The sequence below is a fragment of the Diospyros lotus genome, chromosome 4 (assembly GCF_014633365.1).
Source record: "Diospyros lotus cultivar Yz01 chromosome 4, ASM1463336v1, whole genome shotgun sequence".
NCBI lineage: Eukaryota > Viridiplantae > Streptophyta > Magnoliopsida > Ericales > Ebenaceae > Diospyros > Diospyros lotus.
Genome location: NC_068341.1, coordinates 14,319,105 through 14,463,283, shown reverse-complemented (window position 1 = coordinate 14,463,283; position 144,179 = coordinate 14,319,105). Strand labels below are relative to the sequence as shown.

Below are 144,179 nucleotides of genomic sequence, written 5' to 3'. Positions count from 1 at the left end.
AAGCTCAAGGATACAAAAATACTCTCCTTTACTTTGTAAATTTATGAAATAGGCTGTCTTGCTCTCTCCTCTTTCTTTTCATGGCCACCGTCTTGTCGCGGCCTTGGCCTCGTTGCCTCGTCATTGTCGTCTCGTTGCTATCGCCATTTCGTCTTCCCTTGCCTTGTCGACTGTGGTTGTAGGCGGTGAGACGAAAGCAATGGTAAGACGACGACATGCAATAACAGTCGGCAAGGTGAGGTGGTGATGACAGCGAGGCGATGACTATGAGAAGGGAGAGAAGAAAATAGGGTAGCGGCCTCTTTGTAAATTTACAAAGTGAACTAGAATAATTTTGTATTTTTACTCCAATGCAGTGAACTTTTTTGGCTCTCAATATTTTTTTTCTTTAAATTTCTATCTTTTTTTTTTTTTTTTGATAATTATCATTACATCACTTTAATATCTATAGTCAAAAAATAATTACAACTCATTCCCGATATGATTTAAATTGGGGTATGACCTGTCATTTTTATGGATGGAAAAGAAAAAAAAAAAAAATCGTCAACTACAATGACGATGTGACAGACAGACGGCCAGAGGTTTGCAAAATAATGCCAAAAAAAAGAAAAAAAAAAGAAAAACCACAAAGGCATTAGGCAAACGCCAGACGGGGTCTTTAAAAGCCGTCGGCAATCACCAGCGCACACAGAGAAATGTGAGACAGCGATCTGCAATGGCGTCAATATCTGGTCTCTGCTCTTCTTCTTCGTCCACGTTCAAATCACAAACCAAATTCGCTCCGAGAGCGCCCCCGATTTGGAGAGAATCGATCGCATTCGCCGAACGATCGAAGATCATCGATCGATGCTGCGAGCGCGTTTCGAGCGTGGCGGCTCGGGCCGTGGCTCGGGTCGAGCCGGCGAGCCTGTCGCCCGCCGGCCGCGGATTGGAGAAGGATCCGGAAGAGCTCTGGCGGAAATACGTGGATTGGCTGTACCAACACAAGGAGCTGGGGCTGTACTTGGACGTGAGCCGGATCGGGTTCACGAACGCCTTCGTGCAGGAGATGGAGCCCAAGTTTCAGGCTGCATTCCGCGCCATGGAGGAGCTGGAGAAGGGCGCGATTGCGAACCCTGACGAAGGCCGAATGGTCGGCCATTACTGGCTCAGGAACCCTCAGCTCGCGCCCAAGTCGTTCCTGAGGTCGAAGATCGAGATCGCGCTTGAAGCTGTGTCCAACTTCGCGAACGACGTTGTCAGTGGCAAGGTCAGTTTGTACTCGAGTCTCTGATTTGTTTTCTATCGAGCTTTGACTTTTCTGTTTACTGACTTAGTAATTATATCGGGTTCAAAATTTTGGGAAACAAATTTTTTATTTGATGGAAATGTTTAGGCAACAACAAAATTAACTTCGATTGCAGCAACAGAAAATATAAACCAACTAATTCGAATCTTGACCCTTTATATAGATGGGAAAGAGCAATTTAGATGTTTACCGGTCTCATATTAGGATTTACTGGATAGGCTGTCAAAATGATTTGGCATGGTAGTTCTGTAAGTAAGAGTAATTTCTGCAGGTGGGTTGTCTTAAATTGAAACGGGTCATTTTTTTCCCTCTACATAGCAATGATAGAATTGTTTCAATTTCATATATAGGATAAAAATGTTCAGTGGACAGCCACTGTTGGAGCACAGTTGTTCTATTGCATGGTATTACTATAGCAGCTCACCAGAATAGAAGGGGCAAGCAAATGAGGCTGTGTGTCATTAGGATGACGATGCAAGTGCATTTTGTCTCTTAGTTTTTTTTTTTTTCAAATGACTTTCTTTTGCCTTGAAATTAGATTCCTCTCAAGTGTGATGAAGACATAAATCTCTTCTTCAAGCTGATTATATGTATTTGGTAAACTGTAGGACACTTCTAGAGTCTAGACATTTAAGAACGCGCTCAATTGTCATTATTGAACACACAACATTGCTTCAGTTACAAATGTATGAGCTTCAATAATATATTTGAATGAAAGAGGTCAGGGAGAAATGCCAACAAGATGATGTGGTGATGGTGCACACAAGATATTCTTGAGGCTGGAGGGGTACAGGAAGGGAGATGGTCTAAGAAAACAGGGGACAGATAGCTAGTCGTAGGGGAGGGCCAGCAGGAATATTCTTTGGGGGTGTGCTCCAATGGGTTCCAGAAGTCTAATCTTGTAATTTTTATATTGGATAGGGATCCTTAATCACCATGGGGTCTAGGAAGTGCCACTTGTTGAAAAGATAGATGGTGCCCTATCTATGTGGCCTGACAAAGGGGACAATTAACTTGATAATCTTAGGAGTGGAGCTGTCACCAACTGATGTTCTCATAGCAGTCAAGGGTTATGCTACTGGAAGAAGTGATGATGGTATGTGTGCACCCTGTCAAAGGGTATATTCTTGTAGCGTAAGGGACATAATATCTGTTTGAGTCATAGGTCTCTCCCTTTCTTTCTTGATTTCTTTTCTCTTCGTTGACCAAGGTTGAGGGTTCCATTCGGAGGGGGTAAGCACCTTGTAGAAGCCTTAAGCTCTAGCCTTCAATTCACAAGTCTCTCAAGTCTTGCAATGGGAGTCCCTTGGGATCTGCCATACCCTAAATTTATGGTAAAATCACTTGGAGTCGCATCTGGAGAAATGTCAAGCTCAGGATATGAGTCTTTGGTCAGACCAAGTGTGCTTAAGCAGTTTGGAGGTCTCAAGTGGAGGACATTAAACATGTCAATGTGAAATATGGCAATCCATGAGTCTCCTTCACGAGGCTAAGGTGTGGTTCTTTATGAATGATGTGGCATATTGGAGATTGTCATGTGGTGAGCTTGTGGCCGAGTATTCGCAATATAAAATTCCTCAGAAAGTTGTTGGAAGTTTCTTGGATGAGAACATCGTGCATAAGAACTTAGTATATTACATTTGAATTTGATTGATTCTCAAGACTTGGAGTAGGAGTTGTTTAGTTAAATTATTCTTTTAAAAGATCATGCTTATTATTTTTGTGCCTAGAGAATGTTGCAGTACTTTCTGGGTTTCCATGACATCTCTCATGGATGGAAGTAGGGATTTGCACAAATATTTGTCACCCTGACCAATTTATGACTTATTATTTTGTTATGAAAACTCAAACTTGCACTACTTAGTATGCCATTATCCATACAAGGACTTCCATCAAGAACCAGCAACCTATGATCAATTTCCATTTTTGCAGGTTGCTACATCTTCTTTAGAGTCATTCATTCAGGCATAGTAAACTTAAACTTTCAGGATGCACTTGTTACTTTCTAGTCCTTGACCCTTCTGCTATTTATATGTAATTTGTAGCATGGTGCATCTTAATTTGTAAATATTTTTTAGTATTTTACTATGCTTTCTGCTCACACATTGTTGGTGGAGCTTTCTTGATATACCCTGCATTGTATATCTAAAATTTGATGTTAAAAGCACAGATTAAGCCCCCATCATCTCCTGAGGGCCGATTTAAGCATGTGCTTTCTGTTGGAATTGGTGGTTCTGCCCTTGGGCCAGAGTTTGTCGCAGAGGCATTGGCTCCTGATAATCCTCCCTTAAAGGTATGTAACAGCCTCTGAATTACATGAAAAGGTTTTTAGGCATCTACCATTCATACATCTTTTCTCACTTTTTTTCCCTCCCGTTGCCAGATAAGGTTCATTGACAATACAGATCCAGCTGGTATTGATCACCAGATTGCACAGCTTGGCCCTGAGTTGGCTTCTACACTTGTAATAGTTATATCAAAGGTCTGCATGGAATTAACTGTTCTTCCTTTTTGAAAATGCATGTGTATGTTGTGATTGTTGCAAGTTGTATCCAAAATAGTTGTTAACAATTTGTTGGTTCTGATTCTTCTTAGAGTGGAGGCACTCCAGAAACTAGAAATGGTTTGTTGGAAGTACAGAAGGCTTTCCGTGAAGCTGGCCTGGATTTTGCAAAGCAGGTTTTGATTCCCAGGTTCTTATTTCTGCTTTTATTTGGTATTCCTTGCTCTTTAGGATATTAATGTGACATGCGCTTTTATTTCTAGATTGCAATAATTGATACTGAAACTTGAGTAACATGCCTGGGGGGTTTTCACTTCAATGCTGTCTTTTCGTCACTATTCATGAACCTCATGACAATCTGCTTTTAGCTGTTCTAATTTGAGGTTCAGGCTGTCCACCTGTTACTTGAGCCTCTTAAACTCCCATGCCCAACAAACACTTTTCCTTGTAACTCTTTTACTTGTAATTCTACTTGGTCTTCCTTGCTTTGATTTTATATGGCTCGAGTTGTTTCATTGGACTGCAGGTCATAATATTGCCTGATTTCTTTGAATTTATTTTAGATAATAGGAAATATCTCCAGATTTTGGTAGTTACAGTGTTATAAGGTTACAAATATCTATTTATTTAAATCACAGGCATAATTTTCCTTTAATGTTCATGTACCCTTGGTGCATGTTTGATTTATAGGATGGGATAAGACCGCATACAATTTCCAGGAGATGATGAGATCATATCTACTGGGATAACGTATGTCATATTGATGTCTTTCCTATGTTTATTAAGCATGGGATACCTTGGTAAGCTACTTTTAAATTTTCTTTATGTGCATGCATTTGAGGTAAGAATAAAACTAAATTACAATTTGTTGGGGTAAATGTCTATGTTGTGTACCTAAGGGTATAACTGTAATAAAAGGGAAAGTAGAACTATAAGGGTTGTAACAATGGTAAGGCAGTTACACATTTTATTTTGAATTCGGGAGTGGCAACCGTTTTTGGTGCCAGCTTCCCATGAGGGTGGACGAGTATAAAACTCGGTCCCAGCCCATTTGAGAGGCATGAAAATACAATTGAATTGCCTTTTCCAAATTTCCCTCTAAATCTCTCTCTCTCTCCTTCCCCAATTTCTCTGAATTTCCCTTCCCTCTTCTATTTTCCCGCCAAGTTCTCCTCTAAATATAAGAGAATTCTCCTTGTCGGATCAGGGATTCGACAGTCTATTTTTGCATTAAGCAATTCTATTTTGTTGGGGGGTTTCACGACATGTGGATTGGTGTAGGATTCTTTTTTCTTTCAAAAATGCCCCCAAACATTCATTAAAATACTTGGTTCCATTATCAGATCAAAGAATACAAATTTTTGTGTTAAATTAGGCTTCAATCATGGAAAAGAATTCTTTGAAAATTCTAGCCATGTCAGATTTCTTGGCAAGTAAGTAGATCCAACATAATCTAGTATGATCATCAATAAATGTTACAAACTATATTTTTCTAGATAAAGTGGTAACCTTTGAGGGTTCCCAAACATCACTATGAATAAAATAAAACGGTTTTGAAGGGCAGTAGGGTTTTGAAATAAATGTAACACGATGATCTTTAGACAAATGACAATTTTCACATTGAAACATAGAAGGATCCACTCCTTTAAACAATTCAGGAAACAAATGTCTCAAATAAGGAAATCTAGGTTAGTCTAGCCTAAGATGCCATTGCATGATTTGATCAGAAATAGAAATCAAACGTGTACCACTTAATCCGTGAGTTTTTTCATGATTGAAGACATCCTCATTGAAATAATAGAGTCCACTTATCTCTTTAGCACTTCCAATTGTCTTCCTCGAGTTTTGATCCTGAAATGTACAGTACGAATCAAAGAAGGTAACACGACAGTTGGAAGATTGCAGGCAAGCTTAGGGACATAAAGTATTGATTTAAGACCAATACTATCAGAGAGTTTAATGAGACCTTTACTTGCAATATGTGAAAGACTACCATCAGTTGTCCTTATTTTTTCACTACCAGAACAAGGAATGTACGAAGCAGGCAGATGTGATAATCATTCATATGATCTGATGCTCCAACATCAATGATCCAAGGAGTAGATTTAAAAAAACTAGACAAGTCTAACGAATTTCTACCTGATTGAGCTAATGAACAATTAGATGTACTAGGTAACGGATTAGATTGTAGCAGTTTCAAGATTTGATCAAGTTGCTCTTTGCTGAAGGGTCCTGCTTGTGGCTAATTGACCGGAGTGGTTGTAGAAGAGGCGTCATTGGAATGAATACTGAGAGCAGTATCTTGAACCTGACTTGGCAATCCATAGTTGAGATCCAAAAGGCAGACTTGGCAAACATTTTTCAACTTATTGCAAGTCGGGCAAGTCTTAGTTTTTTTATACCTTGCTTCACGACCAGGCCTCCTAAAGATTGTAAAGGGCCTATTGTAATTTGTAAATTTTGCACTTCTTGTTATAATTTGCTTTATCATTTGAACGTACAAATCATCTTCGAGGCTCGACCCGCATATGGTGGGGAAGTCAGAATGTTCCCAGCCGTCGGCTTTGACGTCTCCCGTGTACCATAGTTTGGCTTGTACAGAATGTAGCAACAAAGGTGCTGAAAGATGCTTCAGGCTGGTACCAAAGGTAATGATGGAAAGGGCGTAGAGGGCGTTTGATGACGTGTCGGTGGCCGACGGAAGGTCGCAGAGGCTGTCCGATAACTCAATCTGCATGGCTAGGGTTTCGGTGGTTGCAAGGGCTGCCTAAGGCTGAAACGGTGGCGGGGAGAAACTCAATCTGTTGCAGCTAGGGTTTTAGCGGTCTCACAAGGGCTGCCTGGGGCTGAAACGACGGCGATCTAGGGCGCCGACTAGGGTTGGATAGTAGCGGCCGGAGTTGGATGGCAGCTAGGGCTAGGCGGTGGTCGATGTTGGATGGTGGCGGCGACGACCTAGGATTGGACGACTGCTGGATTTGGATGGTGACGGTAGTCGAAGGTTAGGTGGCGGCCGGTGTTGGGTGGCAACGGCCTAGGAGTGAATGATTGGTTGCCTAGGGTTTCACAGTGAACGACTGTGATTAAATGATTGGTCGCCTAGTGTTCACAATGAACGACTGTGATTTCTTCCCTGCTCTAATACAATATAAGCTAAAATGGATATGGAGAAAAATTTCTCTAATTCACTGTGAATATTTGATACAATGATTCCTTTCTTTTTTTATGGAGGAAGAGTACAACACAATAGGAAAGAATGAATTAGGAAAGAAGAATATACATAATATTCCTACAATATACTCTATCAATCAAGGAAGTGATTTGGGGAATCAATCAAAAGATTGGAGATAATTTCCACTAATCAAGGGGAAATTAGCTCCTTTCCGTTACTACAAAAATGCTATCATAATTATACTTTACAGTAAATTATAAAGCAACATTACCATGTTGCTATAGGTTTTAAATAAAATTATAATAATCTCATAATTATATTTAGTGACAGTTATATATTCATAAAATAGTTACAACAAAATCTATCATAATTTTGAAGTCATTTTGTTCTTTTATAATATTTATCAGTGTAATAGAAACAAATGTGATATATACATGCTAGTATCTTTGGATATAAGTGCTTAAAATTATGTCACAATTATATGTAATACTAATATGTTGTACTATTACACATTGTTTTATATCATTGTCATCACAAACCTTAATCCCAAGGGCAGAAGGTGACATTTATTGTTGGGTGGCCAAATAATTAATGTAAAAGTAAAACTACATGCATTCATGTACATATTAGCACAGGCTTAACCAAAACACTCACCGGCTCTCCAAAATTTCAGCTAATACAATTATTTAAGGGTAGATACTTTAAAACTTTAATGTTATGTATGTTTATATTTCAAATCACAAATTATAAGTGTATGTGTCATTTGCATATGAAAAATAGTTGGCACGTGTTAGTGTATAATCATTGTTGGGAAATTGGTAGAATCACAATGTCATTTTAGAATAAAAGCATATACATTGCCTTAGATATTGGGGGCTATAAATAAATTCTAAATGCCATGTAAAAATCCGTAAGGTACATAGAAACATTTTGAAATATAAGGGGGGCATGGCCCCTCCCTGCTCCTATTACCGTCCACTACTGCTTAATCCCATACATGAATGCTAACTCTTCAATCGTCTCTAATCATGGCTATGTCTTTTGCAAGGCCATTATCTTCTATATCATGCTTAAGACCATCATATTTCATGTCAGGGCTAAGAGTTCTCTATCAAGTCTTTTTGGTCTTCCTCTCCCTTTTCTCTTATTCCATTCCATCCACTCTCATTATAGTTGGGTCTATTAGACTATGTTATGTTATATGTTATCAAAATATAATTATAATACTGTTCTTAGTTATACTTTATTATAAATTGCAAAGTAACTTTATTGTAATGCTATAGTTTTTTTTCTCTTAAATATACTTATACTTAAACATCATAATTGCATTTAGTAATAATTTTGGAACATATATTCATGATAATATTTATAGCATATCATCATATTACTGTATGATTGAATTATGGAATAAAATACCGTCTTATAAATAATAGTGCCATTAATTACAAATTCTAAAATATATTATTATAATATTATAATTTATGATTTGAAATAAAAATATTATGTTAAAATTAGATGGTGATTGTATACATGTTATTGTATTCTATGTTTTATATCATATTGCCATAATAATATTCTGAAATCATGGTAAATATAATATAACAACGCATTTGACATAATCATAATAAATATACACACATATACATATACCCAAGGCTTTTGGGCCATCAAAGGGTGCAATTACGAGAAGAATATGGCAAGTTTACCCCTCCTAGTCCCATGCATGCTTGATATGACATTTATCTTAGGGGATTCTATCTTATCTCTTAAACTCATACTAAACATGGAATAACTTATCCCGTTCCTCCTTTTCTTATGACAGGCAAAATACATGGTCTTAGGATCTGTTTAGTATGTGTAACTGCAGTTTAGTTGATCCCTTTCATTACTGTTCTACTTTCCAATAATAATTAATCTAGTAGTAGAGAAGGTACTTGCTTAGTCCACACACTGACATGTATCACATTCTTAACATTATTTTAGCATATGTCCTTGAGTACTGCTTGTATATGCAGATCTTTAGTATTTCTTCTTTTGGTTTTCTAGTTGCAGAATTGTGACCTGTGTTCATGTCTTACCATGCAGGGTGTTGCTATTACACAAGAGAATTCACTATTAGATAACACTGCTAGAATTGAGGGGTGGTTGGCTAGATTTCCAATGTTTGACTGGGTAGGTGGTAGAACATCTGAAATGTCTGCAGTTGGTCTACTTCCGGCAGCCCTTCAGGTTTGTTACCTTTATGTTCAGTAGTTAGTTTGTAATTATTTTCATTCTATGCTGTGCATCTGTTAATAAAAATTTGTCATTTCAGGGAATTAACATTAAAGAAATGCTTGCTGGTGCATCTTTGATGGATGAGGCAACTAGGACCACTGTGGTAAAGATTTGTTATTCATGTTCTTTTATCATTGTTTTGTTGTGTTATTATCATTGTGATTCACAAAATATTGTCACCATTCAGAACTATTCAGTTAGTTGTGGGATTGTATAGGATTTCCTGCAGCTATGAGAAATGTATTTGTATCTTCCTCATTTTCTTTATCTTCTCATTCTTCCACTCTCTCTATCACTTGTCTTGACATTGCAAAGGATCATTTACAGCCTTCTCTCTTAGTTGTCCAACACTTTGTACAATAAAGTACTGTTGGTCTTACATTTGTTCTCTAAACTTTTTCTTTCACATGATATATTCAATCATGCAAAAAATTCAAATATTTCCATTAATCTGTCAGTTGTATGACTGCTAAACATAATGCCCCTCAGTTACTGCAATTTTGAACATCTTTCTCAATTCTCCTGTATATGTATTAGAACAGTTTTCCTTCACTCAATCACTACATTCTTAGTTATTACAATTTATTAACCATGTAATACATACATCGGGCTCTAGCTAGTTTATGTTATTTTTTTTCTTCTAATACAACTCCAGAATCTATGTTTTTAGGAAAGACTGCTCTCTCTCCCTCTCTATCCTCAGTCAGTCCTCAGTCACCATCTTCTCCTAAAAACCAAGTTTTCTGAATGACTTTCGTACAATAATTTCTCTAAATAACTTCTCCCCCTGGTTTTGGTTTGCTCAACTTGCACTGATAGTGGTGATTAAATTTGGTAATTTTGCCCTTTCTCAACTTTGCAAGTTGGCATATATTATTTTCTCCATCTTCATTTAAGGTAGTCTGAATTATTCCTAATATGTCCTCCAGGATAGTATAAATAGGCTAGTGGAATACCTCTGAATTCCTATTTATTATTGTCTTTGAAAATTAGTTACAAGAGAAAAATGTCAAAATCTCTGCTATAATTAATGCTTTCTTCAGGTGAGGAATAACCCTGCAGCATTGCTAGCTTTGTGTTGGTATTGGGCTTCTGATGGAGTAGGATCCAAGGTGGTTGCCTCAGTCTCTCTTTATCAGCCTTCTGCCTAACTATGTTATGCCTCAGTTTCTCTCCTTAATAGCTGGCTTTGGCTTGTTTGGCATTCCACAGGATATGGTTGTTCTTCCTTACAAGGACAGCCTACTATTATTTAGTAGGTACTTACAACAGCTAGTCATGGAATCACTTGGGAAGGAGTTTGACCTAGAAGGTAACCGAGTAAGTATTAACCACCTTGTGTCTTTTTTCTTGTTTCTATGGCATGCCTGAATGAAGATCAAAGATTTGATGGCCAAACATATAACTACTTTTTAATTGGCAGTGGAGATTCAATATTAAAATGCATTGCAAACTGTCTGGCAAGAACTAGCATTGAAGATTGCCATTTTTTCACCTAGCGTCAGCTGGAGCAGGAACTTTTTTTCCAGAAATACTCCTGACTCCTTGGTTTTCCTCTAAAATGCTCTTACTATATTTGGTTTTCAGGAAGGCCTTTTATAAATTATAACATATTACTATCTTCAGATGTGGTTGGGTAGCTCTCACTTACAACTACAATAAACAATTCTTCTTTCCTCCATTTATAAAAATGAGGATGAGATCAAGGCCCTGAACCTACTTCATGCCCATTTCCTCTCTGATATATACTGATATCCCTTAGTAGACCATTTTTGTCCTTTATTTGCTACTTTCTTCTTCATCAGAAACAAGAAGCTATAATCTAGTAACTAATGGGAATCTGGTTTCTTACTCTTTCGTCCTTGTTCATGGTCAATTCATGTAGAAATTGGAATCTAACATGGGTAACAGCAGTGGTGAAAATGACATTTATCTTGCATTTCAAATGACCAAATATCTTGATGCAAATGAGGGGTGGACCTTATCTATTAACCAGTTCATCTCCTGGATATACTGTCAGGACATTATTATCCTTATCCACCATAGGCAGGCTATATCTTATATTAAATGTGATGGAATATATTAGTTTAATATTATAGTCGTTTAGTAATCTTGCCTGGTATGTTATTGTCCTTAGTATAAACATGCTTCAATAAGGTGTCTTCAGACCTCTTGGTACTCTTTATGTTGAGTTGTTGATCATTTATGCCAGTCCTTTTTTCCCTCTCTTTTACCTCACAGGTGAATCAGGGGCTTACTGTCTATGGAAATAAAGGGAGCACCGATCAGCATGCGTGAGTATTTGTTTTGATGTGATAACTTAGCATATATCAGTAAATATAAACCAAGATGGCAAAGTTTTCTGTTTCTATTTATACAGCTACATCCAACAATTGAGGGAGGGCGTGCACAACTTTTTTGTGACATTCATTGAAGTCTTACGCGATAGGCCCCCTGGCCATGATTGGGAGCTTGAACCAGGGGTCACATGTGGTGATTACCTGTTTGGAATGTTACAGGTTAGCTTTCTAATCAACCATGATGCGTCATGAACAGAGAGATGTGCTACAGATACATGGAATCTTTAATGGACAGCTGGCATGAGTAATGGGTAACTAAACCACATTTATAATCATCAGTACACTATTTGGGAAGGGGAGAGACAAAACTTGATGGCTTCCTTTCTTTTTGTCACTGCTTTTGAGAGTGAACTGAGATACCTTTCTTCAGGCCCTTTACATATAACCTCCAATTTGTGTCTAGATTCTGACAGAAGGCTTAACTCCCTATAGGTTTCACATTGAGTAACATTAATTTCCCCTGTACTTCGGCATTATCAACTGGTTGTTTGCCTTTGGTTAGTACCCATGGTCCGTAGAGCAAAAGCTAGAGTTGTTATTTTCTTTTAGAATTAGTCCTTTCACCTGCTATAGTGAACTTTTCTTTTTGAGATCTATTTTTTTTTTTTTCCTGAAGACACATCATACGAAACTACCACAGTCCCAGACCATAGATTAATTTTCAATTTTACCTTTCAAACATTACTGAAGTATTAGCTGACTTTTGTTGGAACTCTTCTACCAAACTGATTGTCACTTTTTTACAGGGAACTAGGTCAGCCTTGTATGCCAACGACAGGGAGTCCATCACAGTCACTGTGCAAGAAGTGACACCTAGATCAGTGGGGGCTCTAATTGCGTTGTATGAGCGAGCAGTTGGGATTTATGCCTCACTGGTCAATATTAATGCTTACCACCAACCAGGTAGACTTACTTTCTTGTGTGTTCCCCAGAAGATTGGGATTGGTACTGCATGAAATATTTTTCTAGCTTCCATGTTGCACCTTCGGCACCAAGCTATTTGGACGGAAAGATACTTTGTGCTGATGGGGAAAATACTATGTAGTGATATTGCTTTCATGCATATTAACCTTCCAATTTTTATCTCAGGTGTGGAAGCTGGGAAAAAAGCAGCAGGAGAAGTATTAGCTCTCCAGAAGCGGGTTCTTGCAGTACTCAATGAGGCCAGGTATGCTGCCTACATTTTATTGATTCATTTCAAAACAAGAGGGCCTTTATAGACATCATATATCTATCATCTCTAAAAGTTCTTGAACCAACTCGTGCTGCATGGGGGGTGGCGGTTTTGTGGATGTGGTGGCTGACTTTGCTAGTGCATTGAACTGATAATAAAGTTGCTACATTCTTTTTCCTATAGATGATAATTCATTGGGCGACAGCTATTGAATCATGTGAAATCTCTTTGTGTTCTAATTCCCTCTTAAGGATAATTTCTGCTATACCACTAAATATTTGTCATTTCAGATGTCCGTTTCATTGTTTTTTTTTTTGTTTTTTTTTTTTATTTCTTGCAACTAACTGCAATGTCCTCTCCTTTTTGCGTCTCAAACTTAAAATCTTGAACAAAAATTGGAAAAGAGGGCTTGCCTCCCTGCACGGTTTTCTATCTGACCACTTGTGTCATGAATATGGCGCCTTGACAGACACTGATGATACTTATGTGCCTTCATGTTTCTTTCCCAGCTGTAAGGAGCCTGTCGAACCACTGACCATTGATGAAGTAGCTGAACGCTGCCATGCCTCTGAAGATGTATAAAGCCATCTTCCCTAAGATCCGTGCATCCAAGTTCATTTATCTTCTTGTATAATTAATGCCTTGCTAACCGGCCTCTTTATCACATTATTTGGCAGGTAGAGATGATTTACAAGATCATAGCTCACATGGCTGCCAATGACCGAGCAATTATCGCCGAAGGCAACTGTGGTTCGCCTCGCAGCCTCAAAGTGTACCTCGGGGAGTGCAGAGTGGATCAAACATTCGAATAAGTGGCTTCCAGTCTACGGTTTTTGACAGTCTGCTTGAGTGAGAGAATAAATGGTTGAATTGTTTCAAAATAATAAAAAAAAAAACCTTGGTTTTGAGTGTATCACTGTCTGCTGCTCAATAATTTACAGGTTCTTGTTGGAGAGCTCTACCTTGTGTTGCATTTTGAAGAAACAGGGGTACGGATGTTTTGGTTCTATTCATTTTAACTAATGATTATGTCAAAGCATTGTCCTCAATAAGCCTGAAATGAAACTTGGTCTGGTTTGGTTTGGTTTCAGTAATGTATTGAACTTTCGCCTTTTTATCTTTTTTAAGATAAATTGCCGAACGCAAAAGATATCATCAAAAGTGTAAATTGGCACACGCTACGATCGTGGTCCCCCCCCCCCCCCCCCCCCCCACCGTTTGGCCTGTAGTTGCCATTGTCCTCCAGGTCATTTTGGCCTCAACAAGACAACTCCAAATAACTAATCTTCCTCTTGCTACCAATTGAAAAATAGATTTGAAGGCTGGAGAAATCTAAAACTCTGATACAAAAGGTGGAAAATATTGCATTGATTTGTGCATCTGAAAAAGCATGCCACTAAGACTTTCTGAGTTTGCTGCGACTCCAAGAAAGCCTTAGTAGGCTCATCTTCTAACCGCAAAGTCTCAGATAATTCCCAGCCATGCGTGCCAAAACCTCCCTTGGAAGAGAATATAGTCGTGGCGTTGCTTAGAGGCTGCTTGGCTTACCCTTTTTTTATTGGCCTTATAAGTTTTTCTACTTATAAGTTGTGTAAAATTTAAAAGTTAATTAGCATTTAAATTGATAATATATTTGGATAAATGTGTTTTAAACTATTATTTATATAATTATATATTTAGTTTGAAAAGTTTGATAGAACTTAACAAAAATATTAAAATGAACATGTTACTAAATAATATAAATAAAATTTATAAAAATATTAATTTTTAATAAAAATAAATTATAAATTAATATCTAATTGATAAAATTTTTATCATTACATGTTGATAAATTATATACAATTATTTAAAAATATATTAATATAATATTTTAGTTTAATTAATAAAAATATTAAATATATATGTTGAGACATTAAAATATATAAATATATATGTTAAATATATAAACCTATTGTTAAATATATATATATAGTTATATATATTGAAGGAATACATGTATGGTGGTGCAGGTAAAATAAATTTTTTTATGTATATCAGACATACACTGCGGAAGCAATAAATACATACACCATACACAACTTGGGCATTTAAGCAAATCTACCTCAAGTTGTGGTGGTTCTAGTCCGTTTACACCTAGTGTTCTATTCGGTATCATTTTGTGCACCTCTTCCTTTGCTAGCTTGAGGATTCCATGCCATCAGCATCCGTGTGTCAATGCTACACGTGATAATCACACACTTGTAATTTTTTAAAATAAAAGCAGAAAAAGACAAAAGAAGTAGAGGAAGCACAGAAAATGCCAAGCAATTTATGTCTCTTCAAATTGCCTCTTACACATCCCAATTGAAGCTGCCCCGATCACCTACCCCACCTCCTCAATTTGTTGCCACATGGACTGCACCAAGAGAGGTCGAGGCAACATCGAGAGTCGACTCCAGTCCACTAGTCAGTCGGTCGACTCCTAGACATGAGGTTGTCGACTCTCAGTGCTCTAGCATTCTAATAATTAATGCACTGTTGTCATTAACACTTAATGACATATCTAAGACACAATTGATGCATAATGCCGATATCAAATACAACACTATATGGTGTATGATTTTCTAGGTTCATTGTTTGTTAGCAAACAGATAACATCAAAACTCATTTGGCACCGGTTAACACCTTGACTTATCACAAGAATCTCTCCATATCTTGGTGATAATTAAAGAATTCCTAAGAAGTGCCTAGTAACGGTTCGGGACAATATAGAAGACAGTGGAGTCTCACTTCAAGTGAACCTATTATAGTTGACGATTATCATGCAATATAATACTTTTGTCACCTAACGTCCTGATTGAGCAAAAGTCATGAAATGATAAACTCACAAACTCATTAACTATGTGTCGAATCTTATCAATATAACTAGATTACACATTAGAAAACACATTTCCTAATAATCAATCTACACTAACTAGGAATTGTTTTGTCACACCAATAGTAGACCACATAGAACGTTCACCTCATCTTAATAACAAGGGTGATAGATCTTATCCTTGAACACCTGCCTGCATATATAGTAACAACACGAAACTACATTGATGAACATTTTCACCTTGCAATTGGATGGTTCGACCCATTAGCAAATCCCACATACCAATACACAAGACAACCGCATCAGTTCAACTCTAAGGATCAGCTATGCTATCGCAATTGGACGACATGACCATTATCCATAATGCCATGTGGTTAGTCATCTACATCATATTCAGTGTATTGTTCTCCAACAACCACCCATAAGTTTACTAGAGACATCCCTATGTTATATGGCATATGATTCACCACCCTTACCATCAGTAACTCATATTGATCAAGGTAGTAAACTCTGTGCTAGTCCATACTTGACTAATTAGAGTCCCCATCTGATTAATCTAAGGACCAATAATTATTTAAGAAATCCTATCACCAGATAATCTTGTTACACATTCTTAACAGTTAAGAATATGACTCTTAAACAAGAGATCGAGTGACTCATTCATATAGCAAGCTGGAGAGTTTATAAATGAAAATAAACTTGTCTTTTATTAATATATACAAATATAAAACAAATGTATTTATTATAAACCCACTAGATATCATTTAAATCTAGCATTAGGTCATACTACACTAACATATATATATATATATACACAGAGAGAAGGAAGGGCAGGGGATGGAGTGACAGCAACAGCGACAAAAGAGGAAATCGAGGTGACAACAATAGCGATGGTGTTGGGCTGGAGAAGGAGGCGGTTGATCTGGAAGCAGGAGATGGTAGAGAAGGAGATTAAGGCGACGACTGATCTGGAAGCTACAATGGGAAATGGATGAGAGAATGTAATGCTTTAAGGATAGAGAGTTGGAAATATTTGAGTTTTTTTAGGGCAAAATGTTTAACTTAGTGAACAAAATAAGCTGGTAATAGCATTTTTGAAAATTTTAAGAGTTTTTGTAAAATGTTGTTGAAACAATATTTAAGATTGACATTATTTAAACTCTTTAATTTTTAACAAACATATAACTAAATAGGCTTGATCACCTGCCCGCGTTGAGCATTTCTTATCTTGTCTGACGTGGACGTGGCATTGCCACATCAGGCAACAACCACCATTTCACCCACCCCCAGTATATGCCCCCCTAGTAAATCATGTTACCCCTTCCCCCCAAATTAAACAATGTTAGGTGCGCCCCTCCTCACCCAAACCCCCCTAACCCCCCAATTACCCCCACATACATACATAGATAGTTTTATAATTTTTTTAAATATTACTACAATATCTTTTAATGTTATACATTTATTTATTGAGCAATGTTGTAAATAAATTACAACTTAAGAATATTTTATAAAGGATGAGCTTGATTTGTTGCCCGGTGTAGACATGAACATCGACTTAAAACAAACGAACCATCATGGAAAGTAATTGTTGAAATTCACATGAGAAATATCATAGTTGTTATCAGCAATACTCGTGAACCTATCATTTTGCGATCCACCAAAAGAATGCTGGAGGTGATGTGAGTCATTCAACCCATCCAACCTGAAAAGATTGGAAGAAATAGTAATATGAGACGAGCAATACAACTTGTAAATTGAGTTAAATCAATTCAGAGAAATAATCTGAAAAATACATTACCTATTACGCAACGTTGGGAAAGTCCTCTTATCGTGGCCACTAATGTTACAATTGCGGCATGTTCTAATAGATTGGGACGACATTACCTTTTCTTTTGATAACTTTAATTGCTTCCCACACCCTTTCGTTCTAATGACATTCAGATCACATACTACTTGGGTTTCCTCGCAACTTTTGCTCTTATTCATGTTCATCCCAATATTTTCTCCTTTGTCAATATCTTTAAATTTAATATGTAAACGTTTGAATCCATCCAATAGAAAAGTGTTGTGAGCATTTGTTAAATATGCATCATCGACTAACAACAAAGTCTTGTGTGATAATAACCCATGCCCAATCAAATGTTTGTGTACGAGCCCAACCTTTGCATTCTTTGTCCACATCCTTAAAATATATTTCTTTGGTAACACCAACATTTATTTTTTCTTTAAATAGCATAGCATGTGTAGGCATGGATAACCATTGAATTGAAACATTTGACAACTACATGATATAGAATCATACTTTGGGTAATAAGTTAACTCTTGATGCCTATCAAAATTCTTCCCTTGCTCAAAACGTTCCACGCTGTACACTAGCATTTACGAAGCTCGATCTCTTTAAACAAATGTAGAAGTTGTTTTGCTCAACTTCCTTTTGGAACAACACAAATATATGCTTTGTGTATATCTGTACCATTTGTTGCTCTTGATAGAGTTATAACCTGGGAGCCAACCATAAGAGTTGTGAGTTGGCTACATCTGATATTAATCTCGAACATATTTTGATTAATAACTGTATTTTTCTTTTAATACTTGACAATAAATTCATCTTTATATTTTCTTATTTAGATGAATCCCAAAGAGTGTAGCAATGTAAATCGGGTTATGAAGAGATCATAGTAATGAGATTGAATGATTGATATTTCATTCTTAAACTATTCATGATCATAAGATTATAGAGTGTGGCCTCTATAGTACCGTCAAGATCGGTATACACTATGCATGCTCATAAGAAGTGTGGTTGATTTCATTGACTACTTGTGTGCCGACTCTAATGCAAGTGTGTAAGTGCTCATTGGCAAATGAGTTTACTAAATGAATTAATTGTTAGTTCTAAATGATGACAAATATATCCCAAAAGGGGGTGAATTGGGATTAGGGTAAATTTTTCGATAGATTAAAGACCTATTAATGACAGAACACAATATTTTGAAATATCAAGGAATATATTTCGAAATCAACCTTTCTGTTAAGTATGTTTCGAAATCTAAGAGAATATGTTTCAAAACTAACATTTCTGTTAAGTATGTTTCGAAACCTAAGAGAGTATATTTTGAAACTTTCCTCTTTGTTTTACCTATTTTGAAACTTTTAGCTTTTGAAAATGTTTCTTGTGAAACCATGAACAATGAGAATAAGCAAGTAAAATAGTAAAGCAATTTGCACACGAGATTTATGGTGGTTCGGCACCCGCCTACTCCACTACCTTCAAGCTTACTCACTTGAAGGATTTTCAAACACAATCACTTTCACTAGTGATCAACCACACCAAGAGTTTTATCACAGTTCACCCTAAAACCTTACATAATGAGTTTTTACGGGCTCAACTAAAACCTTACAACAAGATAAATAAAACTTATCTTTTACAACCCAACAGTTTGAATGTAATAAAGTACCTTACCAAATAGTTGTTACAAACCTATTGGTATGAAGTGAGGAGAACTTGAAAGGATGAGAGCGTCGGTTTTAGTTTGCTTCTCATTTTCACACCACAATGCACACAAAGGATTAATTGAGAGGATCTTCTTTGAGAGCTTGTTGAAATAGTTTCATTCACTTGTGCTTGTGTATGTACCAATATCTCTTGTAGATGTGTATACTTGTGTATGTTTGTAAGAGGTACTTCTTGTTTTCAAAGACCTGATATATATATCAACAAATGGAATTTTGGCTAATTATAACCATTAGATACAAGATGTTAAAGTAGGTTTCGAAACACACTTTTTAGGTTTCGAAACAACACACTTTTACATAGAGGTTTCGAAACATCCAGCTTTTACTGCTGGTTATACACTTAGAGACAGAATAAGTAAGAGATAATTGCTTTTAAAATAAAATGATTTTGTTTTATTCTCCACTTACAAAGTATTTGAAATTAAAACATCAGGGTATGGAGATTAATTGTAAATGTAACTTTTAAAATAGCTTTTGAAATAAAATGCAAAAGCATGTCAGTTTTTCAAATATTTTGCTGACAGAGTCAAATGTTTCGAAACATAATATGAAGGTTTCGAAACATACTTCAAAAACATATTTCAAAATATGTTAAACATAGTTTTTAAATGCTCTACTGACATAAATGACAGAGGTTTCGAAACATACTATATAGGTTTCAAAACATATGCTTAGATTTCAAACAAGTTTTGAAATATAGCATATAAACTTAGCAAATATTGAAACCTTATTAAAATAAATTTCAAAACATGTATAAAAACATGACAGAATGATGTTTCGAAATATGAAAAGTTAGTTTCGAAACATGATGCATGAATTTTGGATTTTTCAAATATTTGAACATTCGCACCAAAACACTAATCATACTTGTTTCGAAATATGAGATTCTCATAAAGATTTTTCATTCTAAGATTAGTTTTTCATCAAACACATTTTTTCATAAATCAAAAAATATGATACAACATTAATTTGAGAACATCCTTATGGTAATTCTTATTATTGGTCCCTTAGGGTATGGTCACTCAAGAGGATGGTGAATTGAGTGATTAAATTTTTTCTCAATTTTAATAAATATTCTTGATTAATGATTTTATTGAAAATATATATTTGATAAATATAATAAATTATATTTGAGATTAATAATAAATATAAGCCACAAAATATAACAAAAATAAATACAATGAGGCACAACACAATTTATAGTGGTTCGGTGTCTTCACACACATCTAGTCCACTCTCCCAAGGTCTAACCACCCTTGGGGTTCTACTAAAATAATTTACTAAGGTTTCTACACTAACTTACCTTAAAAACTAGATACACACTTAAATTACAACGGAGTCTAGGCAACCACTACACCAACGTTTCCTTCCTAACTTACCTTGAAAACTAGATTTACCTATATTTTAATGGTTCTAGGAAACCTATACAATCCACAATAGTAATTTAAATGTTACAAATAATTTGTCAACACTTGGACACAAATAAACAATTAAGAAAAAAATTATACAAGACAATAATATTTAAATAAATAAATAAATTTGTAACTTCAAATGGAGAAGTTCAGATTTATCGTAGAAGACTTGAAGAACTTTTCTCCTCTTACCTTGTGACTCTTCGGTGGATGTACAATAATATTTCGAGAGTCTCATATTGCTTGAGAGCTTTCGGGTGCTTTGGATATGCAATGAAAGCAGTTGGATACTCAAAAAATGAGTTTAGGGGGTATTTATAGCCATTTTGTGCACTTTCCAATAATCAAACATCTTACCATTATAGTAGAAAAACTTAGTATAATTTAAAATTAATATATGCACTCAAATACTCAAGAAGGCTTGTAAATCAGCTGGCAAGGGAAAATTTTGGCTAGCTTGAGGTTGTGGGATCAAATCATGGGAGATGCACCTAGATGTTAAAATCCTTTTTGAATTAAATATGTTATAAAAATATTATATAAATTAATCTAAAATATACTTAAAAAATATTTTTAAAAGAAAAAAATATTTTTGATAATACATATGATAAAAAAAATATTTAATAAATTAATCTTAAAAATAGTTTTAAAAAATAGTTTTAATTGAAAATAATATTTTTAATAATGCATATGCTATGAAAATATTTTATAAATTAATTTAAAACATATTTTAAAATATTTTTAATAGAAAATAATATCTTTGGTAATACATATGTTATGAAAAAATATTTTTTAAATTAATAAAAAATAATTTGGTACTATAATTAATATATTTAAGAAAAATACTCTTTTGTTAATAACCAAAAATACTATAATTTGTATATTAAAAATTCTCTTTTTTTTAATCATCAAAACTTAATTAATATGAGCAAGTTGACTCAACATTTTTCCCTTTTGATGATGACAAAAATATGATTTATGAGATGATTAATTTGATAAAATATTTTTGAACTTCCCCTTAATTTTATACCATAAAATCCCCATTTCAAAAATACTAATAGCATGAAAGTGTTTTGGATATAGCTTAGTAGATAAAAAAAAAAAAAAATTTAAAAGTTTCAAGGAGCAAACCTGATTATCAAATAGGATTGTCTTGATTGCACCTACTTGTCTTGAATGCTCAGACTGATTTCATATATCTCAGATATACAATTTTCTCACATATAAAATCTTTCAATCATAAAAATTTATCATACATTTTTCTCCCCCATGCAAAAATATTACATCTTAAAATTACAACTTACACTCATACATAAAATCTCATTCTTATAACATCTCATTTTTCTCCCCCTTTTTGTCATAATAAAAAAGACATTGTTAGTGAAGAGAATACATATTTAAACAATATAGTGCATGAGAGACATTTACCAAGCATAATCCATATAAACAATATGATGAAAATATGAAAGATCATTTTAACTAAAATGACAAATAAACAATGATTATAGCTCACCTGTCAGAGAATTACGTGTTAACCATTCCAACCAAAGATCCAAAGTTACACGACATCTAAGAAAGTAATTATAGAATATTCAAGTGGTACAACTTCATTACTGAATCTACGAAGCAATAATCTAATTCACCCACGTTGATAGCTTTGAATTTTACCGATGATCAGTGCTGATGATGGTTACTGAACATAACAAATCCAAGTTCATCGATATCATCTGTGAATGACCACTAGTTGCTGCTAGTTTTGACTGGGTAAAGAAACGACACATTTTCTTCTTGGATGACTGGGTTTTCAAAATTTCAAATAGGGTTTGGATCATCCCCGAGAAAAGATCCATTGTCATAATATGGGTTTAAATTGATTTCTGGGTGAAACCAATTTTAAACATTGAGACGGTTTGCATAAGAGTTTGCAAATAGTAGTTCCTCAAATGAAGCTAGATGAAATTAAAGATCGATGACCTATTGTTGGAGGGCAAAAATGTAGGAGACAGCCATAAATAGAATCTTGAAGCCTAACTTGAGTTTCATACAAGAGTGTAGCGACAGCCCCATAACGATCACTTACCGGAAGCTAGACCAAGAGCTTTGAGGTATTACTGACATAAAAAACCATGTGGATAGTTGCAAAATCAGTAGGTCATTCTTCATGGCAGAAGTAAGGGGGCAAAGACGCACAATTGAGTACATTTTCTTCTCAAGACTTTGTAGACACCACACGGAGAATCGGGTCCTGACATGATCTTTTAGTTTTTATATTTTTATTATATTTTATTTATTTTTTTTTTTTTATTTTTTTTTTGCTGGTGAGCAGGCTGTAGACGAATGGCTATGGGCAACGAACAATTGTGGGCGACTGGGTAGATTTGGTCGGATCTGAGTAGATCTGACTAGATGAACAGACGAGCAGATGGACGAAAGGCTGGAGGTGATGAAAGGCTAAAACGGCGGATGAAATACTGAAGCAACGGGTTGAAGACGAGACGGACGGCTATGGGCAACAAATTTGAAGGGCGAATTTGGGTAGATCTGCCCACAATAGGAAGGAATGTGGGAAGCTCATAGGGAAAATCAAATAGACGAACAGACGGATAACTTTGAATAAGGTCGAATTTCAAAACAAATAGATGTCTGATCGACAGAGGATTAGATATAAGATAAAGCAAACAGACGTCCGATCGGGACACTAACAAAGCAAACAGACAAAGGAACAACGAATAACTAGAAAAAAAAATAGAAACTCACCATAGATTCGATCGGCGAGATGACAGAGAGGCGTTGAAAATATTTGTTATGGTAAGAAAATGAAGACACGATAACACACACCGAAATGGAAAGAAAAAAATATTTACCTAAGCCCGAAGAAGGAGATTGAAGATGGAACGGCGCGAGAAGAATAAAGGTGATGACGGCGGCGGCAATCAGTGAAGACAACGCCGGCAATGAGAGAGGGAACGGAATAGTGAGAGAGAAAAAGGGTGTTCGGGTGAAAGTAAAGTGAGAGAATGGCAGCGACAACCGGCGAGCTGATACCAAAGAAAACAAAGAGAGTTTTGAAGGAGGGATGCAGACAGTAAGCGAAGAAAGGTCGACCTTACCTAAGTCAGCCTTTTTATTTTTTATTTTTAATTTTTTATTATATTATTATTATTATTATTATTATTATTATTATTATTTAAGAATAGAAACGAAATTTGCTAAAGAGATTTTCCCATGTGAATGATGAAGTCACAACTGGGGAAGTCGTTAGTCAACTATAGGAGTTGTGGACTTAGCATTTGTACACATAGTGTTAGTTATTAGAGGTTTGACATTTTACCATACTTCTAGACCATAACAGGGAATTATGATAGAGGGACTGAATAACACTGAAACTCATCGCGAAAAGGTTCATCTGAAGTGCCGTTTGCATTTCATTATGATATGGGGGCCATGATACGATACTAGACATCAATCTTGGTCTAAGGGCAAGAGAATTTTTTTTGTCATGAGATGACATAAATTATGGATCAAAATCAAAGAGTTTGATTATGAGAAGGATTCTATAAATTGTCCTTTACTATTTTCATAGTGAACATATAAGGTTACACACAAACAAAGAGAAGTTTCATAGCAAAATTCAGTAGGATCGAAAAATGGTTTTCGGCCCGAATGAATTCGTGGGTTCTTGGGCCAAGTTAGCACTCATGAAAAAGTCCATAGGATGTCAACAAAATGAGCAAAAAGGAAAATTGTGTGAAAAATAGCAAGCGGTTACGCTAGGCACGACCCAAGGCCCACGTGTGTGCGGCAAGGTGTACACGTGCCAAGCAAGTGCGACCAACCCACCCATGGGTTAGGCCGCGGCCTAGCGCATATAGAATGTGTTGGGGCTTCTTAAATTCCTAGTTTGACTAAGGTTGGAGTTGATACTCCATTTTTTGGCTCATCCCCATTCTTTTCTAGAAAGAGAAAATGGTGTTTTGAGAAAAACCAAGAAAAATTCTAAGAGTTGGATAAGATCTTGCATGGTTGATGCAAGGAGATCGAAGGGGTATGCTTATGAACATTGATTGAAGCTTTTCTTTGGTGTGGATCGCTTATAGAGGGTGTAATACCTCATGGCACAAGGATTCATCTTTTCTTGTGTCAAATAACCAAAAGGTTTGATTTTTCGTTATATGTACTTTCTTCTTGAAGAGATTATATATTTGCAAACTAGATCCGATCTTTTAGGATTTCAAGATTAGCCAAAGAGTGGTTGATCCAAAAAAATTTAAAATTTTTGCTGCATTTGGATCTATGAAATCCAAATGCAGTGATGAGCTAACACCCTATTGAAACGTGTGATAAATTCCATCAATAAGTTATTTCTGTTGACATATCTTTTTTAAAAATAAGTGACTACTCTCAACCTTTTAGTTGCTAGACATTCCTACACTGAATACATGTTTGACATATACTGGTAGCCATCAATTGCGTATTTCATACATGTTGATCAACCATTCATTACTGCCCAAATTGGTGGTCTCCATTATCTCAATCCATCATTGTTCAAACTCCTTAGGAAATTCAGACTGTTTAATGATATTAACCAGCCTGTGATACTACTCCTTATACAACATGGAGTTGATTTTTTCATAAACTTGTTCAAAATATGTCACAGGAAAAATCGATGCAAAGTAAATGGCAACACCATCAATATAACATTTGAAATTGTAGCATCTTGATTAGTGATTATAACAGCATGGGTCTGATATTTTACTCTTAGTAATAAAATGGTTTTGATAATGACTATATGAAAATCAATCTCTACAATATGGATTACATAAATGAGAAAATAACTTTTATAATATGAAGCAAGGCATGGATTATGTAAATGAGAAAATAGCTTTTAATATGTGAATTGTGAAGTAAGGTATGGATTATATGAATGAGAAAACAAATTTGTAATACATGAATTTTGAAGCAAGATATGAAATCCTATAGAAGAAATATTGAGTTTGGTTGAGTGATATTTATTTTAAAAATATACTTTTGATAATCTCAACTTGCCTTCAAAAAAATCAAAATGAGGATTTGTTAAAGTTTTCTATGTTTTCAAAAGGATAGTCGACTATGTGTTTCATTCTGTTGACTATGCCTTAGAATAGTCGATTATGTTGTTAAGGATAGTCGACTATGTATAAGGATAGTTGACTATGCTGGTTTGATCTGTCGACTGTGTGAGGCATCTGCCGACTATCAAGTAAGGATAGTCGACTATGGCTTTTCATCTGTCGACTATTTTTGTTCTGTAAATTCAAAATTTTCTTCACATTTTCACATCTGTCGACTATTCACTTGCATCTGTCGACTATGAGATTTTTGTATTAAAAGATAGTCGACTATCTCTTTCTGTCTGTCGACTATGCTTAGCTTTATTTGATAAAATAGTCGACTAACCCATTTTCTCTGTCGACTATGTGTTTCACAGAAACTTATAACGGCTAGTTTTTGGCGCATTAAATGCTCGCCCAACCACCCACAACGGTCCAAAATTCAAACTTACCCACTATCAACTATATATAGGTGGTTGAAGATGCATTGAAGGCTGCTGAAAACACATTGAATATCTTGAACGATCGTGCCTTCACTGTTACATCGAGCTTTAACTTTTCTCTCTGTATTTTCATTTAAGAGGCTTTGATATTTTACTGTTATATTACTTTTAAGCCTCGATCTTACATTTAAAAGAGAGAGCTTGTAACTAAGAGTTGTACTCTTAGAATCTCCATTTCATTCTCTGTATTTTTCTTAGCGATAGCTAGAGGGCCCACTAAGTTGGGAGGTTGTAAGTTCCCTAGTCAAGGACTAGAGGACCTGCTCGTATTGAGTAGGGGGTTTGAGAGTAAAGATTGGTTTTAAAATCCTTAGTTGATAGCTAAGGTAGTGGACTAAGCTTGGAAAGCTGAACCACTATAAATACGTGTCTTCATTGCTTTCCATATTTTTTCTTGCTTCCTTTGCATTTCTGTTTCTACTGACCTTGAATGTTCATTGATAAAATTCCATATTTACTCTTCACCATTTGAAAGTATCTTTGCTTCTCAAAAGAATTTTTTTTAATTATACCAATTCACCCCCCCTCTTGGTGTGTGTCATATAAGTTCAATTCTATCAGGGTCGCTTAGTTTAGCATGGATTTTAGGAACTTCAAGAACAACCAAACAAATGATTCGGTCGTTTCATCACTCAATAATTCGCAGCTAAAGATAATGGTCTGGCCATAGTGATTTACACCAACAAATAGGGCAAAAATCATCGAGTACTTGTTCGTGTTGTAAGTTGTATCGAACACCATGACATCGCCAAAGAAGGCATGTGATTTTCTTGACTCAGAATCAGCCCAAAAACAACGACGCGTCCTATTGTCCGAGTTTGTATCGTAATTAAAGAAAAAGTTCATATTTTTCTCTTTTTCAAATGTGAAATGCTTGATTAGCGTTTCAACATCATGACCCATTTGTTGTTAACGTAAATCCCTTTCACAGTTCCTAATATCTCTCTCAGTACAACCCATTGATGATGGACCGCTCAACTCTATCTCCATGAGTCACAATTGTTGACATGTTGGTATATTGGCTTTCGAAAATTGTTGTGCAAGTGCCTTCCTTATGATTGAAACATTTCGGTGTGATCTTAACAAATGTACTTTGCTGGAAGTAGTTAGACCATGGTTATGTTCCTTCACAAATTGTCTAACCACCCAACTATTGCCAATCCGTTGCTTCACCACCAACAATCTAGCATTTCACCTAATTCGTGTATGTTCACGGTTTCTTTTGGCAACCCATGGCACAGCATTTTTATGATCCATTTGATAGGTTTCATCTGTTTTTCCCTCCTTGGAGCAAACAAATAACTTTCATATGGTTTCACCTGTTTCCTTATTCTTTTTATTGTTCGTGATTTAAGTGTTAAAACCCACTTCTCGTGCATATACAATGTAAAAAGTGTATGCATTCTCATGTGATTCAAATACCTAACCAAATTTTAGAATTCGACCAATAGAAACTTGAGGAAGATACACATTATCAAAATTTTGCGATTTCATCCCTACAAAAAACAGTTACGCTCTAGTTAAAAATAACACATTAGGGCAACACAAGACATATCAATAAATTAACCACAAAGTAGGGTTTCAGTAAAACTAGTAAATGACAATGCTTATTAGGCAAAATGAGAAAGGTAAAATTTATAAAAACTTTTATTATGTGCTAGTTAATTAATGATTTTTCTAGACTGGTGAAAATTAATACTCCAAAACTAATGAAAATTAAATGTAAACAAGCGTCATTTAAGCAAAAATATGAACGAAAACAAGATAAAAAAATATGAACAATATATTGGAGGTGGTGTTAGAGTGAAATATATTAGGACAAAAAGAGATGAAAAATAAACCAACAAAATCAATAAAAATGGTAAAGTGAGAAATCTTGAAGGGGTGAGATTTAAATAGAGGGAAGTTCTATGATTTAATTGAGAATTAAGAAAGATAGGGTTCAAATGCGAGGGGATCAAGTGGGGGTTTTAATTGGGGCCTCGGATAATGAGATTTAATTGGAAGAGGGTGGTGACTTGATGGGATTTAATTTTTCTTTTTGGGGGGAAGGGGAAGAGGAATGAGGGTTTGTACATGATTTATTGGGGGTTGTACTGGGGTAGGTGAAGTGGCTACTATTACCGTGATAATACCACGTTCATACGGGACAAGATAAAAAATATTTGACACAAATAAAAAATTAAACTTGACACAAGTAAAAAATATCTAACACAATATATAAAATGAATAAATAACTTATAAATGATCGAATCACTAAACAAAACACTCCATTACGGGATCCCATTTAGACGCTAACCACTTTCCCTCAAAATAAACAGGAAGATTAAAGATGCAATCATGCTAAAAGCCGTTAGCATGGGATCGATTTTTGGGGAAACAATTTTTTCTGGAGATGGTTCTTGTTAAGTGTTAGTGAACGCAGCCTCAAACTCTGATTATTTGGGCATATCTCTTGATTTACCTCTCTCATGATAATCTAGGAGTGGGTTCGACGAGGGGCGCGAGTGATGGGGCGTAATAAAAAAAAAAGATTAAAAGAAAAATATTGGTTTGGAATCTACTTGCTTTTATTTAGTGAATTTTTTTTAAATTTTAATATTTAATATTTAAAATTAAGAAATATTAAACTAATTAAAAAAATCAAAAAGTGGAAGTGGCATTGCAAGTGCACGTTTGATTTGACGGATGGCCGGGGCCCACCTTTTCAATTATTCCGGCAGGCAAGCAGGCACCCAAATTCAAATTCTAACACACAGTTAGATAGGCGTGGGGTCACCTCAAAATTCAAACTTAATGCAACAGTCTTCTTACCCTTAAATTCTAGCTAGTTTCTGGTTCTGGACCACCTCACCTCACCTAATCATCCCATCCCTACTTTCTAAGATTAAAAATTATTACCCATAAATCTATCCCTATTATTTAAATAAACCCTTGATTAGTGTTCTAAGTTTCCCCAAATATTCTTAATATATTCATTTAAATAAACATAACATCTCAAAAATTAGAAATATTGTATTGAATCTATAAGTTTAAGATGAGTGTGGTAACAATCTTTAAGTGAGTTTTTTTTTTCCTTTAATTTTACTAAAGTGAAATTAATTAATATTTCGTTTCAAAATATCAAAAATGATAATATCGTGTTCAAATATATTATTTTATAACAAAATTCTTATTGAAAAAAATAAACAATATTTAAACTCATAAAAATTAAAAATTAACAAAAAAACTATATTTTAACTTAAATATTACCTAAAAAACCTAAACTTAAACAATTAAATATATTTATATATTTGTAAATGCATGTAAGATGAAGGTGAGGTGGGGCTATGCTACGACAGAGTTCAGTTCAAATAGAGAACATAGAAGTTTGAAAAAAAGCAAGCGGAGAGAAAAAGTCAAACAGGGCGAGTGGGTTCCGGCTACAACGGTCGATTCTCTCGTCTCGCCCACGTTGTCCCTCCCCCTCCCCCTCACCCTCAACCCACGACGCCGCCGCCGCATTGCTCCAATCTCGGCAACCGCACCGCACCCACTAAACACCCAAACATACATTATGCTCCAATTCTTTCTAAAATTATAATAAATTATCTCCAACCCCACCGGCACCCACCCACAAAAATAGTTATAAAAGTAGGAATAACCAATTTATCGTTTTTGAGAGAGAGAGAGAGAGAGCTTTTGGAGTAAGTGTTTATTTGGCAGCTCAAGCAGAGAGAAAGCGAGTTTCTTCCGGGTACTCACGCAAGCCTTTTCGTCTGTCCCGAAACAGCTCCAATCTGCTCTTCTTTTTACCTCTCTGAAGTGTGATCATCGATCAGTACGCGACCTTTTTCTGCTTCTTGATACAAGAGTTTCATTTTGTGTGTGTGTGTGTGTGTGTGTGTGTTTACTTACTCGATGTTAGTTGATACAGATAACCCTTTGAAAGATGTTAGCCCAAGGACTTGACAGCAACACCCTCCAATGGGTCAAAGAGGTCACTTTCTTTTATGTACTTGGCAACATATGCGTGTCTGTGTGAATTTGTGATATGGGTATTGGTTCATTTGCTTCTTGAAGACTAAACCGTAGAATGAGTGTTTGTTGATGTGTAGCACTTGATTTTAGTAAAAGTTGTCGCCGATCTTTACTGTGAAGATTGTGGTTTATTTTCCTGCATTTTTTAAGGTTCAAATTGTGGCAATTCTAAAAAGTCAATTCTTCAATGTACAGTGGAGTGGGTGTTTCTTGATTTATGGCATTTCATGAACATTATAACTATAATGGAAATTCAGGGTTCTATTGCTCAGAAGAAGGAAATTCATTATTCTGTCCCGAAGCTAGGACCTCAAGTAGATCGTGTTTCTGGTATCCGAAGTGGAAGGGGTCGAGGTGTTGGGCTGCCTCCACCATCAAAATTCCGAAGCGGGCACTTATCTGGTGTTATTCCTATTTCGAGGGCTATAGCTGGAGATATAGATGGTTGCGGGTCTGGTTCTGATGATAGTCTAACAACAGACTCAGAGGAGGAGGTCTACGTGAATAGACACTCACTTGATTCATTACCACAAGATGACGGAGTTTCTAGTAATCTTGCTGCTAAGAGATACTACAATTCTGTGCAAGGGCAACCCCAATATGCCAGTGATTCACTTTACTCGGGTGATGTTAGCTCGTCGAGGGAAACAATAGGCACAGGGCACGGAAATGTGGCAGAGAGATTGATGAGGGGAGCCAATAGATATCCAGTTAGAAGGAATGATTATACTGAGGATGATTCCTCTGGTTCTGGGGAGAGCTCTGAGTTCTCAAGCGAGCAAAATGGAGCAATGACTCGTAGCTCAATGAATGAGTCAGAAGAGTACGCTTCAAATGTTCCTTCTCGAGCTAATGTGGAGAGGGTTCAAGAAAAGGTCTGTTCTACTTAAGTCCTGTTTAATTTGTCTTTATGTTGTAAACTGATCTCTCTCGTGCATGCACTCTAAGTCACAACATCTTGTTATTCAGTTATCAACCAGCACTTGTTTTCTTAGATAATGTGATGACCAAAATAATAATGTTAAATTTTCTTTTATGTTGTTGTTCTGCCAGGGTTGTCAGTTTGTTGTGGTGATTATGGTACTTTAGGCATTGATGTTTATACATTATGGAAATGCTTAAAATTTTCTTTATGCCTGAGCATGTGTGGTACTTTCTAAACTTCCATTCTGATGACCATGTACTGTACAACCCTGTCAGATTTTGGAGATGATATTATCCGATAATTGAAAACATTTGGATGGACAAAATTGTAAACTTCTCCCTCTTCCAGTTTTCTGTCATTTGGCCAAGAGTGGATTCCTAATTTAGATACTTGTTTGCAAAATTTGCAGTAATTTTACATCTGGAAGGTAATTAGTGTCTCAAGAATTGTTTATGAGAAGCATGGTAGAACAATGCATGAGAAATTTAAAGGGCATATTGTATTTTTTAGGTCCTTTTATGGGCCTAGAATTAGAACTTAATAAATTTTAGGTTCATGTTTATGTATAAACCATTCCATTCCTGATGTTCTGGATCTGATTGCACTTGAAAGGATAATCAGTGCTGGAACTTCTACCTGTTTTTTTTGTCCCCTGGATTGTTGCAATTGAGCCAATCAGAAGTTATGAGCACTGGTTTGATAATTTTAAATATTCCAATTTCCAACTTTTGAGTCTTGATGAATTGCCTGTTAACTAGTTATGTCTTTCATTACGTATCATTTTCTGGAGTATCAGCTTAAAGCAGTGAATTATCATTTAGAATGTAACTATATCATTTTGCTACTGCAGCTGAAAATGTAATATCTTTATCTCATCTATGAATTACCTCTTAGAATGTGGGTGGAACAACAGGTGTCGAACAGTCTGCAAACTCCACCTCCCTCTTTCATATTCATTATCCTTAAGAATATGCTCCGTCCAAATATTTATAAGAGATGCATGATTTAGTTGTTTTTCAAGGGTTGTCACCCATTTTTTTTTTATATTCTTGCAAATTAACTCTCCTAATTGTAAAGTTAATTTAGTTATTTTTAATGTCTAATTGGAAAATCACTTCATTCAAAATTTTATCAATAACTCCTAAAATTTAAAGAAAAATATTCCTCAAGAGTTAAATTTGTAAAATTTGACTTAGTTGTCCTTAAATTTAAGTGTATAATTTGTAATTTCATGGCATACTTTTTTATCCAAACAATTATATAAAGATATAAGTTCTATTGATTTTTATGCTTCGAAGATCTCTAAAAAGAAAACTTACACTCCGCCCCACAGAAAAAATAGCTGTTTGTGTGTGAGCCTTGGCGTTTGATGTCCACGTGTCTGTGAAGGGTCTTCATGCATCATAATAGTTTTCCTGAAGAAGCACAAGTTATCTTTCCAGGTCTTATTTCTACTCAAAGCCTCAAGGTTTCAATGTTTATGCCTTATATCCATGATAATATGATTTCATTATTTATGTCATATATCCATGATAATATAACTGTTTTTTTCCTTTTGCTGAAGAATGTTAAATATCATCTTTGCCATTGATTATTCTTCAGCCTCTGTATTCATGTTATTCCCTCAAAAGTAGATGGCACTCTGTCAAAGCAAATTACTATTTTGCAGGATTCCCATGTCCAAAACGTGCGCAATGAAAAACATTTTGATGATATTCCCAGTGCGCCCCAACTGTTAGGTTCTGCTGAAGAAAGCAAAGATGACAATGAACAACTTCCAACTCCTAAAGCACAGTACAGAGCTGATGTAGAAGATTCACATGATTTTTCAGCTAAAGATGGCTCTAGTACTTTGAAGAGCACTTCTCCTCATGTTAAATTAGATGATAATAGTATTGGGCAGAAGATGCCGGACAAGTACGTGAGGTATGTAATATATGGTTTTCCTCTGTTTTCCTTTTCTTTCTGATAAGGAACCTCTTCAAGAAAGGGCCACAATGGTCCCTGCCTCGAAGAGTAATGTTTTGCAGAACCTTAATAATACTTGCAGGCCACATTTGTTTATTTATGTAATTTGTGCAAGTATGTTATCTTTGTATCACAGGAGTGCTACTGGTATAGAAAGTGGTGCCCCTTCTGTCCCTGCCCGCCTTCCAACATTTCATGCAAGGTATTTCTTATTGACTTGGATGGAGATAAGCTGGAATGTGTTAGCATTTTCCTTAACACATTGTTGACTAATTAGCTCTTTAATCAAATTCAGCACTCAAGGGCTGTGGCATTCTGTGATTGCATATGATGCTTGTGTTCGACTCTGTCTACATGCTTGGGCAAAGCAGTGCATGGAAGCTCCCATGTTTTTGGAAAATGAATGTGCTTTATTGCGGAATGCATTTGGGTGAGTTTTTATTTTATTTTTTAAACAAGTACTATTGTCTTGGTGGATGAAACAAGAAGAGGCATGAATACGAAGCTTGAGTTATGAAGGGATACCATAGACTCAAAAATGTTTCAAGTTGAGGATGTCAAAAATTGAATATATGGAACCTAAGTTTAGCAAAAATAGATGTGTGGTTAATATTATGGTGACACTGGAGATCAAGTGATTCCAAGAATATGTCAATTCAAATTTCTCATATTAATTGTTCAAAAAGATGGAAATTATTGATATTACTCACAAAATCAAGGCAAGATAGTTAAAATGAAACACTTCCAGCTTCTTATGTGATTGCAAAAACCTTTTACAGTTAAAAGAAAAGTACTATAAGATTATCTTTGTTGTATGACATGAAATGCTGGGTAGTTAAATACCAATATGTACAAAGTGTGAGCATATATGAGTTAAAAGATGTTATCATGAATGTGCCGCCATATAAGCAAGATAAATTTGGAAATGAGGTTATTCGTATATATGAGGTTGGGGTGGCTTTATAGAAGATAAGATGCACATGATGCATTTAAGATGTTTGGACATGTGAGATGAGGACTTGTATCACACTTTTGAGAAGGGTGAATAGGAAGTAGAGGAAGAACAAAGAAAACTGGGTGAAAAACTTTTTAGATATGGCATGGGATATAATGGCCTTCTAGAAGATATGGTTATAGATAGAGATAATTGGTGAGTTACAATTATGTAGCCAACCCCAACTAGCTGAATTAAAGGTTGGTGGCGGTGGTGTTTATTGTTGCAGTACTCTTATTTGTTTTTTTTTTTTTTTGGCTAAAATCTTTGGAAGTATACTTGTTACAAAGCATTATTGCAAACTAAAAGGAAAGCATAGAGGTATGTGAAATGTTAGTTCTTGCAGTAAGAGGACTAATGTTTGGAGTCATTTAATGGAAAGTCGGAGTGAAAAGATACACACTTTCTTAGGCTGATAAGAGAGAGCAACAAATCTACAGGGATTTGTGGAATATATTTTAGATTTTGATATTGCGTCTCTTCCGGAGGAAAAGTGCGTCTGATTAATACTGCCAGAGTATAATTTTCTCGCCTACTTCAATTATGAAGAGTTAAACACTAAAACATCTTTTAGCATTATAGAATAAAATATAGTGCTTGAATAATTTTGATTCATGCCTTACGAGTCTTGAAAACATTGAACAGTCACGACTGCTTGGCTGTTTAGTCAAAAATGTAAGGTGTCCATATTTGTGAAAATGTATTTTAACTTATTTCTTTCACTTTTCTGCTTTTGCACTATAGTTTGCAGCAAGTGCTATTACAATCAGAGGAGGAAATAATGGAAAAGCACTTTCCTGAGCAAGGCAGTGAAGGAACTGCCATGAAATCTAAGAAAATGGTTGGAAAAATTAAGGTGCAAGGTAGTTTATCGCTTCCAACCTTTGGACTCTTTCTCACTGGTTGAGAACTGTAATGAACTGTGCTGAAGCTCTGTTGTTCTGCAGTCCGTAAGGTGAAAATGGATCTGGACCCGCCCACAGGCTGCACGTGTCCATCCCTTCCAACACCAAAGATAAAGCTAGAGTCTCTCCGTAATCAGGGCTTCAGCTTAAAGTCACCATTCTCTATTGGGTGGCAAGCCCTTCGTGGAATTTGTCTTGTTCCTCATGTACGTTCAAATCGTTCTTCTTCACGCCAGAGTTTGGCATATGTGCAAGCCAGAACGGAGTATGTCAAACAGGTGTCAGGACTCTTCAAAATTGGTGTCTCAACTCTACGCAACAGTTCATCTTCTTATGAAGTTGTGCAAGGTATTTGATGCTGTGCTCCATTAGAAGTTACACAATTCTTATTATGTTGGCCATAGAGCTAGTCATCCAACCCTTTTTTGGCTGAGTTTGGGGCTCATTTGAGTAGAACAAACAGGCCAAATTATAAATTTATGTAATTTGAACATCGATGTTGGAGCTTGCTTTTCTATGGTATGGATATTGTTGGTGCTCATATGATGGGCAATTTCTAGACATTTGCAGGAATATGGTGCCTGTTTTATAGTCAGAGACTTATTATTTTATATCTTGTTTTGTTAAGCAAATAGGACAGAAATGTTAACGAAATGTTCTGGTGTCATCAGAAACGTACTCTTGTTTGTTACGATTGAAAAGTTCAAGTGAAGAAGATGCTATAAGAATGCACCCGGGATCTGGTGAAACCCATGTATTGTATGTACCTCTGCTGTTCTGTATCTTTTTCTAATTTGTTAATTTGTTTGGAAAGGTATTGATGACTTTACAGCTTTCCAGATGGCCTAGGAGATGATCTAATTGTTGAAGTCCAGGATTCTCAAGGAAAACAATATGGCCGTGTCCTTGCTCAGTTGGCTACTATTGCTGAAGATACAGTAAATTTCTTCAAATTCCCAATTTTTGTTTTAGAACTATCTTTTAGGCTGTGTCCAAAGATGAGCCTGATGCACTGGAGATGCCTTTAGTTGCAGAACTAGGTGAAGAATTTATTATATTACAAGGCTCAGATTTTAAGTTTGTTGCAGGGTGACAAGCTACGGTGGTGGTCTATTTATCGTGAGCCAGAGCATGAGCTTGTTGGCAGACTGCAACTTTACATAAATTACTCAACAAGTTTTGATGAAAATAATCATCTTAAGGTGAGCTGCTACTCATTCTATTATAGCTCCTGATCAGATTGTCAGTAAACTTTCTCAAACGCTGGATTTAACTTACTAAAATGCAATGCTTATAGTACTTAGATTTGATTTCTAGTTTTGGTTTTCATTTCAAGTGACTCTGAAAAATGAACCCTATGCACACATTAAATAGAGTTAGGGGTTTACCGTGGTCAGGATGCCTGACTCAGAACTGATCTGCACAAGTTCTTAAAAATGAGAACTGAGAACAAAACCTTAAGAAGGCTAATTACACAAATGACTTTAGTTTGACTTGGTTCTGAACTTTAGAATTAACTTAATATCGGGGGTCATTTATATTGAAACTGTTCCAGGAAAATATTTTTCTCTAGACTGATGTGGATTGTTGGTCGAGAGTAAAGGCTAAACAGAAATGGCTCCAGTTGCCTTCAAATCTACATTACAGCCATCCTGCTCTCTATTATCCACAGATGACATGGTAAACATTGATGTCATGACTACCAGCCCCTTTTCACCAGCCATAATTGCAATGACCATGCCCATTGTTGGGACTAGACAGACCATAGTGGCATGTCTTGTGAGATTGGTTCGTGGTAGTAGTGTGGAAGAATGGAAGAGAGAATGTTATTCTCCAGGTAAAGAGCAGAAAATGGAGAGTGGATCGAGTGAGTCCCAAATAAGGTCTGCGGCAATTCATTGGTTTACCAAACCTTTTTATATATATTGTATTTGGTTCAAAAAAGAGAGAGAGAAATAGAGAGAGAGAGACCTGAAAAATTAGAACTAACGAACCAAATTAAACAAAAAAGGGCAAAAATATGGACCAGTGTCAATATCTCACTGAAAGTTTCCCTGAGGTATACACAGATTGTATAGTTGCAGGTCCTCGTTTTATACAAATAACAATTTATGACTTTCTTTTGGTAGGGTGGCTCTATTGCAGAAACAGTAGCATATGACCTCGTATTAGAAGTTGCAATGAAACTTCAGCATTTTCAACAGAGAAATTTATTTCTCAGTGGCCCATGGAAATGGTTACTAACTGAATTTGCATCCTATTATGGGGTTTCAGATGCATACACCAGGCTAAGGTATTGGATAGTTGCTGTTTTCTCCCAAAATGATTAAGCTGTGCAATACATCATTGTCCATTTACTTATCTGTTCCTTGTTGAGTCACCTTTTTCATTAATATCCCTTTGATTCTTCTCTGTAGATACCTCTCTTATGTCATGGATGTGGCTACACCAACTGCAGATTGTCTCACGCTGGTATATGAGCAGTTATATCCAGTAGTAATGGAAGGCCACAATCGAAGCAAATTGAGTCATCAAGAGGTACAACTAAATAAATAAGGAACATGATATAGTCTGAACTTCAGCTTTTGATTATTTGAATACTCAGTACAGAGATATTGATTCTCTCTCTCTCTCTCTCTCTCTCGGCTTTGATTCGTCTCCTTCTTCTCCCTTCCTTTTTGGCTAACGATTCTTCTTCCTTCTTCTCTTTCTTCTCCAATTCTTCTATTGTTTGACATCAAATTGGTATCAAAGTAATCTTTTGATTGTTCCACATCTCTAGACTTCCAATTTGAAACCATTATTGGTTCTCAATTTTACAACGTACTGCTGCTGCTGGAGCTTATGATAGCATTCCATTACTGCTACCATTATTAATACTAACTATATTGGTCATGTTACATCTCCTGGCTTGGTTTGCCTGTGAAAGAACAAAAGAAAAATATATCTTCATGTTCTGACTTGCTTTGGTTTTATTGAATCTTCTTGTTGCTTATTCTTCTTTTCTTTGGTATCTGCTTCTAGAACCGAATCTTAGGAGAAATTGAGGATCAAATCAATCAGATTCTTGCTCTGGTTTTTGAAAACTACAAATCTTTGGATGAGTTGGCACCATCTGGAATTATGGACGTTTTTAGACCTGCAACTGGAGTTATAGCACCTGTATTGAAGCCCGCTGTGAAGCTCTTTACCCTTCTGCATGATATTTTGTCTCCTGAGGCACGGAATAAACTGTATGGCTATTTTCAGGTTTGTAAAACTGATTTCTGTACGGTAATTCCTGTTTTAATTTCTGCATTTCTTTATCTTAGCAAGAAGTTATGCATTTCCAGGCTGCTGCCAAAAAGAGATCAAAAAGGCACTTGACTGAGACAGACGAGTTTGTCACCAGCAATACTGAAGGTGTTTTGATGGACGCTACTACCACTGCCACTGCTTATCAAAAAATGAAATCCCTTTGTTTGAACATCAGAAATGAAATTTTCACTGATATAGAGATCTACAATCAACATATACTTCCTAGGTAAATTTTCTTCATCCAGACACCTGCATATTATTTGAAAAAAACCAAGTTCATTTTTGTAGCACTTCTTTCACTTTATGTGAAAATTCATCAGCTTCATTCATATTTGTTTACAAGAATTAATTTATTTCAATAAAGCAAGATAATACGTGCTTATCTGAATTAAGAGCTAATTACTGCTTTAATTGTATTATAACACCTTGAGGACTAATCCTGTAATCCATGCTAATTGACAAATATCCTGTAATCATATTGATAAAATGCTACACAAAAGATTAGACTATTACTTTACATCCTAACTAATTCTGTTTTTCATAGTTTTGAGTCACTTTTTATCCTTTCCTGCCAACAAATTAACTTTATAATTACATATTGTGCGTAAAATTGTTGCTGGGAATAGGATCTAACTTTTTGACTCAGTTTTCATTGCATCACACTTAGGATTTTGAAACAAATTTGCATTTTACTAGGAGATGTTTAATCTTTTTAATTTATTTATAAATTAAAAACAATTTTATTTAAAATCCCCCCCCCCCCCCTCCCCCGCCCCGCCGCCGGGAACAAGTTGTAGATCTGTTCTGTATTAGCTATTTTGGAGACCCTAGGCTATATTCAAGATGTGGCAACATTCTGTTAGTGTTGTTCATGCAGTGAAAACTTCTGGACCTCTAAAATTGATGATTTTCACTCCTTTAGAACATGTACTACTTATAGTCTTAAATGTGCTTGGATTTTACTAAGCATAATTAACATCACTACAGCATGCAGCATTGCAATCCCCATCTAAGGAAAAAATCAGTTTTTTTTTTTTTTTTCTATTTTTGGTATGCCTCTTAAAATGAATATAGCATATAAAAGGGTGCATCGATCATATTTTGATACAAAAAATCAAAAAACATAAGTAGAAAAGAGGAACTTTCTTGACAGCATGGGATAGTTGTACTGTAGTATAGATGTTCCTTTTAGTGGCTTTCTCTGGTTTAATTTTCTTCTCATGTGTTCCCTTGTTCTTCAGTTTCATAGATCTTCCCAATCTTTCCTCTGCCATATACAGCACGGAACTTTGTACTAGGTTGCGTGCCTTTCTCATTGCATGCCCTCCAACAAGCCCTTCACCCCCGGTGGCTGAACTCGTTATTGCAACTGCAGATTTCCAGAGAGATCTTGCGAGCTGGAATATTAAGTAATAAAGCTGTCATGATTTTTTTCGGTTGATGCAAATGCCATCACATTCCTTATCACTGAACACTATTTACACTTCATTCTGCCTCAGCCCTGTTAAAGGTGGAGTGGATGCAAAAGAATTGTACCATCTGTATATTATGCTCTGGATTCAAGATAAGCGCCTTTCGTTGCTTGAGTCATGCAAATTAGACAAGGTACACATGCATGCTGTACAATGAAAATTTCTGATTTGATCGATGCTTACTTCACAAATTTCATACTTTCATGCATCGACACTTCGAAGAAGGCTTTGAAATTAGTAGGGTTGCTTTATCTTTGTTTGTGGTTTGCTTCCCTGCCCTGATGCACCGTAGGATCTCATTTACTTGCAGATTAAATGGTCTGGAGTCCAGACGCAACACTCAACAACGCCTTTTGTCGATGAGATGTATGACCGGCTCAAAGAAACGCTGAATGCCTACGAAGTCATCATCTGCCGGTGGCCAGAATACATTTTGGTTTTGGAGAAGGTATGTTTGGGCTTCCTTTTCCTTCTCCATTCCTCAAACCTCTTTTTCATAACTTCTTCTCAATTTCTCTGCGTCCTGCTTTTGAAGCTAGCATCTTAACTAGTTGTTGCTTAATAGGAAGTGAACTTTGAGATCAATCAAATAAAATTTTCTGGTCCTTTTGCCCAGCAATCTTCTAGTTTTCCATTATATTCCCGTATGGAAGATGTACAACTTCATGGGTATCGTGTGCGATTTCTTTCTTTTTCCTTTTTGCACAATTTTATACGGATTATAACTTGAAATTTGTATGTTTTTTGGATTATGTATCTACAAAAAGGCCATTGCTGACGTAGAAAAGGCTATTCTGGAGGCTTTAGACAAGCAGTATGGAGATGTCTTATCTCCATTAAAGGAAAACATGACGCCCAAAAAATTTGGACTCAAATATGTTCAGAAGCTTGCGAAGCGATCTGTTAGCCCCTACCTAGTCCCTGATGAGGTGAGGTTGCTGCTTGTCAAATTCCAATTTTCCTCCAATGTCGGATTGCTAGTGTTCAATTGTTCTATGGGGTATCATTCTGTTTTCAGCTGGGAATTCATTTGAATTCGATGAAGAGAATGCTCGACATCTTGCGCCCCCAGATACAACATCAGTTGAAGTCATGGAGCTCTTGCATGCCCAGTGGGGGCAACACAGCCCCTGGGGAGTGCCTTAGTGAGGTGACTGTGGTGCTTAGAACAAAGTTCAGAAATTACCTTCAGGCAGTTGTGGAGAAGCTCGCAGAAAATGTAAGTGCCACTGCACAAGTTAAAATGCATAATCTTCACCTCATAGGAGAATGAGCCCAGAAAGCAATGCTAAAATTGCTCTCATGGGTTCAAGTTATCGTGACAGTCTCTCAAAAAAGAAAGAAAGAAAAGAAAAGACTTAAGTACAAGCAACAAGCAATCATTCCCCAAGCCTCATAAAATAGGGAGCGCTAATTACACTATTCTTTTTAAGCACTGATTTGCAAAGTGCATGCAGTGTCTTGTCTGTCTCCTCTTTCAGTTCAAATCAATCAATCCATTTTTAGGTGCTTTCCTCCTTTCTTAACAGACGAGGCTACAGAACGCTACAAAATTAAAGAAGATTCTCCAGGATTCCAAAGCAACCGTGGCAGAATCAGATATAAGAACTCGAATGCAACCGCTGAAAGAGCAGCTGATAAGTAGTATAAATCACCTCCATACTGTGTTTGAGGGCCATGTTTTCATCTTAATGTGCCGGGGCTACTGGGACAGGATGGGACAGGTTATAGATAGTTTCAACTCAACTGATTTTCGGTTTAACCCGCAAATTAATGCTCTGCCATCATAGAATTGTTGTTACTTTGCCACAGGATGTTCTGAGCTTCTTGGAGAACAGGAAAGAGAATAGATCATGGTACAAAGGTTCAAGAATTGCTGTTTCTGTAAGTACATAAGCTTGTTGATTTTAGCCATCTGGAACTTTCTGATACATTAATCAACGATGAAACTGAACACTTGCTGACAATTTATTCACAGGTTCTAGATGACACTTTTGCATCACAGATGCAACAGCTGCTGGGGAATGCCCTCCAAGAAAAAGACCTGCAGCCCCCCAAAACTATCATGGAAGTCCGGTCTATGCTTTGCAAAGATGCTCAAAATCACAAGGGAAACACATACTACTATTAGATCTCTATTTATTATTTATTCATTTATGTATATATATATATATAGTGGGGTTTGAGTGTAACCCTGCCTGGTTGTTCTAGGGCTGCCCCGCTCTCCTTGGGTGGTTTTTAATCCCATTATGGATCCTTCTTTTGACAAATATAAAGTAGTTATAAACATTGGTCTTTGAAATTCAAATTAATAGAAGCATGACATGTAAGATGGCCAATTAGATGCTCCATTAAGATGGCCCGTCACATGACATGTAACTTCTGACAGAGAAGCTTTAACTAAAGAATATTTACAAGATCAAATTATGCCAAAGCAATCAATGAAGCTGCGTAGCACAAAAAGAATGGCAATTATGTTACAGAATTACATGGAACACCTGCAGCTTCAGTACCTCGCACAAGCAACATCCATGGCTTTTTACTGAGCCGGTTAGAAAAGCTTTGAGATAACATGACAGGAGGTACAAAAGGCAGCGGTGGCAGCCCTGAGGATGGCAGGGTTTTGATAAATCCTGCTTGGATAAATACAATGAACAAGTTAGAGCTTCACATAAGAGGCCACAAACCTTGATAGATCTAGATGTCAAATAAAGCGATAGTTGTCCAGATCAAGTATTCAGGTAGTTCAAGCAATAGTAATCAAATAAAGCAATAGATCTAGGTGCTAGTCACTCGCAACAATGCTTAGCAATTTTCCTTAGTTGGCTTTTGTACACATCAACTCGCAACAATGCTTACTTAGCAATCCAGGTAGTTCAAGGATTTAAGCAACTTATTTATACCACCAGATATGAGAATGTTTCCAAGGAAAAAACACCCATGTCTCTTATGGTTTTTCATAGGCTGGTAATTAACCAGTTTCAAAAAGGATCTATTAAGCAGCATCCAACCAGATAGCTGAAATCCATAAAATAGTTACAGTTTAAGGCACGTGCCCTATACAAACCCTGAATTGAGCAAACACAACACTTTTTCCTTCCAATATTTCTGGAAAACCAGGAAGGCAGTTGAATTATACCGCTTGCCACATTGCCAAGTTGAGTTATACTAGACTTGCTACCCAGGTTTGCTTAAATTCAAGCATCATCAATACGAGCAGACAACAAACAAAATTAGATACAAGAAAAGTTGGGATAAGTCACTCTGTATATTTGCTCATATTGGAGGCAAAAACATCAGACTAGGTAATGGTAGAAATTATATCAAAATATCAGAAGACAATCAATAACCTACCCAACAGCTGTTGCTCCCCAAGATGCTACGTTGTATATGACTTTGCTTCCATCCCATGCCTTCCGAAGCTTGCCCTTTTTCTTCTTTGTGGAGAATGTCTTGCTCAGGGCTGGAAGACTTATAGAATCAGATTTTGCACCCCCAGAGTCCAACATCCAAACCCAATAAAGACAAAAAGTAGATGGAAGTAACAATTGCCAATTATGTATGATATTCTTTCATTTTTACATTTCTATTATTCACATTAGCAGTAAGCAAACTCACCATCCTGGAGTTGATTAGGGGTCAAATCCTGCAAACAAGATGCAACATATCAATTCAAATATGAAATCCTCAAAATATGGGACGTAATTTTCAAAAAAACTTCCTTCCAGAAAACCAGATAACCCACATTTTACATTGGTTCTACAGAATTTGCCAAAGTTTGTACAGCCAACATAAAATGTGGCATATGATGAACATGCCTCAATCATTCAATTGGGTAAGAGAACTGCCAACTTTTTCTCCCCTACATAAAATATGATATATGATAATTTGGCATACAAGAAGATATCAAGTTCTCAAATACAAATTCTATGTAGTGCCTATACAATAGATATAACTGCTGATGTACAAATGGATACAAGACATTATGTATCTCCAAAGGAATAATGGAAATCCCATTACCTTTGTTTGTTTAAGGGACAATAAATGCGCAGCCATGAAGCACGCAATACCCTCCACTATATCTTCTTGCCTAACTAAAACATATTCTTCATGCTCATCAATACTTCCATATTCCAATATATCATTATCACTGACCACATCCCAGGAACTCCCTTCTTCTGCTATAACAAATGGATTACATTAGCAACTAGGAAAACCTCAACTAATTTGAAAGGAAAAGAATGCTGTTGGGAGCACAAAGATATTTCATGTCCATGATTATACCAAAGACTTAGCTCATAACAGCTTTTAGAAGCATACCGGCCATATTCCGCGGAATTGATGCCTGGACACTCTCTAGCTTTTCTAGGAAATCAGGGCATTCAACTCTAGACTTAAGTAGAGTGCACAACTGCAGGACATTGGAAAACAAGGCACAAAATTTTCAGGGATTAGGTTGATAAGTTCAAAAACAAACTACCATCTCGTGATAGAATCATTCATATTCACTTGAGTCAATGCAAACGTAGTGCAACCAAAGTGAGCACCAAGAGAAATTTTTAAATAACGTAGCAAGATAGAAAGGAAAATCAACGTGTCTTCTGCACTTCAAAACTACAGAAACTAAGGAATCTTAATATTATTACAGCATCATACTACTAATTAGTTTGACATGCAACTTTCAAACACAATATGTAGCCCAACAAGGAACCTTATGGATTATATACATTGCGCTATGAGCTCAAGCCCAATAATTATTGCAGAACATTACAACCAAAACAAATAATCAATTTCCCAATCCTGAAAATTGTCCAAAGCTCAGAGACCAGAATACTTCAATAGTCATAGAGGAAAGAGAGAAGCATTTAGCCACTACAAATCTCCTTATTGACAACCAACATAGAAAGGTGTGGAAACTGCTCACAAGAAGGCCTATGACCACACCAACTGTCCACTATGACCTAACTATCAAATTAATGCCCCATTTGGAAATCAGCACACTATGAAAACTCGTGTCAACCCCTCATAATAACCTTCCATGAATCAATTCCCTCCACTCACACCCAAACTTACAAGATATTCACTTTCCTCCACGGCCTTTCCAGCTCACTAACAAGCCTCCACAACTACCTATCAAAGGCAAACCTTGGTTAAAAAGGCTCAACTTCCTAATGCAAAAACCAAACACCCCCCCCCCCCCAACCAAAAAAAAAAAAAAAGCAGCACCACCTTGGTACAGAAACCTATTCCACTCAACCAAGTAATGCTTATACCCACTCACTACCAACCACATTCCAAGGGCCTGTTTGGACATGAGGTGAGAAGGAAGAAAAGTACTTTTTTCAGTAAAAGTGCTTTTATGAGTTTTTTGTGGTGCTTGGCCTGTTGTGACAATTTCCGTCCACACTCACACTCAAATTTCCCTCAAGACGGATACAATCTCTCACACACGGATAGGACAGAAACTAGGATACAAGAAAACAATACAAAAGCAAAGCACTCACACACAAGACAAGAGATTTATCCTGCTTCGGAACTCCTAATGGAGAACCTACATCCAGACTGGGATAATTTCGTTCTTCACTATCTTGAAACCGGAAAACCAAGATTAAATGCACTATTACACTCACAGCCCTATTACCAAGCTGCCCTACCCGGAGATTACAAAGCAATGAACACTTTCCTCTCTCGCACATACATAGCACATACTCTTTCTCAAGATAGAATGAAAACTGATTAGAAGAAAATGAGACACCCGAACCGTCTATTAATAGACTATAAAGGGCAGGAATTACAAGGAGACTAACTTCGGTAGCCGCCTTATACATGTGGTGGTTACCTTTACAATCCCTAACTACCAGTCTTATAGAAGCTTTAATCTAATTCTTTCTCTTCGACCTTCCTCTCCCATGACCATATGTCTAATCCTTAGGCAAATACTTCAACATGACCAAAATTACAAAAGTGATTTTACTTATAATAGAAGCTATTTTTATGTTGTGAAGCAGAAGCATGAATTTGGAGGTTCTGCTGTGAACAAAAAGCAGAAGCAAAAAATAAAATTATGTTAAGACAAAATTATCCCCTATCAACATCTAAAATTGCAAAAATTGCATTTATAAAATAGTATTAACTACATAAACACATTTGTTAGTACACTTTTTAGGATTTTATTGTTAAAAGCACTTTTTTTTTAATTCGTTAACCAAACACATATAGCAAAACTAGAAGTGTTTCTCAGATTGTCAAGCCAAACACTAAAATGTTTTTCCTTAAAAGTGGTTTTACAGAATTGATTCTAACAATAAAAGAATTTCACACACTACCAAACAGGCACTAAATAGCCTCAGGAGATTGGATGGGAAGGGTTTCCATCCAATTCCATTATTAATATTCCTCCTAGACCATGAAACCTCATTCCATATCGCTCCCCCAAAAGTGTTTGGGAGAGATTTAGTAATAGAGTGAAATGGAATGAATTATAAATGAGTTGAATGGAAATAAAGAAAATGGAATGAAAGATTCTCTCTCCTTGTTTGGGAGAGAATGAGATGAAAAGTAATGGAAACATTTCCATCCATCCAATTTCTTTTCTATTAAACCTCCTTTCCATCCAATCTCCTCTGATTTGGGGGAGACTAGAAGTGCTCAAATGAAGAAGATTGGATGGAAACCTTTTTCCATCCAATCTCTTTCAATTGGGAGTTTTGGGAGAGTGAGAAGTAATGGAATTGGATGGAATGGTGAATGATGCAAAGAGTTTTGGGGGCTTTATTAGTAATGAAATAGAAAGGGGCTGGATGGAAAAGGTTTCTGTCCAATCTCCTTCATTTGAGCACTTTTTAGTCTCCCCCAAATTGGAGGAGACTGGATCGAAAGGAGATTTATTAAAAAGGAAATTGGCTGAATGGAAAGGTTTCCATTACTTTTCGATCTGATCCTCTCCAAAACAAGGAGAAAGAATCTTTCTTTATTTCAATTCCACTCATTTATAATTTATTCCATTCCATTCCTTTACATGTCTCTCCCAAACACAACCTTAGCTTTGAAAGAAGAGAGTAAAGGAAATCCCATGTACATGATAGAAAGATTCCCTGCCTTACAACCAATTTTGAGAGGCTAAAAATCTATCTCATCTACCACCTCCCCAATCCAGTAATCTCATTTTTTATTCAAAGTGACACAGAGACTCAGAAATGCTAAAAAAACATAGAAAAGCACACCTCAAAACTCTCTCTCCGCTAAACAATAAGTGCCATAGATGGAAACAATACCAAACACAAATGGAAAAACAAAAGCTATCTGCAACCTCAAACCTTTCACCCATCCGGAACCTTCTAATCCCTTAGTAGTCCCATTAACCAGAACTGAAAGCCTCAGCATGGAAATACAATATCAAATCCAACTTATTCACTTAGAACCAAAATTCATCTTATCCAAAATAAAAAATAAGAAAACCCTAATTCACCTGACTTTTATTGTTTAGTTTGCAAATAAGAAACTCAAAACCACTTTTCAACCTCGTATCCTGACACACTCATTAGCCACAGGAAGCGAGCCTAGAATCTAACCACACACAAAGGCATTCTATGAATCCGAAGCTACACCGTCGATAACAACTTTAAGTAATGCAATAAAGATTGTATCTAGCAACTACTCACATTTTTTTTTACATCCTTCTTCTCGGCATATTCACGGTTCTAGCAGTTAATCAAAACAGCGTATGCTTGTGACTCAAAACACAATTCATTTTTTCTTCACCGTGAAAAAATCCAAACAGAACCGAAATCAACCATTCCAAACAAACACGTCACGAACAGAGAATAAAAAATCCAGCAGAATGCAAACCCTAAATCCCAAAATTCCTAATACTAACTCGCAATCCCTCACCTCGTCCTCGTCGCGCAGCGGCAACGAACCTCCCCCATCCTCTTCGTCCTCCTCGGAGGTAGCACCATCGCTGTCGTCGTCGTCGTCACCGCCGCCGCCATCGGTGGTGCTGAGCAATTCGAGAGCCCTCTGGCACTGCTCAAGCACCGCCTCCAAGGTCTTCCTCTTCACGCGTGCATCCTTCTTCGACTGTGCCCTCCCCATTCGACCTCCGATGGCGACATCCATAACCCCGAGAACCTGCAATTATGTCTCCGGAGGAAGACGGAGACAGCGACGGGGTAGGGTTTTTTTCAATCGACGTGCGAGAGAGGATACTTGTGAGGCCAATTTGCTGCTTCTGTTGTTTCGTAGACGGGGAGATGTCTTAAGACTCTTGACTCAACAAGCTATGCCTGGCTGCGTGGAAATATATATAAATATAAAATACAGCAAAAAGTTATAAAACAACTTCATATATATATATATATATCACTTATTTGAATTCCAAATTTTTATTTATTTTATTTTATGTTTTTATAAATCACGTATAATACCAAATCTAAGTATTTCTCATAATTTTCTAATCTCATTCTACCTCTTTTGCTAATTACTTATTTTATTTCATAAACTCTTCAAACCATTTTCGTCACACCTCCCTTATTTTACCTTTAATAAGAATTATTTTAACTTTATCATAAATAATTTCATACTTTATTTTTTTATATATAAATCCCCATGTCTACTTGATACTCTTATTTCAATTATCACATAAAACATCACAAGCACTTTTTTTATTATAACTATCATTTATTAATTTTATATATAGCTTTCTCGTTAATCTTTTATCTTTTCAAATAATTTATTTAATATGTCCAGATTAATTTTCTTTGGTATGATTTAATCTTACAAAATTGACCATAATATAGTTGACACTATTTTTTTTTTTTTTTTACTAAATTGGCATTCTATATGTTAAGTTTTCATTCTACCTAATTTTAAACTTTTAGCTTGTAAAGTGTTTTTCCGTGTATTGAACTTAATATTTATACTTTTTTTTATATCATCCACTAATATTATATCATGAAAAATCCTTGAGAGCCCGACAGACTTACAGAATAAGAGTTAAAAAATTAAAATACCTTTCTCACATTGCATTGCACTTTTTTCAATGCAATGTAAATAAGGGCATTTTAGCCTTTTAACTCTTATTCTATAAACATGTCTGGCCCTGTAGAATAACTGTTATATTATTTACAAATAGTATGTATCATGGCACCTTTACCTTAATGTGTTTAATGAACTCACCTATCACTAAGTCAAATAAGCAACAATTTAAAAGAATTTTGAAACCATCAATTATCTTAGATCCTCATTAAGAATTTTGAAACCATCTATTAAGAAATTTTAGTTTTTAGAGCTCAACTATAACCCATACATAACTTTTACAGGTTCAACTATAATTTTCATTTTTCACGAGCTAAATAAAAACCTCAACTTTTATAAGAGTAGATATAACATTTACATTAGTCTTTTTTACAACTAGGCCCGAACACAATCATTGCTTTTCAAGTGATAAGGTGTAATCTCTTACAAATTTCACAAAATTTGTGAAAATATTTATTAAGAAAAAAATATAAGATAATATAATTATTTCAAACATTATCTTAAATAAAAGAAAGTTATTAAAATATGAATGAATAAATTACTCAACTGTCTTATATATAATATATGGTTTCAGAATATATAAATGAAAACATTACCAAATAATTTGTTTGAAGTGAAAAATATGAGTATGAAGGACTAACACTCAAACAGTGAATATTGGCTAGAAAATGAATTCAATTATGTCTAAATTTAAATTGGCTTTACATTGCTTGGGCATTAGTGGCTCAAGCTTACTTAACATTAGCTCTATTGACCAACCAAATATTGATCTCGTACAGCACTTGATCTTTTATAAAAGATTGAAATCTTAAATTTGTCTTGATACCTGTACATATTCACAGTTCTTTTTATTTATTTTACTGATAACAGTTAGATTAGTTAAAAACCATGTGCATATTATATAGATATAACATTTTGCACACAATGCATTAACATATTTTTTATTATTTTATAAGATAACATAATTAGGCTTCATGAAAGAAGGGGATAAAATTTTTACGATCAAAATTGTCATATTTTTCTTCTCTAAGTAACGATTATATTTTTTAAAATATAACACCAGTTACTCGACTAACTTTTAAGAATACTCGGCTAATATAGTGTTTATTTGATAAAATTTTCCAAGTAATTAATTATTTATAAGGCTTACTAGAGTATAATAAAGTCATTACTCGATTAATTCAGGAGTCACAAAGACTAATGCATTTCTCACCCGATTACTAGGCTATGACTAATCAAATACATTTATTTGAGTACAAACAATTGATACTTGATTAACTTTAAGACCATAGACTTAGCCAGATATCAATATTTATTCACTCAACTAACACATATAAATACTCAATTGACATAAACACATTAGTCTATTAACAACAAGTTTTACTCGATTGATTTTAAAGAAAACAAATAGTTGTATAAAGCACTCGACTAACACGTACAATTACTTAAATATTTAAATACATTAGTCAATTGGAAATTAACTTTACTCGATTGAAAAATATGTTCAAAACTTTTGATAAAATAATACTTGGTTTTTATAAGAATTTACTTGAGTACAAAAATACTGATACTTGATTAAAAAAATTGTCTTGACTAAATATAAGATAACAGAGGAATGCACTAAGCACTCAAGTATAAGGACATTAATATTCGATTGGAAAATGATTTTACTAAAACATATAATCGACTGTTTTGAAAAGCATACAAAACATTTGTTAGGATTTATGATTCAAAATGTATTTTTCATATAATTGACATGTGTTGTTTGTTTGTATCTTGATATATGCATTTAGGTTTCATTTTTCTTACATTTAATTGAAGTTTAAATGTGTATATAATCTGCTGATTATTTTGTGGGTCAATTAGCCATTGGGCCAAGATCAGTTTTATGAGCCAAGTTCATGTGGCCCATGCGATTTGCCTCAGCCCAACCCGGTTGCCTACTGCTATATAAAGGCAACTTCATGCCCTAATTTGTACAGATTTGTTATTGCTCTCATTTTGAAACCCTATGTTCGGCGCACTCGAAGTGAGACTCCCTCTCCCTTGTAAATCCTTCTCTTATTCGATTGACTTCGGTTTGTTGGTAAGATCACACGGTAATGTTGTATTGCTTTAAATCTTTGTTGTTGAATCACCCGAGGCGTGAGAGATTTGGTGTAACTGATAGATCAAATTCTTGACACGATCTTGAGATCGGTAGAACATATTCTATACTTGTTCATGTATCTTCTTTTATGATTTCAGTTTATGTATTTGCAATACGTTTTTGTTTTTGTTGAGATCTTGTAATCCAGTTGTAATCGAAAGCTATTTAGTGGATTGACTAGAGGCGGAGCCTCTGCCTTGAGTAGGATTCTTTTGAATCCGAACACGTATCTCGCTGTGTTGTGTTATGTGTGCGTGAGTTGTGTTTTGAAGGTTTCGTTTCTATTTCTATTTTATTGCGCTTGTTCTTGGTTGGTTTGGCCGATTAAATAGGATTAATACATTAACAACATTTACTCAACTAAAAATATATTTACATTTCATAGGTATATAAATACTCAATTTCCTCAAAAGCTTACTCAAGTGTCATTACTCAATTATAAAAGTACCAAACTTGAGTTGGCTTTAAAAAACAAAACTTTGTGAAAACATATTCGAGTATGAACTTATAATAGTCGATTGAATCATTTCAATACTCAATTATTTTGAAAGTATACTGAACAAATACTCGATTAATTATATCAAAAAAAAATTCATACTTAATCGATTTTCAAATAATTTTTCTCACAAACTTTATATTATACTTGAATTATACAAAACATATTTGTCTATTTTGAAATATATATATATACATGAGCATAAAATTCTCCAATTTAAGAGAATTTATAAAATATTTTAAAAATTATCAATAAATCAAGTTTATTAAACATATATTTTTCAAAAAATATTTTATGCATAAATTAAAATATTAATTTTTCAATACAATATGACACCCTTTCTCCTAAAATTGCCCGAGAATAAGTGTTACGGAAAAAATAGATAAAATAAAACTCTTTGATATATTGAAATCTGAGATCATCAATAACTCAACTGAACATAGCTGAATATCACAAGCATACCGTAATAGAATTATGAGTCAAAATAAACTGAAAACATAATCCACTGACTAAGATAATCCCTCAACTAAAATATAAATACTCCTAATTAATAAGATTCAACAAAACTCCCATACATATTTGGTTCTTGAGCAATTCCACGTATATGCACATTACTGACCACTATTGTTAGGCCCCACATATGGTACTCCCCCGCTATGAACTGGAATGATGAAGAGTACAAAATGAGCTACAAAGCTTAACAAATAATAAGTTTGAAAGAATAACTGAAATTGAATCGAAAAATATTGATACTCATAAAATATTGACTATTCTTGTACTAAAGGAAACTAATAATCACTGAAAGATTACATTTACATGATGTAATGCACATAACTGTAAAATAAATGTAGGAATGCAACTTTTGTCTCACTGGCTCACATAATTGTAATACACACACGACTTATTTAAATTATGTAAACATAAAAGTTGTAAGCACATGCTGTGGGCAATATGCCCTTAACCCCCTGGTCATTACTAGGCGAGTAGCTCATAACTGAATTGTAACTGAAACTGATGGGATCCCCGGGGACTAGCCGCCTAGCGCGCATAATATAATGTAATGCTCACATATATGCTAGTACACAATATGAGATGCTCCATATAAAATCATGCTCTATGCTCATACCATAATATATGCACATAATGTCACATAATAATGCTAAACATGTCATATGATCATTATCAACATTATTAGAATATAAAGATTCTATGAGTTATGAGTATGGACATATTAAATTTATCATACTCTGGAATAAGGATTCAATATTTAGAAGTATTGAATATTTTAATTTAAATAAAACTTGCATTAGAATTCACTAGAAAGCACACTTTGATCTCAAAGGAACTATCCAGTTATGAAGGGAGACATCCGGATATGTCGAAGGATCACCTGGATACACTGGAAACACAATACTCAAGCTATTCAGATATTTGGAAGAAGTATTCGGATATGGGGTCCAAAACTCGAGAGAGACATCCAGATGTGAAACAAAATATTCGAATATCAACTTGACTCATACTGAGGAAATATTTATACAAGCTTGCAGCCATGCAAGCAAGAGCTTGTACAACAAAATGCTACATGTTTGTTGTTCAAGTTTTTTTTTTTTTTGTAACTATTCTTATAAGTTGGGAACAAATTTTATGTATTATTACATATTTTTTTATTATAAATTATCTTTAATTATTAATTGAGGTTGGAGATCTTCATTCCATGTTAAGGTGGGAATAAGGTTAAAGACCAGAGTGGTTGAGGATGTCAATAATGAAGCGTAATAAAAAAAAAAAAATTATAGATTTGTGACATATTGGGACATCTGACAGGCTGCAAAGAGCCCAAGTGGGCAACACCTGCCATGCCTATATGTTGCAAATTCTTCCCATTTTTCATTCACAATAAGAAGGGATAATAGGTCCTAGATGAAATATTAGTTATTATCAATATTTATCTCATCTAAAACTTTTTAATTTTTAAATACACCCAAATGCAATGGATGTAATTGAGGATGCTTATATGTTGAGTTAGTTTGAATTTTATATAAATTAATATTTGAACCAATCATTGATTAGGATTGAAATGAACATAAAATCAATACAATCAATAAAGAAAAATAAACCGACTCGATTCAATAAATTTAGATTCGATCAAATTGGATTCTGATTCTATAATTTATATAATCACATTAAAATTTCAAAATTAAAAACTTTGTCACACTCCAATATTATCATCTGTATAAATTGTTTAACCTCAAATTTGAAAAACATAGAAAACACAAGAATAGAAAAGAAAGAAAGAGAGCACACATGTATAGTAACAAACAACAGGGTTTTGACATCTTTTACACATGTTGGGTGAGGCAAATAGAGCCGATTGTCTAATCTTATTTCAAATAAATATAAATTAGGTAAAAATAAAGGAACGTGAATTAAACGAGCTTAATAAAAAAATTGAACCAAATAAAAAAAATCACATTAATTCAATCTATTTAAACCTACAAACACTCTTTTAAATCTAATGTATACCTATTAAAAATTGGGAAAAAAAATCTATTACATATTTATTGTTTGGATAAATGATATATTACCATACCTTACATGTTATATATTTGATTTGAACTTTTATATTATTATTATTATACATTTGGTTAGTAACAAACAAATTGCTTTTAACAATAAGATTACCATATAGGAAATTGACAGAAGTGTTCATATAGTTAATGCCATTTATTAACTATAATGTTTGTAATTTTAAATATTACAGCACAAATCACTCGTATGAAACATGGCTTTTGAAAACTAACGTGGAATAGCAATAAGGTTGTAAGGCAGTCTCCAGACTATCTCTAATCACGAATAAGAGCCATGTTCCACGGTAAGTATTGAAACGTCATAGACACGAGCACGTTGCCAACCAGCAGCTCACGGAGAAAATAGCTATGATGGTATTGGGATGTACGGGGAGAGAATTACGGAGCGGACGCAGATGGATGAATGGTGGTGATGGAACAGTAGGTCGGCTCAAAATGAGGCGCCTTTGCTTGGCCAACGGGTTTCCGTTAGGCCGATCTCTGAGGCAAAACACAACAACACACAAAACAACAAGGCAGACCAACAATCCCCTCTCTCTCCCCCCCCCCCCCCCTCGCTTCTCTCCCATCTCTCCGCAGCATTTCCTATTGCCGTCGACATAGCCATCTCTTTCTGCAGTTTCTTTACTGAGGTACGCATCACTCCGCATTCTCGATTTTCTGTTTCATTACAAACCCTACCTTAATCTTGCTATTCGCCAAGCGTTTCTGCGAACGATCGGATTGAGAAGCCGGATCAATGTGAATGCAGGGAATGCTATTCTGAGCCGGACAATGACCAAAAGCCACACGGACACTTTTCAGGTCCTCATCGTGCTAATTCTGATCACACCCCATTATGCATTTTCTGAATACATTCAAATATAACGGCGTGTATGGATACTGTGCGCTTTTGGGTTCTGTAAATAGTGTATTTTTATGTTTCAGGGAGAGAGCGGGAATCCCCAGCACCCCCAAGGGCCGGCCCGGCCCCCGGACAGCGCGCATACCCGCGGTGGCAATAAGGTGACTGTCGTTTTCTCCAGAGGTTGTAGGACATGAAAAAGTGTCGTGATCACTTGGCTTCATTTTGTTCTATTGTTGCTCGCTAGTGAATTTGGGGATTGATCTGTCTTTCTTCGAGAGATGCAATTGTTGTTTGGCTGCATTATTGAGTTATTTATGATAATATGTTTCCTTGGCTGCTGGATTTACTGTTGGACCGTGATTTCTTGGAACTCATCATCGCCCTTTATTTGCTTGTGAGGGAATAATTTTCAAGTGGTAGCTTGTCTGTCTTATATCGAGGTTTACTATGAATGATGAAAACACAATTTGAAGGCTGTTTCTCATTTTTTTTTTTTATCTGTTTTCATGTTTACTATTTGATTGCAGATCTTGTACTGAGTACTAAGCCCTAATATGCAAAATTATCCATTTTGTGCACTGTTTATAGAAATTGAAAAGCTGCCGTAACCTAAAATTTACACTTTCCTGCAGGTTTTCAAGAGTGGGCCACTATTTTTGTCATCCAAAGGTGTGCTCTACTTCCTCATTGGGCTACTGAACTGCTGATTGAAAATGATAAAGAGTGCTTGGAAGTTGTAATCCTGGCACATAATAATTTCCTCGTTGGTTTATTACATGGTTGATAATACATGCCTTATTTCCTGAAACCTTAACCATTCGCTTTTTATTTAATAAAAAAGGTAAAGCAAGAAGGGCATCTCTAATACATTAGGCCTTTGCCCTTTTTAAAGTAAAGCAAGAGGAGAAGTTTGCTCAATTATAACATGCCAAGCCTTAATCCAATTAGGCAGGGTCAATTACATAGATTCTAGTTTGCTAGTCTTTTATATCTACAGCCATATTTCTAATTACAATCCAATTGCAATTGGAAATGCCCAATTATCTCTTCTGCAAGTTATAATACATTTGTTGCTCCATGTCATATGTTTTCAATATTTGCAACTTGAACGCTGTTCTTCTCTAAAACTGACTATAAGACTCTTTGGGACTTTCTCATAAGCTTTTTCTAAATTTACAAACACTATATGCAGACCTTTTCGTTTGTCACAACACCTTTTGTTTAGATGCTTCATCAAGTATAGAGTTTCTATTATTGACTTACCAGAAACCAAATTAATCTTTCGCATGATTTCTCTTTTTAACCTTCGCTCAAGCATCTACTCCTTCATTCTTTAAAGTCTTATTCATAATAATCACTATTCTATTTCTCAGACAGTCCATGTGCACAAAAGTTATATCCTAAATTAGCCAATGTGTTATCCTTCTCATCAACATATCTCATCTCTTGGAGGCAAATAATATTTGATTGTTCTCATAATCATCACATCCATCACCTCCATATATTTTCCCTACCAAGGTTCCATTGTTCTATTATCCAATCTTGTGCTTTTGACTTGGACTAACTTCTTTATTTGCATTTGTCTGTGAAAATACGAGAAGCCTTGCAAATTTAACACTCCATCCAGGTGTCGATGTAGTGAACCTAGCTCATGTCTTTTGGAAGACCATGGGACTTTATATAGTTCAAAATCTAAAACTAAAACCTTTTTTCTACTGTGCAAACCATGCAAGTACAATTGACTGTTGATTTCTAAGTTTTATATTTTTTTAAGACTTCCTCTAGTAATCTCACATGTTGTAGTAAGTTAATCTATTTATAGTAAGAATAGAAGAATCATATTGACTCTCCTCTCATATCAAATGACAATGTTTTTCTTCTTGTGGAAGAATGGTATAATAAGTTGATTGCTGGGACAATTGCAATTTTTTTTTTTCAACACTAGTCCAAATAATTGAATCAAATATGTCTATCTTAGTCAGTTAATTTTGAGCTTGAACATTTACATGCGACATTTTAGCCAATACTGAGCCAGAACTAGAAGTAGTCAGGTAAGGTGCTATGGCTGAACCTGGTTCTGTCTATGTAATCAATTATATATAGATATTAGGAACAATAGGTTTTTAACCTCCCTCCCCTTTGATTTCAATGCATCTTGGGTCACTCTAGCTTCCACCCTCATCCCCCCTCTCTAAAGGGGTTGGGGCACTGTAGATACTCTGTTTTTTCTTTCAAACCTATCTGTCTAGTACTATTCTTTCATAAGATGTTACAGTGTTAATGATTATACCCATTATGATGTTATTGTGGAAATAATAAGTTGAAGTATGCTAATTATTACTTTTGTGAAGTTACTATTTTGCAATTTTTCTGATGTAGGAATTGGATGGACATCCTGGAAGAAAAGGTGGTTTATTTTAACACGCACCTCATTGGTCTTTTCAAGAAGTGACCCTGTGAGTGCCTTGTGCCAAGCTTGCATTCCATATTTTACACATTGACCTTTTATACATAATCTGTAAAAGATGTCATCTCATAAGTTACTATTGAGTTATTGTTTGAAATTTGTATACCATACTTCTCTTTTATTAAACTAAAATTGTTTAGTGGTTGTACAAGGTCCAGCTTGATCAACTTTTATCAATTCATGGAGGTGGCAATAACTTATTGCCATGGTCATTTATATGCATGACACTAGATTTCTAGCAAATTGAAAATATCAAACTGAAAATGTTTCACGGGTAGGAAATTATTGAGTAGTCCAATGAGCACTATTAAAGATAAAGTTAACCCCTTATCTAACAGTTTAAGCTTTAAGATGGAATGCTAGTTAACAATTTAACATGGTATCATAACAGACAAAGGTCCTGAGTTCTGATCTCGCCATTAATCTAATATTTAAATTGTTGCACGTGTTTGGACCAGATATACAATGAAGTTTGGCCACACATGAGGGGGCATATTGAGAGAAAAATAATAATATAAAGGATAAAGTTAATCATCTACCTAACAACTTAAGCTTTTAGATGGTATGGTAATTAACAATTCAAAAAGCATGCACACACACACAAAGGATTTTTGGAGTGATGAGACCAATTCTCCATATATGTCAGTTTGCATGCATGGTAAAGTGATTTGTATACATGGAGACAAATATAGGAGGAGAACCACTATATGTACAAGGTTTAGGTTAGGGGTGTTAGGTTGGGCCTGTAGACAGTATGCCCTTGAGAATGTACAGAAGCCAAGGTGTTAGCTTCCCAGGTGTGTGAACATTTGCCCAAGGAGTTAAAATGCTTGAATAACAATTTTGGATGGAATGGTATTGGTAATAATGAAGCAGAAGAAAGACCCTTTAGTGAGAAGTTTGCTTAGAGGTGAAATGTATGTAAAAACTTATGGCATTCAATTATTTTTGAAGTGAAAACTGTAATAGTTCCTTATTTATAGAGTTAGAAAGATTATTCCAAAACTGGGGACACAAATAAAATTGATAACTAAGAAAAAGATAGAATTAAACTCTTAGCAATATAAAACCTAACAACTTGCTGGGAATTCTTGTGTTCGAAATAAAAAAGTGTAGGAATTAGGGGCGGATCCAGAAATTTTATGTAGTTGGGGTACAATTTATAATTTAAAATTATTATTTTCAAAATTTATAAATCATAAAACCTAATTTCACATTAAAATATATATTAACTAAATACAACAAAACACCTTTAACTAAATACAACAAAATGCCTTTCTTTAACAAATACATAAAGTTAAGACATCTGATTTATATTTTCAAAAGAAAAGAGAAGGAAAAATACATATATTGAAAGTTTTTCCACTATAATTGTTCTTTACAAGTCTTTGTAGCTATTTTGAATTAAATAAAATTAATTAGAAACAAAATAGAAAATATATTTCACCTTTTTGCTCATTTCAACTCATTTTTAACTAAAGAAAAAAAAGTAATCACAAAAATAGAAACAAATTTTTTTTGGTTACTATGTATATTCCATGCATATCAAATATTCAAATGAGTTCATAAAACACAAACTAATAAAATAGGTTCCAAGGAGATTGAAGAATATATTTGTGTGGTTCAAATGCCTAAATAATTTTTGTTAAAGGATGGAGAAAAAAATTCTTCAATCTTATTCAAATCAATGGGATACATGCTAATATATAAAAAATCTTCCTGCTAAGTTGGGAAGCTCCTAAAAACTAAACAAGAAAGATTCTAAATCTATTTTGGAAACTATACAACTTAGGATACAACTCAAAGATAGAAAGAACAATATATACATTCCTATTCTAGAAAAAAGGAAAGGATGTCAATCCCAATCTCTTGCTCTGATTGATTGACAGAATTTGGCTCTGATTGATTGACATTGATTGTTGACACTCCCCCTCAATATTGTGAGTGGATATCATCCATTTCAATCTTGCATATAAATCTTTGAAACACTGCTGAAGGTAATCCCTTTGTTAGCACATCCACCAATTGATCATTTGAGGAGACATATGGAGTACAAATCAACCCTTTATCCAATTTTTCCTTAATGAAATATTTGTCCACTTCAACATGTTTGGTTCTGTCATGTTAAACTAGATTGTGAGCAATACTTATTGCTGTCTTATTATCACAGTAAAGCCTCATAGGACCTTGCCATTGGACCTTTAGATCATCCAACAAGATTTTTAGCCACAATAATTCACACACTCCTAAGGCCATAGACCAGAACTCAGCTTCTGCACTTGACCGAGCCACTACATTTTGTTTCTTACTCCTCCATGTTACAAGATTGCCTCCTAGAAAAGTGAAATAACCCGAGGTAGATCTTCTATCCACAACAGATCCTGCATAATTAGCATCTGTGTAACCTTCAAGGATCATAGTTCCGCCCTTTCTAAACAAAAGACCTTTACTAGGTGTTCTCTTTAAATAGTGAAGTATCCGATATATTGCCTTCAAATGAGTCTCTCTAGGGTTGTGCATGAACTGACTAATTATTCCCACTGCATAAGCTATGTCTGGTCGAGTATGAACTAGATAAATGAGCTTGCCAACCAGCCTTTGATAGGATCCTTTGTCAACCACACCATCTTCTAGAACTTCTCCCAACCTATGATTTGGCTCTATGGGAGTATCTAATGCCTTGGACCCTAGCATTCCTGTTTCAGTTAGAAGGTCTATGATATATTTCTGTTGGGAAATGAAAATATCTTATGTTAAATGTGCCACTTCTATGCCCAAAAAATACTTCAACCGTCCCAAATCTTTGATTTCAAACTCATTGATTAAGCATTCCCTTAGTCTATGCATGCCTTCCTCATCATTGCCCATAACGACGATATCATCAACATAAACAATAAGTATGGTTACTCTCCCTGTGGCCCAGTGGTGAACAAAGAGAGTATGATCTCCTTGACTTTGCCTATAGCCTTGGCCAAGCATTACCCTTGTGAACCTTCCAAACCATGTCCGCGGTGATTGTTTTAAGCCATATAAGGCTGTATTAAGCTTACGCACCACCTTGTCTTGGTTTGGAGAGTCATAACTAGGCAGTAGATCCATGTAAACCTCTTCTTCAAGATCCCCATGCAGAAATGCATTATTGACATCATACTGATGCTGTTAGAAATTGGGAACACTGGCAGCCTTTCATCACCTAAGAAACCACTCAAACACCTCACAACACACTCACAGCTCACCCGACCAACATATCACAACACAACCATATACTAAAGAATAGAAATTTAACGCAAGAACATAACAAGAAATGAAAACATCAAACCACATAAGGAGACAAAGATTATCCTGGTTCAGGTCGACTTGAATCAGCCCTACATCCAGCCTTCAAACCCGAGCACAACCACTTTATTTGATAGATGATCAGTACAACAACTCCACTCTTTCTCTCTCACAATACAAGCCTCTCCCAAGAATGTACAAAGACTACTTACACACACATATAGCCTTCCACTCTTAAAGCTCTCATGAAAAACAGAAAGAGAACATGCGGCCTCTTAACCCCTACCCCTCACTGCCTTATTTATAGACAACAGTGAAATTTCCTAGGCACATAATTGATATTTACAGTTTGACCCCCAAACTTTGAACTAATTACACTTGAGGCCCAACATCTATCAACTAACCATTTAACCGCATATAAACAACTGCACAAAATCCTATCACTAACTCGAGACAATCTTCAACAGATGCAATTGTCAGCCTAGGTTAGCAGCTAAGGATAGAAGAACTCAGATTGTATTTAACTTAGCAATAGGGGCAAAAGTGTCTAAATAATCTACTCCATACACTTGAGTATACCCTTTAGCTACTAGCCGTGCCTTGTAGCGATCTAAAGATCCATCAGACTTATACTTAATTGTGTATCCCATGTCTGATTCTTCTCTAAGGCTACCATTGTAGCTTCCATAGCATCTCTCCAATGCTTGTTCCCCATTGCCTCATAAAAGTTTTTTGGAATAGGGATGGTATGAAGGTTGGTAAGAAAGACTTTATGAGGGGATGACAATTTGGAATAGGATAGGAACAAATGTAAGGGGTGTAGAGTGCAAGCTCTAGTACCCTTCCTAAGGGCAATAGGCCGATCAAGGTCATTGTTGAAGGGTGCTGGTTCAGGTGTAGGGTTAACAGTTGCAGTAGAGTTATCATTATCAGGTATGAAAGACTTAGCAATGGGGTTACCTGATGATGTGCAAGGTGGGCTGATGGTATTGTTGGTGCTATCAGCCACAAAAGTAGGGTTTGAGGCAGGTGTTGTGACTTGCATAAGCATAGAGGTCGACTGTTTTTTCCTTGAGTATACCTGTAGTGGCCGAGGAGTACTTGGAACATGCTCCTCCAATGTCATGCCTAGTGAATCCTTTGGACCAGTGGCTGGGAGAAAAAAAATGGTAGATCATGACCAATAAGAATAAGAGACTGACTTTGATCTGAAGACTGAGACTTACTAAAATAAGAATCTCCTTCTACAAAGGGCAAAGGTGACATCGCCTGACACATAGTACTTCTTGGTAGGAGGATGATAACACCGATAGCCCTTTCGAGTCGATAAGTATCCAAGAAATATGCACTTTAAAGCTCGAGGATCCAACTTACCCCTACTGACAGTGGGAATATGGACAAATGAGATACACCCAAACACTTTGGGTTTCAACCCTGGACTAGACACATGACAATCAGGAAAGGATTTGGTTAACAGCTGAATTGGGCTGGAAGATCCAAGAATTTGAGAGGGAAGCCTATTGATAAGAAAGGTAGTTGTTAGGGCTGCTTCTCCCTAATAATGTTTAGGAACATTATGGTGGAATAGGAGCACTCGAATAACAAGAAGTAGATGCCCAATTTTTCTCTCGGCCATTCCATTTTGTTGAGGAGTGTAAGGGTAAGATGATTCATGGATAATACCCTTATGTTGGAAAAAAAACAGATAGGGATTAGTTGAAGAAATCCTTGGCATTGTTCGATCTAACCCTTTTAAAACCTATCCCAAACTGTTTTTTAATCATATTGTAGAATGGAGAAAAAATACAAATAACTTCAGTTTTAGTTTTCAAAAGATATAGCCATGTTACTTTAGTGCAATCATCAACAAAAATAACAAACCACCTTGCCCCAGAAATATTAGGAACTGATGAAGGACCCCAAATATCACTGTGAATTAAGGTAAACAGAAAACTAGTCCTTTTATTAGATGAAACAAAAGAAACTCTTTTATGTTTGGCAAACTCACACACGACACAATGGAAACTGTTGACATTTAGACCCTTTGACAATTCTGGAAACATTATTTTAAGAGTAAGAAAAGAAGGATGACCAAATCTGTAATGGTGCAGCCACATTAGATCCTTGTTGGATTGAGCTAAGCGTGACACAAGAGGAATCTGCTCTTGTTTATCCTGTTCACCCGATCCCTCAAGGTAGAACAACCCAGCCCTAGCCTTAGCAAGCCCAATCCTCTTCCTCGTGCCCTGCTCCTGTATCTCACAGTGAGTTGAATAAAAAATAGCACTGCAATTAGTATTCAATATGAGTTTTTGAATGGAGATTAGGTTAGTGAATAGCTTAGAACATGGAGCACATTTTTGAGAGTGAGATGTTTATTAAGAAGAACATCTCCTTGGCATGCAATAGTGGTTAAAGAACCATTTGCTAGGGTGATTTTTTTGGAACTAGGACAAGGGTTATAGGTAACAAAGTGATGAGAGAAAGGGGTCATATGATCTGTAACTCCAGAGTTTAAGATCCAAGAGGTAGAATGATTTTTTTTTTTTTTTTGAAGCATATAGAGCAAAAGAATTAGAAGAGATACTGTGAGAACAAGAGAACAAGCACCCCCTTTTGCAGTCCCTTTTTCGAGAGATTCTAAGTTCTTTAACCTTTCAATTTCTGCCCAGTTAAGGTCTAGGGTGTCTCCTTGTTCAGATCCCTTTTGATCCAGTTGTTGTTGGCTGCTAGCTATGTACACTTGGTCTTGATTCTTTAGTGATCCACCTTTGGAAGGCTTTCCATAGAGCTTCCAACACCTCACTATGGTGTGCCTCGGTTTCTTACAGTAGGTACACCATAGAGTATCTCTATCTATAGCCTTCTTTTCCTCTCTTCCCTTACCTTGACCATGAGTTTTCAAAGAAACCAAGGCTGATGCCTCCACTGAGGTAGTCTCCAACATGACACCCCTTCTTCCTTCTTCTGCATGAACAATAGAGATAACCTCATTTAAAGAAGGCAAATCCTCCTTACCAAGGATTTGCACCCTTACCGCATCGAACTCTATGTTTAGGCCGGCTAGGAGATCATATGTCTGCTCTTTCTCCACAAACTTCTTGTGTAAGGCTGCATCTTCGCTACACTTCATCTTTAAGCACTGGTAATGGTCCAGTTCTTGCCACAAAGTTTGCAGTAAATTTGCATACTCTATGACGGATCTGGTGCCTTGTTTTGTGGCTACCTTTTGTCCTAATTTCGTAGATTTGAGCTCCATCTCGAACCTTGGAGTAGGTAAGCTTGATCGTCTCCCAAATTTCTTTTGCTGTTGTTAAAAATATCACCGTGTCACTAATTTTAGGGGTCATGGAATTCCATAGCCATGAAATTCTCTTCGTCCCATGCTACAAACACCGGATCTCCATCTTTAGGACCGGTCCCTTCCAGATGGCTTAGTTTCCCTTTCCCTTTTAGGAACATATGGATTAATTAGGACCATTTCAAGTAGTTCTTACCGTTTAACCGGTAAGCCACTTGAAGACTTGGTAAGTCTCCTCCTGAGCCTCCACCATTGTTTCCAGCAAACGGAATCTCCGTTGTGCTGGTGCTGCTGAAATCAGCTCCATTGATTTGGGTATTTTGAGAGTTGGACATGGTGTCCGATAATGAAGATTGAAGGCAAAAAAAGAGAACATAACAAAGGTGGAAAAACGATTGCAATTGTCCCAAAGAAGAGACAACTATTGTCTAGGCTCTGATACCATGTTAAAGGATGGAGAAAAAAATTCTTCAATCTTATTCAAATCAATGGGATACATGCTAATATATAAACAATCTTCCTGCTAAGTTAGGAAGCTCCTAAAAACTAAACAAGAAAGATTCTAAATCTATTTTGGAAACTATACAACTTAGGATACAACTCAAAGATAGAAAGTGATGATGGTTTTTGGGACCGACCACCACGTGCCACCTCTGCGACTGGACCTCGGGAATGGAACCTCGGACTTGGGGATGTCGGACCTTGGGTGTAGGACCTGCAAGACAATGGAGGGCCGGGGCTTGGATCCCCCGGGGTGGACTCCGACGCTCAAATCAGTAGAGTAAAGCAAGTAGTAGTGAGTGAGAGAGCTGTAGAGCTTGTATATACCTGACGAGAGTCCTTGTCTTTTATAGGCGAAACCGTTTTGGGGTATCCGAGATGAGCGGGCACGACCCCCGAGAATCCCGGTCAAGTTGGAACGGGTCTTGCGGTTCGGCCCGGATTTCCCGGGCTCCGCTCCGGAGTGTTGACTTGCCACGTGTCGGTCTCTCAGGTGATCCGCGTGGCAGGTGAGACTATCAGTGCGTAGGGGTATTCTAGTAATTTCAGTTGATGCCACATCACTTGCCCCCCACTCCTTGGGCCGAGCTGAAAACCATGCTGGGTCGAGGAGTAGGTTGCCTGACTGTTGATTTTTACCAAGGCGCACGAGAGTGTTTTTAAAATTGAGATTAGTGCTTAAAAACCTCATTTACTACCCTGAAATTATAGGGATGAGTTTTGGTTGGAGGGAAGAATTCGTTTGGAGGGAAACATTGTCATTTTGAATTTTTCTTCCTTTGGGTCCCCTCTATATAAGCCCTAAGGCCCCACCCCACACTTATTATTTCAAGACAAGCATTCATCTCCTTGAGGTTAGTCTTTCCCATCCTCCTTTGCTTTTATTTTTCCTTATTTGTTATTTATTTATTTTTTATCTTTTCTTCTCTTTGGCTTTTTTTTGCTTGTTTTTTTTTTTTTTTTTTTTAAAAAAGGATTGGGTTTTCCCTCGGCCAGGCGCCCCTGCCTGGCCGAGGTCGGCCTGGCCTGGTCTGGTCTGGCCCGACCTCGGCCGCGGCCGAGGTCGGCCGCGCTCGGCCATGGCCGAGTTGGCCGGGCTCGGCCATGGCCGAGCCAGAGCTCGGCCATGCTCGGCCTCGCCAGATCTCGGCGAGGCCGAGCCCCTCGGCCACGGCCGAGCGCTTGGCTCGGCCTGGCCGAGGTCGGCCAGGGCCGAGGGGTTCGGCCCTGGCCGAATCGGCCATGGCCGAGGTCGGCCATGGCCGCCCCCCTCCTGCTCTCCTTCTGCAGATTTTTTTTTTTTAAAAAAGGATTGGGTTTTCCCTCGGCCAGGCGCCCCTGCCTGGCCGAGGTCGGCCTGGCCTGGTCTGGTCTGGCCCGACCTCGGCCGCGCTCGGCCATGGCCGAGCTGGCCGGGCTCGGCCATGGCCGACATGGCCGAGCCAGAGCTCGGCCATGCTCGGCCTCGCCAAATCTCGGCGAGGCCGAGCCCCTCGGCCACGGCCGAGCGCTTGGCTCGGCCTGGCCGAGGTCGGCCAGGGCTGAGGGGTTCGGCCCTGGCCGAATCGGCCATGGCCGAGGTCGGCCATGGCCGCCCCCCTCCTGCTCTCCTTCTGCAGATCTTGACAAGAACCTCCCTAAAGCTGCTATCCTCCCGGTTAGCCTCTGCACTTCCTTGATACTTCGAGGGGGAGGCATCTCGAGTATGGCTTTTATCTTCGAAGGGTTAGCCTCAATTCCCCGGTAATGCACCATGAACCCCAAGAATTTACCAGCTGTAACCCCGAAGGCACACTTGGCCGGGTTGAGCTTCATCTGATACTGGCGTAAGTTTCTGAGGCACTCCTCCAAGTCGTCCGGATGTTGTTCAGCCAATAGACTCTTGACTAACATGTCATCCACGTAAGCCTCCATGTTTCGACCGAGTTGAGCTTTGAACAGTTTGTTGACTAACCTCTGATATGTAGCTCCAGCGTTCTTCAGCCCAAAGGGCATAACTCGGTAACAATAGGTAGCCTTATCCGTGATGAAGGCCGTCTTTTCCTGATCTTCAGGGTGTAGTGGGATTTGGTGGTACCCCTGGAATGCATCCAGGAAGCTCATTAGCTGACACCCCGCTGTTCCGTCAATCAACGCATCAATCGTGGGCAGGGGGTAACTGTCTTTAGGGCAAGCCTTGTTAAGATCTTTAAAATCAATACAAAGCCTCCATTTTCCCGATCCCTTGGAGACAAGAACCACGTTGGCTAACCACTCTGGGTAGTTGACTTCCCGAATATGGTTAGCCTCCATAAGCTTTTCCACCTCCGCCTCTATAGCTTTAGCCCGCTCCGAGGCAAACTTCCTCTTCCTTTGTCTTACCGGCACACAATCCGGGTAGAGCCCCAAGCGATGTGTCATGATCGCTGGGTCTATCCCCGGCATATCTAGGGTAGACCATGCAAACACATCTTGATATCGGCGTAGGAGTGATAGGATCTCGGACCTCAAGGGCTCCTGTAACTTGGCACTGATTCGCACCGTCCGATCGAGCTCTTCCCCCAGTGGGACTTCCTCGAGCTCATCCACTGGCTCTGAAGTCTTAGGCTCTTCCGGACCTTCCAAGATGAAACTAGTAACAACAGTGGGAGGGGCAGCGGAATTCTGTCCCTCCTCCCTTACTGACCTCTGACTTGCTCCTATACTTGGGTCTCTCACCTGTTTCGTCTCCATCTGACCCTGACCAGCTTGAGGGACCGCCTCCTGATTCGGTCCTGAGTCTAACTCTGATCCCTTGGCCATAGTGGCACTCAAAGAGGCCACGTAGCATTCCCTAGCCTGCCGCTGGTCTCCTCTTACCTTGCCAATCCCTCCCGAAGTAGGGAATTTCAACACCATGTGATACATACTCGGTACTGCCCTCAGAGCACTAAGCCCAGACCTACCAAGGATCATATTGTACGCCGAGGGCACATCTGCCACCAAAAAATCCAACGTCACTCGGGATTTATGAGGACCACTACCGACCGTCAGGGGCAACCGGATCAAACCTTCAGAATGGATCACCATTCCATCAAAACCCACCAATGGGACACGGACTGGCCTTAGCTGATCGAGCGTGAACCCCATCCCTAGGAATGCCCTCTTGTAGAGAATCTCTGAAGAGCTACCTGGGTCCACGAGGATTCGCCTCATCTCCCACTCTCCCACTTGAGCCGTGATCACCAGAGGATCCGAATAGCTGGGATAACTCGGAAGATCCTCCTCAGAGAATGTGATTACCACCCCTTCCTTTACTGTGCTCTTGGGAGCAGTTGAGTGGGACCCTGGAACTGTCCCTGCCGCCAGCGTGTACAAGATAAACTTCTGTCCTCCCTCCTCGGCGGGCTGCTTTCCTTCTCTCCGGGGGGGTGTTCGACTTCGCTCTCGAAAGCGATCTCGAGTAGGAGACCTCCCTCGATGCTCCGACTTGGGTTCTACCTTGCCCGAGCTCGTACCTCCTCGACCCACGAAATCCCGAAGGTATCCTCGGTTGATAAGCTCTTGTATTTCTTCTTTCAGTTGGATGCAATCCTCAGTATCATGGCCGTGGTCGCGGTGAAAGCGACAATACTTCTTTTTGCTTCGAGTGTTGGGTGGAGATTTCAGCGGGGGAGGACGCCGTAAATAATTCTTATCCTCCAATGCCAGGAGAATCTCTGCTCGACTTGTATTGAGGGGAGTGTAATTCACCGGGCTTCCACGTGCACCCCCAAAACTCGGGCGATCGGGAGCTCGGGAGGGACGATAGTCCGTCTTCTGCTCTGGGGCCGGTTTTTTCTTCTCTTTTTCTCTTTCTTTCCTGTCAGGTTGTTCCGCCCGCTTCACCTTCATCACCTCTTCGGCGTTGATGTACTTATTAGCCCGGGCTAAGGCCTCTGTGAAAGTACAAGGTGGAGTCTTGGCTAAGGACTGAGCAAATGGCCCAGCTCTCAAGCCATTCTGAAGAGCCACCATTGCGATTCGCTGGTCAAACTCATCGATACTTAATGCCTCTTCGTTGAACCTAGCTACGAAATCTCTTAGGGATTCACCCTGGTTCTGCTTGATGTTCACCAGAGCCATGGAAGACTTCCGGTGGTGCTTCAAGGGAGCGTAGTGGGCTAAGAAACAGGTCTTCAACTCTTCCCAGCGGTTGATGGAACGATGGGGAAGGCAGGAGTACCAGGTCCGGGCATGTCCTCCCAAAGTGGCCGAAAATGCCCGGCACCACATCGCGTCCGACCCCGATTGCACCAGCATGTGAGAGGAGAAAAGCTCGACGTGATCATAGGGATCTGTGCTTCCATCATAGAGCTTGATGGAGGGGATACGAAACCTTTCCGGTGGAACCTCTGCCATGATGCCCTTACTCAAGGGTTGGTTAGAGCCGAGGTGGAGCAACTCTTCCTTTCCCTTCTTGAGTTCGTGGACTTGCTTCTCTAAGAAACGCAATCGTCTCTCCTGCGAAGTCCCTCTTTCTCGCGAGGGGGCAGAAGTGGATCCTGCCGCCTCCGAGGAGTGGATTTCCTGACCCGTCTGGCGGGATTGACGAGGCTCCCGAGCAGGAGGAGGTGACTAATGCTCCGCCCGCTGAGAGGGCACATGCGAACGATGCTGTTCGGTCTGGTGTAGATAACCAGTCAACAACTCAGTTAGCTGTTGGACCTGGTTTTCCAACCTGGTGAGTCGGTCCTCCGGCATGGGATTGGCTGGAGGTGGTGGATTCTCTCCTTGTTATGGGGCTTCTAGATTGGCTCCGACCTGGCTGCGAGTCACGTCTTTTCGGGGAGCCATGTGGTTAGTTGTGGCGAGGAGTGAAAGTTGTTTGACACTCGCGAAAAGACCGAGGTCCGAGGTGATGAGTTGAAGTCCGAAGCGCGAGGTAGGGAATGAAGAGGTTAGCGAGAATGGACGTCGGCCCCACGGTGGGCGCCAAATGATGATGGTTTTTGGGACCGACCACCACGTGCCACCTCTGCGACTGGACCTCGGGAATGGAACCTCGGACTTGGGGATGTCGGACCTTGGGTGTAGGACCTGCAAGACAATGGAGGGCCGGGGCTTGGATCCCCCGGGGTGGACTCCGACGCTCAAATCAGTAGAGTAAAGCAAGTAGTAGTGAGTGAGAGAGCTGTAGAGCTTGTATATACCTGACGAGAGTCCTTGTCTTTTATAGGCGAAACCGTTTTGGGGTATCCGAGATGAGCGGGCACGACCCCCGAGAATCCCGGTCAAGTTGGAACGGGTCTTGCGGTTCGGCCCGGATTTCCCGGGCTCCGCTCCGGAGTGTTGACTTGCCACGTGTCGGTCTCTCAGGTGATCCGCGTGGCAGGTGAGACTATCAGTGCGTAGGGGTATTCTAGTAATTTCAGTTGATGCCACATCAGAAAGATACAACAATATATACATTCCTATTCTAGAAAAAAGGAAAGGACACCAATCCCAATCTCTTGCTCTGATTGATTGACAGAATCTGGTTCTGATTGATTGATTGATTGATGATGCTGATTGTTGACAATTTTCATTCTTATCTTTCTTGCCTAAATACTTTATATGCATTCAATCATATTATCATAAAATTATAAATATTAGTTTTCAATTTGGTTGAATTTAAATTTCGTTCCTTTACCAAGCCTGCCCATTAGAATAAAATATGTTTATATGTAAATATAAAAATATATAAACTTTTTAAGGGTGGCTTAGGTGGTGACTAACCCTTTATGACAAGCATCAGGTTGTGAGTTTCAAAATTCCTATAGTCCATAATGTGAACATTTACAATTATTTATCATGTATCAAGAAAAACATATAAATATATGCTTAGATAGAGAGAAAGACATATGTGCAGATCTAAAATATATGAAAATTGGAATATTTGAAAGTTAGTAGATGACGGCTAGTACTATTTCTCAATGGCAGAGGTGCAGTTTCCTGCCAAACCTTTTAATATGTTCAGTATTTTTTAATTTTTTTTAAAGACATATTTACCCTTGTGTGACAGTGGGGGCACTTGCCATTGTATTTTCCAAATGTGGATGGTGATGGGGGCTTTAGGGTCCTATCCTAGAGAAGTTGCTAGGGTGCCCAGTGGGGGTGTGTGCCACCAGTGCCCCCACTATGTATCCACCCCTGGTAGGAATTAGAATTTCATTTACCCTTATAAACTCTGGAATTAGAATTTTGATCAAAGTTGGTTGGAATGGTTAAACAGGAACTGGAAATCTTAGGCTCCACTTATTAATTTTATTTCCACAAATACCCTTCCCTGTTCTATTTATAATATTTATTGGGTTTTCTCATCTTCTTAGTCTTTTCTTATCTTCTCCTTCTTCTTTTTCTCCATCTTTGTGATGTTAATTTTTTCTCTTATCTAGTTGGAAGTTGAGAAAAAATACTTGTTAAAATCATAACTTAGCGTGTTAGTTAACATTTTGTATTAATTATAATATTTTTAATGATAAAATGTCATGGTTATTTGTGTGATGGCTATGTAATTTTATTTTCTGTACTTAGTATCTTAATTATTATTTTTTTTTCTAAAATACAAGAGTATGTAATTCGGTGTTATCATGGAGAACATTAAGACAATTGTTTAATATTGTATACTAACTTTTTTTATTGGCTTGTTAAGGGTAATTTGGTCAAACTACTTATTTAACTCTGTTTCCATCTTGTTTCAAACTTAAGAATAGGAATTCAATTCTAATTTTTAATGTTTTGTTCCAAATGAAGGTTATTCTAGGGGATAGGATTATTATGGTGAAGGTTATTTTAGGAAGAATGACTATGAATATCTTTAGTACATATGCACCACAAGCGGGGTTAGGTGAGGAGATAAAAGCAAAATTCTGGGAGGACCTAGAGGGACTCATACAAATGATACCAAGAGGAGAGAAAGTGATTATAGGAGGTGACTTAAATGGTCACGTGGGTAGAGACGGAAACGGCTATAGAGAGGTACATGGAGGGTATGGATTCGGGGAGATTAATAATGAGGGTAACTCTATTCTAGATTTTGCAATGGCATATGGGCTCATCATAACCAATACTAGGTTCAAAAAACGAGACGAACACTTAATCACATATAAAAATGTCACATCAAGCACCCAAATAGATTATTTCCTCATGAGACAAGAGGACCGGGTGATTGTAAGGTGATACCGGGAGAGTGTTTGACTACTCAATATAGACTTCTAGTACTTGACGTCCAAGTAAGAAATTGGAAGAGAAAAAATCACATAAAACAAAATCCAAGAATCAGGTGGTGAGATTTAAAAGGGGAGAAACAACTAATCTTTAAATAAAAATTAAGGGGTAGAAGAGAACGGAATGGAGAAGGACAGACAAACCAAATGTGGAGAGAAATGGCTAATGCCCTGAGAAACACAGCAAAGGTAGTGCTTAGAGAGACAAATGGTAGAGCCCCTAACCTTAAGGAGTCTTGGTGGTGGAATGAAGAAGTGCAATTGAAAATTAAAAATAAGAAAAATTGCTATAAGGCTGTATATCAGTGCAACAATGAAGAAAATCAAAAAAATTATAAAGAATAAAAAAAGGTAGCAAAAAAAGCTGTTAGTGAAGCAAGGTCAAAAGCATACGAGAATCTATATAAACGACTTGATACAAAAGATGGAGAAAGGGATATATATAAATTAGCTAAAGCAAGAGAAAGAAAAACAAGGGATTTAAATAAAGTGAAATGCATAAAAGATGAAAATCAAAATATATTAGTGAATGAGGGAGCGATTAAGGAGAGATGGAAGGAGTATTTCACAAAATTATTCAATGATGATGGCGACACAAGAGTTAGGTTGGGACATCTTAGTAACTCTGAAGGGAACGTGAGCTATACATTTTATCGACGCATAAGTCCAAATGAAATAAGGCAAGCATTAAAAAAGATGAAAAATCATAAGGCGGTGGGATCGGATAATATACCAATAGAAGCATGGAAATGCATGAGAGAAGAGGGTATCTCCTGGCTAACGAAATTATTAACGCAATTCTTAAATAAAAAAAGATGCCAGATGAGTGGAGGAAGAGTACTTTGGTCCCTATATATAAGAACAAAGGAGATGTTCAAAACTGTGAAAATTAAAGAGGAATTAAGTTAATGAGCCATACCATGAAACTCTGGGAGAGAGTAATAGAGCAGAGGCTCAAAAAAGAAACAGAGGTCTCAGAAAATCAGTTTGGTTTCATGCCCGGTAGGTCAACAATAGAAGCTATATACCTACTGAGGCGCCTAATGGAAAGGTATCGGGATCATCAGAAGGACCTACATATGGTATTTATAGATCTAGAAAATGCCTATGATAGGGTCCCTAGAGAAGTATTATGGAGGGTTTTAGAGAAGAAAGGAGTCCGAATAGCCTATATACAAGCCCTTAAGGACATGTATCATGGTGCAGAGACAAGGGTCAGAACATGCGGAGGGGATACTGAACCGTTTAAAATTATAATAGGATTGCATCAAGGTTCTGCACTAAGTCCATACTTATTTGCTTTAGTAATGGATGAACTCACTAAAGATATTCAGACAGAGGTGCCATGGTGTATGCTATTTGCAGACGACATAGTGTTGGTGGATGAAACAAAAGAAGCAGTGAATACTAAGATTGAGTTATGGAGAAACAATTTAGAATCTAAGGGATTTAAATTAAGCAGAAAGAAAACAAAATATATGGAATGTAAATTTAGTAAGAATGCAAGAGTGGAGGATGTTATAATAAAATTGGAGGACCAAATCTTACAAAGAAAAGACCATTTTCGATATTTGGGATCAGTGATTCAAAAAGATGGAGAAATTCATGAGGATGTCATACATAGAATTAAGGCAGGTTGGCTAAAATGGAGAAATTCATCGGGGGTGTTATGTGATGGTAAAATCCCATTAAAATTGAAAGGAAAATTCTATAGGACAGCTATAAGACCAGTTTTGTTGTACGGCTCAGAATGTTGGGCAGTCAAATACCAACATGAGCAAAAGACAAGTGTAGCGGAGATGAGGATGTTAAGATGGATGTGCGGCTATACAAGAAAAGATAAAATTAGAATTGAAGTTACTCGTAATAAGATATGAGTAGTGCCAATAGAGGAGAAGATGAGAGAGACTAGACTAAGATGGTTTGGTCATGTGAGAAGGAGACTAAGAGACGCTCCTGTGAAGAGACTTGATGAAATGGAACAATTAATCAAAAAAAGAGGTAGATGCAGACCTAAGAAGACTTTGAGGGAGACATTAAAGTTTGATATGAAATGTATGGATCTCAATGAAGATATGACAAAAGATAGAAATACATGGAAGTTTAGAATTCATGTAGCTGACCCCACATAGTGGGATAAAGGCTGGATATGTTGTTGTTGTTATAATTCTGTTGGAATAATTAACACAAGGGAATTAGAATTCTAATTCCATTGGAATTGGTTTGAAGTGAGCTGTAAATCATTTAGAATAGAAAACATTTCTACATCCTAGTTATGCCTATATTATCTTTCTTCTTGCATGCAATATTTTCTTGGGTAAATTCATCTAGACTCCCTATGGTTTTAGTTATTTTTGGAGATCCATGTGGTTAAAATTTAGCATTTGAGGTCCTTATGTGTGTGTTTTTTAAACAACACATAGTGGTAATTTCGAGTTTAACATCATTAATAAACTTATTAAAATGACATCTTTTTAATAAATCTCAAAAGGTAAATTTAAATAGTAGGGGTGTTCATAAAACTAAACCAAAACTACATGGGGTCTAGGGTGGAATTTACCCTGCACTTATTAACATCATTAGTAGCTTAACTTAATTGAATGTGTTGTTTGAAAAAGAAAAAAAAAAAGAAGCAAACCATGGGGACCTTAATTGCTAAACTTAAATCACAAGGGTTCTATGTAAAAATGACTCAAACCATAGGGGGTTTGGATGGAATTTACTATATTTACTTTGTTCCCTCCTTGATCCATCATTGAGTGGCATCAAATCTAAGGGGTTCCTAAGCCTGATTCAACCTAGGCTAATATGTTAAGTCACATACGGTTACTTTTGTTGGCTCGTGACAGTTAGCTCTAACGTGCCACTAGAGTATCCTTCTATTAGTACTAGAAGTGCACTTGGGTGGAGAGTCCACTTGACCAAAAGATGATGGAGACTTAGTGCACTGCATGTGCTTCAAACAGGGAACCCTTGTGGGTGAAGTTTGCTTGCTTGAGCATTCCTTGGAGGCTATTTGGAGATTTTTCTGCAAATGTGTTGTTTTGAGGGTAAGGCACTGCATCATTAACCTTGGTTGGTAGTAACTCTAACATGGAGGAATATTTTATATCTAGTAGTCTATCATCCATCTACTTATCACCTCGGGAGGTTAGATACCTAGAACCAAGTCATATGGAAGACGTCAAGTGGTGCCCATATGGTTTGTCTCATGGATCCATGGGCTTGTGCGCATAAAGACTGATATATCCATTCATAATTGTTAAGATTGGGGTCATCATCATCAACAACTAGAGTCGGTGGCACGACATTGATAATGTCAATTGATTTCTAAAAGTCGTGTTGATGATACAAATTCATGTAAATAAGAATAATGTGGCAAAATTTTTGATGTTAGATGCCCTTCCTGATGCAACCCTCTAGTGAGGGAATGATGAGCTAAAGTTCCAACACCATCTTCATATGGAGAAGTAATAGGGATATGTTTACTTTTTTGATTATTACCTATTTTAATTTTAGATATTAGATTTAGATTAGGTTTTATCTTGTTTGGAGATTTACTTACCTTGTTTTGTTTTGATTTATCATAGTTGTTTAGATGATAGAATTATATTTGATTTAGGGATTAGATAGAGTTTTGATTTAGAGATTAGAATCATATTTTGACTAGACTGTTATCTTTTAGGTAGGCTTGTCTTTTCAATGCCTATAAATAAGGTGTCACGACCCAAAATCCGGGGCTGTGACTAGCACCATCCCCCAAGAAGCCACAAGCTCCAACAAGGAATAGTAAGCCTTACAATACACATAATCCTTCAAATATTTAAGCATCTCATATGCATTACAAAATAATTGCAATTCCTTTAACTGATATTGAAGTGCCCATCGGGATATAAATCCATTACATGCTTACAATATTCAAAATTTAACAATTCATATACGAATGAAACATTTAAACCTCCCTATTCTCAACCTCGTGAAATGAGATGTATGTGCTATAACCGGAGTGTGACTAGAGTAAATGGAGTAGAATCGTTTACCACGACTCCTACCGTCAAAAGTAATGCCAACCTACAAAATCTGAAATATTGAGGGGTAAGCCTACCACTGGCTTAGTGAGGAGTAAAAAACATTATAATGGGGGAAATGTAGAATCAATGCATCCAAGGATGATTATCATACCATGCTATGCCCAATAGTACTTACAACAATATAGGAGATGACAATTAAACATGCACATGTATGAGTTAACCGTCTAGAACCAAAGTTCACATATTCCATTCTCTTGGGGTGGAACGACTCTCACCCACAAGATTCGTTTCGGCGGAACCACTCTCGCCTACAAAGCATCATGGCGGAACCACTCTCGCCAAGTAAGGGCGGGCCCACTCTCACCTTAATACATATACGTGGTGCACCAATGGCTAACATTTACTGTAGTTAGCATACAGGGTTCTAGCTGTTACTCCATTTAATACACATTCATACCATTATTTAATATTATCAAATGCCACGTGCAATATATCACATATAAGTACTACCATCCATAGTCTACACAACATGAATCGTATCTTTCCATATGCACATTAACAGAGATGCAATTTAACCACAAGTGTCAATATGCTCAAAATAGACAAGATGGATTCTACTTTCCCAAATGCAATTCAAGAATGAAATCATGCAAAGTATATACAATACTAGATTAATGAAAGATATGAATGCAACAATTACCACCATAATACATTTCGCCCACTCACAGTATTATAAAAGATGCAGGATCCCCTCAAACGCCTCTCGACTGGGGCGCGCCAAAATCACCTAACCAAATTATCAATTCACATAAGAATTTAAATAAATATATAATTTAAATTTCCTAGGATTTGGACCAACCCAAATGATGCCACAACGGTCCAAAACCCCAAAAATAACATAGCCTAACCAGCCACACTGTTGTCGGCCATTGCCGGCCAAATATCCCGATGATCAAAACCGACCATTAGAAGTGCCTAGCAAAGGAGGTCAATATATACAAAAATGAGCCAGATCTAACGGTTGGATTTCCATAGATCTGGTTTTTAAATTCTGGCCATATTTGAAAATAAGCTATTTGACGTCGCCAGCCACATTTTCCGGCGATCCGAGACCACCATTCAACTCCTTTACCCTCATAGACCAACATACCCAAAAATCATCAAGATCTAACGGTTAGATCTTCGTAGGTCTAACTTTTAATTTCCGGCCAGATTTACAACGTCGCTGCCGGCCATCGCGACAGACGTTTTTCGGCAATCCGAGGCAGCCACCCAACACCCTAACCCCATTGACTAACATATCCAAAAACCAGCAAGATCTATCGGCTAGATCTTTGTAGATCTAAGTTTAAAGTCTCGGCCAACCCAACCCACATGTATATACATACATAAATCATGATTTTTGCTAAAAAATAGGATTGATGAAGCTAAAGAACTTACCTTCTTGTAGATCGGGGTTGCTTCACGGTGAAAGTGTGGTCGGATTTAGGATCCGACGGTTAGATCGCCCAAAATCGATTGAGAGAGAGAGAGAGAGAGAGAGAGAGAGAGAGCTTGTTGGACAGCAGAGAAGAAGAGGGGAGGGAACTGTTCTAGGAGCCCTAGGGCTTTTATATGGCCTTACGGGCTTGATTTGTCTTCTTGGGCCTTCTCAAAATAAGGCCCAAAAGTTGGGCCTTACATAAGGCACATAATGTATTCTTTTGTTCAGCTTGATTGATTGAATAATATGATTTCCCCTTTGCCGCGTTCTTCTCCCTAGCTTCTCTCTTTTCTCTTGGTTTTTCTTTTTTGGCTTCTCCTCTTCTCAATCTTCTTTCTTCTTCCTCCTCCTAATCTCTTCTCTTTCTTTTCTACTTCTGCATTCTCATTGCTGTCCTGCATCAAATTTGGTATTAGAGCATTCTTTTTTGGTTATCTTGCATCAAAAAGTTTCATGAGATGGCGGTGAATGAAAATAATTGATGTGGTTGTGTTTCATCACATAATTGATATTGTGAAACCAACTTGTACAACATGGAAACATGATGATGTTAAGATCTGGATGGTTTTAAGAAATAGTTAAGACTGTTCTATTCCTAGATGACAGTTATTATATGGTCTCGACTCTTATTCCCATTAGACCTTTGTTTAGGGAGTAACGAGTTCAATAACAACCATTATGGTTTTCACAACAGCCTTACTGGGTTGTATATGAATACACAGAATCATAAAAAATGACATCCACACCCCCACCCCCCCAAAAGAAAAAAAAAGAAAAGAAAAAGAAAAAATAGAACAAGATAGGTTTGCATACTCTCTCTCTCTCTCGCCCGCTCGCTTGCTCACTCTATTCTAGTGAACTCTCTATCTATCTTCTTGATCTCTTATATTTGTTGTGAAGATGTTCTACAATCTACATATATATTTTTGGGTTAAAATGGTGGTGGTTAACTGGTGATAGCTTAACTTTTTCATTTTATTTATTTGTTTGCCTGGTTTTTCCTTTCTCTCTAATTTTCCTTTTCCTTGTTCTCTGATTTTATTTATTTTTTGAATCTTAAATTCTTATTTTTGAAACAGGATACAGACAGAAAAATAAATATAACTTGTTTGGCAGTATTTTGAAAGCAATATATTATTATGTTAGAACCTTAACATTTCTTCAAGTTAATATGAGAAATCAAACTAAATTCTTCAAAAATCCTTTTTAAACCCCAGTGGTTATGATTTCCAAAAAAAAAAGTGCTAATAAGTTTAAGATTTAGAGCTTTTTTGGAATATATTCTGTCTCGTAGAACTGTTGTGGAGTGGTAGACGACGATGATTGTATTTTGGAAATAGTGTCTGATTGGCATTTGTTTGTACGTTAAAAGAAAGAAAAACGTTCAAATCTTTATTTTCTGAGAACTTAAGTTGCAGTAGGATGGAATTAACCATGGGTATTTGGGTTGTGTAGACAGAATTTAAAGAAAGCAAACATCAGAATTATCATTTTCCCGCTGAAAAGTTGCACCAGGAAGGAATTTAGCCCTTGAGTACTTCAGTTCCATGTTCTTTTTGGAGACTCTTTGGCTTTGACATTCTGGGAATTCTGCAGGATTATTCTATATATTTTTGTTTAATTTGACAAGTATAAGATATGTGTGATGACAGTATTGACCTTGCCTGATACTTCTCTGCTTCATTATCTTTTTAATATGATGACTTCCCAAAAGGTAAGTTCTGTCAAAGTAACTATGAACCCTTGTTGTTGAGGGTCCTAGTAATATAAGGCACTTTGCTTGAAGCTTTGTAGCAATTGCTTCAAAAGTTTTTAAGGATCCTGAATGCTTTTTTTAGGGATAATGACTGCAAGATGTTCACTTAGAAGAATCAAACTATGAACTCTTTTGTATTCAGATTAAATGTGTTCATGTGCAGATTGATATTAAGGAAGGTGGTGTCCAAACTCATCTTAGAAAGGAACAGATTAGTTTACAGCACTTGCTAGAATAAATTGATAAAATATATAGTGCTGAAAATTGCTGTGTCATGACTGCATACACGAGTATTCCCTGTTTGCTGTTTTGTTTATTTGTGCTGTATGTAAGCTTTTGTCCTGTTCTATTGTTTTGATCTTAAAATGTTTCATCTTCCATGGCTTTATATCACAGAATGCTGCTCCTCAAAAGGGGAGTGAGGTGAACCTGATCCTTGGTGGTATTGATCTCAACAATTCAGGCAGGTTGGCTTGCTTCTTCTGATCTAAAATTTTTCACAAGTTTCAAAATGTTCTTTCATTCCCCACTTAATAAGAAAAAGCATATACAATTTTGGCCTTCTGCACAAAGTTGATGATGGCTGTCCAATTAGTTTACTCATCCTTTTGTTATTCTTGGATGAATTTTCAGTGTTGTCGTGAAAGCAGATAAAAAACTTCTGACTGTGCTCTTTCCTGATGGTCGTGATGGCCGAGCTTTCACACTGAAGGTGCTACTATTTTTTATTTATTTTTTTATTTTTGTGGACGTTACTTTTTTTCTTGAAGTGTCCTAGCCATTTTCTTTTTCGTTTTCCCTCACTTTTGCTCATAGACCTCCTATTTGATTTTTTTTTCTATTTATTTTCACTTCTTTAGCCCTTTCTTTCTGTAAAGTTTAATTTATCTTTGTATTCACTCCAGGCTTCTTATGAGCCTCTTGACTTATGTACAAGAAGGAAAGGGTTGTTGAAGTTCACACAAGGGTGGAATACAAATTAGGTGTTTAGTTGGGGTCAATTAATGTTTATGTTGGAAAATCAGATCCCACAATTTATGGGATTGATTATCAATCCCAATTATCTCACAATCTATGGGATTGATTATAATCAATCTTATCCCACAATCTACAAGTGTATTTTCTTGGGCTACTATGCTTCTCAGAAAAGGTACAGGTGTCATCATCCTCCCTCCAAAAGATTTCTGATTTCCTTTGATGTTTCCTTTATGGAACACCAATTCTTCTATCCCCAAGCTACTCTCCAGGGGAAGACTTCATCAGGAGATCATTGTTGGGATCCAATAGGCGTAGGAGAACTTGTTAGACCAAACTTTGAGCAACAAGCTTTTCCCTTGCATCCTATAACCCTACCTGCCCTTGATTTTCCCATCTCTTCATCTCCAAGCACTCAAACCGAACCGGTCCCAAATCTAGGGGGAGTGTCCCACAATCCTGGACCACCATTGAAACATGTGTACTCTCGTAGGCTATACACTCTCGAACATAACCATGAGTCTAAACCAGTGGTAGATCCTCCCGTGGAAAAGGAATCAAGTGTGGTTGAAGAAGATGTAAAAGAAGAAGATGACTTGGATCTCCCAATTGTTGTTAGAAAAGGGGTAAGAGCTTGTACAAAGCACCCAATTTCTAACTATCTCACATATTCTTAGTTATTAGGAAGTTATAGGGCCTTTATTTCCAAAGTAGATGAGATTCAAGTGCCCCGCACTATTCTTGAAGCATTACAAGATCCTCAGTGGAAAATGGCGGTAGTGGAAGAAATGAAAGCTCTAAAAGAAAATGGAACATGGGAGATGGTGGAGTTGCCCGAAGGAAAAAAGACTATTGGAAGCAAGTAGGTGTTTACAATGAAGTACATATCAAATGGCACTGTAGAAAGATACAAAGCTCCATTGGTGGCTCAAGGGTACACTTAAACCTATGGAGTTGACTCTGAAGAGACCCTTTAGTCCGGTGGCAAAACTAAATACAATTCGAGTATTGCTATCACTAGCTGCAAACTTGGATTGGGAACTACACCAGATGGACATTAAGAATGCTTTTTTGAATGGCACTTTGGATGAGGAAGTTTACATGAGAGCTCCTCCAAGATTTGAGATGCATGCTGGATCAGGGAAGGTATTGTCATGACCCAAGGAATAATAGAAGGGCATCATTGTAATAGGGTTGCAATGGTTTGTTAGGATATTTTTATAAGTTGTTAGAAGCACATGGGTGCTGTTAGGATGCTGTTAGAAATTAGTTAAGCAACTAGCTACTATGCCTATAAAAAGGCCCATTGTAAGAGGAAAGGATATGTTTTGAATTGATTAAATGAATTTCTAATTCTCTCTCTACAATTCTCTATAATCTCCCTCTCATTTTCTCTCTACTTCTCTCCCTCATTTCTCTCTACATTCTTTCTCCCATTTCTTCCTCTCAAATGTTCTGTTCTTGATTCTATTCCATCAGCTCCTTCTAATTGTCATTCCAATCCTAGGCTAAACCCTAGGTTCATGACATGTATGCAAACTAAAAAAATCCCTTTATGGTCTAAAACAGTCTCCTAGAGCATGGTTTACTAGATTTAGCTCTGTTATGAAGAAACTTGGGTATAAACAAGGATAGACAAATCACACTTTATTTTTCAAAAGAAGTGATAATGGGAAGCAAGCAGTTCTGATTGTCTATGTAGATGATATGGTTATCATAGGTGATGACACTATAGAGATTGTGAATTTAAAGAAAGAACTCCAATCAGAATTCAAAGTGAAAGACCTCTGAACTCTAAAGTATTTCTTGGGAATGGAGTTTGCTAGGAGTAAACGGGGAATAAAGAAGTGATAATGGGAAGCAAGCAGTTCTGATTGTCTATGTAGATGATATGGTTATCATAGGTGATGACACTATAGAGATTGTGAATTTAAAAAAAGAACTCCAATCAGAATTCAAAGTGAAAGACCTCGGAACTCTAAAGTATTTCTTGGGAATGGAGTTTGCTAGGAGTAAACGGGGAATTTTCATCTCATAAAGAAAATATGTTCTGGATTTGTTGAAAGAAACTGGAAAACTAGGATGTAGACCTGCGTTGACACCTCTAGAGAGGAATTGGAAACAAAAGACTACAGATGATGATCTTCTAGTGGATAGGGAGACCTATCAACACCTAGTTGGGAAATTGATCTATCTATCCTTAACTAGGCCAGACATCACTTTCAGTGTGAGCTTGATAAGCCAATTCATGCATGTTCCCACGAAGAGGCATATGGATGCAACAATTAAGATCCTGAGATACTTAAAAAAGGAAGTCCAGGAAAAGGATTACTGTTTAGAAAGACAAGTACTAGGGATGTAGTAGGGTACTTAGATGCAGATTGGGCAGGAGCAGTAGATGACAGTAAATCTACAATTGGGTTTTGCACTAAAGTTTGGGGAAATCTAGTCACTTGGAGAAGTAAAAAACAAACCGTTGTTGCAAGAAGCAGTGCAGAAGCCAAGTTTTGTGCATTGGCTCAAGGAACTTGTGAGCTCATTTGGATCCAAAAACTTATGGCGGATTTAAACATGGTTATCACTAGTCCCATGAAACATTATAGCGATAATAAATCAGTTATAAGTGTAGTAGACAACCCATTTCAGCATGACATGGTGAAGCACGTTAGAATCAACAGACATTTCATCAAGTCTAAAATAGATAATGGAACTATATTCTTGTTCTATGTTCCCACAACTTCTCAGGAAGCAGATGTTCTTACCAAAGCTCTATCCAAACCAAGCTTTGAGTCTTGTGTGTGCAAGATGGGAATGATTAACATCTATTCACCAGTTTGAGGGGGAGTGTTGGAAAATCAGATCCCACAATTTATGGGATTGATTATCAATCCCAGTTATCCCACAATCTATGGGATTGATTATAATCAACCTTAATTGTCGGGATTGATTGATTGATGTAATTATGATTCCTTCTTTTTTCCTTAGTTATAGAGATTTGATTGATTTCTTTCTCCTATATATATTGTAACCATTCATAGTGAAGATTAGAGAAATATATACCAAGTTTTCCTATAATTGATCAGTTTACACAGTATTTTCACATAAAGAATTGTCTCAACAGTCAGTAGTAATAGCATGACAACATTTCTCTGAATTTTCAGCTGTATACTTTAACATGATGGGGTGCTGTTGGGAACTATAAGATAAAAACTTTTTCTGGATATGCTGCTCCTTCACTATTTAATTGAGAAGTATCTCAAACAAGAATACATGCAAACACAGTACAAGTCATTGCAAAGTGTAGATGTGCGCTACCTCTTCCAATGAATCATAATGTGCTTGTCAAATGTTTAGACACACACCCACACAGAACACAGTTTGGTGTTCTTTATCATTTTGTAGTTGATCGATGATGGATTCCACTATTTGGTGAGTGATTACCTTGGATTAAGAATATGGTTTTTCATAAAACAAATTTGGAGAAGATAGATCCATGGAAGTGACCTCATGTAATTGGAGGCTTGTTGGGTTAATTATCATTGTTGAAGCATGTAACTCTTTGTGACACGGGTCCTTACCCAAAAGTGATAGCTAAAGGTCACTTATGAGTTCATTGGACCAAGCAATATACTTAAGACCTCTCCAATAGACTATTGATGTGGGATTGTGTCCTGATAAATTCCCCTCCTTTTAATACTTAACATCCTCGCTAGGTCAAAAATCTCATAAATCATACCAAATCAGTCTCACAAAACATTCTTGACCCAAGCCCGTGTGGCAATGGTCCTGGGTTAGCTTTGATACCACTTGTAACACCATGAGTTCTCACTTGAAAGTGTTACCTGAAGGTGACTTATGAGTTTATTAGACCAAGTAATATATCCAAGACTTCCCCAATAGACCGCCGATGTAGGTTAGGTCATGACAGTGCCAAATATCAAGGACCAAGGTTACTTTGCTACCTTTATGTTCACAATGGTAGGAATAGTTTTAGAATAGATAAAAATAGGCGTGTCTTTAATCTTAGGGTTGGCCAGGTGGTAAGGTGTTATAAGGGCTTGATCTTAGGGATTCCACACACAGAATTTTTGTGTGCTTACTTGGAATGTGTGGTTTTAAGAAATTGCATGTGCTAGTGTGCACACCCAAAGAGTAGTGGTTTTAGGTTCTTACCATCATAAAAAATGTTTCTTTTTCCCTTTTTAAAGTGTTAGGATGGGGGGGGGGGGGAATCATATGCTTATTTTAGTTGACTTATCAAACCTAAGCCAATCCAATTTAGTTGAAATCTTTAAGATATTTTGGCCTTTTTTATGAGCTTGACCTTTTTGATGTTTGTGCAAAAAACAAAATTTGGAGCTTGATTCTAGATAATTTTTTTTTTTGGTCTTGTTCATGCATTCTTGTCAATTTTTCCCATTAAATCAACATTTTTGAGATGCATGGAACTTTGTTGACCATCTATTTTATATAAAAGTAGATCATGGATGTCATGGCTAGGTATTGCGGCTACTTTAATTTTTTTAATCTATTTCTTTATATTTAGTAATTGGTTTAAGTTTGTTTGTTTTCTCTGTCTTTTTATCATTGCCTATTGCAGCTTATCCTAACTAAGTTAGAGGTGGTAGCATGACATTCATAATGTCAGTTGACTTCTAAAAGTCACATTGACAGCATACATCCTTGAAAAAGAACAATGCGGCAAAATTTTATGTTGGATGACCTTCTAACATTCTAACACAACCCTCTTAGTGACGGAATGATGAGATAAAGTTCTAACACTATCTTCATATTGAAAAGTTTCATGAGATAGCAATGAATTTAGAAAATTGATATGGTCATGTTCCATCACATAGTTGATATTGTGAAAACACCTAAACAAGATGGAAACATGTTTGTTTCTATTCATAATTTGTGCAAGACTAAAAGTAATTAATGTGATGCGGATAATTACTAATACTAGATCTCATTCTATGTTAAAGTATCTATAATTTGAAAAGAATTGTGAGAGTTAATTAATTATCTTCTCAAGTGATGAACAAAATAATTTCTCTATAAAATTTGTTATTCATAAAAATCATATTATACCTATATATTTTGACACAAACTAAGTGGCATGTTCCCAATATAGTATCTTGGTTACTGTATCTTTCTGTCCAATTATCAATATAAAATTAGGACATCAATTTTTTGGCTCTGAGATGTGAATGTGATTGTTCTACTTCTAATACTTTCTTTTTGTTTCTCTCTCTCTATAGTTTGTTTGACTTTTTTTTTTGTTGTAAGCCTATGAGTATTTCATAGAATATTTATCTTCTATCTTTCAAATTGACATCAACGATGATACATAAACATATGTGTATATACATATACAAGATCTAGTAGGCAATTGTGAAATATTTATCATTTTTGTGACATGAATCATTTATTAGACTCTTCACCGTTTTTGTGACACATAGTTTTCATCTATTCAATTGTTCTTTGAAGTTAATACACCTATTTCAAGAAGATTTTCATCATCTCTACAAAGACATGAATACAAAATATGGAATAAGCACTTAATTTCAATTATGTAAAGAAATACACAATTTATTAAATCCAATTACATAACCAAGGAGAACATTATCTTTGTGATACTGATAAGTGACTCATATTTTAATAAGTAGCTCCTTGTTTTTGGTTTAGTTGGCTAGTCTTGAGGCTATTCTTACAGTTGATAACTTGTGGAAGAGAGGTTAGTTCCTGGTTGATTAATGTTTTACTTGTGATGCCACTAGTGAGTCCCTAGATCATTTGCTTCTTCACTGATAGGCTACAAATGTTTGGTGCTTCTTAGTTTGTTGGTCACCGGGCTTTTTTTGGGTTTTGGTTTTCTTTGAGTTAGGCTCTTCAGTATTGCAATAAGTAAGTGTTGGGTCTTCATTTCTTTTCTTATTATATGGCATTTGTGGAGGGAGAGGTACAATATAGCATTTCAAGTGTAGAGCATTCCATTAAGGCTCTATTCCCTTCTTTTTATATTTGTGGTCTTCTAGCTTGGGTCCTCTTTCCTTTTCTTCTTTTGGTTAATTTCTGGACGAGCTTTCTTAGTTTTTGTTTCTCTTGTTGGAGAGGGTTCAATCACTTTTTGTTTTGGGGTCATTTTTTTGTTTATAAGAAAGAGCTTATAAATATACCAAGTCATCCACCTCAATCAGTTATGTAGTTGCTTCCTTGACCTTTTCTTAATATCAATAAATAGGCCCAGTGACATATTACTTCAGATAGGTGTTATACATAAACAAAAATTAACTTCATTAATTAAATTACATTTGGGTGTCCCTAGTACATGAGGTTTTCTGCTTTACAAGGGCTAGGGGATGATTGTTTTTGTATGTAGCCTTACCTTTTGTCACGACCTAGGCGCCACCTTCAAAAGGTTGATGCCTAACCCGAACTTAAATAGCCCAACATCCCTTCTTGCTAGCCAATGTGAGATTCGCCAAGGTAACTCATCGGCTACAACGCATCAGGTTCGCCCCCCCTTCGGACATGTGCGTCCCTGCATGTGCTGGCCCCACCATCCGGTAACAGGAGGTCAGCTCTAATACCACTTGTCATTACCTAGGCACCACCTTCTTAAAAGGTTGATGCGTAGCTTGGATTTAAATAGCCTAGCACCCCCTCTTGGCTAGTCGATGTGGGATTCGCCAAGGTCACTCACCGGTTGCAAGGCACCGGGTCTGCCCCCCTTGGGACACGTGCAGGGACGCACCCGCATGTGTCCGAATCCCACATTGGCTAGCCAGGAGGGGGTGTCGGGCTATTTAAGTCCAGGCTAGGCATCAACCTTTGAAGGTGGTGCCTAGGTCGTGACAAGTGGTATCAGAGCTGACCTCCTGTTACTGGATGGTGGGGCCAGCACGTGCGGGGAGGCACGTGTCCGAAGGGGGGTGGCTGACCCGGTGCATTGCAGTTGGTAAGTGACCTTGGCGAATCTCACATCGACTGGCCAGGAGGGGGTGCTGGGCTATTTAAGTCCGGGCTAGGCATCAACCTTTTGAAGGTGGTGCCTAGGTTGTGACACCTTTACTTTACAAATAAACTATTTCTGCAACTTAAACCCGTGATCTTCCATTTAAAAGGAGTAACCTTACTATTGCTGCCAAGGCTCACCTTCATTTAATTAAATTATCTTAAAAATTAAAAAATAATTGAAGGCATTCAATTTGTTTTATATGAATTTCTCAAAAAGTTGAATTTAAAAAAATAAAACAAACCAATGCAATGTATCATCCTTAAGCATGAGATAGTAAGCCCAAATTTGGCTTAACTGGATCACTAAAATATGCTCATGGGTAGAGATGGTTGGAAGGGAGAATTCATGTAGTTCACTTGACCTAGTGGGATTTTGGCTTGTGATTCTTCTTGTTTTTGATTAATGAAATAAATGTTGAGGAAAAAACAACACTGTCTAAAATGATTTGTTTATGTAAGATGAATAAAGAAAGAATCATCCTCATGGTTGTGCATGGGTGACTTTGATGTCATAAGCACAAGGGTGCTGGTATTCATACACCCAAAATTATTGCTTACACACCAAATGTAAACAAAAAGACACAAATACCCATAAAAAATCATATTGTAGACAACCTTTCACATACCCTTAGTGTATTTTTGCTTACATTTGGTGTGTAAGCATCAATTTTGGGTGTATGAATATCACCACTGCAAGCACAATAGAAGTAATATACTTGAGAGGACAACCGAATTACAAACTGGTTTACTTGGTATGTATACACCTTAATACTTCTCCATAGGACTTCTGATGCTGGGCAAGTTGGATTTTTCTCTCACAAAAGGCATGCTTGGTTCTAAGCAATTGAAAAATGTAGAGAGGCTAAGCTGTGACAAGTTGGAGAAATGTTGGTGTACCACCATAGGTCCTCACCCAAAAGTGCTAGCTGAAGGCAACCTTCGGGTTGGATCAAATCATATCCCCAAGATCTTCTCAATTAACTACTGATGTGGGGTTGGATCATGACAAACTCTCCTTCTTTAATTCTTGGTGTTCTCACCAAGCTTGAAATCCCATATCTCAATCTAACCTAAGTCAATTTCAAACACTTTCCTAGCCTGCACCACTCAATATTAGTCTTGGGTTTGCTATGATACCACTTGTAACACCACCGGTGCTCACCTAAAAGTGCTAACTGAAGGTAACTTTTGGGTTTATGGGACCAATTAACGTACCTAAGACTAGTAGACAGCCGACGTGGAATTGGATTGTAACAGTTGGCACTTTATTTTAGTTGGCATAGTTTGTTCAGAACAACATAAATTTGCTGTGATCTCCCTTGGAACGATCTATCACCATGTGTTCAGTCAGGGCAGCTGGATTTATGGGTTGCCCGGTAAATGAATCTAGGCCCATTTACGGGCCAGTAAATGTATCTAGGCCCATATGGGAGCTCAATGGGTAGGATAAACATTAAATTATAGTGGAGAGAACTTGGTAAAATTAAAACCTTTGTGGTAATGTAAAAACAGTTAGATTGTCTGTGGGGGAATGATGATATCTGACTATCAATATTTTTATTATCATGCCATATGAGAAGACTCATTATCTTATTGTATAGATTCACATCCACTGTTGTGTGCTGATTACTAGCTTTTGGTCATTCAGGCTGAGACTTTGGAGGATTTATATGAGTGGAAGGCTGCTCTAGAGGAAGCATTGGCCCAAGCACCAAGTGCCACTCTTGTGATGGGGCAAAATGGCATACTTAATAAGAATGAACAGGCTGAATCTGATGGTACTGCAGAACAACAGTGTATACTCCCTATGTTTTGATCCTCTATAACACTTTTTTGCTTGATTAGTTTTTATTTTCTAGTCTCTGTAGTACAGTATTTTGTACTGGGTTAATTCAATGAACAGATGAGAAATTCCATTACTTGATATGATTTAGCTTCAATTGGTTTTTAGAGCCTTATTCTGGTCGTAATCAGAGTACATTCATTGACTGATGTTGGCAGTTTCTTGGTTGGGAAAGGATCTTGTGTTTATTTTATCAATTAATTTCGAGAAGACCAGCAGTTCCCCTTTCCTATTTTCCTTTCTATTGTTGAAAATTTTTGAATTTTTTGAACTGCCACTTCAAGATGGCCTTTTCTGTTGAAACCTTCCTATGTCAAAACTTTAATATGCATGTTTTGTAGCAGTTCTCATTTTTCTTGTGCTAAGACAGTTGTGATTTTCTTGATATGCTCTGCCCGTTACATGTCTTCATTTTATGGAGTTGAGATATAACGTCAATGTTTTGTTTTATTAATGTTGATGTGGCCATTTTTTGAGCCTCAACAAGTTGCATCCTTTGCATAAACTAATTTTCTTTCTTTCTCCATCTCTTTTAACTCCGCAGCTAAGGAGAAACAGCCGGTTAAATCCTTTGTCATTGGTCGGCCAATCTTACTTGCTTTGGAAGATATAGATGGAACACCATCTTTCTTGGAGAAAGCCCTTAGGTTTGTAGAAGAGCATGGTGAGATATCACTTTTTTCTGTTTTTCGGAGGTTCTATGCCATGTAATTTCTGTGATCTATTAGGCTTCCAGTACATCAAAATGCAAATTCGTAATGTAGTCTTTATTAAGAAATGGGGAAGAATTTAGGGGTAGATGCAATTTTTAGATCTAAATGTAATTTTTATGGTAGGGACTGAACTTATAAAGAAATCAGACCTTATTTTTCTATCTGATGGATTTAAGATGCAAGAAGACAAGGGAAATTTCTTTATGTTTCAACACTTATGGATGCATTGCCATTTAATTTTGCTATTGCTAGCTTGTAGGCTGCCTCAAATGCGCACAAGCTTTATCATATAGGGAATATTGCCAAGTAAGTCAAAGGGTTCCATTTACAGTAGAAGAGAAGATATCTATGTTAAGGGGATCATGATTATATAAGCAATTATACTATTATTTTTATTTAATTTCCTTTTTAACAAATTTTCCTATGGTTAATCTCTGGGATGTTAATCCTGTATGATTTGCAATGATGAAATTGGAAAATTTGTTTGTGGAACACCTAAAGGATTTGAGAATTGGGATAGGAAGTTCTTACGGGCAAGTGGCAAAGGACAGATCCTAGCTTACGAAAGGGGAGAAAATATCACATTATCATTGCTTTACTCACATGCCCAATGTGATACATTAACCAGTGCATAATTTTTTTGCTTCTATTTTTTTTTTAATTTGGATCTAGAAATCTTAAGGGCCTTTGAATTTGTTCTGGCTCTTGTTTTCTATCATTTCTTAGCTTAGGCTTGAAAGTTTATTAGGATAAAACCTTTTCCAAAGGCTATCACTTTATTCAGTAGGAGTACTGATAGGTTCTCTGCCAGTATTTTGTATGTATATTTACATGTATCCTGGTTTGTCTTTGATCATTTGATAGTAATGTTCCAGGAGTCAAAGTAGAGGGGATATTGCGGCAAGCAGCAGATGTTGATGATGTTGAACACCGGATTCGAGAATATGAGCAGGGTTGGTTTGCTTGTATTCAGTGAATCAGTGGTGTTTACGATTACATGCCTATTTTCATTGTTACAACTATTATCAGCATTTTCTATTTCTTGTTGGTTTTGATATATGAGGTACTACCTAAAAACAAATTGCTGCCTCTTCCATCCAATTTTTATGAAAGTTATTCAGCATGAAACTGGTTAAAATTTGAACTATAACTATTTCAACCTTTTTTCAGGATGTGCGTTTTTATGGAAGGGATTTCAAAGTGGCCTGTGAAATATGTTTTGTACTCCCTATTTTTTTCTTTAATTTTCAGTAACACAAAACTATTAAAGAAATGAATTCTAACATATATTTTCTTCTCCCTTTCTGCTTTTAGCACGTTGCAAGGATGTTATCTCAAGTCAATAAAGAATTACCAATGTTAAGAATGTGGGTTTTGAGGATATGATTTTTTTTTTTCCGAGTGAGAATGGATTTTTGATCGGTTGACTTTAAGCTTTTCATGACGAATTTATAATGTTTCTTTAAATTTGCTATTATGAAAAACAAATACACACCATACTTGTAATCTCCTTATTGTTTTGATGGATAAGATATATGTGCTTGTTATATGACTTGGGGGTTAATGCAAACAATTTTGTTGGAGAATTGTACATTAAATTACTTTCAAGCAAGGGCTGATTTATTTGAAAGATTAATGTTAACAAGGAGCCCAAATTTGTTATATTATATCTATGTATATATTAGTTTCAATTTATCATGCTGTAATTGCTTTTATGCTGTTTTGTTATTCAGGGAAAACTGACTTTTCTGTGGAGGAGGATGCACATGTAATTGCTGATTGTGTCAAGGTAACTCCTTTAATGAGCAGACTGTAATACAAATTTCTTACTGGTAGCTTTGTTTCTGGGAGCCATTTTGCGATGGTTACTCTTCTTTTATGTCAATGTTCCAGTATGTTATTCGGGAGTTACCATCATCTCCAGTACCTGCATCTTGCTGCAATGCACTACTGGAAGCATGCCGTAAGTTTTCTTTTGTGCTTCTTTTATTATCTCAGATGTTTGTGGAAAATATAAGGCTTGTTCGGTTATGATTTCAAAATTGTTTTTTGGTTTTAGAACCAGATAAATAATGGGGCATGGAACAACATTTCCTTTTCATTTCTGTTGAAATGGCCAAAATGGTTCTGTTTTCTAAGAAAATGGCACAATTTTATTGTTTAATCGAATTCCAATGTTTCCAAGGAAACATTTTATCATACCATGAAACATTATGAATATTCTGAAACATTGAATTATTTCCATGATATGAGATCATTTATTTTTATTTTTTTATTATAAGAATACATTTTAAACAAATATGACCCTTGTACAACCCTTGAAAAGCAGGGAGTCTCACACAATGAGAACACCTATAAGAATGCATTTGAGAATAGAAAAAACTCTTAAAATATATTAGAAAGTTTGACAAAATGTAGAGGAGAGAGATAAAATAGAAGATAATTGGGAATTACTTATTTTTATTCTTTTTCGTTATAAATAGGTAAATTTTCTTTACAAATGTTTAATCTCTTTTTTTTTTTTTTTTCTTTTTTGAAGTCTAATTGTCAACAATCAAGTACAGCTTTTAACTCCAATGGTATATAGTGTACTATTTGCATTGACTCAAGTACTCCTCAAAATGGTGTTAACCAAATGATATCTGAGGTGTAAGGATAACTTCTTCTGAATGACCTTGCATTTATAAGGCAGTGGAGTGAACTGCAAACTAGCTGTGATTATTGTGGATGTTTATGTTTGTAGACAACAGCAAGATTTGTTAACAAATTGATTGGGAGGGATCAACATGCTGGGAGGTCCGTATCCCTACATATGATGTTCAGTGTTTGGGATAAATGTCATAGGCATAGGAAGTGGAATTCCCATGGTGGGATTGAATCAAACATATGATTTTAAGCTTCTTCATATGCTTTAACAATGCTGTCTGGATTTTTCTTCTTATTTTATAATAGTAGATTTTGTTGGTGATTTGTCTTTAGGCATGTGGGTGACTTTTCTGGCCTCCTATCTCTGAAGTTTGTATTTTCCATATGTTCTTATGCAATGCTTATGTAATAAAAAAATCGTGATTCTTGGTTTGGTTTTTTAATTGTTAAATGATATCACATAAAGTTCTTCCTGTACTTCTGATTGTTCCAGGATCTCATGGCCTGATCTAGGTGAATTTGGTACATATTGTTTCTGATACTGCATTTGGATCAGGGTTCAGTTATGTTAGCATTCTTTTAAATTGAGGGTTTTCAATTTCATAATTGAACTGTTAAATATATGGTTAGGAACTGACCGTAGCAGGAGAGTTGCAGCTATGCGTGAAGCTATATGTGAAACATTTCCAGAGCCAAATCGCCGCTTATTACAAAGGTAGTTTATTCTGTAATTTTTATTTAACTGTCTTCTTTTTCCTCAGTATACCAAAATGGTTGTGTTTATATGTTTTTTGCATTTCAGTCAACAGGCTTATGTTCTTTTTGAAAATTCATTTTTTCAAGTCCTGTATCAAGCTTGAACTTCCACTTGATGCATTATGCCTGAAAATGAACTTTCTTTTTCCATACAATTTGTAGAAGAGAGATAATTTTTGTTTGTTTTACAGTTGCTACCACTTGTCTGCTACGGTTAGGATGTTGTTAGACTATTTAAGTGCTGTTGCTTTCAGTTAGTTTGTTGTAATCAAGTTGCTCAACTTGCTGCAACTTGCAAGTTGTTTGTTAACAAGGATTAGCTGAATATAAATACTCAGCTAATTCTTATTTCTATTATTGAGAAAGGTATTATTTTTCAGGAACACTCCTCTCTCTTCCTCCCGTGTTTTCTCTCAATCTTTCTTCTATTTTCTTTCTTGATTATTACCTTGAAGCTCCCACTTCATAGTATCAGAGCCTTAGACTGACGTCAATGGCAGAAAATCAAGACCAATGCAATTCTTCATCTCTACATCGATCCTATTCTCTATTGTCAGCATTGCAGTCAGACTTTTCTACGGTTGCAAAAGCCTTCAACTTCATCCCTATCAAACTGGATAGCAACAATTATCTTTTCTGGAAGGCACATATCCTAGCAACTATCTGGGCCTTTGATCTGATTTCATTCATCAACAAATCCACACCGCTGGTGAAATATGTTTCAGATCCGGTTTCTACTGATTCAAAATGCACAGGTAATAAATCCTGAATACCTTACTTGGATTAGGTCAGATCAGCTTCTTCTTGACTGGCTATTTTCTACAATCAACGAGGAAGTTCTTGCACAGGTGATTCATTGTGAATCATCTGCTAAGGTATGGCCTGTTCTTGAGAATTTATACTCTCAGCAAACTCTTACTAAGTCATTTCAATTAAAACAGCAGTTGAGATCTGTGAAGAAGGATTCTCTCTTGGTTAATGAATATATCTTGAAGATTAAAACCATAGGACATGCTCTAGCAGCTATTGGTGAACCCCTTAGTGATAAAGATTTACTGCTAGCCATTCTAAATGGTCTAGACAGTGATTATGAAACTGTTGCAAGCCTTATCACATATCAAATGGATGACATCAACCTAGAAAAGGTTCAATACCTTATGTTAATGCATGAACAAAGGCTGGATGTTAAAAACACTTCATTGTCTTCTGTCTTAAATTTTGATACTGCATCACCGATGAATGGAAATGTTGCATCCTACTGGTCAAAGAATGGAAGAGGACCTATTCATAATCGAGGCAATTTTATTAACAGAGGAGGTGGTCCTATGAATAGAGGAGGTAGAGGACGTTGCAGATCTAACTCTAGGAGGATTTATTGTCATTTGTGTGGAAAACCTACACACTTTATTAACAAGTGTTACCATAGGTTTGACAGAAATTTTCAACGGTTTTCTAATCAGAATTTTAGAAGAACTGGTAGTCTATCTCAATCTGATCCAAGAGCATATATTACTGCACCTAGTGACTCTAATGAAGTGTTTCTGAGTGAAATAGGGTATGCTCAAGGGGCTCACTATGGTAACTTTCCTCAAGCTTCAGAAAATCAACCTTCTTCTTCTTCTCATAATGGTGATCCTTCATGGTTTGATCATGCTGCACCTGTGTTATTTTCTTCCATCAAGCCTGAAGTCTTTTCTACAAATGTTTCTTCTTTGACTCCATTGTCAAATCAGTGTAAAAGGCAGTCCTTATCTTGTCATGCACTGCCCTCAAATGAAAACTTAGCTCAAAATAAAATTGTGTCAGCAGTGGCATGCACGATTAGGACATCCTTCTTTTCTTGTATTACAGTCAGTATTGAATAAAATTTATATTCCTTGCTCTAGTTCTTTTCTTTCTTTTTGTGATTCATGTAAGGTTCGAAATTACATCAACTTCCTTTCTCTACTTTTAAAATCACAACAAAGAAACCATTGGAATTAGTTTATTCTGATCTATGGGGTCCATCTCCTATTGTCTCTACAAAAGGTTATTGTTATTATATCATTTTTGTTGATGCTTATGCTAGATACACATAGCTATATCCATTGAAACGTAAATATGATGTCTTGTCCACCTTTGTAACCTTCCACAAGTTTGCTGAATTACAATATCAATCCAAGCTTAAGGATTTGCAATTTGATAATGGTGGAGAATTTCAGGCCTTTTTACCACATTTTCGTGATCATGGTATTCAACCTCTTCTAACATGCCTACATACTCACCAACATAATGGAGTTACTGAAAGAAAGCATAGGCACATTGCTGAGATGGGTCTTACTTTATTAGCCCATGCTCATATGCTTTTAAAATTTTGGGTAGAAGCCTTTCAAATTGTTGTCTACACTATAAATATGTTACCAGCCTCTCCTCTTAACTCTGCCTCTCCATTTGAATTGCTCTATCACAAACAACCCAATTATTTGTTTCTTTAACCCTTTGGATGTGCTTGTTTTCCTTACCTTCGACCCTATAACAAGCACAAGTTTGATTTTCACTCAACCAAATGTGTGTTTCTTGGATATAGTCATGTTCAAGATGGTTATAAGTGCTTACATCCATCTGGTCGGGTTTATGTTTCTCGGGATGTTCACTTCAATCCTGATGATTTTCCTTTTCCTACTTTGTTTTCTTCTTCTTCTTGCTCCTCTCAATCTCTTCTTGCTTCTAACAATCTTTCTACTCTATTTCTTCATTCCTTTTCTTCTTCTTCCCCTCGGGTGGTAAAATCCTCTATTCCTTCCTTATCTTCTTCATTTATTGTACCTTCTTCTGACCCTTCTTTGTTGTCAACTTCTTCTCAACATCCTATATCTAATCCTTTACCTAAATCTACTTCTAATCCTGCTCCTTCTATTCATCCTATGATTACACGATGTAAATCCAAACATCTTTTGTCCTCTTCTCCTCATGCTTTAGTGAGCACTCTAGAGCCTACTTCAGTTCATCATGCTCTTTTGGATCCTCGATGGGTTAAAGCAATGCAAGAAGAATTTTCTGCCTTACAGAATAATGATACATGGGATCTTGTTCTCTTTTCTTTTGATATGAATCTTATTGGCTGTAAATGGGTATTTTGTATTAAACATAATTCTGATGGGTCAATTCTCAAGTACAAAGCTCGATTAGTAGCTAAGGGATTTCTTTAAACTCCTGGTATTGGTTATGCTGAAACTTTTAGCCCAGTTGTTAAGGCATCTACTATTCAAGTTCTGTTTTTTTTTGCTGTCACATTTGGTTGGGATATTCAACAAGTTGATGTGAATAATGCCTTCTATAATTGTGATTTAATTGAAATAGTGTTCATGTCTCAACCTGAAGGCTTTGTTAGTCCTCACTTTCCTTTTCATGTTTGTCGATTGAAGAAATTTTTGTGCGATCTTAAGCAAGTTCCTCGGGGTATGGTATACAAAACTTAGAACTGCATTACAAGGTTGGGGATTTGTGCGAGTAGTTTCTGATGCTTCTTTCTTTATTAAGAAGTCTGCTCATTATGTTTTGTTCATCCTTGTTTATGTGGATGATAGTCTTTGTCACTGGTTCCGATCCTAAAGTTTTTCAATCATTTATTCGAGATCTGGATACTCATTTTGCTCTCAAAACTCGAGGATTAGTGAATTATTTTTTGGGTCTTGAAGCTCATAGAGATAGCACTAGTTTCTATCTTACTCAATCCAAATATAAAATAGATTTGTTGAAAAATGCTGCTATGCAAGTCGTTTAAGCCTTGTTCTACACCAATCAATTTGGGGGTTTCCTTGACAAATGATGGGGAATTATTTTCTGATCCTTCTCTCTATAGAACTATTACTGGTTCTCTTCAATATCTCACACATACAATACTTGATATTGCCTTTATGATAAACAAACTAAGTCAGTTTTTATCCTCATCAAAACAACAACACTGGTTGGCTTGCAAGAGGTTACTTCTGTATCTAAAGGGCACAGTTGGATTGGGTTTATTGTTCACTCCTCCTCCTAATGATCCGTCTCTTACAATCTATACGGATGCAGATCATGTTGGTTGTAAGGTTACAAGTCTACAAGTGGCTTATGTGTTTTTCTTGGTAAAAACTTGTTAATTTGGAGTTCGAGAAAGCAGTCCATGGTTGCTAGATCTGTTGGAGAAGCTGAGTATAGAGCTATTGCACAGGGTGTCACTGAAATTTTGTAGCTAAAGTCTTTGTTTTCTGAACTAGGCTATCCATGTTCCAAAGTTCCTATTATATGGAATGATAATCTGGCAGCAAAGAGTATAGCTGAGAATCATATTTTTCATTCTCGTACTAAACATATTGAAATTGATGTTCATTTTGTTTGTGAGAAAGTTGAGAATGGTGAAGTCGAAATCAGATATGTTCCTACACTTTATCAAGTTGCTGATATCTTCACTAAGGGTTTACCTAGAGACAGATTTCTTTTCCTATGTCATAAGCTTGTTCTTAAGCTATCTCCTATATCTTTTGGTTTTGCTGCTACTCCAGACAAGTTACAGCACAAGACTTCTTTCTCTACAGAGTCTGCTTTGCGGGGGAATATAGAAGAGAGAATTTTTGTTTGTTTTACAGTTGCTACCACTTGTTTGCTATGGTTAGGATGTTGTTAGACTATTTAAATGCTGTTGCTTTCGGTTTATTTGTTGTAATCAAGTTGCTCAACTTGCAAGTTGTTTGTTAAGAAGGATTAGCTGAATATAAATACTCAGCTAATTCTTATTTCTATTATTGAGAATGGCAATATTTTTCAGGAACACTCCTCTCTCTTCCTCTGGTGTTTTCTCTCAATCTTTCTATATTACTACCTTGAAGCTCTCGCTTCACAATTGACATATACTGGAACAACAGAAATTACTAGGTGACCTTATGTTTCATTTTTTCTTAAATGAAAATATTTTATTAGTTCTAGCTCAATTTGAAACCTAAGATTTGAACTAGAGAAGGAAATGATCAGGGGATAGTTTTCCTGTGTAAGATGTTTAGATTTCAAGAAAAATTCCTTTCCAACTGTGGTTGACAGTTTGCCTACATTTTTTACATAAATTTGCTGGACAGAATCTTGTTTTAGCTCTTGCTAGTGTCTTCTCCTGATAAGAAGGAATGTCAAGCAGCTCTAGAAGTGGTCAATATTCATTTCAGAAATACATTATTCCAAGAGAGTAACAAAGTTTTACGCATATCCATTTCTTTTCCCTTAGGTTATGATGGATATGCCTTATGTTTCATCCAAAATATTGTTTTGTCAGTTGTTTGGTTTTTATCTCATTTCCGTGTTTCTTGATTGAAATATGTTCTCTCTTTTCAGGAGGTGTGTTTTATGTATATTCTACTTAGTGGTATTATTTTGTAGTTTTCCATTGCTTAATTATGCTTTCATGCTTCTATTAGAATTATTAGTATAATTAGATATATTGCATATTGTTGTATGAGTTTTATTTATTTATTTGTTATAACTATGTGTAATTAGGCTAAGCTCATAGACTAAGCCCGTAGGTTATTAGGCCCCTTGTGCCTATTATAAATAACATACTAAGAGACTAATCTCTTGGGTTTTTTTCTTGTAATTGTTTTCTCACATGGTATCAGAGCCACCAGTGAGAAAAACCCTAGCCACCACTGTATATCTTTTTCTAGCGGCCTAAAAACCTAGTTTTTTTTCTTCATCGTCACTGTTCATGCCGAAAAAAAAAAAAAAAAAAACCTAGTTTTCTTTCTATTCATCATTGTTCACGCCGAACATCACTGTCCAACCATCTTTTGCTGGAATCGACCCCACTCTAGGGTTCGCCACCTTCAAGCCGAGTTGCCGCTGGAAAATCGCAGCCATCGGAGCTCCCATGTGCCGTCGCCACGTGCAGTCGTCCGCCCCCACGCGCCAGTACGTGAAGGCGCGTCTGCCAGCCGTTTTCTCCTGGCTTCTCCATATCAGCTCGCCTCCCTGCCCTAGGCCTATTCCCGGTGTCAAATCCTTGTTATGTCTAACCTCAATGATGCAATTTCTGTTGATGCTACTCCCGCAACCGCAACTGTTGTCCCTGCTGCCTCTCAGTCCTTTACTGTCTCTAATATTGGAACAACCAATATTACCACTATCAAGTTGATAGGGTCTGCCAATTATCTCTCATGGACAACCTCTGTCAAAATGTGGTTCAAAGGGCACGGCTAAGCCGATCAACTTGCCACAAAGGCTGAAAGTGTGCCGGAAGCCAATCGGGCTAGATGGGAACAAGTTGATGCCCAGTTATGCAGTCTCCTATGGCAGTCCATTGATCCATCCATCATGCAGCTCTTTCGGCCATTTGAAACTTGTGTTGACGTGTGGAAGGAAGCTTAAGAATGTTATACGAATGATATCCAACGTTTGTACACTATGATCTCTAATATCAAGAATCTGACGCAAGAGTCGTCCATGGAATCTTATTTGGGACAGGTTTGGGCTCTCATGCAAAAATTTGATGCTCTTCTCCCCATTACTACGACCAAGACTGAACAGGTTGCTCAAAGAGAGAAGTTTTTTATGGTTATTGCTCTTTCCGGTCTAAAATCAGAATTTGACGCCATCAGGCATCAAATCTTGACTAGCTCCACTAATCTTACTATGAAGGACTCTTTTAAAAGGTTGTTGAACATGACTGGTGCACATGGTATGTCCTTTTCTTCTCATGTTGTTCCTCCAGCTGAATCTTTAGCCCTTGTGTCTCAAGTTTCTCACTCAGGAGGAAATAGAGGCCGTAATAATAATCGAACACGTCCACAGTGTACCTTTTGTAAGAAATTAGGTCATCTCGAGGATAGGTGTTGGAAGAAACATGGTCGGCCCGCTGCTCTGCCTACATCATCTACCAGTGTAGCTCATGCATTCTAGAGTGATCCTAGTTCTGTCCAATCTGCACCGGGTTCACAGTTGATACCTATGTCTGTAGCTGAGTATGACGTCTTTTTGAAGTTTCAGGCCACCCAGCAGTCTCATCCTGTTAATCTCGTTGCTTGCGTTGCTAAAAGCCCATCTCTTGGTCCTTGGATTATAGATTCTGGCGCCACTGATCATATGTGTGGTAATGAACTTTTTTTCTCTTCACTTATTCTGATACCTTGCCTATAGTTACTCTAGCTGATGACACCAAAACTACAGTTAAAGGGATAGGCCAAACCACACCCACTTCATCTTTATCTTTAAATTCGGTTTTATATGTCCTTGGCAGTCCTTTCAATTTGATTTCAGTTAGCCATCTTACTAAAACCCTTAACTGCTCTGTCACTTTCACTTCTACCTCTGTTTGTGTACAGGACCAGCGTATGGGGCGGACGATTGGCGTTGGGCGTGAGTCATAGGGTCACTATCATCTTGCTGTGCCGATGGCTAGCACGAGTGCTACTTTCCCAGATCTTCTCCACTCTCGTCTTGGTCATCCCAGCCTCTCCAAATTGAAGAAATTAGTTCCTAGTTTGTCATCGTTGTCTATTTTTGATTGTGAGTCATGTCAGCGTGGTAAACACGCACGTAGTGCTTTTTCTAGTTGTATCAATAATAAGGCTGAGGCTCCGTTTTCTCTTGTGCACTCTGATGTATGGGGGTCCAGTCGTGTCAATTCTACTATTGGTTTCTCATATTTTGATACTTTCATTGATGACTTTTCTCGCTGCACTTGATTGTTTCTCATGAAGAGTCGGTCTTAGTTGTTTTCTGTCTTTCAGACATTCACTGCTGAAATAAAAACACAGTTTGAAGTTTCTATACGTGCTTTACGTAGTGATAATGCCCCTGAGTACTTTTCTTCTCAATTTACTACTTTTATGACTACTCGTGGCATTCTGCATCAATCTTCTTGTCCTTATACACCTTAACAAAATGGTATTGCCGAGCGAAAAAATTGCCATCTCATTGAAACTGCACGAACACTACTTTTACATGCCAATCTTCCCACCAAATTCTGGGGAGATGCTGTTCTTACTGCGTGTTATCTGATCAATCGCATGCCATCTTCAGTGTTAAAGGATAACATTCATCACACTCTTTTGTTCCCCTCCCAGCCCCTTTATTCTGTTCCCCTTTGTGTATTTGGATGTATCTGTTTTGTACATTCATTTTCATCGGGACAGGATAAACTTGCTGCCAAATCCCTCAAGTTTATTTTCCTCGGTTACTCTCGGTTGTAGAAAGGCTATAAGTGTTACTCTCCTGAGTTGAACCGCTATCTTATGTCTGCTGATGTCATATTCTTTGAACAATAGTCTTTCTTCTCTGTTGTTCAGCCTGATTCACGGCGTCTTGACCAAGTATTGCCTATTCCTTCTCTTTCGTTGCCCTTATCAGATTCATCTATCTCCTCCTCGGTGGACCCTTCACTTCCATCTTCCGGTCCACACTCCCCGACTCCTCCACTTCTTACTTATCATTGTCGTCCTCATCCTACTCTTGGCACCGACATTCCTCTTGACTGCGACTCTCCTGACTCGCTCTCTTCGTCAGTGGTCACTCCTGCCATGGATTCTTAGCCCGACAACCTTCCTATTGCACTCAACAAAGGTACACGGTCTACTCGCAATGCACATCCTCTTTATAATTTTTTGTGTTATGACCGTTTGTCACCTGCTTATAGTGCTTTTGTTTCGAGCCTTTCTTTTATTTCTATTCCTAAAACCACTGGTGAAGCCATGTCCCATCCTGGTTGGCACCAGGCTATGTTAGATGAGATGGGTGCTTTGAATTCTACTGGCACTTGGGATTTGGTGCCTTTGCCACCAGGAAAGACTCATGTTGGTTGTCGATGGGTGTTCACCCCTAAAGTGGGCCCCGATGGACAGGTGGAACGTCTTAAAGCCTGCTTGGTTGCCAAAGGCTTTACACAGATCTATGGGCTAGATTACAGTGATACCTTCTCTCCAGTTGCTAAAATGGCCTCTGTTCGCCTATTTCTCTCTATGGCTGCCACGTGTCATTGGCCGCTCTATCAATTGGACATTAAGAATGCATTTCTTCACGGTGATTTGCAAAAGGAGGTTTATATGGAGCAACCACTTGGTTTTGTTGCTCAGGGGGAGTCCAATGTAGTCTGCAAAATCAAGAAGTCTCTCTATGGCCTAAAACAATCTCCACGAGCGTGGTTCGGCAGGTTCAACATTGTGGTTCAAGCTTTTGGTCTCACTCGAAGCGAAGCTAATCATTCAGTTTTCTATTGATATTCTTCTTCTTTATGTATCTACCTCGTTGTTTATGTAGATGACATTGTCATCACAAGGAACGATCAGGTTGGTATACAAAATCTGAAGAACATCTCCATCAGCACTTTTAGACTAAAGACCTAGGCAAACTCCGATATTTCTTGGGTATTGAAGTTGCTCAATCAAGAGATGGGATCTCAATCTCTCAGAGGAAGTATGCACTTGACATCTTAGAAGAAACTGGTATGGTGAACTACAAACCGATTGACACCCCAATGGACCCAAATGTCAAACTCTTGCTGGGACAGGTGGAGTCTTACTTAGATCCTGGAAGGTATAGAAGATTGGTAGGCAAATTGAACTATCTCACAGTCACTCGTCCCGACATTGCTTTTGCTGTGAGTATGGTAAGTCAGTTTCTCAATTCTCCATGTGATTCTCATTGGGATGCTGTTATCCGGATTCTGAGATATATCAAACGAGCACCGGGTAAATGGCTACTCTATGAGGATAAGGGGCACACAGATATTTGTTGTTATGCAGATGTAGATTGGGCTGGCTCTCCTTCTGATCGTCAGTCAACCTCTAGATATTGTGTTCTTGTGGGAGGAAATCTGATTTCTTGGAAAAGTAAGAAACAGAATGTAGTAGCTAGATCCAGTGCAGAGGCAGAGTATCGAGTTATGGATAATGCAACTTGTGAGCTCATCTGGCTTAAACAACTCTCGGAGGAACTCAAGTTTTGTGAAGTGTCCCCTATGAAGCTTGTTTGTGATAATCAGGCTGCCTTACACATTGCTTCTAATCCAATGTTCCATGAGCGGACTAAGCATATTGAAATCGACTGTCACTTTATTAGAGAAAAGCTGATTAAAGATGTTATTGTTACAGAATTTGTTAACTCCAGTGATCAACTTGCCGATGTCTTCACCAAGTCTCTAAACGGTCATCGAATAGAATATATCTGTAACAAGCTTGGTGCATATGATATCTATGCTCCAGCTTGAGGGGGAGTTTTAGAATTATTAGTATAATTAGATATATTGCATATTATTGTATGAGTTTTATTTATTTATTTGTTATAACTATGTGTAATTTGGCTAAGCCCATAGACTAAGCCCGTAGGTTATTAGGTCTGTTGTGCCTATTATAAATAATACACTAAGAGACTAATCTCTTGGGTTTTTCTCTCATAATTGTTTTCTCACAGCTTCCATGAATGATTTTGTAGTTATTGTTGCTGCTGTTAATTAATTTATTGAGTTTTCTATGATAAATTAAATTTATGTTAAGAACTTTTCTTATGCTCATAAAATTATAGTTATCACTTCATCATATACTAATGTAGGCATCTAGGGAGTTGGGTGTCATTTCATCTGTTTCTCCCCTTATGTTATGGTTCTGTGTGATCTGCCTTTATTTAATTGCTTTGTTACCTAGTTGCATTGGATGCTAACCTGACTCTTTGTCTCCTTGTTTTTAGAATTCTTATGATGATGCAAAAAGTGGCTTCTCACAAGAATGAGAATCGAATGAGCTCTTCAGCTGTAGCAGCTTGCATGGCACCATTACTTCTTCGTCCCCTTCTGGCTGGTGACTGCGAACTTGAAAATGACTTTGATGTGGGCGGTGATGGTTCTGTTCAACTTTTGCAAGCAGCTGCTGCAGCTAACCATGCTCAAGCCATTTGTATAACTCTGCTAGAGGAGTACGACAGTATATTTGGGGTATGCCTTGACTGCTGTTCTTTAATATATAAGCTCTTTCACAGAGCCAGGATATACATGCATCTATATATAATCTAGTGATTTTGGCTTTATGATTATCGAATTTCTATAAGCATCCAAGGGTTGTCCAATCACCACTCTGACCACTGCTTGACAAATTATTCCTTTTCACAAAAAACCTCTTGGTCCATATCTGCAACAAGTTACTTTTTTAAACCTTAGGATTTATACTCATCAATTGCTTCTTTTAACCAAGGGCAAAAAATTATTCCACTCTTGGTGGCATTTACCCATAAAAGCCTCTCTCATAATAAAGTGCTCTGAAGCTACTCTATGCCCTGTTGAATTTAAGTTGGAAGGCCTGATAGCCTCCTTTAATAAATCCCAAGCACTTAGAAGTTATTTCTCCCAACTAGCCAACATTCTCTTTCTTTTTGAGCTTGAAGTTCCTAATCAACATGTTATAAAAGAAGATTCCAATAGTGACCTTAAGTATGTCAAAGAAAGAAGGCCTCGCCCCCTAGCATGACTAACAAGCTAGCTCTCTATCCCATCATGTCACCAACCACAATCAACTCACTCTTTCACCTGAAGATCAGAAATTGCTGTAAATGAAAAAAAAAAAGAAAAAGAAAAAGAAAAAGAAAAAGAACTCAATTCAGACATGTTCAACAGGACCTCGCATAAAGTAATGGTATTATCAAAACACACATGCAAGGTTACCGAAAATGGGGGATTGGTTCTAGCACAAAACCCTGCTCAATTTGTTGCCTTTCATGTGTTTTAGCAGTAAAACTCAGGATTCAATATTGCAAAATCACTCTATCTGCATATTGTGTACATTTAATTAAGAAGGCATTTTACTGATTTAGACTTTTCTTTTGATAGTTAACTTAAAGGGCCTAAGCTAGGATCACTTTTTGTGGGGATACAGCCTAAGCATTTTGGTTTCTTTGTTTATTTAGATGCCACATACCAACACACCAGGAACAAGCCGATGATCTACATTTGACAAGCATTATTTAGTTAAGGCTGATATGTTTTAGGAAGTCATGGAAGTTCTTTGTTTTTTCTTTCATGAAAGCTCATGTAGCTTAAGAAGTATAAAATCTGATGTGGGATCTTGCGAGTGATGTTGCTGTGTGTTAAAATTTTACTGCTACCAAAAGAAATCAAAAAGAAAAATTTTCTTTGCTTCTCATGAATTGTCAACTTACTAATCTGATTGTTGAATATGTAGAAAAGTATATATATAAAGTAAACCTAGCGTGAGATCCCCATGGAGGTGTTCAAGGTGGTCTTCCATGCTTTTGTATATTGTTGGCTTAAGGAGGTTGAGATTGGAAAAGATATTGTTGTCAATAATTTGAAAAAGAATCATTGGTTAAGAATTCTTTCGGTTGTGTGCAAGTTTAATATTCCCAGGGTACCAATCAAAGAAAGATTTAGTGGTGGGTGAAGGCTGCAGTGTGAAGGCTCCAGCCTTCAAAAATTTGTTAAACCCTTCATCAAGTATTGGATCTTGAGTACCCAATTCAACAGGCATTAATCCAATTACTTGGATTTGGATATGTCACTCTACTGTCTCCACCTGGCTTTATTGTTTTTGGTACTTCCTCTAGCCATTGCTTGTCTTTGTCCCTTGGTACTTTCAATGTGGACAGAATCACACCAGGTTCTCACTTGTGTAACAAAATTTCAAAAATATTAGATATAGGCACAATAAGGCGAGTTTGGTTGCAATGCTAAAGTTGCTTCCTTGTGACTGGAAGGCTCCAACCCTAGCAAAGTTGGGAACCTCATGCATGAAGGACGCCCTTTTTTAATGAGAGAGAGAGAAATTTCATATGCTATCTTTTTTTACTGAGGATCACGTTGTGATGTGTAGAATTTTGTTTGAACAATACTGTCAGTTCTTTTGTATGCTTATTATTATTACCTCTAGTATATTGGTTTCTACTTTTGTGCCTCCTGCTCATTCTATTCTAATAAAAGGAATATAGCTTGCTCTGTAGGAATCCTGAAGTTTCCTCCTTGTTTTTTGGCCTTTTTATAGTTTTTAGTCTGGTTAGTAAGCATGATTTGTTTGCAGGAAAATGCCATGTCAACTGAACTATACTCTGACTCAGAAGAAACTGGAACTGATAGTGAGGAGTTGTCTGATGACTATGATGAGGATGATGAGATTGAAGATGATGGAGATGAAGATGGAACAGAGGGTTCTGATGCAGAGTTAGATGAAGACTCTGAACATGCATCAGATGAAGCTCAGAATAAGACCGGCAAAACTGGAGATGAAGAACTTTATAATGATAAGGCTAGTTCCTCCGCTTCTTAACATGCACATTTACATGTGTACACATCAAAATGATAGTAAAGTTGAGCAACTTAACATTCTTCTGTTGCCCTAGTTCATTGAACAACTATGCCACCTCACTTGCCCCGTGCTATTTTGTTCCTGTTGCCATAAAATTTATGTACTGCTTATGGTGGTTCAAACATCTCCCCCCCCCCCCCCCCTCCCCCAAGGAGTCTAGAATAAAATTTACCAAGTTGCAGAGAGAACCCTGATAGAAGAAAGGTAAAATAGATTTGAAACACAGCCTAAAGTGACTGGTTCTTCAGCCAAACAGGGCTCGGCATCTGTTAAGCATCCAGGAACGAGGAAGATAATTCTTCTGATAGTAAAACTGCCCACCCTAGGGAAAACATTACAACTGTTTAAATAGTCCTCCTAACTTAACCCACAAGGATTAGGGTTTAGTTTCCTAGTTCTGTTGGGCCAGACACCTTCAACTCCTCCTAGGCCCATGAGGAAAACATGGGCTTTAAGATAAGACTCTAAAAACCATAACAGCATAGTCTGAACCCAAATAAAAATAACATGATTAGAAAGCTACGAAAATAATAAAATATGCAAAAATACAAAAATAAACCTGCTAATATAATTTTTTTTATTGCTCCTGCATCAATTAAACAGTTGGATATTGGTGCTCCTATGTTAAATCATTGGACAGGCCTATTTCCACTGGCTTCTCCAAGATTAAAAAAGATGTGAAATGACGAAACCATCCCTTAAGGTCTAATTGTGCTCTTACTTTGGAGGCATTTTTGTCCTTTAATATAATTTGGCCTTACAAAAGCTGGGGCTGTACTGGTGAGAGGGCTATTCTCATCTGCTCATGTGGACAAGTCTTTATTTAATGTGTCCATATTTTGGAAGAACCTCTTCTAGTTGTGCCTCTGACACTGGTTTCTTGACTTTCTTTTGCTCTCCTCTGTTTTGATTCTCATAGCGACTTTGACAGATTTTTCCTTTATCCTATGTGATTGCTTTGCTGTATAGTCCTTTATGTGATTAGGGTTAATGTGCCATTCATATGGTTCATGTTGAATTCATTTTCTGAGATATGTGTAATACAGAGATCTGATGGACCTAGCTTGGATTCCGAGTCCAATGAATCAAATGATCAACATAAAGTCAATCAGAAGTCGTCATCAAGCTCTCATCAAAGTTCCTCGGTCCAACATGATAATGTACAAATTAGTGAGGCTTTACCAGATCAAAGTTACAATGGTTCAGCAATGCAGGCTAATGAGTCTGCTAAAGCATTAGGAGATGATCCTGCAGAGCCAGGCTTGATACATGATTTAACTGATGAGAGTTCATCTTCACATATTCAGAAGTCTACAGCTATATCAGATGAAGCAGCTCATGGTGGACGGCGTACTGCTGCTGTATGGGGGCGTGCCCCTGTGAGTACAAATTTGATTCAAGCCATGCTTTCTGCTCTTTTCTTTTAGTAACTGCCTTCTGTGACTATTATCACAGGGAATATACCTCTTAACATAACTTTTGGTTTCCTTTATTTGTTATATCGAGCTCTGTGAACTTTACCAGGTGTAAAATTTATTCTTGCTGGAAGAGCCTATCAATTTCTCCACATTATTAACTAAGAAGATTATGTTTTTCCCAATTTAACTTTCTAATTTGTTGGTATTTCAACTTTCATATGCATGTTCAGGCAAAGAAGAACCTTTCAATGGAAACTATTGAATTTTCCTGTGAAGATGAGTAAGTGATTCATCAATCCATCCATTTAAACGTCGCAAGCAAAACTAGTTAGTGTTTATTAAAAGTTGTTTTTGCTACTAATTTTTTCTAGTTGTTATTATTAGGATAATTGTCTCACCAATATTTTTGTTTAATTGATTATTAGAGAGGCTAGTCAAATTGTGGTATGTATGCCTCAGATATGGCTGAAATTTGAAGCTGTGCTTCTATAATACACTATTTTGTAATCAAGTGGCCTCCTATAATTTTGTTCTTGAGAGAAACCTTTTCATGAACTTCATGAGTTGAATCTAATGATCTATTATCATAAAATGCCACTACTAGTCATATTCTACATACTTTTTTATTCTTAACTATTTTCCTTGAATTTAGTGATGAGTCAATAATTATTGTACACATCTTAATCTGATTGTTGTAGCTTGCTCTAAAATGACTTCAGCAAATGCAATACAAAAAACTTGTTTGATGTTAAAGCATTCAACCTTTACTAACTTTGAATTGTTCAATCTGTCAATTTTTTTACCGACAGGGCTGAGATTGAGAGGCTTGAGGCAACCAAAATTGATTTGCAAAATCAAGTTGAGGAAGAGGTAGGAGCTTTATTTTCTTATTGGTAAAAATTATGCTTCTGTTAAATTTACTGGATATTGCTTAATGTTTTTTCCCCTTCCATTTCCTTTCGTTGTAGGCTAAAGGAAATGCAGTTCTACAAGCAAGTCTGGAGAGCAAAAAGAATGCTTTGCTTGAGCATCGTCTAGCTCTTGAGCAAGATGTATTTGCTACTTTTGATCTTTACATTCTTGTTGAACCTCCATCCCCCCCCCCCCCCCTTCCCCCAGTGCAGTCTTTATAATGCTCCGTTTTCTGTTCTCTTAAAATTTTGGTCATACTTGGCTCTGAAATGTGTTCATACTTTATGGAGAATTATTGTTGGTATCTGCTTATACAATCTTCCTTTTTGGTATTGCATTTTTTGAGACTTTTTCAGGAGGAAGCTTGGTGTAGAACCAAAGATGAAAGAAAAAAGGAGGAAGAAGAAGAAGAAGAGAGAGAGGGAGAGAAAAAATTGTAATAGATGGGATTATATAGAGATTAGGATAATTTAACTTAATTAAATAGAGATTAGAAATAATTGTAACTTAACTTTAGGTTAATTTATGTCGTTAGTAATGGAGGGGGTGGTGTGGTCATTTCGAGAAAGTTTAGGGGCTGCTTTGATGAAAAATGAAATACATGGGGTGTCTAGGTCAAAGGTCCAAAGTATAGGGGGTGTATGGTTAATTTCCTTTTAGTAATGGAGGAGGTATCGTGGCTGTTTTGGAAAAATTCCAAATTTTATAAATTTCCAAATTTCCAAACTATGGAAATATTATAAATTTCCATAGTTTCCAACCCTTCCATCTCCTTCAGTAACTCCAATGTCTGACTGCTGGTTGGCCTCATCAGAAAACTACCATGTTTAGTGGTGCTTGCTCATTTTTCTGCATGAATGTCTTTAATTGGTGTTGCTTCCTCTTCCAAGTGTTACTTTCCAAGTTATCTAGGCAGTTGTGGGTATTTCTCTTCCATTTCTTCTTGTAGCCCCCAAGTAGCTGTCAGGACCCTAGTCTTGAATCGAGGATTTTTAGAATAGAATTGAGAAGGAAGAATAGAGGGAAGAAATAGAGAGATAATAGAGAGAAAGTGGAGGAAAACAGAAAGACTTTAGGAAGAAAACAAATAAAGAAGAACAGAGGGAAACAAAGAGTACATAGAGAGAAAACGAGAGAACTTCAATATATTTTCTTGATTCTTGATAATTTATGCACTGTGGTAGAGCTTTATATATAAAGCTATTTAGCAGATTCACATAGTGGTTACCACTACTCCACTACTTCATAATTGTAAATAATACTCTACTACAAATAACTGCTCCTAATTCTCTTTAATTCACAACATTCCCCTTCTCTTAAAAATTTTCTTGTCCTCAAGAAAATCAAAGGACTGAACTCGAGAAAATTGAGCTAGGAGATCCAACAGAAATTTTGTTATCCAGCTGCATCTTCAAAGAAATTTTTATCAGCCACTTCAATTTCTCCATAAAATTCTTGCATATTAAGAGAAAGGGGCTGACACTCATTAGTATCCATTATTGCCAAGTCGAGACACTCTAGGCAGAGCTTTCGACCATCATCTAGGGTAACATATCTTGTTTCCCTTGGCTCCATTCGCTCACAGCTACAGCATTGAGAAGTCCCATCATACTCATGAAAAGGACGGTACTTCAGGACCCAGAAAGGATGCACTCTATATTCAATTAAGGATAATTCTATTTGCACAAAAAGCCTTTTACAGAATGATGTTCTCGCGATAAATTGAGGACTTATCGCGATAAATTCTCGATATTCTCTCCTCTTATTTGCTTTAGTAATTGATGAACTCACTAAACACATTCAAATAGAGGTGCCATGGTGTATGCTATTTGCAGATGACATGGTGTTGATGGATGAAACAAAAGAGGGAGTGAACACTAAGTTTGAGTTGTGGAGAAACAATTTAAAATCTAAGGGATTTAAATTAAGTAGAAGGAAAACAGAATATATGGAATGTAAATTTAGTAAGAATGTAAGAGTGGATGATGTTATAATAAAATTGGAAGACCAAATCATACAAAGAAAAGACTATTTTCGATATTTGGGATCAATGATTCAAAAATATGGAGAAATTCACGAGGATGTCATGCATAGAATTAAGACAGGTTGGCTAAAATGGAGAAATGTATCAGGGGTATTATGTGATGGTAAAATCTCATTAAAATTGAAAGGAAAATTCTATAGGACAGTTATAAGACCAGTTTTGTTGTATGGTTCAAAATGTTGGGCAGTCAAATACCAGTATAAGCAAAAGACGAGCGTAGCGGAGATGAGGATGCTAAAATGGATGTACGACCATATAAGAAAAGATAAAATTAGAAATGAGGTTATTCGTAATAAGGTAAGAGTAGTGCCAATCGAGGAGAAGATGAGAGAGACTAGACTAAGATGGTTTGGTCATGTGAGAAAAAGACCAAGAGATGCTCCTTTGACAAGAGTTGATGAAATGGAACAATTAGTCAAAAAAAGAGGTAGAGGCAAATCCAAGAAAACTTTAGGAGAGACATTAAAGTTTGATATGAAGTGTATGGGTCTAAATGAAGATATGACAAAAGACAGAAATACATGAAAATCTAGGATTCATGTAGCCGACCCCACATAGTGGGATAAAGGCTGGATATGTTGTTGTATTCTCTCCTCTCATATCTCTCTCTCTCCCCTTCCCCCTCCAACAACCACACCTCTCTCTCCCCTTTCCCCTTCAGCACTACCTCTCACAGCCTTCCTCTCACCGTTGCCACTGCCTCGCACTTGCTGCTCGACGCCCGCCGTTGCCTCGCCTGGCCGACCGTTGCCTCGCCTTTCGCCTGACCGATTGTCGCCACTCACTGCCTGCTACAAGACTTGTGATAAGAATAATTCCCAGACATAGAACTAATAATCACAAATTGGTTGATTGCAAGCATGGCATCTGAAACATTCTGGATGCCAAACTGCAGCCATGCAATTCAGGAATCTTCCATACCCAATCTCAATGTTACAGCCAACACATATCCTGAACCCTGTTGAATTCAAGCTTTCTTGTATAGCTTTGGCAGGTTGTTTATCTTCTTTCAATTGGAACTCATTATCTTCTAGAATTGGATCAGCATTCTCCTTCGGCAGAAAGTCCTTCGACAAGTTGATTTGCGGAATTCTATGAATCACTTCATTTCCTGATAGTTGTGGATCTAATCTTTCTTTAGGAGAAAAATGAGAAGGAAGACTTACTCAATACGATTTCGAGAACATCAACATAAATCCATCTAGCCTTTTTGCTAAGCCATCCATAGATGTCTCAAACTTCCAATCCAAAGGAAGAATCGCCTCATGGTTTCTATTGGATTCAGCTCCTAGAGAATCCACTCGAGTAAGCAAATATGAAAAATGTAGCATTCATTTGCTGCAGTTGTGCTTCAAGTTGTTTCCTGCGTGTTCCATCAGCTATGGCGGAATTTGCACAATAACAGATTTTGGTGGCCTAGGAGGAGCTCTGATAGTAGCCTTTTTCAAGGGTGTGATGTTGCTATAGGATTTTTACGAGTTTAATCTTCTCATTCCATAGCACCTTTTCCATACTTTCATGTCTTCTCTAGTTGCTCCTGAGTCTTATTCTTTTGTACATGAAAAGGACCATGGCAAATTATATGGGATTGATTATGCACTCCGACCAAATTTGGCTAGTAAAGCTATTTTATATACCACCATTCCAATCTTCTCCAATACTCAAAAGGTCCAATTTAAAAAGGACTTAGCATTCCCAAATATGACCACTCCTTTTCAAGGAGACTCAAAAATACTGTCACCAATGTGGAACTCCAGGTCCCTACTTTTGTTGTCAGCATATCTTTTCTGACGACTTTGAGCAATCAGGAGTCTCTGTCGAAAAACTACAATCTTCTAGGTGGCATCTTGTACCATCTCAAGACCCAATAGTTGTCTCTCGCCCACTTCATATCAACAGAAAGGTGACGGATATTTTACCATAAAATTCCTCATATGATGCAACTGCCAAACTCCAGTGATAATTGTTGTTGTGGGCAAAATCCATCAGCATCAATTGATCATTCCAATTACCCTTCCATTCCAAGGCACATGATCTCAACATATCCTCTAAGGTTTGAATCATCCATCAACTTGCTGGTGATAGACTAAGTTAAACTTCAAATGAGTATTGAAAACCTCATGCAGGCTTTTTCCAAAACTTGTACCCAAATTGAGGGTTTCAATCTAACACAATAGAAATAAGTACTTCATGTAATCTCTCTTTCTCTCTCTTATATGCTCTTAAGCCAACTTATCCAATGACCAAGTAATTTTGATGGCAAGAAAATTCATAGACTTAGTTGACCCACAATTACCCAAACTGTGCCAGGCCCATCTCTAGTTTGTGGTAATCCAGACACAAAATCCATAGTAATTTGCTCCTATTTCCATTCTGATAGTGGTAGTGGTAGTGGTTACAGTTTTCCCACTAGCTTTTAGTGTTCTATGTTGAGTTGTTGACAAGTGGAGCATTTGGCCACATGCTCTAGAATAGCTTTCTTCATCCTTTTCCATCAAAAATGTTCTCGCATATCTCTATAAATATTTTTCTGTTGTGATGGATACTATATTTTGAGCTATGGGTTGTCATGACCCCAAGGATATAATAGTAATGTAGTTTATTTGCAATTATTATTTATAGTTAGGTGTAGTTATTTGTAGTGGAGTAGTTATGAAGTAGTGGAAGGAGTGGTAATTGCTTGGTAAAATCTGTTGGTTAGCTTTATATATAAAGCCATAACCCACAGTGCCAAGAGTAGGAATAAATTGTCAAGAGGTTATTGAAGTCTCTCAATTTCCCCTATTGTTCTCTCTATTTCTCCCTACTTCCTGCTAGTTTCTCCCTCATTTTTTTTTTTTTTTCTGATTCTCCCTATTATTTTGTTTGATTCGCTGTGTGATTCTTCCTATTTCTCCCTCAATTCCATTTTATCTTCAAAGGAAACATTAGTTAGGACTAGGATCCTAACATTTGGTATTAGAGCAGCAATTTCTCGGCCTAAGGTCTAGCTTTTCTTTTTTGGATTTCCTCCATGGCTGAGAGTTACCAGACGCTCGAAACTTCTATGGATAGATTTGAAAGGAAATTGGATGAACTCATGATCATGATGGCCAAACGATATCAGGTTAGTCTTCTAGCGGAATTACTTTCTAGGGAATATTTTGATCTAGTTATTCAACTAAAGAGACCAGTCCCTGTGACAGTTGGAGATCCACTCTTGCTAGGTAATGATGTGATTCATAGAACTCCGCTAGTCAACTTGCAGGAGGATTTTTTGTTAGAGGAGAAGGATGAACGAATTCTAGAAGATAATGAGTTTCCCTTGAAAGAAGATGAACAATCTGAATTGGCATCTGATAAGACATATGTTCTTAGCATCTACTCTAGGTTGAAAGGTGGTCAGGTTTCAGCCATTGTGGAACCTGCAGAACATTCTCACCTCTTCCTATGCAAGCCAGATGCTAAGAAAGGAATAGCAATTGCGGAAAAATCAATATGACACCATTGGAGGAGAAATCTGTTGAAGATGAACCTATGGTGTACGATAGCAAGATGGAAGCTAAACAGAAAAATCATGATGCATAGCAGAAGGTGGGGATCAAATAGTGAAAACAAGGATTGGATGAAGAATATTGATCAAGTTACTGAGATTTCTTGGGGACAAGAAATCTTTTAAGGGGGAGGGAATATCATGATCCCAAGGATATAATAGTAATTGTAGTTTAATTGCAATTATTATTTACAGTTAGGTGTAGTTATTTGTAATGGAGCAGTTATGAAGTAATGGAAGGAGTGGTAACTGCTTTGTAAAATCTGGTGGTTAGTTTAATATATAAAGCCATAACCCATAGTGTTGAGATTAGGAATGAATTGTCAAGAAGTTATCGAAGTCTCTCATTTTCCCCTATTGTTCTCTCTATTTCTCCCTATTTTTTGTCAATTTCTCCCTCATTTTTGTCCAATTCCCCCTATTATTTTGTCTAATTCCCCCTATTATTCTTCCTATTTCTCCCTTAATTCCATTTCTATCTTCAAAGGAAACATTAGTTAGGACTAGAGTCCTGACATGGGCTTATGTCAAAATCTCCTATCTTAGATCATCACTAGCCAGTACACATAATCGTCTTCTAAATTTGAGGACTCTATCCTCTCCCACTGCAAAATAAGTCCCAAGTTTCACCTCTGCCTTAATCCTTTGATATTGAGAATCACTAGTTTGAGCCATCTTTTACCTAGAAAAGTTGGTGTCACAGTCAAGTCACTGCAAGAAGCTATCTTTCCATATGGTATTGTCATGTACTTTCGGGGCATACTGTAATAAATAGAATTTTGTGGTAATAGGCACTATAAACCATTGTATATGGGCAGTAGTGGTGTGTGATACTTAGGCAGTTATTTTGGGCGGGAGATGTAGCATGTGAGGGAAGGCTATAAATTGTGGCCGACCCTACTATTGGAATCATCCAGAACTTGAATGAAATCTTGATTCCCTCTCAATTCTTCTATCCTTCTCTATCTCTCTCTATTTCTTTAATTCTCTTTCCCTCTACTTCACGAGATTCTTCTTGTTCTCATTGAGATCTCTACCAACCAGGAGAGATCAATTCTCAAGCATTGCCAGATCCTCGTGGATATGACAATTTGGTATCAGAGTTGAATTTTGGGACTCGCAAACGAACGAGACGACAATGGCTGAAGGCACACGGATGAAGAACTTGGAGGCTCAAGTGCAGCAATGCGGATCCTCGATGGCGGATTTGTAGGCAAGGGTAGACCAATTGGAGTTGGGATCCGATAGGAACCATGAGGCGATCGTCGCCATCGACAGGAAGTTAGATGTGGCGAAACGCAGGTCTAAGAGGAGTTGCAAGGATTTATGGTGATGTTCGCAAGATAGCATCAGGTAAGCATTCCATATGATTTTCCCCCTCGAGAGAGAGCAAAGCTGATTCTGCCAAGGTAGGGAAGAACGGATCCAATTATGCCAGGGAGAGGAAGGAATCAGAGGACCACTGAGATTTTGGTGGGAGGAGAAGATCAAGGGGAGGCTGGATGGGAACAACGATAGGAGGCGTCAATAGGCCACAATCCGTATGGTTTACCCATGCCGCAATTGGAAATTCCCTTGTTTGATGGGGCGAACCCCCGTTGGTGGGTTAGGAGATGTGAAAGGGTGTTCGAATGGTATGGAGTGGTCGGGAGGCAAAAGGTGGCAATAGCAGCAGCGTACCTTAATGTTGGATCATGAGGATATCCGAGACTAAGGCAATGGAGATTTGGTTAAGATTAATTCCTAAACTAGAATTAGGATCTTACATATATCTTTCCTTTTTTCCTTATTATTGATTATCTTTCCTATCTTGTATCTTTCCTTTCTTGTTGTTTCCTTTGTTGTTGTATTTCCTCTCTATAAGAGAGTTGATTGTATTCATAATTGGTGTAATGAGATTATTAAGTTTCTCCTAAAAGTTTTATATGGTATCAAAGCCTAATAGGTTGATACACTAAAACCCTAGTGCCTTCATTGCATCGGTCGCCACCCCTTCATTGGGTTCCTCTTCACCATTGGTTTTAGTCTGTTCGAGTGCCTTCAGCGCATTATTTGGCCACCAGCACCGCCACTGCCATTGGGTTCCCGGCCATCAGATTGGCCGACCACCAGAGACCCACCGACGCTGGAGCCTTCACGCGCCCCCACAGGCCACCGTCCAGTTCGTCTCCGACCCCACATGTCGGCGTGTGCGCCACCCTCTCGCCTCCAACTTCTCCAGATCAGCCCTCCAACATTTTTCTCGCCCGTCCCTAGTGTTCAACGTGCCTTTATTGCATCCGACCTCTTCCTCACCAACTGGAACAACCATGTTGGAACATTCAGGCGTGACTCCAGATCTGGCAACTAGAGAATTGACTCCAATGGCTCAATCAATGGAAGTCGGAACTGGATCAGGGACTGGAGGAGAGCTACCTAGAATTCACCAATCCTACCGATTTGATGGTAGGAATTATTTACAATGGGCCCAACTGGTACAAACATTCCTCAAGGGTAAGGGAAAAACTAGCCATTTGACTTCGGCTCCTCCAAAACCAACAGATCCTGCATTTCCAACATGGGAGGTAGAAGATGCTCAAATCATGTCATGGCTTTGGAATGCCATGCAACCCGAGGTAAGTAAAAACTACATGTTTTTGGGTTTAGCTAAAGAGATTTGGGAAACCATACGACAGACTTACTCCAAAATTCATGATGTATCAGTTATATTTGAGGTTAAAACCAAACTTAGTAGCATTAAACAAGGGGGCATGAGCGTTATTGAATACTATAATAAGATGCATGGCTTATGGCTAGAGTTAGACCATTATCAGAATATTAAAATGGTATGCAGTGCTGATGCTGCAACTCTTAGTCAAATGTTTGAAAGAGATAAGAGTGGTTGAGTTCCTAGCAGGCCTCAACTCAGAGTTTGATTAGGTTCGGGTGCAAATCTTAGGGAGAGAAAAGCTTGTAACATCCCGCATCGAGCGATAAGAATGACCAGAATAACTTACCCTGATGGCCCTACGCAAACTTCCCAGGGGTCACCCATCCTTGAGCTTCCCTAGCTCAAGCACGATTAACCCGGGAGTTTTTTGCCTACATTCAGGCCAAAAGGTATCCAGCTGGTGTTATTTCTTTCCTTACTTATCCTCGATATATACTATTCTTCTCTGGGCTCTTGGGGTATTACATTCTCCCCCCCCCCCCCCCCCCACATGACGTTCTGGTTATGTGATCTTATAACTAGTCCTAGATCTTCTCCCCTTAGAGGGCTGCCATCCTAGAAGCTGCTCCTTGTACAAGCCCTTGAGCCCCAACGCCACTCCCCACCCTCATCGGACCGCCTTCACCAAGGGTCGACTCTGAAACCACCTGTAACATCCCGCATCGAATGATAGGAAGGAGTTGAATAACTTACCCTGATGGGCCACCACGAACTTCCCAGGGGTCATCCATCCTTGAGCTTTCCCAGCTCAAACACGCTTAACTCATGAGTTCTTTGTCTACATTCAGCCCAAAAGGTATCCAACTGGTGTTGTTTCCTTCCTTACTTATCCTCGATATATACTACCCTTCTCTGAGTTCTTGGGGTATTACATTCCAGCACTCCATGAGATCTTCGCTATGGTTAGAAGTGAGGAGAATCGAAGGACATCAATGCTTCATGAAGCTGATCAGAAAGATCATCCATGATCTCCAATCGAAGGGCTGCTGTAGTGACTGAAACTGGTCCAGAAAAATCAGCCATGGTGTCCAACAAAGGAGGCAGATCAAGGATGAAAGCACGAAGGGGAGAATTTCAGTCTCGGACTGCAAATAAAGAGGCACTATGGTGCACCTTTTGTAATAAACTGAGACATACTAGAGAGACTTGTTTCAAGCTCCATGGAAAGGAAGTGATTTTGAATCATTTGGAAAGTTTTAAAAATCTGGCAGCCAAGAATCAGGCATATGTATGCAACAAGGGTCAAGAAGAAGAGGGATTAACTACCCAAATTAAGCCTGCTCTAGGTGCTGATTTTTTAAATATTGAAGAGATCTCTAAGTTGAAGCTGTTCCTCAAGACCCTACAAGACGGTTCATGCTCTCTTGCACACCAAGACTAAGTAACTGCCTTCATTCAGCATTTTTTCCAGCCTTTAAGACTGATGAACAGGATGTATGGATTCTAGATACTGGGGCTACTGATCACATGACACCCCATTCCCATGTTTTTGATGCCTACCACTCTCTTTCCACCTCTAAACAAATCACAATCAATGGAACATCTGTTCCAATTTTAGGCCAGGATATAGTCACTCTAAACCCTCGTTTTTCCCTCAAACAGGTTCTTCATGTACGTAGTTTATCAGCCAATCTTGTTTCTATTCACCAACTAACCAAAGATTTGAATTGTCGGGCTATTTTTTCCCCTCATTTGTGTGAATTTTAGGCCATGACAACAGGGAAGATGATTGGTGCTGCTAGAGAATGCAATGGGTTGTACTACCTGATGGGGGAAGACACTTATCCTACAAAGGAACAGCTTCCAGCTGCTGCCTACTCATCTCAGTCAACCTTCAATTATAGGGATGTATGGCTGCAACACTACCGATTGGGTCATCCTCCTTTCACTCTATTAAAATCCATGTTTCCTACATTGTTTGGATCTTTAAATCCTAGTCTTTTTCATTGTGATGTTTGTGTTATGTCTAAGCATCATCGTGTGTCCTATCCCCCTAGCAATAAAATCTCATCTACACCATTTACTTTGATTCACTCAGATGTATGGGGACCATCTAAAATCCCTAATTGTTTTGAGGCTCGTTGGTTTATCTCTTTCATTGATGATTGTACCTGTATGACTTGGGTTTTTCTATTAAAAGATAAGGCCACCATTAGTTCAGTTCTTTTCACTTTCTGTAAAATGATTGCTACTCAGTTTGGTTCGCCTATCAAAAGATTAAGAACTGATAATGCAAGGGATTATTTTAATCATCTTTTGCATCAATACTTCCAGCAAGAAGGAATAATCACCACAATGTTCTTGTGGCTCAATCTCTTCTTCATCACCACAATGTTCCTAAATCCTTCTGGGGGGAAGTAGTCCTTACAGCGGCCTATCTCATTAACCAAGTCCCTACCAAGTTGCTACAAAATCAAAGTCCTTTACATTGTCTATCCTCTTTCTTTCCTGATCAGTTCTTACATTCCTCTCTTCCTCTTCGGGTGTTTGATTGTGTATCCTTTGTTCACATTCCCAAACAACACCGCGATAAACTTGATCCTCGAGCAATCAAATATGTTTTTCTTGGATACTCACCCACTCAAAAGGGGTACAAGTGTTACCATCCTCTCACTCAGAAATTTTATGTCTCCAAGGATGTCACGTTTGTGGAATCTACACCTTTTTTTGGTTCATCCTAGGCTAGTCCCCAGGGGGAGACTTTGGTTTAAGGTGACCACCCTTCTAGTGACAACCCTTCTTGTGATAGTGACATCTTCTTTCCTTCTGTTCAGCCTATTCTTACATCTTCTCAGCCCCTTAGCCATCCTATTATCTCTCCTCAATCTCCAAACAACAGTCATGAATCAGATCTCAATCAAGGAATGACTAAGCAGGAGCAGGGGCAATCAGATACTCAAGAGTTGTCACCCTTTGTTAGGTATAAGGGATCTCCTTATGTATTCAAACGTAGACAGCCCCAGCATGCACCATCATCAGCTCCTAGTCAAGGTATGAATCCCATTCAACCTTTTCCCTTAGTCCAACCTGATGACCTAGACCTATCTATAACCATTCGAAAAGGGAAAATAAGTTGCACTCAACACCCATTAACCAATTTCTTGTCCTACCATCGTCTTTCCTAGAATCACAGGGCCTTCTTAGTATCCTTAGATTCCATTGAAATCACTAATTCAGTTGATGAGGCTCTAAAAGATCTGAACTGGAGGCAAGCCATGTTGGAGGAGATGAAAGCTTTGAAGAAGAATCATACATGGGACTTAGTGCCTCAACCACAGGGTGTTACACCAGTTGGCTGCAAGTGGATTTTCAATATCAAATACAATGTTGATGGAACCCTAGAGAGATACAAAGCTAGATTAGTTGCCAAGGGCTACACTCAATCATATGGCATAGACTATCTTGAGACATTTACCCCTGTGGCAAAGATGGCAACTGTGAGAGTTCTTTTATCATTAGCAGCTTATTTTGGATGGAGTCTACAACAGTTGGATGTCAAAAATGCATTCCTACATGGAGATTTGGAAGAAGAAGTTTTTATGGAATTGCCCCCTGGATTTCAGGAAAGGGAAGCAGGGCAAGTGTGCAGACTAAGGAAGGCACTCTATGGGCTCAAACAGTCCCCCAGAGCATGGTTTGGTAGGTTTTCCAGGGCCATGATAGGTATGGGATATCACCAAAGCAGGGGTGATCATATACTTTTCTTCAAGCATTCAGACAAAGAGAAGGTTATTGCTTTATTGGTATATGTAGATGACATAATAGTCACAGGGAATGATGCAGAGGAACATAAGATTCTCAAGGACAAGTTAGCCAAGGAATTTGAGATTAAAGACCTTGGTCTCCTCAAGTATTTCTTAGGGATTGAAGTTGCTTATTCTAAGGCTGGAATATTTCTCTCCCAAAGGAAAAATGTGCTGGACTTGTTAGCTAAGACAGGTGTATCAGGAGGAAGAGGATCTAATGTGCCAATAGAGCCTAACAACAAGTTGGGAGTTGATCCTAATAGTCAACCAGTAGATAAGGGCAGATACCAAAGGTTGGTAGGACATCTGATATACTTGTCTCACACTAGGCCTGATATTGCTTTTGGTGTTAGCCTAGTGAACCAATTTATGCATAACTCGACAGAAGAACATATGCAGGCAGTAAGAAAGATCTTAAACTATTTGAAGGCTACCCTAGGTAAGAGGATCTTATTTAAATCAAGAGAAGAATTGGATATTAAGGGGTTTATAGATGCAGACTATGCAGGATCTCTTATTGATAGAAGATCAACTAGTGAGTATTGTGTATTTCTTGGTGGAAACCTTGTGTCATGGAAGAGCAAGAAGTAAAGTGTTGTATCAAGATCAAGTGAGGAGGCTGAATTCAGAGCAATGGCTCTTGGCCTATTTGAGGTGTTGTGGCTAAGAATCATCCTAGAAGATTTGAAGATCAGGGTTCAAGGATCAATTAAGGTGTTTTGTAACAACCAATCAGCCATCAACATTGCCCATAATCATGTTCAACATGACAGGACAAAACATGTTGAAATAGACCGGCATTTCATTAAAGAGAAGTTGGATGCAAGCCTGATCAAAATACCCTATGTTTCATCTAAAGACCAAGTGGCGGATGTGTTAACTAAAGGGCTTGCAGCTAAGAGGTTCGAGGATTTAGTATGCAAGCTGGGAATGATTGACATACACTCTCCAGCTTGAGGGGGAGTGTTGGATCATGAGGATATCCGAGACCAAGGCAATGGAAATTTGGTTAGGTTTAATTCCTAAACTAGAATTAGGATCTTACATATATCTTTCTTTTTTTCCTTATTATTGATTATCTTTCCTCTCTTGTATCTTTCCTTTCTTGTTGTTTCCTTTGTTGTTGTATTTCCTCTCTATAAGAGAGCTGATTGTGTTCATAGTTGGTGTGATGAGATTATTAAGTTTCTCCTAAAAGTTTTACACTTAATGATGCAGGGGACGCTTGGTACCAAGGGTGGTCCAAGGTCCAGGAATTCTACAATTAGGAAGATTTTGTAGAAGAATTATGTGAAAGGTTTGGGGATCGAGGGTTGTCGGACGTGGTTGAAGAATTTAACAAAATCAAGCAAGTGGGAATGGTGATAGAGTACCAACTAAGATTTGGGGAGTTGAAGGCCTTGATGCTCAACCACAACCCATTCTTAACATAGGCTTATTTCGTTTCAAGCTTTATAAGCAGCTTGAACGAGGAATTGAGACCCCTGGTGAAGGTGCTAAGACCCCGGACTCTCAAGCATGCTACTGACAGTGCTAGGCTGCATGAGATGGCGGTGGAAGCACTGATGAAGAAGCAGAGGGCAGTGAATAACAGTGTTGTCCTAGTGAATTTACTGCTTGGTAGGAGTTATACCAAGGAATGGGGATGAGGATCTTCGGGCATGAAGAATTTGGCATTATTGGCCCCCAACCCCCAAGGAGGGAAGACCCAAGGAGGGAAGACCCTGAGATTCAGATACCACCAGATCCAGATGAATCCTATTGACATTTCCAAAACCGCATTTAGAACTCACCAGGGCCACTATGAATTTCTTGTCATGCCCTTTGGCTTAACCAATGCCTTAGCCATCTTTCACTCTCTAATGAACCAGATTTTTGAGCCATACCTCAGAAATTTTATTCTTGTATTCTTTGATGATATTCTGATACATAACCCAAATTTTTACCTCCACTAAAACATTTGAGGACTACATTTGAAATTCTTAAGCTCAACAAGCTATATATATTAAAAGATCAAAGTGTGCCTTCGCACAAAGCTAAGTGGAATATTTGAGATATATCATATCGGGCCAAGGAGTGAGTACAGACCCCAAAAAAGTGGCTGACATGACCAAGTGGCCGCTACCGACAACTATTAAGGCCCTAAGGGGTTTCCTGGGATTGACCGGTTATTATAGAAGATTTGTAAAGGGGTATAGAGGCATAAGTAGGCCACTTATGGACCTGTTGAAGAAAGATAACTTTGGGTGGAATCATAAGGTTGAGTCACTGAAGAAGGCTATGAGTGAAACCCCACTGCTCGGCCTGCCAAATTTTGGCAAGACATTTGTGGTGGAGACAGATACTAGTGGAATGCACATAGGGGTGGGCCTTAGTGCGTATGAAAAGGAGCTATTAGGAGTCATTTTTGCAGTGGATAAATGGAGACATTATCTTGAGGGGAACAAGTTTATCATAAAAACCAATCATGAGAGTTTGAAGTTTCTACTACAATAGAAACTTCACACCCACTTGCAGAGAAAGGGGATATGACTAAATTAATGGGCCTGGACTATGCAATTCAATACAAGAAATGGAAGGAGAACATTACGACAGATGCTCTGTCTAGATGCCATGAAGAGGGAACAGTTGTTGCCATCTCAGCTTTAGTTCCGGAGTGGTGTTAGGAGGTGGCCAATAGTTACAAGGGGGACAAGCAGGCCAAGGCTCTCTTGGAGCAACTGATAATTGCTCTTGCAAGTAAGGTGGGGTATACACTAGCAAATGGGGTGATGAGATTCAAGGGTAGGCTGGTGGTAGGAAACAACACAGAACTGTAGAAGAGTATGCTACAGGCCTTACATGAATCCCCTCTTGGTGGCCATTCAAGAGTCCAAAATACTTATCACAAGGTGAAGCAACTGTTTAGTTGGCCTAAGTTGAAAGAGGAGGTGATGAAGTTTGTCCTGCGTGTGATGTGTGTAAGAGATGCAAATATGAGACGTGGCCTACCCAAGGCTTTTACAACCATTGAATATTTTGGGGCAAGCATGGAAAAGTGTTTCCATGGACTTCATTGAAGGGTTTTCGAGGTCGGAAAGGAGGGATTGCATATTTGTAGTGGTGGACAGATTCTCTAAATTTGCTTATTTTATGGGCCTCACTCACCCTTACACAACACAAGTAGCTCAAGTCTTCTTAGACCAAGTGGTGAAAGGGCATGGGGTGCCGAAGACTATAGTGTTAGATCGAGACAAGGTTTTCACCAGCCTCCTATTACAGTCACTAATGAAATCTCTGGGAGCTAAGTTGAACTTGTCCTCTGCCTATCATCCTCAAACTGATGGGTAGACCGAGAGAGTCAACCAATGTCTCGAAACCTACCTCAGGTGCTTGTGTTTTGCACACCCAAAAAGCTAGCACAGTAGTGGTATAATTCCACCTACCACAGTGTCATTAAAATGCCACCCTTCGAGGCCCTCTTTGGCTACCAACCCCTCTATTGCTAGCTCTACCTGGCCCTACTAGTGTGGCTGCGATGGACGAACACATGCAGCAGAGGCAACAGGTCCTTCAGCAACTGAAGAAGGACTTAGCCGTGGCCCGGAATTGGATGAAACAAATGGCAGACAAGGGAAGGAGTGAGAGAACATTCCATGTGGGAGAGGCAGTCTATCTGAAGCTGAAGGGACCCAATTTAGATCCTTAGCTCCCGACCCTATCTCTAAGTTAAGTCCAAGGTATTTTGGTCCCTTTCCCATTGTGGCCACAAACTGTAGCTATTATAGGGAATTCAAATCCACTTGGTGTTTCATGTATCGTTGTTGAAGAAGTCGGTAGGGAACCAACTGGTTAGTGCCCAGTTACCCCTGGACTCTGAATTGCCTCCAGAACTGATTGCCATTGTAGATCGCAAAGTTATCTATCAACATGGGGCCCCAATAATGCAGGTGCTGGTGCAGTGGTCCAGCATGCCTCCAGACAGTAGTACTTGGGAGTACCTCCCAGACTTACTTAATCAGTTTCCCTGAGCTGCTAGTCTCGCAATCATTTCTTGAGGACAAGAAATGTCTCAAGGGGAGGGTATTTGTCATATACCTGGGGGGGCGTACTGTAATAAATAGAATTTTGTGGTAATAGGCACTATAAACTATTGTATATGGGTAATAATGGTGTGTGATACTTAGGCAGTTATTTTGGGCAAGAGATGTAGCATGTGAGGGAAGGCTATAAATTGTGGCCAACCCTACTATTGGAATCATTCAGAATTTGAACGAAATCTTGATTCCCTCTCCATTCCCTTCTCAATTTTCTATCCTTCTCTATCTCTCTCTATTTCTCTAATTCTTTTTCCCTCTACTTCATGAGATTCTTCTCATTCTCACTGAGCTCTCTACCAAACGAGAGAGATCAATTCTCAAGCATTGCCAGATCCTTGTGGATCTGACAGGTATCACTTCCACTTCCAAATGCCCGAATTCCTCGTCCTTAAGATGTAGATGGACATCTAGTGTAGCTAACACACTCCCTCTGAACTTTCTGCTAAGTTTATCAGCTACTACATTAGCTTTCCTAGGGGTGATGCTAATATCCATGTCAGTCTAATCAACTCCAGCCATTTCCTTGGTCTCAAATTTAGCTCCTTCTAAGTAAAAATGTACTTGAAGCTCTTGTGATCAGTGGATCTTGCATGATTCTCTATACAGGCAATACCTCCAGATCTTTAATGCAAAAACCACCGCTGATAGAGAAGTCATGAGTCAAGTAGCTCTTCACCATACTTTGCGTCAACTCTTGGAAACTTTTGTCGCACTTCTAAGTCCACTCAAACTTGGCTCCTTTTTGAGTAAGACTAGTAAGTGGCAAGGCAATACTGGAACATCCTTCAATGAACTATCTGTAATATTCAGCTAATCCAAGAAGCTTCGAACCTCAGTAACTGTGGTGGGTTGGGTCCAATTCACTATTGCCTCTGCCTTCTTTCAATTTACTGCTATGCCATTTTTTGTTGGCCATGCCCTGGAGTCAGGAGGAGCAGAAGGAGCGCTTAAGATTGGTTCTATAGACACTATGGGAGAAGAAATTGTATGCCAAGCTCAAGAAGTGTGAATTTTGGTTAGATAGTGATCAACAAGTCTCATGTGGAAAATTATATACTCCTGCATCATCCTCCCTTGATAGAGCCCTGTTTTTACAAGTCACAAAATAGTCCAACTAAAATGTGGGTTTCTCACATCCCTATACTTGAAGACATGGTGCCTTTACTAGAATATCAGGCCATGATCAACTTCCTTGTTCTTTTGGTTTTTGGCATTCTAACTCAATCTCTCTGGAAGAAAATAGGGTTCTAGATCATTACAAAAAAAAAAAAAGAAAGAAACTGCCACAATGCATTGAGCCTTTACTTTATTGTTTAGACTTAGAACCTCTCTCTCTCTCTAGTGATTGCCTACCTCTCTCCCCTCTTAGATCTGGGAGTCTCTGCATGCTTGATGCCTGCCATAATTTCCAACAGGTTTCCCTCAGCTAGTTTGCTGCTATCATTTGTACATTATACTCCAATTTAGGAAAGCAGCATTTGTTGAGTTTCACGCCTACCATATTCTCTCAGAACTTCTGTTACACGGTTCTATAGTTAGAATGTGAATACAACTTCTTACTATCTTTTATATAATAAATTATAGATTTATGTGATAAACAGAATGAAGAAAAAGCTTTTCGCATCCTTTTTTTTTTCTTTTTCTTTTGAATAAAAAAAGAAATTAGCTCATTAGCCGTTCATGCCCTTTCTTTTGCTTGAATCTGTCATGTTTAGGTGTTTGTGCTTCATAGGTATCATGAGCTTTTCACCAACTCTAAGCATGACCTTATATTGCTCCAACAGTTATCATTCTTCAGCTCTATCTCTATTATCTCCATGTTCCTTCTTTCCAGTTATTTTCCATTATTTTTAAACATATTAGCTTGTGTTATTTTCATGGAAAGGAACAGTTTTCAGTTGTTATCTTTGAGCTAAAATTTGTTTTCTTCCCCTTTTTATCTTGATATTTCAATATTAAATATCAATAAGCATGCTTGCTTAATTGGCAGTGGGCTTTACTAATGCTTGGTGTTGGTTGTATTGCCAGGTTGCAAGACTACAGGAACAATTGCAGAAAGAGAGAGAGTTGAGGACTGTGCTGTTAGCTGGACTTAAAACGCCTCAAGGGTCTTATCCTTTCTCAGCTTCTGTTGATAAAAAGGTCTGTTTGCCTCTAGATCACTGGTATTATTAGTATTCATCATGCACTAAATATCATTTATAATTGTAATAAAGACTAAGGCTGAGCTTGAGGAAATTGCCCGAGTAGAGGCAGATGTCATCAATTTGAAACAGACAGCCGATGATCTTGGAGTGCAGCTTAATCAACAACGTGAACAGAACTTTAGCCTGGCACATGGCTCAGGCAATCAACTTGTACAGACTCCAAATCATGAATCAAAATTGTAAGCTTGCCTTTTGATTTTTTGACTGTATCTTCATCCATTTTTCCTGATTCACTTATGCAATCTCTGCTCTGGTTATATACTCCTTCAAGCTCTGGTGTCTTTTAATGTTTAAGGAGATTTCAAATATAAGATGCATGCTTGATAGAATCTGAGCTGTTCACTGAATTGCATGTAAGGTCTTCTGTTGCTTAATAATAAATAAGATATACTCCAGATGCTCATCTTTTGATACCTCTTTACGTTGAGTTTATTCCTCATGCTCTTTGTTGTTTATTTGCTTCACTTCTCCCTCTAGTAGTACTTGAGAAAATATACTTGATAGAATTTTAACCGTCCACTGAATTGCATGCAGGAAGTCTTTAGGTGCTTAGAAAACACAAAAGGTGCTAATCTTTTGGTCATTCTGTCTTAAGTTTATTCCTAATGCTTTTCTGCACCGAAATTATGGGTACAGGAAGGAGAAAGACAAGGATATTGAGACTACATCTACTTTATATGGTTCAAAGAGGTCAACTAGAAGTAAGGTACACACTGACGCCAGCCTGAAGCTTATTACTAAAGGACTGATAATTCCTTGATTTTTGGTTGTGTTTGTATGCATACAAATAGTTAAATTTCTGGATTTCTTGAAGTGTATTTTGAGGTGGAATATCTGAATTTTCAGTGAAGTTTTGAAACATGAAGATGAGTTTGCTTGACTAATGTATCCTCTACAGAAGACTTATTTTTTCCCTTTCCTTCCTGAGTTGCCAATGAAGTTAGACCATCAGGACAGCCAAATTTTGTCTAGAGTATCATCTAGTGTGAATGTGGTCTTGAATACATTAGGATCTACATAATCAGTTCAATTTTTTCTAATTATTTCACGGAAAGTGTTGCATTTGGCTTTGTACATCTAAGTTCTCAAGTATTAGGCTTCACGCATGGAGCTTTAAGCATCTGGCATGAATATTCCGACTAGTTATTTTTCTGAGAGGGTTTTCTTTTTTCAAACATTTAAGAATTTGACCCAAAAAAGAATAGCAAACAGCTAAAAAGATAAGAAGCAATTATGGTTTACGTGATCTACCAAATGGAACTCATTAGGAGATGATTCTTTGCCCATTTTCAGTGTTTACTGGCTAGTTTATTGGTTGACAGACCTGGAGTAATCTTGAAAGGAATGTCAGTTGATGCACTTATCTCTCAAAGCAAAACGTTTGTCCAAGTTTGCCTTATGTATGAGGTGTGTGTGCGCAGGTGGGGTATGAACAGGATCATTGACTTAAGCTTTGACATGGACTTTGGCTTTGTACATCAAAGTTCTAGTTTGCCTGTGCAGATGAGCAATTTTGTGCTCAGTCTTGTTAAATTTTTCTTACATGCCCCTGCCTTGGATATTACTTTAGAAGATACATTTTGTCAGTCTTCCTAAAGTAAGTGTGCATGTCTGACAACAGCCTGGCAATGCCACCTTCTATTGCTAACAGAACCTTAATCAAGGTTGCTTTGTTAACCTCCGGTAATTAACCTCCAAATACATGGTTGAATTTGACTTTATTTGGTTTGTGAATGAGCCTTGATCATTATGGAGATCAAGCTGTTCAAACAGCTCTTTCATATATCCTTATATTAGTGACCTGTGAGCTCTTAACATTCAAGGGCAACCGAGATTTCTATATCGGGTGTTATTGATTTATTGACATTGAAATGTGGTAATCATTGTGAAGAATAACTCTTTTGGTCTTTTGACAGAATGATCAGTTGGATAAGGTAGACAGTGACAGGGAGATACAGGAGGACTTTCCAATCTCAGGAAATAAGAATTTCCCTCAGAACCAGCAGTCGGATCCAGTTCACAACTCCAAATATGTTGGGACTACAGGCACTTTATCTTCTGCAGAGGCACTGACAGGCAGGGTGGCTTCTGTCTTGTCGAAGAAGTCAGGTATAAGGGGTGAGGTAAGTTCATTCTTCTTGTCTTTGCCTGTTATGTTTTCCTCCTGACACACTAGATAACGTTTGTCAGAGTTGAGGGGCTTTACCGTGTCAAAATTGATGCTGGTCTGTCTTGTTTCTCACTACCAAGAATATTTTGATTTCTATGCTGTGGAAAATGAGTATCTTGCCTGTCTTATTTATTTTTGAAGAAGAATGTTTTCATTTCCATTGTCTGTGGCCTCTCTCATTTTTCTTCCTTTCGTGGGAAACCAATACTTATCATATGTGTAGTCGTTTCCAGAAGAAAAGGTGTATTCAGTTATGGCGGAGATTTCTTTTTTAAAAGCTGCTTTATCTTTTTTTGATCTTATTTATCCAGATACAAATGCAACGATCTCCCGTAGTCAGTTAACGTTGCTTGCTTAGTCAAGTGCCTGGATTAGCTTACAAACCTTCCGACTCTTCGCAGGGGGCTAACGCTTCATCTGCACTATCAAGGCTGACAAATCGACTCAACTTCTTGAAGGAACGACGCAGCCAAATTGCTAATGAACTCCAAAATATGGACTTAGAACGCAATTCAGGGCTTTCTGATCAAAGCCATGAAAAAAGTAAGGGTTCAGAATCACGCCAATCAGGCCTAAACGTAGACAAGCTTAGGCCAGCAGATGGTCGGTCAGTCTACAACTCCGAAAAGGGCTCAGGACTAGGCAGCAGTCAATCCATCCAGAATGTAGACTCTGCACAAACAGCAGAGGGCCATCAAGAAGAAAATAAGGAAAAGCATAGGAAATCCTCTTGTCGGTCACACCGAGCGACCCAAAACTCTGATAGAGGAAAGGCAAAAGATCAGTCAGCTCCAAACCTGGAAAGAGGAAAATCTGAAAGCTTCCCCAATGTGGACAAAGGGCGAAGGCCAGAAGTCCCTCCAAGGACATATTCTAGATGATGCAAGTTTTCTCTTTCAGCATTATCAGCTTATCTCACTGTCAATTTTCTCAATAAGGATCAGACAGTTTGAGGAAGATGAATGAGCTGTTGGATTGAGGTAATTTGTAGGGACCCAAAAAAATTGATTTTGATGATCATATCTAAAGTAGCCGCTTCTGAATTCAGACCGGAACTGCCCCTCCACAAAACCGGGAAGTAGAAGAAGAAGAAGAAGAAAGGGCCCATGATGTATGTACAGATCATTTGCCTCCCCTGATGAAAGTTGAATTCTTTTGAAATCATGGTTTTTTGGGTTTTTCACTTGTTCACAGACATGGTAGGACTTTTTGTAATTATTAGTGTTCTATTATGCAAGATATTTTGTCTACTGGTGGTCTAAGTGAAGCAGCCCTACACTGGAATCTTCTCTGTTGCGAAAATAGTCTTGTAGTCAGGTACCAAGTGTTGGATATTCATCCTGATGATATTAGGCCATGTACGATTTATTCCTTGAGAAATGGAACAACTGACTTTCAAGAAATAATTGTTCCCTAATTAACAGGTGTGTGGAATAACTGTACTACTTTCCCTTGGAGCTGGGCATGCAATGTAAGATTTAATAATAATCAAAGGAAGAAGATCTAACGGAAGCTTGAAAAGTGGGTGTGAATTTTGGGAAAGTTTCATCAAATTTCAGAGGCTCCCCACCTTAAAAGACATGTGAAATCAGGTGGTGTTGATTGCTTTCGAGGCTTTGTTGTCACCCTCATGTTGCATCTTTTGAGCAGCTAGCGGATGAAAGGTTCTTATGGGGGTTCTTTGTTTTTCCTTAGAAATCGTATTATATATGTTATAGGAAGGTTCCAGGGGGCATTCATAGTCCAAATTCCATGAACTGTGAATATATGGGTGTTTTTGTAACTTGCACTTATTCTGGGAAAAGCAGACGAAAATTGGATTAGATTTTGACTTAAAACCAGATACCAGAACACTAAACTAAGCCCTAGGGATTCTGTATTAACTCATAACCCTCTTGAACCAAACTTAATAGAAACTAGATATCAGCAATCAAAAGAGAAGAGTTAAAGGAAGCTTACCACTCAACGGAATCCACCAAAAAGGAAGGGAACTAGTGGAATAAGTCAAAAACAAAATTTTACACTTGCATACTAATCTCTAAATATTAATATACTCAAATTTCACCAATTAGCGTTGAGGCCTAGAATTGTTATTATTGTTAAAAGATAACTTTCACAAAGAAATTTTTTATTTTGCTCTTATATTTAAGCTCCCTTTCTCCCTCTCTCTCTCCTTAGTCTCTTTTTTCTTTATCTCTTCCTTCCTCCTTAGCTGCTGACAACAATAGTAGGGGCAATCCTAAGAACAAGTCTCTCACTCTCTCCCTACCTCAGCTAGCAATGAACTCTTTCTCTCCTCAGCTAGCAATTGCCTTCTCCGCCACCTAAGTAGCATCTTCTTTCTTGCATCACTAGTACTCTACAACTTGTTGCCATGACCGCCATATATTTTTGATATAAACTCACTCACTATTGGATTGTCACTATTAAAAAAATTTAACTTTATCATTATCTCCATCAATGATCTAATCCCTGCTCCGCAATCGTTGAGGTTGCTGCAAATCACACTATTTTTTTCTTTCTATGCTCTCGGATTTTTGGTTATCCCACCAATTACTGTCTCAATCAAATGATTGATTGAATTGAGTCCAACAATAAAAGCAAGAGAAAAAAAAAGGGAAAAATGGATAATGGGAGCGACCAACCAACTATTGCTTCAGAAATATAGATAAACTCAAAAATTTGGGCACAGCATTCTAGAAAGAAATCTGGGCTTTTTTTGTGTGGAACCCAAATCAGATTTGGGATTTGGGTTATTTTTAAAAGGCATGAGGATTGCGAATACTACTTAACCACATTTCCTCTCCCTCGTGCCCAAGGAATTGAGCTTTCATATCTAATGGGAATTTTTTAAGTTAGGTATGTCTGTCTGTCTGTCTGTCTGTCTAATGGATTTTACCAATCATATCCATTATCCATCCATCCTTCAACTTTACTTAAAATTATATTCTTACAGTAAACAATAAAACATTAAATGGCAAATACTCTATTTCTATTTCAATGATCCATCCATCCATCAACTGCATGCATCACGTTCCAATTTTCCACTTCCTAAAGGCTAAAGGCTAATAATAATGAGATAAGAATAATCAATCTTATTAAATCAATTAGTTTATCGTCATCATCGTCATCTTCAAAAATCCTTGAGAATCTTGCGGACCTGTTCCAGCGTCACGAACAACACTACCGTAAATGGGCCCTGCCTCGACACCGTGGGCACAAAGCCCTTGTAAAGGGCCATTGGCCCTTCCGCCCTTATCGTCTTTAGCCCACAGTCTAGGGCTCCACTGTACGGTGGCTCCATTCCCGGCCCAACCTTCATGTTCATCACCCTAGTCTTGATCACATCCACTGGATTCGATGCCACCGCCGCCACAAGACCCGCCGTAAAGCTCGCCGCCACGTGCGTCCCCAGCCCATCTTTCATCCACCTCTTCTCTATGATCGTCTCCTTGGCTTGATCGTACGTCGCCAGTTGTGATGCGGTCACGATCATCGCGCGGTTCACCGTAAGCGAGGAGCCGCGCCACAGGCTAGTGACCCCTTCCTGGCGCGCCATCCGCGTCACGGCGTCCACCACACTCGAGTAGTTGCGCCGCTGGCTGACAGGGAGCCGGCCGTCGGCTTGCATGCGGACCATCGCCACGTCGGCCGGGTTCCCGACAGCCGCGCCGACCGCGCCTGCCACCAAGCCGGCGGCTACTTTCCGGCCGAGAGGGAGGCTACCCGGATTGTTCGGGTCGGACCACTTTTGCTTGAGGATCTCGTAGAGGCCCATCCGGGTGGTGGAGTAGAGCGTCTGGCGGAGCACAGTCGCAGAGACGCCGGAGAACAGGGCGGCGACGCCTTCCGTCCGGAAGATCTTGACCCCGACGGAGATGGGTCCCACCTTGGGCGGCTGCGGCGCTGGGAACTTGGCGGTGGTGCCAGCGTTGAAAGCGTAGGCGGGGCGGAGCGAGGGGACTTGGGTCTCGCCCTGCAACTGCATCCGAACCTTGATGAGATCGAGCGGGTGGGTCGAACAACCCGCCACGACTGAAGCAATACCCCCCTCGACAAAACCTTTCAGACCCATGTCTGGAATTTCTAAGAAATCGAACGAATGAAAGAAGAAAGAAAGAAAGAGTTTGATATGGTATTGGTGTTCGGTTAAGAATTAATAGCAGTAGCAATTAGGGACGCAAGAAGATGGGAGTGGAGATTGAAGGCTATGGAGGAAGAGAGAGGAATATAAATGGCCTGTGACCCCCAAGGAAAGAGAAAGGAACACAGATGCTTGCTGTTGTGTTGGTGCTTGCTGCGGGGGTACGCGGAGAATGGGGCCACTGAGACCCCTCACTCCCACCTTCTCCAAATGAATTCCAATTGGAATGGAAACGAAGAAGGGAATGGCATCGCCAACTCCAAGCCAAGGCGCCAACTGGACAGTTTCAGCTTCAGCTACAGCTTCATTTGATTATTATTATATCAAATTTAATATTAATATAATCATTGATTTTAAGTAATTTTTTTTATAATTAATATAATAATTATACTTACTGGGGTTGTTCTAATTTTGCTCATATATTCCATGCATTTGCCTTATCAATTAAGTTAAGACTGTCCAAGGAAGGGCTAATCATAGTGAATTAGTGATGCAAACCTTTGTTTAAAATTTTATTTAAGTTTGAATCAGTTTTGCTAATCTAATCATCAAATCAAAACTATTTATATCAAAATTAAATTACTTTTTAACTAATCAAATCTTTTCATAAAACGTGAACTTTACTTATTCAATAAAGAACTCACAAATTAAACTTAAATTAATTAATTTATTTAAATAAATAAGCTTAAATCGAACCGTTGAAACTCATGATCCTCAATCTCTCTCTTTTTTTATTGATAACCACTAACTCTAGAGGAGGAGGATGGAAAGGAGTATCTTAATTTGCATATATATATATATATATATATTGGGGGGGGGGGGGGGGGGGTCTTGGCTTGATGGCGATGCCTCTTGAATTCAAATGTAGACACGTGGCACCCTCACAATCCACAATATCATAGCCGTAATGTCCCATTTTTATAGTTAATAATTATTTATTTTTCTGAAGATGCAACGCAAGCAGGACTATCAAAAAAATTCATGGTCTCTAAGAACGCGACGCCAACACAACTAGCAAAAACTCATATCAATCTCTTTCTTGAAAATTCGAATAAAAAAATTCAAGAGAAAGCGTCAAAATAGTTGTCACTTGTTAAAATCTTGAAAATATAACGACTAACATATTTTTTCCTGATAACTAAGTTTTACTATTGCCTCATCAATCCACTTAACACATTATTAAGCAGACATTAAGGTCAATTACAATAAACAATATTAAATCTAACACGTTATCTTATTACAACATTTGCAACAGGAAGACACCGTTAGGATCTTATGGTCGAGACTATTTTGTACATGTCTATAAGGGTGTGCAATCGATTATAACCAAACCAAATCAATCAAAAATCATGAACCGAACCAAACTATATGTAGTAACCGAACTGAACCGACCGACTAACCCTAACAAACCGAATTAACTGAAACCAAATTAATCGAAATCTGAAGTGTGATAACCGAACCAAACCGAAAATTGAACTAGAACACAAAATAAGCAAGAGACCGAACATTAGTTCGGCTTTACTATTACTGCCGACCATCTAGCCAGCCGGTGATTCCGATCATCGGATTCCCCAAACCACAATAACCCACATACCCAAAAATCAAAAGCATCTAATGGTTGAATATTAGTAGATCTGGGTTTCAATAAAAAATAGAAGTAGCCGAAAAATTTACTGAATGGGTCATCAGCGTCGTCTTCGTCTCCAGCCTCTGTCTTCATCTTCGCCATCGGCGAAGGATGGTGGAGGGAGAGAGAAGGGACTCCCAATGAGGCGAGGCATGGAGAACACCGTCAGAAGGGACGACGACACCATTAGAATGGACCGGCACAGCGGCACCATCAAAAAGGACGAAGATTCAAGAGAAAACAACACATGAAAGTCTCAGGGACATTGCAGATTCGCAAGGAGAATGAGTGCACTGTGCATCCCAGTGAGGCAAGGAGAATGAGTGTACTGTGCACCCCAATGGAGAACATGAGAAGGCTATGGGGATGGAGACCAGAACCCGCGTGTGCTCTACCAGTCCGGGTGGGGTGCTGTCTCTGCCAAAACTGGCGTGGGGTGCCGTGTCCACCCGTGTGGGGGGGGGGAAGGGGTGGTTCGGGTGGAGGAGGGGTTATGGGTTCGGTTCGGTTTGGTTATTTCAAGTAAAAAATCGACCTGAACATCAAAAATTGAATTTTCTAAAAAAATTAACCGAATCAAAATTTTGAAAAAAAATAACCAAACCGAACCGACTGAACTTGTCAGTTCAGTTCGATTACTTCGGTTTAACCGAAGTTGTGCTCACCCCTACATGTCTAACCCCTGCCTCGAGTACCACTTACATCGTCCTTACTTGGTACTTTGTTCTTACCTAGAATGACGCAAGCAAAACGTGAGCCGCAAGGCTCTCAAGCATAATAGTATGAAGGTAACATGTTAAGAATAAAATTTTGCCCGTACTACATGCATTCCATGTCAATGCAGTAACACATCATGTCATGTTCAATACGTGCATTAGCCTTAAATACATAAAAATAAAGTAAACTGCACATAGAGGGTCATTGGGGCTCACATAAGATACATATATTCGTGTCCAAGTTCTACATACAAACCTGCTAACAGCCCAATATAAGCTATCATATCATCATTCCTAACTTATTTTTTCTTGACTTTGATTGGCTTTTCCTGACATTCATAACATGTTTTTCCTGTCATATATAACATATCGCCACAATTGGTTTTTTCTGTCATTCATAACTTATCATCATAACATGTCGCTATCGTGGGTCTATTCCACGGTCTTACACTATGGGCCTCACCCACCTCTCATAACCACTCTCTCTCATCATGCAATGCAATGCATAAGAAACACAATGGAATCTGCAGTATAAACGTGATGTCAAGGCCCTATAAACTAAGTATCAGGCCATGCTATGCTCACATAAGAACCCACACATGCGAAGTGCTCTAAATGCATATACTCACCTAAAGTACCCAAGTTGGCTCTTAGACCAACCGGGTCATGCCAATGGACCTACATCCCCACACATACAAAGCATATTCCCCCCAATGAATGCAACCAAATTCCTATGCATCACACAATATCATGATATATACAATAACAAAGATGGGTGACTAGAAGTACCAGTTTTCCTGGCTCATTTATGGCTTGTCACAACGATCGATAGTTGGCGCTCATACATCCAACGATCGACTGTCATGACTCAACGGTTGACATCCAATAGCTTTGTACCCCATATTCTTAAACACCCACAAACCCACACATAACATTTCTTTCACAAGGAGACACAAATCCTTGCATCATCTAACCTTAACAAAAAATGCGTCATTCCTTAAGAACTTAAGGGCAAATCAAGACCTCTGTTTAGAGTATGAACATGACTCGACTAGATTTTATATTACAGACCAATAAATTAATCGAACCAGATTATTCAATATCGAAGATGATAGTGCAAGAAAAGCTTACAACCGAGACTGAAAGAAGGAATAACTCAGAATCTGTAAGAGAGTGTAATATCCCAGATTTTTTAAAGGACTTAAGTGTAATTTTAACTTAGATCATAGGTGAAATTATTAAAAAAATTAGGGACTTAAGTATAATTTCTTACAATTATTGTACCGAATCAACTACAAGGAATGCCCTAGAGTGTAAATATCTAAGGAAAATGATTGATCTTAATGAGCGTTCTGAGATAGGATTTATGGTATTAAAAGAAATCGAAATTGAGATTGTTTTCGATACAGTTGTGATTCAGGTTAAAAAACTGAATCATCGTAAGGGACTCCCGAAAAGTCAACAAAACCTTGAGGGGGATTCAATTTTATGTAAGGATCAACCCTGATATTGTTTCGGGATGAAACAAGGGTCCTGTAAAAGCACAAAGACGAAATCATCCTTATCAAATGAGATTTAAGTTATTAATTTTGGATTTTCAATATTGTAATTCGAATTAATTCAATGGTTGGGGGTGTATTTGCAATTAGAGAAATACCCAAATGAAGTAGGGATGAAATTTGGAGTTTAAATATGTAATTTTCTCATTATTATGGTGTAATATATAATTATATATATAAATATATATGTATAGGCATGTCTGTGCACGTATGTGAGTGTGATGACTATGCCTCTGCATCTTCATGGCTGAGATTTGTGCAAGATTAGAAGGAAATTAACAGCAAGATTTGAGGAAAATCTGGATAAGGTAAGGTAAAAGATTTGAGATAGGATTTGATATGAAATGTGATGTATAATATATATATATGCATTTCGTGGAGCTCAAGCACAGTGGGTCGCCTATAAATTGGCAGTGATCTTAGCCAAGAGGGGGATAAGAAATGGAAAGAGATCAAGAGAAAGAGAGAGCTTGGCATAGGAGGTGGCCTGGAATGGCTGAATTCGACCATGCCAGTAGCCGCTTCAAGCTATTGAGCAATGACGGCCATGGCAGTGATGGGTAGAACAGACGTGGCAATGGAGGCCGGCAGCGACGGTGGCTGCATGGGCGTGGGCAGCGGTTGGCGTGCGGCGACTGGCGCACATGGCTAGTCGTGCATTGTAGGAAGCAGGGTAAGTTTCCAAGAAATTTGGCCTGAAAAGTTACTCGAGGCACGTAGTTGGAGGAAAGTATGTATACCACAAAGGTTGAAGGGGCTTTATCGAGGTGAGTAAAATTTTTTAAAAAAAATTTAAAAAATCAAAAAAATTATTTTATGAATTGTTATAGAGAAATATTTGAGAAATATTTAGTTTGGAATTATTGAGAAAAATAAGAAAATATAGAGAAAAATTATGAAAAAAAATAGGAAAAATAGAATATCGATATCCTTGAATAAATATAATGACCAAGGTATGTTGAGATTCTGAATTGAGTATGTTAGAAGCCTAGCACGAGAATCAAGACATTCTGAGATTCATTTGAGGTAAGTGGTCCAACCCTAAACCCGATTTAATGTAAATGGTTTTATCATGTTGTTATGCTATGATGAAATGTGCATATGTATACGATGGTATTATTGATCATGCATCGTATAAGGGTATCATCGTATAAAGGTTTGAAAGTACGAACCGGTACCACTGCTCTATCAAGGGTGCTCCCATACACTTCGGCATGGTCAAAAAGCCGTAAAAATAAGGAGTAGCACTAAGATACGATCAACTCAAATCGAAAGGAAAAGAAAATGACATTTTGCATATTATATCCATGCACGAAATATGAATTTTGTACCCTTACTTAGTTGATTCATCATCTAACTTGGGTTTTGCCTCTGAAATATTCAAATGTTCCAGATAGAAATTGTAGCAAAAATAAGAATGAATGAGGCGTGAAATGACACTTCTCAAAGTGCATGATGTATTTATTGAATGTTATATAGCCTATGTATTTAAGTTCTGCTACATTGAATTCTAAACATTTTGAGAAATGATGATGTATAACCTTATTATTAGTTAATGTTAAAGTTAAGCTTCGATTTTAGCTTTCGCATTTGATATTTATGATAATTCTCATTTGAGATAGATAAATGGTAATTTTGGGATGAAAATGAAGAATGATATAGTTTGGTCGTAGTTTGGAATAGAAAAAAAATTATTATCCCAGAATTATCCTAAATTATAACATGATTGAAAAATAGAGTGTTACAGAGAGAGTTAGGAGCTTGCACAAGAATCAAAAACATAGAAAGAGAGTTAGGAGCTTCCATAAAAGAAATAAAAGAGTAGGAGCTTGCTTGTTTAATGGCAAATTTGACGATTGTTCTACAAAAAACACCAATTCATATAAATCAAATATCAAATATTTTTACATATGATTGTTCTACATGATCTAACTTGTTTGTGTGTGAAATTGCAGGGGAAAATGAGCTAGGACACGCCCTCATGCACCTCGGGAAGAAGGCCCACTCGCATGCATACCTTGTCTTCTTCTCCGGTGACAACGAGCGTCGCTTTTGGTTTTCCAGCCATGTTTCTTTTGTTTAACTTTGATTTGACCGCCTTTTGAATCTATAGCTCCTTCTCTTCCCCCTTTACAGGAATATAACAAGAAACCAGACTTACCTCGTTGTTTTCTTATAGTTTCTATCTAGATTTTGGCAAAACCTCGAATTTTTCAACAAAGCTCGTTTCTCCTTTGTTTCTTCACCAATTTCACTTTTTTTCTTCTTTTTTTTTGTGCAGAATCTCTCCCACACCCTCAAGATCTTATTTCTCACCTCAAACCCTCTCCAATGACCCAAAATTGTCCCAAAATCTCATCCGAAACTCTTTTGAATGCTTGTTCTTCCTTCCCAATGGTCTTATTTATAGAATTTATGGCCAACCCTCTTTCGCCAAGTGTCTCGCCACCTAGCACCATAATCATTACATTACCACTTGTCACAATCATATCCCGCCACATGTCTCAAACTATATTGGAATTCTATTTGGAATCCAAAATCAAATTGGAATGTTATTTGAAATCCAAAGTCAGATTTAATAAGTTTTGAAATCCATTTCATTTAGGTCCACGAGCTATTCTTGAATCTAACCAATTCCCAAGTCTTTTAGTAAATTACACTTGTTCTCGGATTTCTTTTTCAAAAATTTCACTTCCACCCAAACTTCAAAATTATGATTTTGCCCCTGACTTTCTATAGTCATTTGAAGATATTCTAATTTATTGAATATGAAAGACCTCAAGTATTACAATAGTAGTGGGGCATATTGCATTTATAGTAATAATAATGCGTTGCCTCTTCTATTAAGTTGTTTTCAAGGTCATGAATATCTTAAAGTTAATAGCTAACTTGGGATTTTGATTTTGGCTTGAAAAGTAAAACATTTATAAATTTATTAAGATATAGTTTATTAAAATGAATAAGATAAAGTTAAAATATTTTAGGTATCAAAATATTAAATGGCCAAAATATGATTGTGAAATATTTTAAGATTTGTATCAAATTATTTGTTAAATATTTTGAAATGCATTGGAGGATATATGCATCATTTTTTTCTTATTTGTAAGGTTCAAAATATGTTTATTTTGATAAGCGAAGAGATAAACAAATTTAAAAAATGACAGACTTTTCTAAAAGTTGTTAGATAAGTTTAACAAACACATTGAAAATAACAAAAGTTTAAAATATTTTTCATACCTTATTTTTTTCGATCTATATCTTAGTTAACATATACTGCTACAGTTGTATCATACCTGTATTCCTCTAATTCTAAATTACCAATGTCTAGATTATGCCAAAATTGTAATTGTTGTCACTTGACCATAATAATAAATTTATGGAGGTGAAAACGTCATCATCAAACTGATTGAGATTGTTGTTGACCCAAGACATTTTTCATCCCGAGACCTATTATCATCCTAAGGCCTTTATCTTGAGACTTATTGTTGTCCTGAGCCCTTCATTTTGAGACCTAATATTGTCCTGAGGTCTTTGTCCCAAGACTTGACATTGTCTGAGACTATAAAGAAAAAAATAGTCAGAAAATGCGATGAGTCTCTACACAAATACTCCGATATTTAAGTCAAATATTGAGAACGCTGAAAACTGCAGAGTAGAATTTTCACCAATATCAGAAACGTACATTTTTTAAAATAAATACCTGTTTATTTATAAAAGAGAATGGACAATCCTAAATCTCCTTGATTTAAATTTTTTTAGAGATAATGTTTATCTCAATATTTTAATATTTTATCAAAATTAATATTTTTATTAGATAATATTTATCCATTTTGTACCAAAATTTTATTAGAATTTCTAAAAGATAATGTTTATCTTTTTTATGAGACCCTTGAGGGGATTTACATTCGTCAGAGTTATTCAATTTATGTATTGCATGATATCCCCAATTAAAAAAAAAATATACATTTTTAACCTAAAATATTATTTTGGCCTTTTTAAGTTTTTTTACCCCCTTAATAGACTTTGGCCAAGACACATGTAATCAAATTGAGCCCAAAACCCATAGAGGGAAAAGTCCAAGTTAAAGATAAGCAAATCCATAAATACTTAAAAATTGACTTTCAAACCCTATAATTCTCTTCTTTTTTTTCCTCCTTCTTTCGTATTCTCCTCACTCTTTCTTCGATTACATTGATAGTTACTTTATATTTTTTTAATAATTAATTTATTTTAATATTCTTTATTCATATTGATTTGAGCATTAAAGAATTTTTTTGAGAATGACTCTAGATAATCTTAACCTCTTGTTTTAGAGCTCTCACAAAGAGATCCATCCATTCTAATCACCACAACGTTCTTTATCAATCCAAACAAGAATGACCCAAATTTCTAACATCATTGATACATTAGTCACTACTAAGCTATATTATTAGGCATAAAACTCCGTTACACCTTTTCACTCTTTATTTTTTTCTTAATTTCTTACTATTTCAAATTTTATACATATTTCATTTGTACTTATTATTCATTACCCATATAATTTTAAATTAATGTTGACCATATATAAACTTAATTAATCTATTATAAGTTTCATTTGACTGTGGGTGCATGTAGCGAGTTATTTTTTTTAGGGCATTTTTTAAAAAGTGTCCTCTAAAATACCATTTTAAGGCATAATCTAAAAAAGTGCCCCAATACAATAATTTTAATGAGGCACAACAATTAAGTGCCCTATAAAATATTACTTTAAGGCACAATTTAAAGAAGTGCCCTAATAAAATAACTCTAATGAGGCACGACAATGAAATGCCCTAATAGACAAATATAAGTGTCTTAATAGATAAATCTAATAGGGCAGAATTTTTGAAATGCTCCATTAAAATAATTCTAACAAGACACTCTAACAAAGTGCCCTAATAGACAAATCTTAAGTGCCTCAATAAAATAATTCTAATGAAACTTAGATATACTATAAAATAAACATAGGCACGTATATTAATAAGATAATGTGTAGATTAAGTGGTCACGCGTGTGCAAGAAGAAGGAAAGGTTCAGGGTTCGAGTTGAGGGAAAAGTAAGTTAGAGTTAAAAGATGGCCTTATGAGGGATATGAAAAATAAATTTATAGTGATTTTGAGGTATTTTTAAGTGTCGCAACAAACTTAAATTTATAGTTATTTTTGAGACATTTGTACGTGCCTCAATACGTTTTTGGGGCATAGTTATATGAGGCATTATTATTAATGCTCTAATAGTTAAAATGCCCCAATAAACTATCTATTAAGGCATTTTTAAATGCCTCTTAATCCAAAATTTGTTATAGTAACAAAAGGTCAATAAATAGAGAAAAAAATAAAAAAAATGGCAAAAAAAAATGAAAGGACAAAAAATAGGGGCAATTTTTGCATCGGACAACATTTATGTAATGTTGTCCAATGCGGGGATGTAGGAAGGCAAAGCTCTTTGATTTTGTTCATATTGGACAAATTTTATGTTATTATGTTATTTCGATGCGAATAAGGTAACAATTTGTTGTAGAATTAAAGAGGAAAGGCAAAGACTCAATTTTAATTTTATTAAATTAGAATTCTTGAATTTGAGCATGATGCTTTAAGTAAAATTTAATTAGTTTAAAGACAAATAATAAATTAACAGTATTACTGTTAAATGATCGTCATTTGTTTACTAAATGCAGCATTTGATTAATCTCATCAAACCAAATCACCGAAAAAAAGTCAAAAACATCAAAACATGGTCGCCCCCAGAGATTCAACCTTTTGCAGGAAAGCCCCATATTATACTTTGCAGGCAGACGTCTTGACCACTCGGCCAACGCAATACTACGATACTTTTCGACTATATTTAGTTATTCATAACAATTGTATATTGTATTATAAATATGAATAATTTTATTTTTCCTTCTTTATTTGAAGAAATATAGTCCAATAAGCTTTGGATTATACTATCTTTTGTAATTGCCTAAGTGCTCATAGTAACAAAGATATATAATATTTCTTATTATTTATGATATTTTTAATTTCTTACCATTTAAACATAGTTTATAATATTTTTAATTTCTCACCATCCAAACATAATATAAATCTTTAAATTTCAACATTTATCAACAAAAGACATGTCAATAGTTACACCTTAATTATACACATCTATTTACTATAAAAAGATTGAACGATGCAAAACTAAAACAATAACGGTATCACACTAAAAACTAATTGCAAAGGGAAAAAAAATGCATATAACTATAACTGTACTAGATTTATTTTATGTCTATTAAAACTTTCTTTTTCAATTAAAAATATACTATTTATTTTTACAAACCCAATTCAAATTTTATAAAAAAAAAAAAAACCAAACAGATCATCTAACTAGAGACTAAAATTTTAAAAAAATATATATATATCATACAAAAAAATATTACACACTAATCTACAAAATTAACAAAATCTATAATATATTCCAAATAAATTAATACCGACAATATTTATAAAAATTATAACCCAAATATCACTATCATCTATTTAGGAGAAAAACTGGGCATGGCATTGAAGAACTCCTAGTTAAGTAATAAATAGGCTTAATTACAGGCTGATTGTCAATTTATACATTGCCGAAACCATACTCCATGCATTACAATCTTCAACATATATAGTTTTTATTCTTCGCACAATACAAACTACTCTTTTACAATTAATTAATTAATATTCAACACCACCACCACCACCACCACATATAGAGAGAGCGAGCGAGAGCGAGAGCGAGAGATAAGAGTTGCCCCGCCCTTAGTTACAGAGCTCACGACCAATCCCCACGCGCGAGTTTGCAGTGTCAAACAGAATTCGGAGGTTTTGCTGCTGCAAATTGGCGATCACATTCAACACCGAGTTCACGTTGTTTGGCGCCGCCGCCATGGCCAAGCAGGCCAGTGATCCTGCGCTGCTGTGGATAAGCGAATTCTCCATGGGCAACATCAAGTCCATTCCCGTGAAGTGGAAGGTAATCGCCGGCGCTATGTCTTCATTCCCCCCAGAAAAGCACGTGTCGAATGCCCCCAGCGACGTGAATGGCCCTTTCACCTGTTTCCTGAACTCGTCTCTGATCGCGTTATAGATGGGCTCAACGAATCGGGTGATAACCGTACCCGAGTCGATTATGGTCCCGGCTCCGCTGTTGGGATCGAAAGCTA

The 144,179-nt window shown here is 37.4% G+C and overlaps 6 protein-coding genes across 14 annotated transcripts in view; 3 read left to right on the top strand and 3 right to left on the bottom strand.

The window, feature by feature from the left end:
• Positions 1-623: 623 nt before the first annotated feature.
• LOC127800097 (glucose-6-phosphate isomerase 1, chloroplastic) lies at positions 624-13,864 on the top strand. Its single transcript, XM_052334521.1, has 14 exons — positions 624-1,249; positions 3,459-3,581; positions 3,672-3,770; positions 3,884-3,967; positions 9,049-9,192; positions 9,278-9,343; positions 10,284-10,352; positions 10,453-10,560; positions 11,482-11,534; positions 11,621-11,759; positions 12,347-12,503; positions 12,690-12,768; positions 13,284-13,350; positions 13,452-13,864. The coding sequence occupies exons 1-14, from the start codon at positions 716-718 to the stop codon at positions 13,584-13,586; spliced, it is 1,857 nt and encodes a 618-aa protein (XP_052190481.1). The 5' UTR covers positions 624-715; the 3' UTR covers positions 13,587-13,864.
• Positions 13,865-29,526: 15,662 nt separating this feature from the next.
• On the top strand, positions 29,527-41,862 carry LOC127799978 (uncharacterized). 4 transcript variants are annotated; one of them, XM_052334312.1, is made up of 23 exons: positions 29,527-29,966; positions 30,063-30,125; positions 30,424-31,041; positions 32,761-33,017; positions 33,196-33,261; positions 33,355-33,489; positions 34,798-34,916; positions 35,001-35,306; positions 35,630-35,717; positions 35,791-35,896; positions 36,047-36,160; positions 37,088-37,251; positions 37,376-37,496; positions 37,983-38,207; positions 38,291-38,481; positions 39,497-39,664; positions 39,755-39,860; positions 40,020-40,175; positions 40,495-40,656; positions 40,746-40,946; positions 41,257-41,451; positions 41,540-41,611; positions 41,706-41,862. In XM_052334312.1, the coding sequence occupies exons 2-23, from the start codon at positions 30,078-30,080 to the stop codon at positions 41,856-41,858; spliced, it is 3,771 nt and encodes a 1,256-aa protein (XP_052190272.1). In that variant the 5' UTR covers positions 29,527-29,966; positions 30,063-30,077; the 3' UTR covers positions 41,859-41,862. The 4 variants fall into 4 exon arrangements, with proteins under 4 accessions (XP_052190272.1, XP_052190271.1, XP_052190270.1 ...); XM_052334311.1 differs by having other exon boundaries at positions 30,362-31,041; positions 40,038-40,175; XM_052334310.1 differs by having other exon boundaries at positions 30,362-31,041.
• Positions 41,863-42,122: 260 nt separating this feature from the next.
• On the bottom strand, positions 42,123-47,997 carry LOC127799979 (uncharacterized). The gene is made up of 6 exons (XM_052334314.1): positions 47,618-47,997; positions 44,048-44,138; positions 43,748-43,905; positions 43,346-43,373; positions 43,082-43,190; positions 42,123-42,360 (listed from the first exon to the last, which is right to left on the bottom strand). Exons 1-6 carry the CDS (start codon positions 47,843-47,845, stop codon positions 42,279-42,281), a joined length of 696 nt encoding a protein of 231 aa, XP_052190274.1. The 5' UTR covers positions 47,846-47,997; the 3' UTR covers positions 42,123-42,278.
• A 6,314-nt stretch (positions 47,998-54,311) lies between these two features.
• LOC127800227 (rho GTPase-activating protein REN1) lies at positions 54,312-130,536 on the top strand. 6 transcript variants are annotated; one of them, XM_052334723.1, is made up of 25 exons: positions 54,312-54,628; positions 54,748-54,800; positions 54,924-55,001; positions 55,476-55,512; positions 57,223-57,299; positions 79,260-79,330; positions 79,497-79,575; positions 88,504-88,651; positions 89,243-89,362; positions 90,287-90,364; positions 91,145-91,200; positions 91,305-91,374; positions 92,688-92,772; positions 103,494-103,737; positions 105,830-106,054; positions 107,161-107,274; positions 107,422-107,493; positions 107,763-107,812; positions 108,342-108,402; positions 108,501-108,584; positions 126,584-126,697; positions 126,772-126,941; positions 127,399-127,468; positions 128,679-128,885; positions 129,334-130,536. In XM_052334723.1, the coding sequence occupies exons 2-25, from the start codon at positions 54,771-54,773 to the stop codon at positions 129,811-129,813; spliced, it is 2,820 nt and encodes a 939-aa protein (XP_052190683.1). In that variant the 5' UTR covers positions 54,312-54,628; positions 54,748-54,770; the 3' UTR covers positions 129,814-130,536. The 6 variants fall into 6 exon arrangements, with proteins under 6 accessions (XP_052190683.1, XP_052190680.1, XP_052190679.1 ...); XM_052334720.1 differs by having other exon boundaries at positions 88,504-88,633; positions 107,161-107,493; XM_052334719.1 differs by having other exon boundaries at positions 54,700-54,800; positions 107,161-107,493.
• A 1,361-nt stretch (positions 130,537-131,897) lies between these two features.
• LOC127798865 (mitochondrial uncoupling protein 5-like) lies at positions 131,898-133,351 on the bottom strand. Its single transcript, XM_052332501.1, has one exon. It carries the CDS (start codon positions 133,005-133,007, stop codon positions 132,066-132,068), a length of 942 nt encoding a protein of 313 aa, XP_052188461.1. The 5' UTR covers positions 133,008-133,351; the 3' UTR covers positions 131,898-132,065.
• A 10,162-nt stretch (positions 133,352-143,513) lies between these two features.
• LOC127800698 (aspartyl protease AED3) overlaps positions 143,514-144,179 on the bottom strand; it is a 1,743-nt gene continuing 1,077 nt past the window's right edge. The window contains exon 1 of the mRNA XM_052335462.1: positions 143,514-144,179. This exon is cut by the window's right edge and continues 1,077 nt beyond it. Within this exon, the coding sequence (XP_052191422.1) occupies positions 143,776-144,179 (404 nt within the window). The 3' untranslated portion in view covers positions 143,514-143,775.

Coding starts and splice junctions, on each gene's coding strand:
- LOC127800097 (XM_052334521.1), top strand. CDS start 716: ATGGCGTCAATATCTGGTCTCTGCTCTTCTTCTTCGTCCACGTTCAAA. Junction 10,353..10,452: donor CTGATGGAGTAGGATCCAAG/GTGGTTGCCTCA, acceptor GGCATTCCACAG/GATATGGTTGTTCTTCCTTA. Junction 12,769..13,283: donor GCAGTACTCAATGAGGCCAG/GTATGCTGCCTA, acceptor TTTCTTTCCCAG/CTGTAAGGAGCCTGTCGAAC.
- LOC127799978 (XM_052334310.1), top strand. Junction 38,208..38,290: donor AACTGTATGGCTATTTTCAG/GTTTGTAAAACT, acceptor ATGCATTTCCAG/GCTGCTGCCAAAAAGAGATC. Junction 40,947..41,256: donor TGGAGAAGCTCGCAGAAAAT/GTAAGTGCCACT, acceptor CTTTCTTAACAG/ACGAGGCTACAGAACGCTAC.
- LOC127799979 (XM_052334314.1), bottom strand. CDS start 47,845: ATGGATGTCGCCATCGGAGGTCGAATGGGGAGGGCACAGTCGAAGAAG. Junction 44,139..47,617: donor CGCTGCGCGACGAGGACGAG/GTGAGGGATTGC, acceptor AATGTCCTGCAG/TTGTGCACTCTACTTAAGTC. Junction 43,906..44,047: donor AATTCCGCGGAATATGGCCG/GTATGCTTCTAA, acceptor TTGTTATAGCAG/AAGAAGGGAGTTCCTGGGAT.
- LOC127800227 (XM_052334719.1), top strand. CDS start 54,771: ATGACCAAAAGCCACACGGACACTTTTCAG. Junction 54,801..54,923: donor GCCACACGGACACTTTTCAG/GTCCTCATCGTG, acceptor TTTATGTTTCAG/GGAGAGAGCGGGAATCCCCA. Junction 55,002..55,475: donor ATACCCGCGGTGGCAATAAG/GTGACTGTCGTT, acceptor ACTTTCCTGCAG/GTTTTCAAGAGTGGGCCACT.
- LOC127798865 (XM_052332501.1), bottom strand. CDS start 133,007: ATGGGTCTGAAAGGTTTTGTCGAGGGGGGTATTGCTTCAGTCGTGGCG.